We start from the raw sequence: 144,179 nt of genomic DNA, 5'->3' as shown, positions 1-144,179 counted from the left end.
GATCTCATCGTAAACGGAACGGGGTGGCCATAGTAATTAGACGCTCTTGCCCCTTCCAGATGGTGGCCCAAGATGTTGACCCGGAGGGACGATACATAATCGGATCCGGAACCTTACACTCCCACACCACTCATTTAGTAATAAGCCAAATGGCAAATGATTTAGGTAAACTAGAAAAATGGTCAGAGTTGTGGCAACTGACATTTAATGTGGATAAGTGCAAGATAATGCATCTTGGACGTAAAAACCCAAGGGCAGAGTACAGAATATTTGATAGAGTCCTAACCTCAACATCTGAGGAAAGGGATTTAGGGGTGATTATTTCTGAGGACTTAAAGGTAGGCAGACAATGTAATAGAGCAGCAGGAAATGCTAGCAGAATGCTTGGTTGTATAGGGAGAGGTATTAGCAGTAGAAAGAGGGAAGTGCTCATGCCATTGTACAGAACACTGGTGAGACCTCACTTGGAGTACTGTACACAGTACTGGAGACCATATCTTCAGAAGGATATTGATACCTTAGAGAGAGTTCAAAGAAGGGCTACTAAACTGGTTCATGGATTGCAGGATAAAACTTACCAGGAAAGGTTAAAGGATCTTAACATGTATAGCTTGGTGGAAAGACGAGACAGAGGGGATATGATAGAAACATTTAAATACATAAAGGGAATCAACACAGTAAAAGAGGAGACTATATTTAAAAGAAGAAAAACTACCACAACCAGAGGACATAGTCTAAAATTAGAAGGACAAAGGTTTAAAAATAATATCAGGAAGTATTACTTTACTGAGAGGGTAGTGGATGCATGGAATAGCCTTCCAGCTGAAGTGGTAGAGGTTAACACAGTAAAGGAGTTTAAGCATGCGTGGGATAGGCATAAGGCTATCCTAACTATAGGATAATGCCAGGGACTAATGAAAGTATTTAGAAAACTGGGCAGACTAGATGGGCCGAATGGTTCTTATCTGCCGTCACATTCTATGTTTCTATGTTTCTATGTTTCTATATTTATGCCCCGAATCAACCGGACGCCGGATTTTGGGCTATGATCCGAGGAAAGGTTGCAGCGTTGCCGCATGGCATGATCCTCATGGGAGGAGATTTTAACGCTACCCCGTGCCCGGCGATAGATAGAAGCTCGAGAGACAGGGGCCAGAGGTCACATGGTAGGGGGGGCAAGACCGTCTGCTTAAGGCTTTTATCGCGGATACGGGTCTGGTAGACGTATGGAGGGCGCAACACCCGCTGGACCGGGATTATACGTTTTATTCGGCCCCTCATGGAACCTACTCTAGGATCAACCTCTTTTTGGTCAACGCGACGGGTTTATCCAGGCTCTTGAGATCTGAGGTAGGAAATATCTCCTGGTCTGATCATGCTGACGTCTCTATCGTCCTTGGTAATCTTTGTACCGTGAATCCTTGGTCATAGCGACTGAATACATCGTTGTTGAGGGACCAGTTGATAACGGAGAACACTCGACACGGCTATAACGGATTACTTTACGGAAAATACCACCCCGGACGTGAGCATTAGCACAGTATGGGCGGCGCATAAGGCTGTAATAAGGGGGCACTTGATCAAACTGGCCACGAGGAAGAAGAAACTGAAGCATCATAACCTGGAGGCCTTACTCAAACAATTACGGAACCTCGAACAGAAACACCAAGCTGCCCCGGATAGGGAACTATTACGGAGACTAGAAGCTGTTAGGAGGAACATCCGTACCCTTCTACTTGATGACACGGCTCGGGCCATGACGTGGTCCAAACGTACATATTTTGATAAGGCTAACAAGATGGATACACTCCTGGCTAGGACGTTGCGGCCCAGGCAAAACAGACCTCATATTACGGCCATCAGACACCCAGATGGCACGATCAAAACGAAACCGACGGATATTGCACGGGTCTTCGAAGATTTTTATAAACACCTGTATAACCATACACCGGACGGACACACCCAGGAGGGACGAGGGGAAAACGACATCTTGCATTACCTGGACAGTTTAGGTATGACCAAAAAACACGGGAGGCGGCAGAAACCCTAGCTGCGGAGATCAGTGTAGAGGAGGTCGACAAAGCAATATCGAGTCTGAAAGGAAACAAGGCCCCAGGTCCGGACGGGTTCGATGGGACGTACTACAAGGTCTTCAGAGAGGAGCTCGCGCCTCAACTGGTGACGCTCTTCAATTACTTAAGGCAAGGGGGACATTTGGGCCCGGAGATGGCATTGGCCACGATTGTCCTCTTACCCAAACCGGAGAAGGACTTGCTCCTACCCGAACATTATCGGCCAATATCATTGATCAATCATGAATTAAAAATCTTAGCTAAGATACAGGCGGATAGACTAAACCCCCTCCTGACCTCACTTATCCATGCTGACCAAGTGGGATTCATACAAGGTCGGCAGTTGTTCGAAAATACCAGGCGGACTGTCGACCTAATTTGGAAACAAGTAGCAACTGGAACACCTTCTCTGGTAATCTCTATCGATGCGGAGAAGGCCTTCGATAGGGTTAGGTGGGAGTTTTTGTTTGCGGTCCTGAAACACCTTGGATTTCCGGAGGAATTCGTGCAAGTTACAAGAGCAATGTATCACGATGTGAGGGCACAGATACAGATAGCAGGGGCACCACTGAATCCTTTTAGCCTACACAACGGGACCAGACAGGGGTGTCCCCTATCCCCCCTCCTATTCGTGCTGGCCTTGGAACCTCTGCTTCAAGCAATACGCATGCACCTAAACATTAGTGGGGTCACGGTAGGGGGGGGAGGAATACACTGTCTCTGCTTACGCGGACGATGTACTCCTCACTGTCACGAACCCAATTGAGTCGATTTCTGCATTACAGGGTGTCATTCAAGAATATGGGGCCCTGTCAGGATACAAGGCGAATATGCAGAAATCCAGCGCGATGTCTATAGGCTTACCACTAGCAGATGAAACTCATATAAAGGAAACGCACCATCTGAGGATGGAACCGAACTCGTTAAAATATCTAGGGGTATACTTGACGGCGGATCCAACCCGTCTATATGCTAGCAACTACGATCCTATGTTAAGGACTTTGATGAGTGATTTAGAAAAATGGTCAGACAAACCTATCTCTTGGCTATGGCGCGTTCACTCTGTGAAGATGAATATCCTCCCGCGCATATTGTTTCTCTTCCAGGCTCTCCCTACCCGCGTCTCCAAATCTCAACTGATACCCTTACAGAAGGCGATATGTGATTTTGTGTGGCACAATAAGAGACACAGAATAGCCAGACAAATCCTGTATAGGCGAAAGGACAGAGGGGGCTTGGGACTCCCGAACTTGTATTACTATTATTTAGCGGCACAACTGTTTCAAGTGGCCATGTGGCACTCCCCTGTCGGGGAACGGAGGTGGGTAGACCTTGAATCTTTGATGGTAGGCCTAGATGTCCCCCAATTTACGTTGTGGGTCCCTAAAGAACACAGGCCCATGATACGGGCGACATGCCCGGCCATCCTTAACTCTCTCCGAGTATGGGATACGAGTAGCGTTAAATTTAAACTCGTTTCCTACCCTTCCCCTATGGCTCCGATACTCAGAAATAGGGAGTTCCCACCGGGTATGGCTCCCAGGAACTTTCAAAACATTGAAAAGACTGGGTTACAACGCCTTTACCAACTATATAGGGAAGGGGATATCATACCCTTTACAGACCTCCAACAGGATACCCACCTGACTCCAGCAGATTTTTTTAGGTATCTCCAGATCAGGGACTTCGCTAGAAAACCCCATATAAAAGCAGCAGCCCAGAGACAGTTCACTTTTTATGAGAGACTGTGTAGAGAGGGTTCTACTCCCAAGGGAATGATCACACTCCTGTATGCTCATCTTAGCACGGAAACTAAAGAATGGGGTAGTCTGAAGTATACTGATAGATGGGAGTCGGACCTGGGGCAGGTGCTGGAGGGAATAGGATGGCAGGAGATCTGGGAAGCCACCAAGAGCGCTTCTATATGCGTCACGCAACAGGAGCAGGCATGGAAAACCATGCTTAGGTGGTATACTACTCCGATCACTTTGCACAAAATGCGCAAGATAGATACGGACGGGTGCTGAAGGGGGTGCGGATACCGAGGCACGTATCTCCACATGTGGTGGGAATGCCCGAAAATCCATGGTTTCTGGAAGGCTGTTGAGGACCTGATGCGTCAGACCTTTGGCAGACCCCTGGACCCGTGGATCTACTTGTTAAATAGAACTATTGAGGGATGGACCAGAGGAGAGCAGAAACTAGTACGGGCGATAACTTTAAGCGCACGCAGAGCGGTAGCAACGGCGTGGCTCTCACCTGGAGGCCCGGAGTTTGGGGGGGTGATCTCTAGGATAAAGGAAAGCAGAATTATGGACGATCTGACTGCTAGATTGAGAGGTACAACCATGGCCTTCCAGAGGACATGGGCACCCTGGGACAATAGTGTAATGGGATCCAGTAACGATTGACGTGAGAGATCTCCGGTTTAATTTGGGATCCGGCCCTACGGGGTCATTGCAGGACTGAGTTGCTTTAACCTCGTACGCCTCCCCCCCTTCCCCTCCCAACTTCTATGCTCATATTTTTCTCTTCCTTCTACTTCACCTTTCTTTCTTCATCTCTTTTTCTCTTCTTTATGTTTTTTCCCTTCCTCGTTCTTACTATACCCTTGATTTACAAGGGTGCTATATCTGTGCTACATTCTTACTATTTCTTTTTGTTATAGGCTATGTTGTCAATGTTTAATTTCCTCACTCAGGCATGAGTATAATGATAGAGCATTGAGGATGCCTAAAGTACAGCCTCACATGGATAGAGTCAGGGCTCCTTTATAAGATATGCAGCCTGATTATTCCTTATGAATCCTATAGGGGAGGCAGGTGGAATGGCCTACATGCGGAGGCTTGGCGTTTGGGCTGATATTGAATATTGTGTACTCAACTCTGATCTTGTGCACCGTGGCTTCTGCGCAAGCCATGCGGTCATATTACTCTCACTATGCCTATTTTATACGAGCATACAGAATTTCGATAACATAGCTGTACAAAAACATAAAATCCTCGATGGGGGGCAAATTGTTCAGAATGTATAAAATGGTTTGTCATATGGGGTGATGCCAATTCTTATGTTTATAAGTTTGCTATTTTATATTGTGGCTTCTGCGTAAGCCCTCAAGTTGTATTATGCTTGCCTTACCTATCGTGTGCAAAAATAAAGAATAAAAAAAAATTAAAAAAATAAGGTATTTTAGCCCACAGAGAACCCGACACACCTATACATGGGTGGTATCACTGTACTAAGGAGATGTTGCTGAACACATATTGGGGTAACCCTTAAAGTTCTCAGTACATGTATTCTTAAATTCCTATGTGTGTCCAAAAAATCACCAATTATTTTTTTTTATTTTTTTTTATTTGATTGGTGGTAAAATGGTTGCATGAAAAGAGTCAAAATACCCCAAGTTTAACACCTTAGATTGTCTTCTTTCAAGAAATATATACATGTGAAGGGTTATTCAGGGATTCCTGACAGATAGCAGTGTTATAATGTAACTTTCGTTAAAGGGACACTCCAGGCACCCAGACCACTTCTGCCCATTGGAGTGGTCTGGGTGCCAACTCCCACTACTCTTAACCCTGCAAGTGTAATTATTGCAGTTTTCATAAACTGCAGAAATTACCTTGCAGGGTTAACTCCTCCTCTAGTGGCTGTCTACTAGAGAGCCACTAGAGAGCACTTCATGCTTCATAGCACAGGTTTTCTGTGCTAGAGCGTCCCTGGACATCCTCACGCTGTGTGAGGACCTCCGGCATCGCTCAATTCCCCATAGGAAAGCATTGAAAAGCATTTTCAATGCTTTCCTATGGAGAGCTCTAATGCGCATGCGCGGCATTGCCACGCATGTGCATTAGGTCTCCTCAGCCGGCGGGCGGAATTAGTCTCCCCCGCTGGCTGACGTAATGAAGGGGAGGAGCGGCGGCGACCCAAAACCAGCGCCGAGGGACATCGGCGGGGGTCTCAGGTAAGTCACTGAAGGGGTTTTCATCCCTTCAGCAACCGGGGATGGGTGGTAGAAGGGAGAAGGGACCTGCAGTTTTCCTGGCACTGGAGAGTCCCTATAATTTTGAAAAAAATGGTATGGAAATAGCAAAGTGCTTCTTGTACTTATTGCCTTATAACTTCAGGACAAAATTTAGATGCGTAACAGATTTTGGGTTCAAAGTTGGAAAAAGTGTGTTTTTATAATGTTTTCATCATATTTTATAATTTTTATTATAGTAAGTTATATGATATGATGAAAATAATGGTATCTTTAGAAAGACCATTTAATAGCGAGAAAGACGGTATATAATATGTGTGGGTACCAGTAAATGAGTAAGAGGAAAATTACAGCTACACACAAACACCGCAGAAATGTGAAAACAGCCCTGGTCCTTAACAGTAAGAAAATGGAAAAACAGCCTGGTCAGTAAGGGGTTAATATTACTCCTTCAGTTGCTTAGTAGATAAGTTCCTATTTTGGTATGAAATTTAGTGATTGTGAAATATTTTCTTTTGTGTCTTTCCGAATTTGTTTCATTTTAGTTTATATACAATTTGGGTATATAGACGCTTCTGAATTGCTGAATCTGGACAAAGTTCGATTTGGAACCAAACATATTACACATGTCTAAGTGATATCAGGGGGTCAAAACTTAGAATTCCAGCTATCTCACTGAAGGTCTGCCTGCGCAAGAAACCACACACAATTTCTCAAAATTCTAAATTTACCCTATATTTTGTATTCCACATTTAACCCCTTGCTAATCATTTAGTTACACCAACTAAGGCTAAGGATTAATCCTAAGTCTTACTTCTCCATTAGTGGTATAAATTCTGCCCATAGTTGGCAGAATTTATTGACAGCTAATGAATTCAATCTAACAATGGACACAATATATATATATATATATATATATATATATATATATATATATATATATATATATAAAATGTGGAAAGAAAAACTTCTGCTTTGGCTTTGTGCAGAAGGGCTGGACTAGGGCTGCTTATGGGACTCCGGTAAGTGTCAGTCCAATTAAAAATGGTTTTATTCTTACCCAAGGAATAGCACCATAACCACTACGCATTCCAGAGGTTATTGTGCATAGATTGCTCAGTGCACTCAACTAGGAAAAAGATAGAAAAGGAGGGAAATGTATTTTATCTCTCGAGGTCCAAGCGGAGTCTATATGTCAATGTGGTATTTACCATATCTACTTCCTGTCCATCTAGATAGTAACCTAAGGATAGGTATCATATCAGTGTATAGATTCCCTTCTATCTGCTTACTGGAAAATCTGTCACTTTTATTTATAAAATATTTCACCAGGAAAGATACATTGAGATTTCTCTTGTTTTCAAGGATGTCCTGGGAAGTCCAGGGAAGATAATAATCACAGTACATTTTAGTTTTTTCTCGAGGCCGATGCCCCAGGCGATTCAACATTCTACATTATATCCAGGGGTCAAGTCCTGGGGAAAAAAGTGTGGGAACTCACCCAAGATTCCGCCTCCCCCCCCCCCCTTAAAAAAAAATTACACTCCTATGCATATAGTGCAGTGCAGGGTGTGTATAATGAATGCAGTGTGTTTGTAGTGAATGCAGAATATGGATAATGAATGTAGTGTGTTTGTAGTGAGTGTAGTGTGTATAATGAATGTAGTGTGTTTGTAGTGAGTGCAGTGTGTATAATAAATTTAGTGTGTTTGTAGTGAGTGCAGAGTGTGTATAATGACTGTAGTGTGTTTGTTGTGAGTGCAGTGTGTGTATAATGAATGTAGTGTGTTTGTAGTAAGTGTAGAGTGTGTATAATGAATGTAGTGTGTTTGTAGTAAGTGTAGAGTGTGTATAATGAATGTAGTGTGTTTGTAGTAAGTGTAGAGTGTGTATAATGAATGCAGTGTGTTTGTAGTGAGTGCGGATTGTGTATAATAAATGTATTGTGTTTGTGGTGAGAGCAGAGTGTGTATAATGAAGTGTTTGTAGTGAGTGCAGTGTGTATAATAAATGTAGTGTGTTTGTAGTGAGTGCAGAATGTGTATAATGAATGTAGTGTGTATAATGAATATAGTGTGTAGTGAGTGAAAAGTGTGTATAGTGAATGTAGTGTGTTTGTAGTGAGTGCAGAGTGTGTATAATGAATGTAGTGTGTTTGTAGTGAGTGCAGAGTGTGTATAATGAATGTAGTGTGTTTGTAGTGAGTGCAGAGTGTGTATAATGAATGTAGTGTGTTTGTAGTGAGTGCAGAGTGTGTATAATGAATGTAGTGTGTTTGTAGTGAGTGCAGAGTGTGTATAATGAATGTAGTGTGTTTGTAGTGAGTGCAGAGTGTGTATAATGAATGTAGTGTGTTTGTAGTGAGTGCAGAGTGTGTATAATGAATGCAGTGTGTTTGTAGTGAGTGCGGATTGTGTATAATAAATGTATTGTGTTTGTGGTGAGAGCAGAGTGTGTATAATGAAGTGTTTGTAGTGAGTGCAGTGTGTATAATAAATGTAGTGTGTTTGTAGTGAGTGCAGAATGTGTATAATGAATGTAGTGTGTATAATGAATATAGTGTGTAGTGAGTGAAAAGTGTGTATAGTGAATGTAGTGTGTTTGTAGTGAGTGCAGAGTGTGTATACTGAATGTAGTGTGTTTGTAGTGAGTGCAGAGTGTGTATAATGAATGTAGTGTGTTTGTAGTGAGTGCAGAGTGTGTATAATGAATGTAGTGTGTTTGTAGTGAGTGCAGAGTGTGTATAATGAATGTAGTGTGTTTGTAGTGAGTGCAGAGTGTGTATAATGAATGTAGTGTGTTTGTAGTGAGTGCAGAGTGTGTATAATGAATGTAGTGTGTTTGTAGTGAGTGCAGAGTGTGTATAATGAATGTAGTGTGTTTGTAGTGAGTGCAGAGTGTGTATAATGAATGCAGTGTGTTTGTAGTGAGTGCAGAGTGTGTATAATGAATGTAATGTGTTTGTAGTGAGTGCAAAGTGTGTATAATGAATGTAGTGTGTAGTGAGTGCAAAGTGTGTATAGTGAATGTAGTGTGTTTGTAGTGAGTGCAAAGTGTGTATAGTGAATGAAGTGTGTTTGTAGTGAGTGCAGAGTGTGTATAATGAATGTAGTGTGTGTAGTGAATGCAGTGTGTATAATGAATGTAGTGTGTAGTGAGTGCAAAGTGTGTATAGTGAATGTAGTGTGTTTGTAGTGAGTGCATAGTGTGTTTAATGAATGCAGTGTGTTTCTAGTGAGTACAGAGTGTGTATAATGAATGCAGTGTGTTTGTAGTGAGTGTAGAGTGTTTTTTTAGTGAGTGCAGTGTGAATAATAAATGTAGTGTGTTTGTAGTGAGTGCAGAGTGTGTATAATGAATGCAGTGTATTTGTAGTGAGTGCAAAGTGTGTATAATGAATGCAGTGTATTTGTAGTGAGTGCAAAGTGTGTATAATGAATGCAGTGTGTTTGTAGTGAGTGCAGTGTGTTTGTAGTGAGTGCTGAGTGTGTATAATGAATGCAGTGTATGTAGTGTGTTTGTAGTGAATGCAGAGTGTGTATAGTGAATGCAGAGTGTGTATAGTGAATGCAGTGTGTAGTGAATGCAGAGTGTGTATAATGAATGCAGTGTATGTAGTGTGTTTGTAGTGAATGCAGAGTGTGTATAGTGAATGTAGTGTGTAGTGAGTGCAGAGTGTGTATAATGAATGCAGAGTGTGTATAGTGAATGTAGTGTGTTTGTAGTGAGTGCAGAGTGTGTATAATGAATGCAGTGTGTATAAAGAATGCAGTGTATGTAGTGTGTGTAGTGAATGCAGAGTGTGTATAATGAATGCAGAGTGTGTATAGTGAATGTAGTGTGTGTAGTGAGTGCAGTGTGTACAGTGAATTTAGTGTGTTTGTAGTGAGTGCAGAGTGTGTATAATGAATGCAGTGTGTGTAGTGAATGTAGTATGTTTGTAGTGAGTGCAGAGTGTGTATAATGAATGCAGAGTGTGTGTAGTGAATGTAGTGTGTTTGTAATGAGTGCAGAATGTGTATAATGAATGTAGTGTGTTTGTAGTAAGTGCAGATTGTGTATAATGAATGCAGTGTGTGTGTGCTGGATGATTGTGTGTGTGTGTGTGCTGGATGAAGTGTGTGTGTGTGTGTGCTTAATGAACTGTGTGTGTGTGTGTGTGTGTGCTGGATGATGTGTGTGTGTTTGTGTGCTGGATGGTGTGTGTGTGTGTGCTGGATGATGTGTGTGTGTGCTGAATGATGTGTGTGTGTGTGTGTGCTGGATTATGTGTGTGTGTGTGTGTGTGCTGGATTATGTGTGTGTGTGCTGGATTATGTGTGTGTGTGTGTGTGTGTGTGCTGGATGATGTGTGTGTGTGTGCTGGATTATGTGTGTGTGTGTGCTGGATTATGTGTGAGTGTGTGCTGGATTATGTGTGTGTGTGCTGGATGATGGGGGGGGTGCATTTGCTTTTTAACTTTTATATTTTTTTTTACTTTATTCCCCCCTCCCTGCTTCTTACCTTGTTAGGGAGGGGGGAGATCGCCTGGTAGCCCGGTGGGGGAGCCAGCCGCTGCACACAGGGACCCATCACACGCGGTGTTCTTCTCCAGCTCTAACTCTCGCGATACTCGCCTGTGCGGAGCGTTGCCATGGTAACCCGTGGCAACGCTCTTACAGCTGCGGGTCTCGCGAGTGTTAGAGCTGGAGAAGAACACCGCGTGTGATTGGCCCTGTGTGCAGTTAGCAGGGCAGGTCCTGCAGGACTGGGAACGGGAACGGCGTTCCTGCTTTGGAAAAAGTGCAGGAACGCCGTTCCCATGCGTTCCTGCAGGACTCGAGCCCTGATTATATCCTCAATCATGTAAATAAAGACATGAATGGCTCCTGATCTCAGGATGTGCTGATGAGATAATGTGTACAAGGAATGAGTGTGATTCTTATGTACATTTCTTACTCACCATATGCTGAAATTTGACACATCACTTTCCATCTAACTAATATACACATGATAGAATTTGACTCCACCTCGCTGTGTCCATAGAAAATGCATACATCATATGATTTGTTCAACCATCTGCTATGTTCTGCCCAGGTAATATCACATACAAGTGAATAGAGTTTGCAGGAATCGATGACCTAGCAAAGCTAGTGGGTATGTGGCAGCCTCTCGGAGAAATATTTTGCCGCGCTTAAAAACACTAGTGCTGTGCTCCTGCACAGCAATAGCATTTTATCCAATCAAGTGATCAGGACAGCCGTGTAGCTTGCGACAGCCCTGATCACCTCAGCTTTTAAAATCGGGATACTGCAGATGGTTAACTCATCCAGAGACAAAGAACCCCCTAATGTAGGATAGATATTGTAGATTATGCTAGCTTTAGTGTACCTATAATCTTAATTTTATTAATGACAGGAGGCGAGTATTTGCTTAAGTCTCTCTTTACTAGAACTCCACAGCAGCACAGAAAAAACAACCAATCAGAAAAAAGTTAGGTACTATAAAACTCCCCTCCCCATGCATCATTTCCTCTTTCAAGCTGCGACAAAAACAGAATAAAAGTCAGAGAACATCATGGGGAAGAAACGAATTCCTAGATACGATGAATATAACGACGTCCACTGTCCGAGAGTAACCGTCAAACTAGATACTGTTGATGGACTGTAAACTGAAACGAGAGAAAAACAGAATTGAACAGGTTGATTATCCAATGAAATGTACTCTGAATAAACATGTAGGTACCCAATGTAGCAACCAAAATTAACCTTAATATGTAGATATCCCAACCCTACTTATGAAAATAAACATAGATATAAGAACAGGCGACAGGTAGCAGAGACAACAAACAAAGTTGCATACGTACCTGATTAATCCAATTTTTTTAACATAAAACAAGGGTGGGAAAAGAATGGGTGGGAAATACTCGCCTCCTGTCATTAATAAAATTAAGATTATAGGTACACTAAAGCTAGCATAATCTACAATTTTATAACATGACAGGAGGCTTCGTATTTGCTGTTTTAACGCTCAGTCAACAAATCCAACGCTGTTTGTTTCGCTGGTACCTATACTCGGGGTTACCCGAGCAATCCCAAATGGATTTTCCAACTGCGATAGATGACAATGCAGCGACCGATGGGAATGCCAGTTGATGAGGTATCCCAAAAACAGAAAAACATCCTCTGCTGATAGATCCAATGTACGTGGGGTCGCGACCTGTTACCTACCAGCTGGTCCATTGAGCCGGCAAACTGACCTATTAGCCATTACCTTGCAGTCATAAAATTTCGAAGGTCATTTGCGGACTTAGAGCCGCGATAAGACACTGCCACCATGTCTCAACTCTTGATGTATAAGGTTGCTCCACCGATCATGCCAGGGTCACTTGGCAATGTGGCCTTGCAGGCAGATCTTCAATCTCAAGTAATGCGTCTAAGACCACCACACAATCGCAATAGAACCGAGTAGGACCTGTCATTCCCTCCTGGCCTACTCGGTGAGATGTCTCCTCCGAGAATAAATATAATGCAGGCAAGAGTGTGATCAAACTAGCCGTATCCCAAGTGATTACACAGGTCACTTGGAATATAGGAATCTTCGGACGCAGTAGCTGCAAGACTCCAAACGGAACGTCCATTCAGGGATCCGAACTGAACTTGTGTGGAGGAACGGTGGTCGACTGTTCTGGGAGTAGCAAATCCAAGGAATAATCAAAGTGATGGGCAGTGCCAAACCGGAGTGCAGATTTCTAACCAGATATGTCCTCGTCTAAGAGTGAAAGGTGTCTGAGTAGGAGTCGGGGAACACCAGGTACCCCCATAACGTCTTGTAGGTCTCCATGACGGTAGTTGAAAAGTAGGTTAGTGCAAATCCAGAACCGAACGGCTCCCGTGAGGGATAAATAGAGTATAGACGGAGGACCCCCATCTCCGAACCCTGATCACCAGGTATGCCTTCCGAGGAGATGGGGTAATCCTGTCATCTCATCCCAAGATCGTAATGGCCGGAGTACTCAATACAACCGGGGTTACCGGTCTTGCCATGTGATCCATGCAAACGATTTACCTTCAGACCAGGTAAAAGGTCTTCCTTAAACTTGTTACTCGAGCAGGGCAGTGCCCGTTCGCTCTATGAAGGTCTCCGTATCTCCTGTGACTTAAATATGAGAGAAACTGTCTGCGCAGTTTTCCGCAATGGTCTGGATATCCAAAGACAGAAAGCAATCCTCTGTTTATATGGTGCAGAATATACCAAAATCTGCACTCCCGTAATACCTGAGGACCATCCGTTAGCTATATCATCACCAGGAGTGTGTGTAAATAAGTGGGAGACTCCCCCCGTTATACCTCAGTGAGAAAGTCTTGCGTGGGTTAGAGCGGTCTGGATCCAGTAGATCCATAACAGGAGATAGAATAGAGGGATCCAGTCTAAAATGTATATCTTGTATGACTAGGCAGTCCTCTATAACGAATTCAGTAGTACGGACGTCAGATCCAATTGAATGCAGGAGGGACGCCCCTCTATGTAGTCATCGATGTCTCGCACAGGTACAAGCCTATTTGATGAGCAAATGGCCTGCCCCATAGAGTGTCGAGTGTATGAGAGAGCCGAGACGAGGGAGGGTCGCACCCTCCTGTGTTCTAAACTAGAGACCCTAGAGACTCAGAGTGACCAATTGCAGGGTACACCGAATATCAATATCAGTATAAGGCTGATGGCAATCTACGGAAAAAAACAACAATGAATGTAAGATACACTGAGCAATACTCTCCTTAAACTGTGAATTGGTATGCCCATGTTCACACAGATCTGTTGGAAATTTCTTATCCTATTATAGATTACCACCATCATACCACCTGAAGGGTATTGTAACCATGGGCACTTCCAGGAGTAGGGCTAACGATAGCCAACTCAATGAATTCCCCCGGGAATCTGATAAAAAAGTATGGTATCAGCGTAGACTGGTCTCCCTTACCAGTTTGAGTCAGAGCCAGGTCTGTAAGCGAGAAATATATGCCATGGACAGAGAAATCATACCAGAGTAGTCTCATTAGAGACCTCCAGCTGGACAGAAAAAATATATACTGAGAAGGAGATGAATCCTAGAGCTAACTGGCACTGTAAACACCCTGTACAGAGTCTGTGTAACTGAGTTCATATATACCTGTAACTCACAATAACCTGTGACATATCCCATCAGGCACTCACAGAAACCTGTTGATATACACTGACAGTAAAACTCACAGCGATCCGTGACATACACTGTCAGCAAAACTCACATAAATCTGCGATATACACAGTCAACAGAAACACGCAGCAATCCGCGATATACACCGACAACAAACCCACAGTAAACCGTGATACACACTGTCGGTAAAACTCACAGAATCTGTGATATACACTGTCAGCAAAGCAAAACTAATATGTGGTATACACTGTCAGTAAAACTAATATGTGATATACACTGTCAGTAAAACTAATATGTGATATACACTGTCAGTAAAACTAATATGTGATATACACTGTCAGTAAAACTAATAGGTGATATACACTGTCAGTGAAAACCACAGCAAAACAGAATATTTGCCAATAAAAACTCACAGCAGATCGGATATATATTCCACTAACAAACTCACAGTTTACTATATATCTGATGTGAAAAATGCCCTAAGACACACAGTAATCTGATAGTACATAGTATATAGGATATAGGAGATAGTACATAGGACATAGTACATTGCCTTCCGCTCCTAGCAAAAACTGAAGGCAATCCGCCAGGGAAAAAACAGGGCAACAATAGCCGCGATCCGACCACCGTGGGCGGAGGAGGGGCCGCGGGTAGGTGCACTCTCCTCCACCCGGTCGGCCGCCTGCGGCTCTGTGAAGAAGTTGAGCGCGGCGGTCGGCCACGTGGCGGACGGGGCGGCCACGTGGGTGAGTGGAGCGGCCGCCGGGTACTCGCGTCCGACCGCGAGTACCTCGGTTGCCGGAATGGAACTAGGGGAACGGGGAAATCAGGAGGCAGCCAGAGGCTAGTCTCCTGAAACCCCTATACCGCGCAGGCAGCCCACGGAAAATGGCGGGCAAAGAGAGTGGGCAGCGAGGGGAGGAGGGGGGGGGGAAGGCATGGCGAAACAGAGAAACCCCCAAGAACTCCCCTAAAACTACCACATGAAAGGGAAGGAATCCCTAAGAAGACAGGGGAAGCAAATGCAAGGCAAGAAGTAAATATATATAAGCAGACAATAACACAAAAATTAACCTATAATATATAGAAGTACAGAACATATGGTACTAAATAAAAGGTACAGATAACAAATAAGTAAATATACTAAGATATCAAATATAAATTCTAATAAATCATAATACAACCCAAAGCCACCCACTATAAGCAGGAGGCAGTGGTACTCTGACCTGTACTGATGCGGAGCAGCAAAGAAAGAGGAAATGATGCATGGGGAGGGGAGTTTTATAGTACCTAACTTTTTTCTGATTGGTTGTTTTTTCTGTGCTGCTGTGGAGTTCTAGTAAAGAGAGACTTAAGCAAATACGAAGCCTCCTGTCATGTTATAAAATGAATGTACACGGTACTAAACATAATAAAGGAAAAGAGCACCACTGACAATGTAAGGGGGGTAACAATGATTTGTTTATTTACTCAACCAAACATGAATTTACTCCTATGAAAGGGTCAACAGAGTGGAAAGGCAATATAATAAAGTAACACTAAATAAGAAACATTTCGGAAGTACTGACAGTTAATAGTAACATATGAAAATGTAACAAAACCATCTTTGATCATCAAGGTGAAAAACAAACAGTCTCTGTGAGAAATATTAGTATAGTATAACGCATAATCACTTCTGGAAGAGGTTTCTTAACCTCCAGAACTATTTAGGAGGGTCCTTGGCTTGGTGATCCTGTCTGGGTAGCTGGTTGTAATCTGTAAATATATACAGAATAAATATAAATAAATATAAGCGAAAAAGAAAACAAACACACAAAATTACTTGAATCAGAAGATTCCCAACCAGAGAAATACCCTGCCACCACCAGGCAATACAAATTATGGTTATGCTTATTCCTAGGACAAAGAAAGTTTGCAGGTCATCGATTCCTGTAAACTCTATTTTGTCCCTCTGGGAGGCATAACCACCTAGCAAAGCTAGTGGGTTGAATAGCACGCACCTGGTGGTGGTCCTAAGGAACAGTAAACGTTAAACTTAATGAAAGTCTGCTTTAAAGAAGAGGAAGGCCTCTCGCTGCTGCTTTTGAAGCTGTAGCCCCTCTGATAGAATGACCCTTAAAAACCGTAACATCAATACCTGCTGCAGACAAAGCATACAGTATCCAACCCCTGATTGTGTTAACCTTAGCTGGCTGAAAAGGTTTTCTGGTTCTGGTTTTTCTTGTCTGACTGGGGCACAGGGCCGGACTGGGGATACAAAGCAGCCCTGGGAAAAAAAATCTATGCCAGCCCCATAAGTCATTGCGCCATATATTGTTGCATGTAATATGTAAGGCTATGTCTTGCCACCCCAGATGATTGAGTAATTATATATATATACATATATATATATATATGTATATATATATATATGTGTGTGTGTGTATATATATATAGCTTTTTCTAATATAATATATTGGTCCTTTCAGAGTAAAACATTTAATTATACAGTAAGCATACTCACATGCAGACACAGACAATCTCACTGACACACACAAGCTCATTGATACACAGCCTCATAGACAAACAATTTCACTAATATACATAAGCTCATTGACATAAAAACACAAGCTCACTCACTAGCAGACACACACACATGCAAGCAAGCAAACTCACTAGCAGGCGCACACACACACAGCTTAATGTAGTGGTTCTGGTGTCTATAGCCTGTCCCTGCAGGCTTTTGAATGTAAACACTGACTTTTCAGAGAAAAGGCAGTGTTTACATTGCTTCCTAGTGACACCTCTAGTGACAGACACTCAGACGGTCACTAGAGGCGCTTCCTGTGTCAGTGCGGATTGGCTGAGATCATCAAGCTTGATTATCTCAGTCATAGAGGCAGAGACCAGCATGACGTTGGGAAAAAAAAAGTGAGTAAAACACTATTTTTACAAACACACACACACCATGACAGACATACACACACCATGACACAGACAGACACACACACACCATGATACAGACACACAGTGACACAGAGACACACACAAGACACAGACACACACACACCATGACACAGACAGACACACACACACAGCATGACACAGAAACACACACAGTGTGACACAGACAGACACACACACAGCATGACACAGACAGACACACTCCCACTGACATACATACTTGTTGCTACCTGTGTGGGTGGGTGGGCAGACTGATAGGTGCCCCTCCCATTCTGTGCCCTCTTTTGCCCCCTGTCCTCCTGTGTGCTTTTTAGCCCCTTCCCCTCCTGTGCCCTTATGTAGCACCCTCCCTTCCTGTGCCCTCTTTAGCCCCCTCCCGTGCCCTCTTTAGCCACCTCCCTTCCTGTGCCCTCTTTAGCCCCACCCCGTGCCCTCTTTAGCCCCCCTTCCGACTTGTACCCTCTTCAGCCCCTTTTGTGCTCATCTTTTGGCCCCTCTCCCCTTCCTGTGACCTCTTAGCCCCCTCCCCTCCTGTGCCCTTTGTTACCCCCCCCTCCTGTGCCCTTTGTTACCCACTCCCCTCCTGTGTCCTTTGTTACCCCCCTCCCCTTTCCTGTGACCTCTTAGCCCCCTCCCCTCCTGTGCCCTTTGTTACCCCCCCTCCCCTTCCTGTGACCTCTTAGCCCCCTCCCCTCCTGTGCCCTTTGTTACCCCCCTCCCCTTCCTGTGACCTCTTAGCCCCCTCCCCTCCTGTGCCCTTTGTTACCCCCCCTCCCCTCCTGTGCCCTTTGTTACCCCCCTCCCCTTCCTATGACCTCTTAGCCCCCTCCCCTCCTGTGCCCTTTGTTACCCCCCCTCCCCTTCCTGTGACCTCTTTGCCCCCTCCCCTCCTGTGCCCTTTGTTACCCCCCTCCCCTTCCTGTGACCTCTTAGCCCCCTCCCCTCCTGTGACCTTTGTTACTCCCCCCCCACCCCCTCCCCTCCTGTGCTCACCTTCCAGCCCAGCCAGCCTTCCTGAAGCTCTTCTTGCGGCCGCAGGGGAAGCTCTTCTGGCGGCCGCTGGGGGAGCAGGCTGTTCTGTCTCTGCTCCCCCTCCCTCGCGCGCATCTTAATGAGACCGGGGCCGGAATATGACGTCATATTCCGGCGCCGGTCTCTTTCTAGCGCGCGAGGGAGGGGGAGCAGAGACAGAACAGCCTGCTCCCCCAGCGGCCGCCAGAAGAGCTTCCCCTGCGGCCACAAGAAGAGCTTCCCCTGCGGCCGCCATCCAAGCTCTCCATGCGGCTGCAGGACATCCACATGTCTCCCCGGCCCCAGGTGCCGACGGCCCACCGGGAAATTTCCCGGTATCCCGATGGGCCAGTCTGGCCCTGCTGGGGCAGAAAGATTCAAGTATAAATTTAACAAATTAACTAAGCATAAACTCGGCTCAGCAGAATCCTGCACCAAATCTAGTTCCCATATTTTCATGGGGAAGGAAATTAAAGGAAACTTCCCATGCTTTAAATTCCTCGATCCTCTGTTTGAATCTTACCCTGGTCCTGCGCCGTAATGAAGAATTAACTATGTCTCAAACCCGATTAGACAGAAGAGGATGTGTTAAAAGCCTACCAGGGCTGCCATCCACATAAGTTGGGGGAGCTTGGTTAAGAGATCCCTGGTCCCTAGGAAGCAATCTGCTGTCCAGCCTAATGGAACCTTTGGTCCCCTGATTAGAGGTTGGATCAGGGGGAACCATGGTCTGGAGGTCCAAATGTGAAGTTTCTCTAAAACCTTCATCAGAATAGATGGAGGGGGGAAAGCGTAAAGGCCTGGGATGTCTGTCCATTGGAAGGACATCGCACCTATCTTCCCAGCTCCTTTTGCCCAAGTCCTGGTTACAAATTTAGGAGTCTGAGCCGAGGTCTGAGATGCAAAAATAACTATCTGTCTCTTGCCCAGTCTGCTCTCTATCAGCTGAAATAAGGCACTCTTTAACTGGACTGTAGCAAGGGACAAATGCTGGCGGGACAGGGAACCCGCCAGTTCGTTTGCCTCTCCTGGTACATGAACTGCCAAGATTCGAACTTTGTGAACCAGAGCCCAGGACCGCAGTTTCAAGGCCTCTAGGCAAAGACCTTTTGACCTTGTGCCCCCTCTGTGGTTGACATTAGCTACCGCTGTCCTGTTGTCTGATTGAACCATTACCAACACACCTAGGGGGTTCAACGGAATGAGGCCTTGGAGGGCTAATCTGATTGCTCTCAACCCTAGTAAGTTTATGTGGAGAAGCCTTTCTTGAACTGACCAAACTCCTCTTATTGTGCCATGGGCAGAGAAAGCACCCCATCCCTTGGTAGAAGCATCTGTGGTCAAGGTTAACTGGAAAGGCCCTTCCAGAAGGGGACGAGGAAGTGGACTTGCCCCTTCCAATGTCTTGTTTAGCTCTTTTCTGACACTTGTGGGAAGGACCACCCTTGACCCCCACTGGCCACTGGTTTCCTAGAAACAGCTGACTTTGCACAGCAAGGGGGAAGCATCATAACCCGGTGTCAATGCTATCAGCCTCCCAATAGTCTTTGCTATTTCTCTTAGGGACCAACTGTTTTTTAACCCCTTAAGGACACATTACATGTGTGACATGTTGTGATTCTCTTTTATTCCAGAAGTTTGGTCCTTAAGGGGTTAAAAAAGCTGAAATTAAGTGAGTTAGGATTTTTTCCCATTTGTCTCGGGGAACACCCATATCCATAGTGTTCAGCATGAAACCCAAAAATATGGATATTCTGAGTAGGGACTAGTATGGATTTTTGCAGATTTACAATAAACCTCAGATCCTGTAATAAGGAAATTAGGTAATGTCTCTGCTGAATGAGAGTATCTACCTGTGGATTCAACAACAGGATGTCGTCTAAGTAATAAAGACATAGAAATCCTCTTTGCCTGACGTGGGATATAATAGCTTTCAGTATCATGGAAAATGTGTAAGTTGCGTTGGATAAGCCAAACACCATTACAGTCCAGTGATATTTCTGTTCCTTCCAGCGGATGCTGAGAAAATGCCTGGGAAAGAGAGGAACCTAGAACTAGATTTACCTCTCTGCCCAGAGCTTGACTCTGGAAAGGAAACTGAATGAGGGGGAGCTGTAAACACCTTTTGAAAATCTGAAGCACCCATTTGTCTGAGGTTATATCTGACCAATTTTTATGGATGTGAGGTAAACCACTTACTTGACTGCATGGGTCTTCGGTTTCCTGATGAGCCACGTCTGGCATGGACTTTCCCCCATGGTGACGAAAGCGGGTTTGCTGAGTAACTTCCCGGGACAAGCCTGTAGCCCTGTAGGAACAACCCTCGGTCCGAAAGGGCTTCTTGAAGCTTGGAAAGCTCTTCTTTAAATCAGAGAAAGATCTTCTAGATTTATATCGTCCTTTCACTTCTTGTATAAAAGAGGGGCCAAATATAAAGGAGTTTTCAAAATTAGGGAAATTATGTGATTTCGGTGCTAAATCAGACATCCCTGCTACATGCAGCCAGCTGTTCTGCAAATGTTAGAAAAATAATTGAAGGATTGACCGATAATAAGCACCGCTCTGTTGGAAGCTTTTAGAAGTGCCATCTTAGAAGCCAGTAAAGCGGGTAGGTAATGGTTATGAGCGGATCCCTCCTTCTCTGCCTTATCCAACATAAGTAGCAGGGGACCAACAGCATTTAAATTGTACATTACGAAATGTCTGATCCATGGGATCCACAGAAACACTTCTTCCTGTAATGGATAACAGTGCTGGATCAATTTCAGGGCCCATTAGCGCCTGAATGTCAGGGATACCAATATGATTTCTAAGGAGGAGATCATCCTCTTTAACTAGCGGTGATCTGAAAGCTAGTTTGGCAAAATCCCTGACTTCTGATTCGTGTTCGATGGCCCATCTTGAATGGAATCATTTTGAAGGGAGCACTTTGCCTAAAAGGCTCACTCTGTCCATCTTAATGTTGCTCAACTTCCCTCGTTCAGTGGAAGCTGCAGAGCGAACCACCTCCTCGCACTCCCAATCAATCTCAGGTGATCCCTGTCTGGAGCAAGACCGGCTTAGGGAGAATGAATGAGTAAACGCTCTTCAGGTGGACGGTGAGGGACTGACAACACTCAAACGAGTCTTGTCCCTTTTGTGTGAAAACTGCTTTGAAACCTCAAACGAGGGAAAAGCAGGTTTCACTTTTGGAGGTACTGTCCCTTTAAAATGTCGACTACTCAAACGAGAATGAGGGGAAGAGAGACCAAAATCAAGTTCATCCTCAGAACTTGAAGAGGAAAGGCAAGCCTTATTTTTTTCTTTTACCAACTTGGACTATATCCTCCTCAGAAGATGAAGAGGATATGGCCCTGGCAAGGAAGGCTCTCTTATGGAGCCTTCTAACATTGATGGGCTATCTCTAGGAGAGACATCCACCGTAAGTGAGACCTCACTTGGAGTATTGTACACAGTACTGGAGGCCGTATCTTCAGAAGGATATTGATACCTTAGAGAGAGTTCAGAGAAGAGCTTCTAAACTGGTTCATGGATTGCAGGATAAAACTTACCAGGAAAGGGTAAAGGATGGAGGAAAGACGAGACAGGGGGGATATGATAGAAACATTTAAATACATAAAGGGATCTCACGGGGATCTCACTACCATGGAGAAGAGGCCAACCAAGAAACACCCAAAGAAGGGCCCGGAAACGGGTGCCTCCGTAGCAGAGTTCTTCTCGGTCCCTCGTGCCGGACCCGCGGGCCCGCAAGATGGCGCCGACACTGATGCGGACACGGCTACCTCCCCAGCTACAGCCGCGCCGGGTGGATCCCCGCGAACGGCGGGAACAGCGGACACAGCGCGGATATTAAACACCCTGGCCGAGGTTAAGACATACCTCGCGGGGGAAATTGAGCGCTCAACGCGAGTCTTGCGTGGGGAAATCCAGGCCCTTGGCGACCGCACCACGAGGCTGGAATCCCGCCTGGAGGCCACAACAACGGCCCACAACACAGCTATACTCCAGGTGAATCATTTAACCACCAGGATGGCAGCGGCAGAAGAGGATATGGCGAACAGGTCACGCCGCAACAATGTACGCCTCAGAGGCCTGCCCGAAAATTCAGGAGAGGGCCCAGTAACTGATATCGTTATAACCCTCCTCAAACCCTTGCTGCCTGGCCTGCCGGATTACCTCTGGCATATAGAGAGGGCCCATAGAGCACTCCGCACCAAAAGGCTGGACACAAATGTCCCAAGGGACATCATTATCAGATTCCTGCACTTCCAGACCAAAGAAGCGCTCCTCAGGCGGGGGAGAGATGGCCCGATCTCTTACCAAGGAGCCAACCTGACGCTATACCAGGACCTAGCCCCGGCTACACTTCAGAGAAGGCGTGAATGGAGGCCCATCACGGAGACCCTGAGGCTGGCTAATGTGCGGTATGCATGGGGCTACCCCTTTAAATTGCTGGCCTTTCTTAATGGCAAGACCCATATCTTACAGCCCGGAGACGACGCCAACGCCTTGTTCGCGGACCTGGGGATCCAGGCACCACCACCACCCCTAAGCTGATCAGCCGCTGACCTCGAGACACGGGCGGGAAAATCCTGGAGTTGGGGTGGGGATGAGGGAGACATTTACCTGTAAGGGCCCTGGAATGGAAAAGCCCCACTTGTCGGCCCCCACAGCAACAGCACCGGCACTGAAACCATAGTAGACTATGACCCCTCTTTTCTCTTTTTTTTTTTTCTCCTGCCTTCGGGCCCCGGCTCACGTTGGGCGGGGGGACTGGGGGGGGGGGAATCGGGGAGAGGGGACACTGGTGTTTTCACCTGCATGGAAATATTGAAACTAATGTTTTGCTTTAAATGTTGACGATTATGTTGAAAGTTTGTTTATGTACCCACTTGGATAAATGCATAAGTTACCTAGGCAGGGGTTAGAAGACGTCCAGAAGAGCTATGCAGGGATGAGGGGGGGTAGGGCACCCCACAAGACACGGTCACGATTACCACAGTGCGCTCACGGCACCCGACTTTTAACTTGTGCAAGTACATACCCACCAGACACTGCAGGCCCCCCCCCCCTTTTTTTACCATCACCCTATGATTTGCCCAGGGAAGGGACAGGTGGACGGCCCAGATCTGAGGAACACCCGACCCATGACCGGACACCTTGCCCCCCCCCCAATAAGTCCAACTTATGGGGACGAGAGAAAGGCCCAATGTCGGCTTGCAGACTCAACTACCTTAGCAGACCACAGTGAGACGACAGCATCGGTGGGGTGGGGGCGCAGACATGTATATATACCCATGTTCAAGCCTTGTTATAGGTTGCTTACGTAAATAGAACGTAATGGTTATGCTATGTAATGTCTCCTACTGTGTGTGCGAAATTTCAGATATTGGTAACTACGCCCCCAGCAATGGCACCCAGCCAAACGGCGGGAGCACCTAGGTCACAGTTTGACAGGACATCCTCACCCATCCTACACACCATGCACGACACAGCACTTGCCCCGGAACACTGGGTCGGCCAGGGTAATGCCGCGGGCTCACCACTTGGCTCGCAGCCTGGGACACCCATAACAGCTGCAGGGCGTGACTTCTCCCCTTTATATCTTGCCAGAATTAACCACTTAGCACGTTTTAGGCGACCTATACACGGTGTGGTCACCCCCACGATACAGGAACCCGATCTCTACACTCCCCACTTCGGGAACATGGATCCGGGATCCGCACCCCACACCGGACTGGCGACGGGTAAGACCAGTCAATTGACTCTATTCTTCTCTCTTTCTTCACTGTATCTCTTTCTTACCCTCCCCTCCCTGCTTCCCCTTATCTGTTCGTCAGGATCGGTTAGCGGCAGAAGTCTCAACAAGGTGTCATCCACCCGCTCTGACGATAGCCCGACTAGATTGATTGGGAGTTCTCTAGACACTGGTAGGCACACTACTAGACTGAAAAGATGGCCTTGAAGTTGACCTCTATAAATGCTAAAGGGCTAAATGCCCCCAAAAAGAGACAACTGATGTTCAGGGAACTTAAGAGACTTGGCTCGGACATAGCCTTCCTACAAGAAACACACATCTCCAAAAACACCGCGTTCCGCATCCGAGATCACACGTTCCCCACATCACATGAAGCCAGATCACACCGCAAGGGTAACGGGGTGGCCATTCTCATACATAGCAGGTGGCCGATACACGTACTGTCCTCGGAGCTGGACTCGGAGGGGAGATACGTAATCCTCTCCGGTACACTGTACTCGCACCCAGTCCACTTGATCAATATCGATGCCCCTAACACTCCCGACACCTCCTTCTGGGAGAACCTAACCACTAAGATACAGGCCCTACCCTACGGCATGATCATAATGGGGGGAGACTTTAATGCCTTGCCGTGTCCAGCCGCAGACAGGAGCTCCAGAGCGGGCCAACAGAGATCAGAGGGAAGGGGAAGCCAAGACAAGATGATCAACGACTTTATCCGAGGCACTGGACTGGTAGACGTGTGGCGGGCTCAACACCCCGGCGACCTTGACTTCACATTCTACTCTGCCCCTCACGGGACTTACTCCAGGATAGACTACTTCCTAGTGAACAACACCAGCATGGCCAGAGTGGTGGACTCGAGGATCGGTTCCATTACGTGGTCCGACCACGCTGATGTATCCTTGACCCTGGGCAACCTGTGCACTGCAGCATCGTGGAACTGGAGAATGAACTCCTACCTACTGCGAGACAAAGGCACGCAGGCAGAACTGCGCAACGACATACAAGCATACTTTATCGCGAATGAATCAGAGGACATGTCTCCAAGCATCATATGGGCGGCTCATAAAGCGGTCATCAGGGGCACCTTCATTAAACTGGCAACTAGGAAAAAAGCACAAAAGATGAAAAAACTACAGCATCTCTTGGGGGCCCTGAGGAAAATCGAACAACAACATAAGACGGCGCCAACCACGCAACTCCTCGAACAACTGAGAGAGACCAGAAGCTCCATTTCGGAACTCCTACTGGATGACGCAGCTAAAGCCATGTCGTGGACCAAACGGACCTACTATGAAAAATCGAATAAGATGGACACACTGTTGGCCGGGACCCTTCGTCCACGACAGAACAGTACTCTTATCACCACAATTAAAAACTCGGATGGTTCCATCAAGAGTACCCCACCTGAGATAGCCCAGGTCTTCACAGATTACTACAACAAGCTATACAATCATACGACCAGGGATCCTTCTTCCCAGGAAGACGCGACGAATCGCATGCACACATTCCTGAAAGACCTTGACCTGCAAAAACTTCCGTCTGCTACGGCATCACTCTTAAATGACCCTATTACGGTCGACGAAATAGACAAGGCGATCACAGAACTCAAAAGCAACAAAGCCCCAGGACCGGACGGCTTCGAGGGATCCTATTATAAAACATTCAAAGAGGAACTCTCACCAAAACTGGAGAGACTTTTCAACAACCTCATGGATGGCGGGAACTCAGAAGGCGAGATGTCCCTGGCCAACATTGTCCTTCTTCAAAAACCAGGCAAGGACCCTCTACTACCCGAAAATTATAGGCCTATATCCCTGATTAACCACGACATCAAGATCCTGGCAAAAATCCTAGCAAATCGCCTCAACCCCGCGCTGACAACAATGATACACCCGGACCAAGTGGGATTCATACCCGACAGGCAACTATTTGAGAACACCAGAAGAAACATCGATCTCATCTGGAGACAAAAGACCATCGACGAACCGACACTATTGGTCTCCATAGACGCTGAGAAGGCCTTCGACAGGGTTGAATGGCCTTACCTGTTCCATCTTTTGGAACACTTAGGATTCCCTGAACGCTACGTGACGGCAATCAGAGCAATGTACGAACACGCATCCGCACAGGTTAAGATAGCCGGAACTGGGCCAAAACCCTTCAGATTGGGAAACGGGACACGGCAGGGATGCCCCCTATCCCCGCTACTGTTTGTGCTGACGCTGGAACCACTCCTACAGGCCATGCGAAAACACCCACGAATAACAGGGATCGCAGTCGGAGGCCAAGAGTTCCTCGTTTCCGCATACGCGGATGACGTTCTGCTGACCCTTACGAAGCCCAGGGACTCCTTGGAAGCTCTGCAAGAAGTCCTCACGCAATTCAGCGCTTTTTCCGGCTACAAGGCAAACCTAGAAAAATCTAGCGCCCTCCCGCTGGGCCTGTCTGCGGAGGACACGGCGGCACTGGGTAACTCATACAACATCCCCATAGTCAAAGACCAGCTAAAGTACTTGGGAGTACAACTGCCAGGTGACCCTAATAAAATCCATCAACTTAACTACGTCCCGCTCATACGAGCCCTAATACAGGACATGGAAAAGTGGCAAGACAGACCCATCTCCTGGATAGGGCGCATACACGCAGTTAAAATGAATATCCTGCCCCGCATTTTATTCCTCTTCCAGGCACTGCCCACAAAACTTTTAAAATCCGACTTAGCTCACTTACAAAAAGCAATAAGTGACTTCATATGGCATAACCGTCGGCATAGGATCTCCAGAAATGTCATGTACAGACAGAAACAGAGGGGAGGGCTGGGCCTTCCACACCTATACTATTATTACTTAGCCGCGCAACTCGCGCAAGTGACCATGTGGCACGCGCCCTTGGACACTAGGAGATGGGTGGACCTGGAATCCCTCCTGATAGGTGCGGACCTTCCTCAGTACCACATTTGGGTACCCAAGGTAGATAGGCCTATCCTACGGACTACATGCCCGGCCATACTTAATTCCCTGAGAATCTGGGACGCCTCTGCTCACAAATATAAATTAACATCCTCCCCATCACCACTGACCCCCATCCTGAGAAACAGAGCTTTCCCCCCTGGAATGGTAGCGAGAGATTTCACGAACCGAGAGAAAGTGGGAATTCAGAGGAAATGTCAGATGTTTGAGCACGGCCAGTTGGTCACCTTCGACCACCTAAAACAGCTGTCACACCTCACCCCCGCAGATTTCTTTCGGTACTTGCAGATTAGGGACTATGTACAACACCCACAGGTGCAGCAGGCCGCCAGGGGGCCACGAACTTTCTTAGAAAGGATGTGCCTTAACGAAACCACACAGCGTGGTTTAATAACCACGATATACTCACACATATGCTCAGAAACAAAGGAATGGGGAACCCTAGCCTATGCAGATGCCTGGGAGAAGGACTTGGGGGAGACCCTGGAGGGGATAGAGTGGAGGGAAATTTGGGAAGCAAACAATGCAGTATACATCTGTGTCTCCCTCCAAGAACAGTCCCTAAAAACAATGTTCAGGTGGTACACCACTCCGGCCAAATTACACCGCATGAAACTGACACAGACAGACACTTGTTGGAGGGGATGCGGCCTAAAAGGCACTTATATCCACATGTGGTGGGAATGCCCGCACATGCAGACCTACTGGACGAAAATACGAGACCTAATCAACGGGATTTTCCACAGAGCGCCCAAACTAGACCCTTGGACGTATCTACTTAACAGATCTTTAGACGACTGGACGAAGTTAGAACAGAATCTGATCCATAAGATCACACTAGCCGCTAGGAGAGCAGTAGCGTTGACCTGGCTACAAACAGACACGCCACCCATACGAAGGGTACTCTCCAACATTAAAGAAGTGTACTTAATGGACAGTTTAACTGCACGGGTAAGGGGGTCAATGTCCAGATTTGAAAAATTGTGGGAACCATGGCAGAGCAGCACCCTCGCAGATGATGCGATTCATTGCCGACCCCCTTAGTTAGTGACGACCCCTGAAGAGGGTCTACAAAACATGGATGTCGCCCACAGAACTTCACACAGCTCCGACCTGACGTGCAACCCTCCCCTGCCCCCTCCCTCCTCCTCTCTACTTTTCTTTCTTCTTTTCTATCTCTTCGTTTTTTCTCCTTGGTTCACAATATCGTGGGGGAACCGAGTCCCAAACCTAGTTTAATAGCAATAGGGAGAACCCCTGGCCGGCCCAGGGACAAACCACAAGGGACGGAAAACAGAGTTCCCTCACGACACGAACACTACCTTACTACACTATGAGCGATTTCAGATAGAATGATGTATGTTTAGTACCGTTAGATTCAGATAGAGTGTACGCTACCGACCATACGCGATTTGTTTTGTTGAGACAAGCACCGGTCCTATTAAACTGGGACATAGGGGAACGAGATTGATTTGATCTGCAAAGACCTCTACTGTTTTTAGCTCCCCTATAGTGCCTCGCACAATTGCAACTGTTAGGACAAACGGAACTGACAATACCATTGTAGTTATTCTTCACCAAAAAATAAAAAAACCCTTGACAAATGGCGATACGGGCCAACCCAGAGGATAGGAGATGTAATGTTTAGACGTATTATATATGTAACAATGTATATTGTTTTTGCGATCTTATGGGCTTTTGCACAAGCCATATTACCACTGTCATAATGCCATTTTTGTCAAGATGAAAAATAAAGAAATAAAAAAAAAGAAGAAAAACTACCACAACAAGAGGACATAGTCTTAAATTACAGGGACACAGGTTTAAAAATAATATCAGGAAGTATTACTTTACTGAGAGGGTAGTGGATGCATGGAATAGCCTTCCAGCTGAAGTGGTAGAGGTTAACACAGTAAAGGAGTTTGAGCATGCGTGGGATAGGCATAAGGCTATCCTAACTATAAGATAAGGCCAGGGACTAATGAAAGTATTTAGAAAATTGGGAAGACTAGATGGGCCGAATGGTTCTTATCGGCCGTTACATTCTATGTTTCTATATCTGTGGCAGACACATCAAATTTGCCATTTTAAAATCTGAGGTGATCAGGGCTGCCGCACAGCACAAGCATTTTTTTAGCGCAGCAAAATATTTCCCTGGGAGGCTGCCACATAGCTTTGCTAGGTGGTTATGCCTCCCAGAGGGACAAATATGCTGCTTCTCAGTATGTCCCTAAAGAATGCATTATGGTGGATACGTGGAAATGTAATCTGAGCACTTGTGGAGCTTCATGACATCAGCACCCAATGATAATTTCATTCACGAAAAGACATTAATATTCCATCATTATAACATTGCTAATCAAAGCCAGTCCTACTCCTCGATAATTTTAATATCTCTTTTGTCTACACACTACACAAAAGACATATGCTAGGTTAGCACGTCTTTAATATTTCCAGTTGGTAGACCTCTCCTAATCCAGAGAGTATAGCAGGTAGAACTGTGTTATAATACAAGGGAGTATAGTGATCATAGCAACCCCCAGAGTAGTGAATATAGTTGAATATAGTCTTTAATATTTATATCAGTTAATTCTTCATATTGTGTGATGTGATTGACAAGGAAGCGCAGAAGAGACCTCTCACAGGCCCTTCTACTCTCCACGCATAGCAATGGTGGCGCATGTAGTAACTCCCAATCAAATATTACAAAGACTGGCTCGGGAGTGTAGAACACAGTGACGTCAGACGCTGGCAATAAGGCATCCCTAAACAGGGCATATTAAAGAAGACGGTGGACTGGAGGTGGGTACTATAGAAGAGCAACGCTTAAAAAGCTGTGGCAGCACTGGATCAGATATAAGGTGTGTGTATATGTCAAATCTTTACATTGAACACATCATGTATCTCTGTGATATATGATGTATTCAATGCATTTAGGTAAGAATTTATGCTAAAGGAACACTCTGGTCACCATAACAAGTTCATCTAAATGAAGCTGTTATTGTACCTGGAGGCCCCGGGGAGCTCTCTTACCTTAAGGGGTTAAACTGTTCTTGAATGGTTTAACCCCAAAGGCTGCGTCCAGTGTCTGATCTCGAGATCCCTTAATGGCATCTGACTTTTGAAACTGAGGTTTAGGGAGTGCTGAGTGCTGCCGGGCCATGGCGCCGCTGATTATATAGTTTGGTCAGCTGACTCTCCAAGCCAATCAGTGACTCCCCATTCATAAAAAACATACGTACCTGGAGACTGCCTTCGGCGGTAAAACGAGAACAGTTTAACCCCTTAAGGTAAGAGGGTGTCCAGTGGCCTCTTGGCTCCATAACAACTTAATTTAGACAAATTTGATACGGTGACCAAAGTGTTCCTTTAATGTGAACTTGTCATATAAATCACATATTTGCAATGAAGAGAGCGAGAATGCATAGTGCTGGCAATTCATCTGCTGTTATGCTATTTTTTTTGTAGCACCTAGGATTCCCACTGTTTTGCCCCTTCATGACATTCCTGGACATGATATCATATGAATGTTCTAACCCCTGCCCTGAAGAGGTTAATAGCCCCATTGGGCTTTTTATAGCCTACCTAAACCTGTAGCACATAGGATACTCTATAGTTTTGCATTATGAGCCTTTTCGTATAACTAATAATACTCTTCCATAGCCTTTCTGCTTCTATAATAAATTAAACTAGCTGCTGTGCTTTCTTCACAGCCCCAGCATGCCACTATCAATGCCCTGCAGCCTGTGTCCTCTCTCCATCCTCTGCATGCCTGTCTCAATGCCCAGGAGATGAAACTTTGTCCTCTGTCCATCTTCAGCATGCCGGTCTCAATGCTCTACTGCTTTATAGCTCAGCATACCACTCTCAATGCCCGGCAGCCATAGTCCCAGCATGTCACTCTCCTCTATGCCCTGCAGCCTGTGTCCTCTCTCCAGCCTCCAGGTGGCATTCTTCATGCACTGAAGCAATTGCTCTGTCTCCACAGCCCCCCGTGCCCCTCTGCATGCCCTGCAGCCTGTATCCTGACATAGTGAGCAGCAATTCCTTGTTTTTCCCAATTGAAACAAAGTATGGTGCAAGTATTGGCACGTCCTGCGGACATTGTTCTGAATCAGTGACCTCCCCTCTGTCATTGTCTTGCTGCTAGGTGCTCCTTCCTTGCCCAGCAATGGTGTGCCCTCTCCCTAATCCTTCTCTGGGTGTGTTATTTCCCCCTCAGCCCTCCTGTAATAACCTGCACCTTCCTGATTAAATAATACACTTTAATGGAGAGAGACAGCGACAGGGGAACACAGAGAGACACACACAGAGAGAGAGAGAGATGGTTTCAGTGACTAGAAGAAACACAGCAGAAGGGGAGGAGACATCAAGTAAATGAAGAGTAAACACAAAGAGAGAAAGTTACAGGAAAAGTTGGAAACTGAGAAAGAATGTAATCACAGCTAAAGAGACAGACACAAACCTTTCAGGACTGGAACATACCGACACGAGGCCCTGAAGGAAGGAGACCTGCTCATTTAATTGCAGTATTGAGTCCACCACCTGTCTACACCTATGGCTACTGGTGGCAACAAGCGCTGGACCCAGCTTTTATTTCCTGAAATATTCCTTTACGTTTTTTGATTTCTTTTTCTCCATCCAAAACTGAATGAACTTTCTCTTTAGTGGAAAAAAAACCCAACAAATACAGGTCCATTGTTAAAAGGAAGGATGTGGAGGGATGAGAGGCTACTCAGCCACTTCAAAAGAAATCTACAGCCCACCTTGACCTACTGGAGTGTGTTCTTCAGTTTTGGTCTGTGCATTGCCTTCCTGGGACCCACCTTGCTGGACCTGAGATGCCAGACACACAGCAGCCTGCAGGAGATCACCTGGGTCTTCTTCTCTCAACAGTTTTGCATTCTGGTGGGGAGCTCTATGGGGGGTGTCTTCAAAAAGACGTGAGTATTTTTAATTTTTCCCTCCCTACTGTCCGTCCATCCAGCAATGCTTCACTCTGGGTTTCTTCTTCAATAGGCAGGCTGAGACTTAATAATCAGTCAGATATGGTCACGGAACCCCACACTCACTTGACACAACACACACACGTTTCTCAGATCACTAGAGAACCCCACACTCACTTGACACAACACACACACGTTTCTCAGATCATCCGATCAAACTAAATATGAAACAATTTATATTTCTGAAAGGCAAAACAGGGGGAAATTTAATTTCGTTGCAAATTATTAACTGTCAAGACATTATATTGTTTTTTATGATGATTGCTCCTTATTTAGCTCTGACTCTGAATAGCACCTGATTTTTTTCCTTGAGGAGTGTCCCCCATATAGCTTATGGAACCCTCCATATTATGTCCTGGCTCATGAAAATAACTTTTTTTGCCAGGCTGTACTAACTGAAAGGCAACGTATCTCCCTACCAGAATTCTGACTACATCTGGGAGTGTTTTTTTCTTTTCCTGACATATACAATATATTTTACATGCATACTTTCTATAAATTTTCTACAGACCAAATGTTACAGTTTTTTATGCATATTTACAACTATGCATGTTTACCCTCAACTAGCTCCCCAAATCATCTAAGCTAGTCTATAATAAGAAGTGGATCTTTCAAGGAAGGCAAGCGAATCACATCTCAATAGAAAAAAAAATACTAAGCCATTGTGATATCACATCACAGTCACATGGCCTTGGGGTAGATATGGTAGGGTGTGGAACTGCATATGGCCTTGGGGTAGATCACATGGCCAGACCCTGTGCCTTACATAAACTGTGTCCCACCACTTAATTTTAGAATAAAAGAGAAAGTTTACTTTGACACATTATATATACATAGGCGTGCGCAGCCTATTGCATAAGGGTGTGCACCCTAAAGCACAAACACACATGCCGCGTATGTATATATATATATATATATATATATATATATATATATACACACACACATACATACATACACACACACACATACATACATACACACACACTCACACACACTGCTGTGTGTTTGTGTGCTGTGTGTGGGCGCTGTGTGTGTGTGGGCACTGTGTGTGTGTGAGGGCACTGTGTATGTGTGAGGGTGCGGTGTGTGTGTGTGTTTGTCAGGGCGGTGTGTGTGTGTGCGTAAGGGTGCTGTGTGTATGTGAGGGTTCTGATAGTGTGTGTGTATGTGCAGGGCCGCCACCAGAAATTTTGGGGCCCCTGACAAAGCACAAGGTCTGGGCCCCCCCGCCTCATCCCCCCGGCCCGCCCCATCCCCCCCCGGCCCACCCACGAGTCCGCCCACAGGACTCTTACCTAGTCCGCAAACAATGATGCAGGACTGAATGTGGTGTGTATAGTGGAATTAGAATGTGTGTAATGGATGTAGTGTTTGTGTGTATTAGATACTGTTTGTGCAGTGAATGCAGAGTGTGTGTTTGTGTAGCGGATGCAGTGTGTGTAGTGGATGTAGTGTGTTTGTGTAGTGGATGTAGTTTTTGTGTGTACTAGATGCAATGTGTTTAGTGGATGTAGTGTGTGTTTTAGACGCAGTGTCTCTGAATAGTGAATGCAGAATGTTTAAATGTGTGGTGGATGTAGTGTGTGTACTGTGAATACAGGATGTTTGTGTAGTGGATGCTGTGTGTATAGTTAATGCAGAGTGTGTGTCAGTGTAGTGAATGCAGAGTGTGTGTCAGTGTAGTGAATGCAGAGTGTGTGTCAGTGTAGTGAATGCAGAGTGTGTGTCAGTGTAGTGAATGCAGAGTGTGTGTGTCAGTGTAGTGAATGCAGAGTGTGTGTGTCAGTGTAGTGAATGCAGAGTGTGTGTGTCAGTGTAGTGAATGCAGAGTGTGTGTGTCAGTGTAGTGAATGCAGAGTGTGTGTGTCAGTGTAGTGAATGCAGAGTGTGTGTGTCAGTGTAGTGAATGCGGAGTGTGTGTGTCAGTGTAGTGAATGCGGAGTGTGTGTGTCTGTGTAGTGAATGCAGAGTGTGTGTGTCAGTGTAGTGAATGCAGAGTGTGTGTGTCAGTGTAGTGAATGCAGAGTGTGTGTGTCAGTGTAGTGTAGGCAGAGTGTGTGTGTCAGTGTAGTGTAGGCAGAGTGTGTGTGTCAGTGTAGTGTAGGCAGAGTGTGTGTGTCAGTGTAGTGTAGGCAGAGTGTGTGTGTCAGTGTAGTGAATGCAGAGTGTGTGTGTCAGTGTAGTGAATGCAGAGTGTGTGTGTCAGTGTAGTGAATGCAGAGTGTGTGTAAGTGTAGTGAATGCAGAGTGTGTGTGTCAGTGTAGTGAATGCAGAGTGTGTGTCAGTGTAGTGAATGCAGAGTGTGTCAGTGTAGTGAATGCAGTGTGTGTGTCAGTGTAGTGAATGCAGTGTGTGTTAGTGTAGTGAATGCAGTGTGTGTGTTAGTGTAATGAATGCAGTGTGTGTGTTAGTGTAATGAATGCAGTGTGTGTGTTAGTGTAATGAATGCAGTGTGTGTGTTAGTGTTGTGGATGCAGAGTGTGTGTTAGTGTAGTGAATGCAGTGTGTGTTAGTGTAGTGAATGCAGTGTGTGTGTTAGTGTTGTGGATGCAGAGTGTGTGTTGGTGTAGTGGATGCAGAGTGTGTGTTAGTGTAGTGGATGCAGAGTGTGTGTTAGTGTAGTGGATGCAGAGTGTGTGTTAGTGTAGTGGATGCAGAGTGTGTCAGTGCAATGAATGCAGAGTGTGTGTTAGTGTTGTGGATGCAGTGTGTGTGTTAGTGTAATAAATGCAGTGTGTGTGTTAGTGTAATGAATGCAGTGTGTGTGTTAGTGTAATGAATGCAGTGTGTGTGTTAGTGTAATGAATGCAGTGTGTGTGTCAGTGTAGTGGATGCAGTGTGTGTGTCAGTGTAGTGGATGCAGTGTGTGTGTTAGTGTGTTTATTAGTGTATGTATGTAATGTAATGAATGTTATTCCCCCCTCCCTGTTTCTTACCTTGTTCAGGGAGGGGGGAAGATTCTTTGATCCCTGGTGGTCCGGTCCGGTGGCATTCTGGGCCCCCGGCTCCCTGTATTTGCAGAGGGGGCCCAGTGGACTGCAGGAGCACTTTCCAGCATTTCCCTGCGTCTAACTCCCGCGAGACGTGGTTTGCGCGTCGCGCTGAGCGTTGCCATGGTAACCCATGGCAACGCTCTACTGACCGCACATCTCGCGGGAGTTAGACGCAGGGAAATGCTGGAAAGTGCTCCTGCAGTCCACTGGGCCACCTCTGCAAATACAGGGAGCCGGGGGGCCCGCGGCTGCACATATATATAGCGATGATCGCTATATATATGTGCAGAGTGTAATTGTGGGGCCCTGGACTGCCAAAGCAGTCCGGGCCCCCCAGGACCGCCGGGCCCGTGACAACCGTCACGGTTGTCACCCCCTGATGGCGGCCCTGTGTATGTGTGTAAGGGTGCTGTGTGTGAGGGTGCTGTTAGTGTGTGTGTGTGTATGTGTAAGGGTGCTGTATGTGAGGGTGCTGTGCGTGTGAGGGTACTGTCTGTGTGTGTTTGTGAGGGTGGTGTGTGTGTGTAAGGGTGCTCTGTGTGTGTGAGGGTGCTATTAGTGTGTGGGTGTGGGTGTGAGGGTGCTGTTAGTGTGTGTGTGTGTTTATGTGTAAGGGTGCTGTGTGTAAGGGTTCTGTGTGTGTAAGGGTGATGTATGTGTGAGGGTGCTGTGTGTGTAGGGTGATGTTTGGGTGTGGGTGCTGTTAGTGTGTGCTTTGTAAGGGTGCTGTGTGTGTGTGGGGGGGTGCTGTTTGCATGTATTGTGTGGGGGTGGGGGGACCGTTTAGGAAATATCCCCCCTCCCTTCTTACATTTTGTGCAAGTTATAGGGCTATAAGTACAAGTAGGACATTGCTGTTTCAAAATATATATTTTTAAAATTTATCAATAATGACATTGTAACACTGTTATCTGTCATAAATCTCTGAATCACACCTCACATGTACATATTTTTTTTTAAAGTAGACAACCCAGGGTATTCAATATGGGGTATGTCTAGTCTTTTTTAGTAGCCACTTAGTCACAAACACTGGCCAATATTTTTATTTTTTAAATGTATTTATTTATTTTATTTTTACTGAGTGCCTCTACCCTTTGAGGCACTCTGCACACAGACAGAGCATCAGAAGCCTGCCTGATGGCTTCCGATGCTTTGCTTCACTGCCGGGTGCCACATGGTGCAACCCGGAAGTGATTGCTCCGGGGGAGCAATCACCCTGTGGCCCGGCAGTGCGGGGGGAGGGGGGAGTTGCAGGATGCCTCGACATCGAGGCATCGCTGCAATACCCTTAGAGTGGCTTCCAGCGCTCAAATGTGCCGCGGACGTATCAATTACTTCCGAGGTCATTAACGACCAGTTTTTGTTGGACGTACCTGATACATCCCCGGTCACTAAGTGATTAAACAGCAAGCACTGCATTGTAGAGTCGTCATCATATACATAGACAAAAGAAAAGGAGACCTTACAATTATATACAAGGTAATAAAACATCTTTGACTAAAATACTCTTTAACAGTATTATTATCTCATGATCGGTGTTCATAACAATGCCATTCGTTCGTATCCTTTTTTCAATTGCCCGATAATTTTACGAACATGTAAGATACTTAATTACGTTTATCCGTAAGACCCCTTGTGAATAACCCTAGAACAGATTTTCCTCTGGAGACAAATTCTTGACAGAAGCCTTTTATCCTAAGGCAATGAAAAACTTCATTGCAGTCTAATTTGTAATTCCAGCTTAATGCATGGAAATCAGACCAGGCGTTATCACTTATTAAATTATCTATTCTTACAAGAACGCACTTCAACCATTTGTGTATCTTTAATTCTGGCATATAATATGCAAGATATGACAGAGGGAGAGTGGGGCTTAACTTATTATAAAGATGGAGCTCTTTTCTACATTTCTCCCAACAAACCAAAATATAATTTAGAGTAGTTATGCACTTCGGCGTAAAGAATACACAAGCAACATATACCCTTAATAGAAGCGAATTAGGGATAACAACACAAGAAAAGGACTTGGGAATTGTTATAGACCACAAACTATGCAACAATGTGCAATGTCAATCAGCAGTGGCCAAGGCCAGTAGGGTATTGTCATGCATGAAAAAGGGCATTCATTCTCGGGACGAGAATATAATTTTGCCTCTTTATAAATCACTGGTAAGACCACACATTGAATATGCAGTGCAATTTTGGGCACCTGTTCTAAAGAAGGATATTATGGCACTAGAAAAAGTGCAGAGGCGGGCTACAAAATTAATAAAAGGAATGGAACATATCAGCTATGAAGAAAGGTTAACATATTTAAACCTATTTAGTTTAGAAAAACGTCGCCTGAGAGGGGATATGATAACATTATACAAATATATTCGGGGCCAATACAAACCATTGTGTGGAAATCTATTCACAAACCGGACTTTACATAGGACACGAGGTCATGCGTTTAGACTAGAAGAAAGAAGATTTCGTCTAAGGCAAAGGAAAGTTTTTTTTACTGTAAGAACAATCAGGATGTGGAATTCTCTGCCCGAAGAAGTGGTTTTATCAGAGTCCATACAGATGTTCAAACAGCTACTAGATGCATACTTGCAAAAACAGAATATTCAAGGATATAATCGTTCAATGTAGGGTAATAACTGCTTGATCCAAGGATAAATCTGACTGCCATTCTGGGGTCAAGAAGGAATTTTTTCCCTAGCTTGTTGCAAAATTGGAAGTGCTTCAAACTGGGGTTTTTTGCCTTCTTTTGGATCAACAGCAAAAAACATATGTGAGGAAGGCTGAACTTGATGGACGCAAGTCTCTTTTCAGCTATGTAACTATGTAAATATGTAACTGTTGAAACTGTATGTCAACAAACTACCCTGTTTTACCTGAACTTTCCAAAATAGGGGTCCTAATTCTAATTGGGGACCAAAAGTATAAGTTAAAGTGCATGTGACGCACATAGGACTTGCCCCTCGTGTATTTCATCTAATTGGATCTTAAGGGACTGCATTTAATCCACGCCCCTTGACATGATACGAGACCCAATCCAATTGGGTCTTCATGTTTACACACACAGTAATAAAATCAATCCTAGAGTAAACCTGGTGTGCATAGGAAAAACACGTAAAATCCCTTTCCATGGGGTGCCAATTTCGCCATAAATCAAGGAGGCCTCTTTTTCTCAGGATATCGTTAAAGCTCCTAGCTGAATTTTTCAAATACCGATTGTTCTGATCCCTTAATAAACCATATCTGGATCTAAGATTCCAATAAAATCCCCCAAATATATAATTCTCCCTTGTCTAATAGGATTAACCTTACCAAACATTTTACAAATAAATTTTATAGGAAATGAAATGAAATTATGTCAATATTTTAAATAAAAAAATAAAAAAATATGGACATAATTTTATTGTTCACCCCAAGTGCTCTGTAATATTGAGAGAGAAATCATGCCTCCAATTATATAATTGACAGTAGCAATTGAATGCACCATATTTATAGTTAAAGGGACACTATAGCGTTAGGAATATAAATGTGTATAACACTATACTATCCAAGAAAACGTAGTTTACCTACCTTTTTCCCCATAACGCGCTGCTCTCTCCATGGCTGGTACCACCTCCTTGGCTGAGTTCCTCAATCTTGATGATTTCAGCCAATCCAATACCTTCCCATATGAAAGCTTTGGGAGGCTAGTGTGAATATCGCCTCCAAATCTTGGTTTGTCCGGTCGGACAGACTTCCGACCCATCTCTGGTAGGGCAAAGCTGGATCATAGTATTTCCTTGATGCAGTGTAAAGTAGTGTAAAGTGTTAAATTGTTGAAAATAAGCCAAAGTTTCTCTCAGTCTCTGAGCTGATGGAACACACGATCATCCACTGCAAAGGCTAGACCCCGCCCGGCAGGGACACACCATGAAACCTACTCTTGAGTTGAAGTCCTAGTCTTATTGCAATCAGGCATATAGTTACATAGCTAATTAGTGTCATCATTAACAGCAAAAATAGTGCTTGTAAACAGATAACCTATAAGTTGAAAAATACATGCACCACATTGCAGACATGTAAATTGATCTCAGCATCACTCATTCTGTATGTCAACCCTGCCAGCTGCCACACCAGTAGCCCTTCTCTCTGCTGGTGGTTTGTTTCCTATGTCACTACCTCCTTTCCCATGTCAGTCTCTCTCCTCATCACTTGCTTCAATTACCTCTCCATGTCGCTCGTACAACTCTCTGTTTGACACTTTTCTTCTCATTTCTTCTTCCACAGGCTATTATGCCTTTTTCCTTCCTCCCTAATGTAATTTTTGCCTTAGTTATTCCTTGTAACTTGCCCTCTTCCACTCTCCCCATACTATTTGTCCACCATTACTATTATGTTATTTGCCCACATCTTCACTCTCAAAGCCACTCGCTCTCTCCCTGAACTTGTCACCCTTATATTCACCTCTGTGTAATGTCTGTCTCTTCCCTTACCCTGTTTGGATATTTTATTGATTTCCCACAATATTTAATCTCCCTCTGTAGCTTTCCTTCCATGCCTCAAGAGGGCTCATCCCTCCCTGGTAGTCTGTTGGAGGGAAAGTGAGAACAGCGCATTCACAAACTGTCCCAGCTCCTTCACACTGTGGGGTCTTACAGAAAATGGCGCTGATATATAATAGTTCCCCTGATCTCCCCAGTATTTGTTTGTGTGGTTAGTAAAGCAGTTGAGAATGTGAAACCTTAGCTTCTATGTGCCAGTGGGTGACTCAACACCTGTGGGCTGTATCCGTCTTGCAGGCCAGATGTTTGACATTGCTTTATCCCTTCTTCTATCAGTAACTTTTCCCACAAAAAATAACATAACCAGGAGGAAGTTGGCAAGCGGGTCGTGGGCCAACAGCTTACTATCATATAGGGTTTGTGGTCTACAACCTCACATTAACATTCTATTACTAATTAAAAGTAACTGGAGGTGTGTTGCCATGTACATCGGCAGAGTGCTGACAGCAAGTGTGTGACCCACAATGCAATGCTCTGCAGGGCTGGATGTGCCTACTGGCATACTTCCCAGGAGTCTGCAGTATCTGGGCCATATTGACTGCCGGACTATGATGAATATGTTTGATGTTCAGGTGTTTGCAAGTGGCTGAGGGGGGGGGGGTGTTTGCATCACTTAGACATCCATAGATCTACCGGAACGCTCACTCATGTTATGCAGCTCGTACTGATGGAGGTTGCAGAGATATATGATGTCACCTCTCATGACTCCAGCAGTTTGTCTGTCAAACTCATACATCATCTGCAAGGTTTGAGCGTACACACTGAAATCTGTGAGTTTTGTGCACAAAAAAGGCCATTCCCTTATACAGACCACCTCTCCTAGTCCCCTGAGCATGACATTTATATTATACTGGGGATGCATAGGGAGCACATCAAAGTGGGATACAATCTTATATAGAGATTTCAGGGATAAAACAGTAGTAGGCTGCACTGCTGGTTCTCAACAGTTCCTAACTAGAATAAAACTAAGCAGGGACCAGGTTTGCTTAATACACTTCCCTGTGGTGTAACATATATCAACCCTTGTTGAAAAATGTATGAGTAAAAATGATTTTCAACAAAGTAAACACAAACTATGTGGAAAAAGCAACACTACGCATACTTAAAATAGCCACTGCGGGGGGCGTGGCCGACAACGGAGCTGAACGGTCGCAAATCTGTGGAGCTCCGTCTCGGCCCCACGGATAAAGAGGCTAAAAACACAGAAAATTCAGCGAAAGATTCTTCCAACTTACCCGCCACCCGACAGCTGACAATATGGGGCGCAAACATAAAAAGATAATCCGTGTGGAGCGACCCGCGGCACCCGACATTCGGATCGCCTTCCAGAGGCCTCCTCAAGCGCGGCCTGCTAAGATGGCGCCGGAACCGCACATGGCGCAGGAGACCTCCGAGGAGTCCCAGGATGAGAGGGACTCGCAGACATCACCCCTACCCGAGGACACCCCTCACATGTCCGACTCGGACGATGATGATTCCCCATCCACAAAGGGGGACATCAAAAGGCTGCTAACAGACCTCAGACAAGTCTGGAAAGCTGACCTAAAGGAGACCCAGGCTGAAATTGGGATCCTCCAGCAGAGGGTACAGGAGGTGGAGACCAGAGAGAAACGCAGGGACAACCGCCTCCAAGACAACACGGAACGGCTGGACAAGCTCACCGACCAGGTTCAACGCCTGCACAACACGGTGGTCTCTCTGGAGTCCAGACACCGCCGCCGCAATATACGTATGAGGGGCATTCCTGAAACGGTGAGCGAAGAAGACCTGCTACCCTTCGCCCGGAGGCTTGTTTCCTCAATGGGCCCAAGGTGCAACACAGACACCCCAATAATCGTGACTGCCTTCCGAGTGCGCAAATCACCAGCGGCACCAGCAGGAGCCCCCAGAGACACCATAGCCACAACCAGAGACATTACAGCGAGAGCCGCCATTATGGCCAGCTCCAGAACGCTGGGGACAGTCAAAATAGAGGGCTGTGAGGTGGCCTTATACAGTGACCTCCCCTTCTCTGTACTTGCTGCAAGGAGACAATTAGCGCCGGTCGCTAAGAAACTAAGAGAACACTCGGTCCGCTACAGATGGGACACAGCGGGTTCACTAGTAGTACATCAGGGCACCGAGGCATTCACTCTGACCCCCAATGATGACCCAGAGACTCTCCTCAAAGGCCTTGGTATGACTGCCTCCAAACACGGCAAGAGCAGTGCGGAACGCAACACCTAAGGGAACTCACTGTCCACAGAGGCTGGATATTGCCCACTCTTTTGACCCCTCGAGCAGTCAACACTAGACGGCTTTCACCCACTGATGTTTCACATGTTTAACTGTTTTAATTGTTTTAAATGTTTTATCTAGGCTCAATGTCTTAGAGAGTACAATACTGTCAGCAACTCACGACCTCAGGGCAAGCGGCACTGCAACCAGCGCCGTACTCACATAACCGCCCGTATACACATAGCTCAGGGCTGCGAGATTCCAAAGCCAGGCAGCCCCATTAAGCGATAATCTCAGCACATAAATGTACTTGATGTTGCCCATTATATGCTTCCATGACACTGTTACTATGACTGAGGAGTGTAAGGCTCATGATTGTAATATCGCATATGACTGTGCTTGTAACCATAATGCATTATTACTTGTTCTTACTATACCACATATAATGAGAAATGTATACCATGTGTACAAAACCAATAAAATACAAATTTAAAAAAATAAAAAAAAATAGCCACTGCAAAATCAAATCCATGGTATTCATACATTGTGTCAACAGAATTTCTATCAAACGTGTTGACTGAGAAAACAAAATCTATTTCAAATAAGTCCCTCCCCACCTGTCAATCAATCAATTCTCTCTCTTTTTTTTTATTCTTAATTTTTGTGGTTAAGCATAAACATCGCATTACATCATGTGTTTAAAAAGCGACAGTCAAAAAGTGTACATTTCGGAGGGGGCGTGGCTAGCTGAGCTACTGAGCGGTCGCACACTTGCAGAGCTCCCGCTCCTGAGGCCTAAAAATAGACTTTTCATACCGCAACAGAGCTCAAATATTTACCTCCTACACACTCAGAACACCCCTCGGAGTGAAATGGGCAGAAAGCACCGAAAAACGGCCCAAGCGGAGGGTCAGACACACGCTGACATCAGGCTGTCCTTCTGCAGCCCGCCACGGCAAACCCAAACAACAATGGCGCCTGCGGAGCCAAGCGGCTCGAGTGACTCAGAGCACTCAGGGGAGGATGAGGCAACTCACTCACACCAGACCCACAGCGGAGTGCACCAGAGAGCGGAATCGGACTCTGATCAATCTCCATCCACTAAGGGAGACATAAAGAATCTCCTGCAGGATCTGAGAGCGGTGTGGAAGGCGGACCTCGCAGGGGGTCCAAGTGGAAATAGGAGGCCTTAACCGCCGCATGAGTGCTATAGAGGCCCGAGAAGAAGAGAGAGGGAAAAAGGTTGATGATACCGACTCTCGGATCACTGCCCTTTCCCAACAAGTGCAACACCTCTCTCGCACGGTGACCTCCCTAGAAACGCGCCACCGGAGAAAAAACTTCAGAATCCGAGGGGCCCCGGAAACAGTAGGACAAGAAGCCCTGCTAGGGTTTGCCACCGAAGTCCTGCAAACACTGGGAGTACGGACGGAAGGCGACCGGCCACCACTGACGTCGGCCTTCAGGGTCAGGAAGGCCCCGCGCACCCCGCGACATTATAGTGGTCTCGAGAGACATTACAGTGAAAACAGCTGTCATGGCACGATCAAGACAAAGCCCAAACCTGGTGATCGCCAACAATAGGATATCTATTTACGAAGACCTGCCTTTCGCGGTTCTCCTCGAACGGCGCAAGTTCGCGCCCATCACCCGGGCCCTCCGAGATCAGGGCATCAAATACCGCTGGGGGCTGTCGGGAACACTGGTGGTATCGCAAGGGGACGCAATCCACACCCTGGCGGCCACTGAAGATCATACGAAGTTCTTAAACGGTCTCCTTATGCAAGCACCGACCCCCTCAGAGCAGCCCACCACAGGGGTCCAGAAATCGGCGAACATCAACGCGAAGCAGAACCGAGGAAGCAGAACTACGAGAGACACACACCTGAAAGGGAGGGAGGACCCCCCATAAAGAGACTCTCTTACCCGCACGGCCCACGCTTTACCGAGGCCACAGGAGGGCACAGAGGACTAACCGGGACAATGCAAGTTCTCCAGTTACCGACACCACATGTTGTTTTCTCTTTTCTAGTTGCCCTTCTTTGTTTTTTCTTGGGTTATGTTGAACTTTCCCAAAAGTGACTCTAACAAGCCCTTTCAATGGGCCGATGCTGACTCTACCTGTATTGCTGATGCCAATGTGTTGCTATTTGCCCCACGGGGATCACAGACAGGAATAGTCACTTAGTTCAGCCTCACCCCGTGAAACTCACTCAAACTCACTCATACACTTCACTAAAAACAAGCTACGCATATGTACACACACTGTACCTTATCACACACGTAGTTGCCTACTGCTCACTCTGACACAGTCGACTTAACCTAACAGACAACCTGATCTACAGGCAGATGTAAATATGCAGATTTTATTTTATCATAATTTACCTAATGTCTAGTAATGTTTTTGACCTACTGAGACGTTTCTTGCATTTCCACCTTAACATTTCCAACCTTGAATTTACCCAAATGGTCTATACCGCATACTTTAAAAATGTGCATTGTGTTGTCATGCCATGTCTTTGTAATTCTACTGTTATACCGGGAACTTATGCTCTTGGGGCATGATGATCTCATATGTCAATGCTGTAATTACATGCACTTCAAAATAAAGAATTAAAAAAAAAAAAAAAAAAAGTGTACATTTCAGCAGAAACATCAACACAGGTAATGTATGAACCTAATTTTTTAATTATAGTTCAAGCTTATACCCCTCATAACCGAGTAATGGGTAAATAGTCTATTGGCTGGAGGTTTCTGGCTACTAGCGTTACGCGCCCACCAGATAAGTAATATAGGGTTGTGTCTTTGAAAAAAATGTGCTTGAGGTGTTTGAAGGCTGAAAGAAAACGTGGTCATTGGGGCGGTCAGTAACCTAGGACCTTAATAATGGTTAGCTGGTGAGAAGTTAGGCGATCCAGGTTAGCATCTTAATGTGCAATATGATGATTGTGTAATTGAGAGAAAGCTACGCACGTCAAATAAAGGGAGAGGGAGTAATAACTAGGCAGAGTGACTGGCTCTCAGTTTACAGAGCCAGACGAGAGGTTATGATCAATGATAAGGTAAAATAAAATTAAAACTGGAAACTAATCTTTAATAAAAAAATAAATAAAAGAAACAAAACAGAATTAGCACAAATATCAGCAGCTGCAGGTTTTAGGTAGGTGAGTTGGGCAGTCGGCACTGACACTGTTACCTTGGGTACAAAGGGATTGATGTTTGCAACAGTCCCGGATGGACAAGCTTTTGTTGGAAAAGCCTCCACTGGCAGGCCCAAAGACTGGGTGAAAGTTGGAACCTGGGATAGATGTGGTAAGAGGTGCGTCTTGCCGGCTTAATCCGCCATCATGGGAAATAGTTCTCATTTATGGGAAATAGAGTTCTCATTTATGGGAAATAGAGTTCTCATTTATGGGAAATAGAGTTTTCGCGGAGCAGCTGAGAGACTTGCCGAAAAGACCTCCTCCATGTTAGTGTGCCTGGAAAAGTCCTTGTAAAATGTCAGGTGTGCCCCATAAGGACCCCCTGATTAGAGTCCCATACAAACTTGTTTAGTATAGCTCAAGGAGCATCCTGGGGTGCTTTAGTAGCCCTGGGAAGAGACGAAAGCAGGAGTCAACCCCCCAGTTGTTTTGCTTGTTTTGGCAGCAATAGAGTCTCCAGCAGTAGTGGAGCAGTTCAGCACTGGTGACCGACTCAGGCACTCCCCAAATCCTCATGTTTTGTGCCTTTGCCCTATCTTCCATACTACCTAGTTGTGCCATCAGGGTGGTGCAATGCTTTTGTAGCAATCCCAGGGCAGCATCTGTATCCAATTGAGCTACACCAGTGCCCCTGAGGATCTCCTCTACCGTCCCCACACGGCTAGTAAGCGTGGAGATTTCCCCTCTAACAAGCGCCATGTCAGCGTGGAACATAGCTTGAATGACCTTCATCAGTGCCTTTATGTTGGTTTTTGTGGAAGCTCCAGAGGTGTCTGAGGCATCGCTCATACCTGGAAGGTTGCTGGGCCTGGTAAGGTGGCAAGCAGGCTATCACGTCCAACGATGGAGAAGTATAGGCTGACATCATCTTAGAGGGTTTAGTCCACGGGGCCGTGCGTATAAAAACCCTAATGTCTCGGAATCACGTGCCGGGGTCTGCTCAATACTTCTTCGTAGTGTTGTCGCGAACCCGAAATTTTCGGTTCGCGAACGGCGAACGCGAACTTCCTCAAATGTTCGCAAACTGGCCAACCGCGCGAACCGCCATTGACTTCAATGGGCAGGCGAATTTTAAAACCAACAGGGACTCTTTCTGGCCACAAAAGTGATGGAAAAGTTGTTTCAAGGGGACTAACACCTGGACTGTGGCATGCCGGAGGGGGATCCATGGCAAAACTCCCATGGAAAATTACACAGTTGATGCAGAGTCTGCTTTTAATCCATAAAGGGCAGAAATCACCTAACATTGACACCTGTCCTCTTTAAAATCTAAAGCTTAAGCTATTGTTAAAACAGATATGAGTGGTGGCACTGACTGTGCAAATGGGCAAGGCATCCAACCTGACACAGAAGCTGGCAGGCAGGCAACTGCTCTTCTATTACAGTGAAAAAAAAAGATTTCTTTAAAATCTAAAGCTTAAGCTATTGTTAAAACAGATATGAGTGGTGGCACTGACTGTGCAAATGGGCAAGGCATCCAACCTGACACAGAAGCTGGCAGGCAGGCAACTGCTCTTCTATTACAGTGAAAAAAAATGATTTCTTTAAAATCTAAAGCTTAAGCTATTGTTAAAACAGATATGAGTGGTGGCACTGACTGTGCAAATGGGCAAGGCATCCAACCTGACACAGAAGCTGGCAGGCAGGCAACTGCTCTTCTATTACAGTGAAAAAAAAAGATTTCTTTAAAATCTAAAGCTTAAGCTATTGTTAAAACAGATATGAGTGGTGGCACTGACTGTGCAAATGGGCAAGGCATCCAACCTGACACAGAAGCTGGCAGGCAGGCAACTGCTCTTCTATTACAGTGAAAAAAAATGATTTCTTTAAAATCTAAAGCTTAAGCTATTGTTAAAACAGATATGAGTGGTGGCACTGACTGTGCAAATGGGCAAGGCATCCAACCTGACACAGAAGCTGGCAGGCAGGCAACTGCTCTTCTATTACAGTGAAAACAAATTATTTATTTTAAATCTAAAGCTTAACCAATTGTTAAAACAGATATGAGTGGTGGCACTGGGCAAGTAGGCACAGTATCCAATGTGAACCTCACACAGAAGCTGGCAGGCAGGCACCTGCAATTACATTACACAGGGAAAAAAAAAAAAAAAGCAGCCTGATGTTATAGCCCTAAAAAGGGCTTTTTGGGGTGCTGTCCTTACAGCAGAGATCAGATGAGTCCTTCAGGATTGTAGTGGACATTGAATACCCTAGCCTAGCTATCAATTTCCCTATCTAATCAGCAGCAGCTAAACTTTCCCTCCTCTCACTAAGCATGCAGCTTCAGAATGAATCGAAAATGGATGCTGGGAGGGAGGTTGGAGGGTGTGGAAGGGAGGGAGTGCTGCTGATTGGCTGGAATGTGTCTGCTGACCGAGAGGCACAGGGTCAAAGTTTGCCCAATGATGACGAATAGGGGGCGGATCGCGACGGCGAACGCGAACACGCTAAGTTCGCTGGGAACTGTTCGCCGGCGGACAGTTCGGTACATCACTACTTCTTCGCCTTCTTTCCCATGGCACAGGGTACTCGAGGAGTTTTTTTAAGTCTTAGTAAGTGCTCCATTTTCTCCAAGAATCCACTATTAGCAGGATATTCATGCAGAGCTGCTGCAAGATGCGTCTAGCTCGCTAAGGCACTGGCTCTGCCCCATCAATCAATTATTTGATTAAGATTTAACTGACAGGAAGAGCAGGAAAGACAATTTAAAGGTAGCCCTACCTCTGTCCAGCAAAGCAACCACAGTACATGCTCGTTACTCCCTAGCCAACATTTTTAACACTAGCGAGAATATTATTGGAACTTAGGTCACACACCAGAGCTTTTCCCTGCTTAGGGTAGTGTCCCCAAACACGGCAAGTCAAAACAGACAGCATTCACATACACACACACACAAAATCAAAACAAAAATATGTAAAATAAAGTCACTGTTTTCTAGCTAGACAAAACGTTGTAGATATATGTGATCCAGGTAATTTTCTGAACTACCACAATTCTGAAATTGACAGTTTATTGAACTCTCTCTACAATAAATGCTATTGAAGCATTTACTGGGGTTACTGGTGCAATGGAAATAAGCAAAATTATATTACTTAGGGCCTAGAGCAAGGATAGGCAACCTTCGGCACTCTAGATGTTGTGGACCACATCCCCCTAATGCTCCTACACTCATAATGCTGGCAAAGGATCATGGGAGGCGTAGTCCAAAACATCTGGAGTGCCGAAGGTTGCCTATGCCTGGCCTAGGCTAGAACAACCTTAACCCAGCTCTGGAGATAAGTAAAAATATACTTACCTTCATTGCAAATTCAGCATTCTAATTTACTTTGGCACTTTAAGATTCCTCTTGTTTAAGCATCTACAAAGAAATGGTGTTCAGGTGACGTTCTTTTAGGAGGAACTGTAGGGGAAACCTGATTTACATGCTGTGCCTTGAGTGCTGAGCATGTAAAAAAACATCTGTTTGATTCATTTTTAAAATAAATAATGCAACCCATTGCTAACATTTAGTTACATACATTGTTGTGCAACAATGTTTGCCCCAGTCTGGTCTTGGCTCTCTGCTTAATATAATTAAGGGGGGATCATCACCTCATTACTGGACATAGAGGTTAAATTGTAGACCATGACATGACAGTAGGTTTTCATTCATATTTTAGCTGCACTGCAGAGGATGAACCATGGTCTTGTCCCCACATAGCAAATGGGTTAATGCCAATAACACAATAAAATAGCTTTTAAAAATCTGAAATCAAATATAAAATAACACACCGAATAGACAGTTCATAATAAACCCTTCTTTTGTCAGAAGCGGAGGGGTTGACAGGTATTGTGAGTTTCCGTGTTAAACCTGTACTGGTGAAGAGGAAACTGCCGAGCTTTTAGGCTAGAGGATTTGGTGGAATAATGGTAATTTTTTCTTCTGGCCCAGCAAATGGTAGTTGTAGTCTTTTTAAAAGAATATGTCTCCAGTAATTCCTGAGGTGTGTTTCATCCTCTTTTGAGGTAGCACAGTAGGTAAGGAAATCAAACAGAGTGGATTACACACCCCGAGGTATTTGCTGATGTGATTTGGAAGGTACACGCATTTATTAAGCAAACACTGTAAATGGCACATTTTGTATTTAATGTCAGAGCACGTTTTACGCATATCATTACCTATACTCAATGCTGCTTTCGTCAACTTTTCTGGTGATAAAAATAAAGTACTTACTTAGGAAAGTTAAACTTAGAATCCTGGGATATTGTTGTTAAAGTTACTGACTTTTTCTACCATGAAAGAATTCATTCTTTGGCTGACCCAACTAGGAATTAAACTTGAGGCACTGAGGTTTGGTTTGATGTTACAGATACCACAGCTGGTGCATTAACCTAGGGATCCATCTTGTTATAACCCTGTTACAATAAGTTGGGTGTCACTATACATGACATTATTACATTACATATTACACTTACATTTTGCTGAATTGTTATTAATTGCTGACCTGAAAATGCCTTTATTGATTTTCCGTGCAAATCATAGATTGTATATCAGAATATGAATACTAAAACACAAAGTCATATACAATGCCAATTAAAATATGATAGCCTTATGGTATATTGGTTTCTATGACCAAGCAAAAAAATTTCCAAAGCCTGATTAAGTATAACATAAAATAATAAGCAAAAAAAACTAAACTAAAACAACCTACAGAAAAAAAGAAACAATGAACAAACAGATTCTTTTTTAAGAAGCCATTGTAAGAAGATTGTTGGTTTCTGATCACAATATGTGTTGCACCTTAATTTTTTTATTCTGTATTTATTATATAATTTCAGGGAAGTGACTTAACCAGCTATGGCGCCACCCCCAATCCCCCACTTGTGCGTGTTCCCCCCAACCCATACACAGCCACCAAACATGTATGAACACCTTGACACAAAGATACACATACTGTCACATACACACACAGAAACACACACTGGTGCATACACACACTCAGATACACACTGACACACAGATACACACATTGAAACACACACTCAGATACACACAGTGGCACATACACTCAGATACACACACAGGTACACACACTCAAATACACACACTGGCACATACACTCAGTTACACACCCTGACACCCACACTCAGATACACAAACTGGCACATACACACAGAAATACACACTGACACACAGATACACACACACTGGCACATGCACTCAGATACACACACTGGCTCACTCAGATACACACCGAAAGCAAGGAATTGTGCTGGAGGGAATCCAAATACCTCCCCAGATTTTGCAAGGTTCCTACTTTGTGTAATTAGCCCCAGGGAAATGTGTTATGTTACAAGATAATTGCACTTTAAATATGTGTATATTTTACGTATGTAAACTATGCAGTGCAATGAAGTTAACTGTGTCATGTTAAACAAACCCTTTTGACCCCCCTCCCCGCTTCCTTTCTGTATCCCCATACTATTTGAAAACAATAAAGAATACGTTATAAAAAAAAAATAATATGTGTATATTTGGGCCCTGGGGTGGAGCACTTGGAGAGTAGGGTGGGCCAGTGCTCCACTAAATTTTGGAAGTTGCTTGGAACCTACAGGTGAGTAGTCCAGTTCCAGAGTTTCAATCCTAATTTAACTCACCTGAAAAGGATTGTTAATTAGAGGTGCTATTAAGTACTCCCCTGCCAAGGAAGGAGGGAGATTGTGTTTGATTTCTGTGAGTGGAAACAGAGAGCTGAAAACCCTGAAACAGTAAGGACAAGCCATCCAACCCAGTTAGCTAATTATTTTGTTTAGTTAGTGCTCAGAAGTGCAAGGATTTTGTTTTATATATTTTGTTACAACCTTTTATACCTTACTGTGCATTTATTTTGGAACCACAATAAAAGAGCAAGTCCTTTTACCTCATCCAGCGTGTGAAGTGTCTCTAAAGCCTGAAAAGACTGTGTGTAACACCCCAATCCCAGGACAAGGTACCAAGGGAAAGGAGTACTTTTGTCACAACACATTGACACAGACTCAGATACACACTGGAACATACACACACTGACATACACAGATGTAATACTTTATATATGTGCTGCCACCCTCCTGTTAGCTTACATATGTGTCCAGGAGGTGGCTTGCTTGGGGTTCTGGTCCTGGTTGAGGCTGATAGGAGTGAGCATTCAACAGCAACTCACTCCAGCCTCTCCTCTGCCTCCATGCTGTTGTGTGCTCCAGCCTCCGTCTCCCTCCATTCCTCCTAAGTGTCTCTCTGTGAAGCAGGGAGGAAGTGACAAGCTGTCACGTCCTCCCCGCTGACTGATATTGGAGGGGCCTAGTCTGCTCTTAAAGGGCAGCGGCACCTTTGTTTAAGGAGTATTTGGTTGGGGGGGGGAGTGGTGGCACAAATCATATATAATATAATGGAGGTACCAACTAGCAGATAACAGGACCAGGGTACTCCTAGCACCATAACCGCTATGGGCTGTGTAACTAAATGGTAATCCAGTGCCAGGTATTCTCCTTCTGGTAGCTTCAAATCTTTTTTCTTAAATGATAATCTCTGGTATAATCCAATGCTTCTCATCATAGAGAAGCACTGGGGACCAACTGTGCACTTCACACCGTAATCACTGAGCTCAGCCAATTAGACACATCTCATAGAGAAGAATTAACAGAGTTTGGTGGAACCATGCTGTACATGATAATGCAAAACGTGAACATTTTCAATAACTGAAAGTCTGCAATGAGGAAGTACCTCTAGCAACTATCAGTCTGATAACCAGTACAAGTGCATTTATGGCTTTATACTGTTAAACGAAAGTGACAGCTTGTCATCTGTTAAACAATAGACACACTCCTGTGGACTCTGAATCAGGTTTGTAAGCCGACTTTATTGAATCTATAAGGTTTCAATAGAAAAAGTTTCAGTAAGTTTTAATAAAGTCTGCTCACAAACTTGATAGTGCACAGGAGTTTGGCTATTGGTTTACAGTGACTAAGATTCCCTTGTCATCTTAGTCTAGCTTTTCCTGTTCTGCCTGGTTTTACCACATAGTAAAGCATGACTTATAATCAATGTACTATTGTGTATCTAGTCTAAAACCATAAAAAGTGACGCACACAGTAGTGAAAGTCTTTTCACTGATCGGAAGCCACGAGACTCTGCCGAAATTTTGTGAAACGTTACTTTTTTTTATCTTTAGTTGTATAGCACTGGATATTGGGTCTCTCTGGATTGGGGAGACTCAATAGTATCTTTTTTTCTGTTTATTATTGATTATAAATAGAGAGTTATGCACTGCCAGTGCTAGTGGTGGAATTAAAGGGATTCTATAGAAGTACAAATCTGTATTCCTAACACTATAATGCCCTCTGGTCCACCTCTACCTCGTGCTCCCCCCCCCCTCCCCAGTACCACATAAAGGGTTGTAAAATGTTTTAGTCACTTACCCGATTCCAGCGCCAACTTCCCCGCCTCCTCTGATGGGGGGGACGTAATGCCCAGCAAGCCTCAATGCTTTCCTATGGGGTTTTCACTTACGCTGGATGTCCTCATGCACAGGATGAGCTCATACAGTGTCGTTTACAGAGTTAAATTCAGTTACAATCCAGGAAGCGCCTCTAGTGGCTGTCTGAAAGGCAGGCACTAGAGGCAGTCTTAGTTTTGAAAAGTAATCATTGCAATTTCTCAAAAAATATAAAAAAGGGGGACAGGGACGCTTCACCTAGACCACTTCAGTGCCTATAGTGTCTCTTTAATTGGTTTAGAACACACTGGTGCAAATTTCCTGTGTAGGAGTGGGATCACAGTTTTTTAATAGATTAATACATTTAACAAAACAGTTATAACTAGAAACGAGGTAATGATTGCTCTGCTCTAATGTACTAACCATCCAAAAGAAGTCTGAATAAGGGATGTTACAGCTCAAATCGATCAGGAGTTGTAAAGCACGAGAACTATATCACCATCAAACTGATGGAAGCAGAGTTTCTACAGTTTCCTAACAAAAGCTTCACCAAATGTGGATATCTGAACCTGGGCCATGCTGGCAGTGCCACCGGAGAACTGGCAGAGATAGAAGGATGCGGTGAAACAGGATGAAAGTCATGTGTCCAACTAAGAATTTCCTGGTGATTTGAGAAGGGACATTGTGCATGTGTCAGAATAATAAACTGTTACTATTGAATGGGTGATCATCTGTGAAACCCTTCTCTACACTGTTCCATTAACTCCTGCATGCTGACTTCTTCTTACAGCAGGCAAAAGGGTTAATGATGATTCTCATAGACTAAGGACGTCATTACAATTAGGTTTGGAGACATTGAGAATGAAGACAGGCATTCAGATGCAATGCATTGAGTAATGACATCCTGGAGACTCCCTCAAAGCAAACACATCTGGGGCCAGGATGAGCGTAACCTCTGCAGTGCTGGATATGACAGAAATAAGAGGCTCCTATTTATTATAAACTTGGCCGTGCCCTCTGTGTACCAGCTTTCCAAAAGAAGGACACGGATCTGCAGTTTTGCTCCCTGGTGTGAAGCTGTATAGCACTGTGTTTCTCAGCAGTAAATCTCTCCTATCCCCTGGCCTGGCTGTAACATAATGAGCTGTATAGGCAGGTACCACACCTTGTTCTTTATTAATACTTTCTGTGTAGTGAACTCAAACCTAAACAACATTTTAAATGACCACAGAGGAACACTTTAAAGAGAAACGATAGTGCCTGGAAAACAAACTTGTTTTCCTGGCACTATAGCATCCCCTTCTGTCAAGGTTACCCTTCCTCCCCCCGTGGTGCAGAAGGGGTTAATAACCCCTTCCATCACTTACCTGGGTCCAGCGCCGATGTCCCTTGGTGCTGGCTTGGGCCCATCTTCACTCCTTAGCATCAGCCGGTGGGGGAGACCTAATGTGCATGCGCAGCAATGCCGTGCTCGCATTAGGATTTCCCCATAGGAAAGCATAATTCAATGTTTTCCTATGGAGATTGCAGTGACACTGGAAGCCTAGTACAAGGACGTCCAGTGTCATTTGACCTAAAGACCCGGAAGTACCTCTAGTGACTGTCTGAGGAGTTAACCCTAGTAGGTAATTATTGCAGTTTATTAAAAACTGCAATAATTACATGCTCAGAGTTAAGGGTAATAGGATACGGCACCCAGACCACTTCTATGAGATCAAGTGGTCTGGGTGCCTACATTGTCCCTTTAATTTAACCCCTTAAGGACCAAACTTCTGGAATAAAAGGGAATCATGACGTGTCACACACGTCATGTGTCCTTAAGGGGTTAAGCAGTGTACCCGAAGGAGAGCAGGAGACAGTGCTGTTATGGAACATGTTAGGTGACTTCAATATATACTGAGAGCCATTTATAAAACTGAAAGATTAACATAATTAAGATTGCAGTATTTTATGTACGTAAACTAATATTTAAAGGGATTTCTGAGAAATTGCAATATTTACATTGCACGGTTAACTACACCTCTGGTGGCTCTCTTCCAGACCGCCACAAAGGGGCGCTTCCTGGTGCCTAGTATTATTATACCATGAGGCCGTCTAACGTCTTGTAATATTCTCACAGAAAAGCGCTGATTCAATGCTTTTCTAAGGGAAAGCTTTAAGGTGCGCGCCTTGAGTAAATGAAAAATTATTTTTAACCCTTAACTCAGCCAACAGGGGTGGGACCTAATACATTTGCCAGAGTACCTCTTTCTTACAAGATTATACCCAGCAAGTCACATTCATCATACACACATGCACAAAGGTCACAGGCACAAACACAACACACCGCAAGCAGCTACCCCACACACATGCGGTCCAAGACACATGCTCATAAAGTCATACATTCACACACAAGGATATTCTCGGTCAGACACACATTTTCATTCACATACACAGGTAGACAAGGCCGGACACACTCAGATATACGCACATGACTAGAGTCGGAGAGCTCACAACGCAGCGGCACAGGGAGCCGCGACACTGCAAGCCTCTGAACAATGAATACAGAGACTGCAAATTTCATTCTGGTGAATTCACACAGGCAAATTAAAACTGATGAATTCAATTCAGTAGCAAACTATTTAAAAACTGTTTGACTCTTAATAGCAAGACACCATAACCACAGGTTAATAGTCTTTATTTGTTTCTCATAATGAACTTGTCTATTTTGCAAGAGGTTAGTCTGCACATTAAATGTAGTAGGTAGCAGAGGGGCGGAGCCTAACTGCCGCGCTGACCGGTCGCACATCTTGAGAGCTCTGTGAGAAAGAGCTCTAAAGCAGCTAAAAATACTAACATTTACGCTGATACCACACTGCCTGAAGGTGGAGACCCAGCAGTATTTGCCTTACTTATGTTCCTGACCAAGATCGGCGGTAACAGTCAGGGAAGACTTGCGACCTACAAGAGGCCCACTCACAGTTCACACTGGGGAGGCGCCCGATCCCTCAGCGTGCTGCTGCACACGAAGCCTGGAGTCTCTCCCTCACTCTCTCCCCGGCACCATCAAGTTGTGAAGCGGGGGTGAGTCCCAGCAACAGCCCACGTATGGCACCTACAATGGCGGACGCCATGTGCAGCACTTAACCCTCTCTCCAGGTAAAGCTGAATAGCTTGTTTGCTAAATGGCTAGCTACACTTACCTATCGTCTGGACACTGCTACAGAGGCCTGGCGTGCACTTGCCATGTGTCCGACAACTCGGCAACCCACTTCCCCGATGCAGGAAGAACCCTGCCAGAGTCCACGTAAATGGCAGGAAAGTGGGAGAACCCAAACTGGTAGGCGGAGGCGGACCAGGCACCGGCGTACGAGCAATCCTTGCCAAGGAACATCAAGACACAGCGCAGGCCAGGATAAGGCACAACCCTTGCTGGGACTGACACCACAGCTGCCTCTATTTCACCTACTCCATATTTACAACCCAAGGGATCCCACACGGCTGGGGATCAAACCCCACTGGCTAAACAACAACAGGCTGGACTGTGCTGGAAGCCTGGAGGACATAGGTTGAGTGGGGTTAAACTATTCTATAAGCAAGGTTTTGTCTCCATGCACTTTTCCCCTGCGGGACGTTACCACCGTTGACACTTCCTTCCTATCATACTATAACAGTCTGATTTAATCTGAATGAGTCCGTAGGTTATCCACATGTCTAATATCGCTTATATCCTGGGCTGCAATGTGGTGTTTGATACATGGTTGTGTTTGCTCTGAATTTCACTACTGCACTATCGCATGCTTTCTCATGTGTGGTCAGTCTGTTAGGCTATAAGCATCATGTCTAGTATAATAACTATGCAAGTTCTCAACAGCAATAATTTTGTCTACACATACCTAGTGGCATATGCCTATTGAAATTATCTTCAGTTATACAGTTCAGCAGTTTTATATAGCTATGCTTACACTCTTCTTGTATAATACAGAGCTGTTTGCCATGTTAACACCTATTAAGCGAAGTCTTTATCGTTTTACTTGTTTTATACCTGCATCTACTTCTGCTCCTGTGACTTCTATATAGACAAGTATGACTAGCCTGTTTATTATTATACTTAAAAACCTGTGCCATGTATAAGTTCTACACTGTTATTATTGCTTGCTTATGCTGGTGTGGCATCGCAAGCTATTGTGTTATCTTCTGCACAGAAAAAATAAAGAATTATAAAAAATAAATAAAAATGTAGTAGCAGAACAGCACCTTCATGATAAAAAGGTGTTTGTTAAACAAATTCAGGCGGAATGTAAGATAACAAGTCATTTCAAGGACAAAAAAAGGTTGACGTCTCAAAACAACATTACTATAAGATAACTTAACAATACAAAAAGATATGATACAAAACATAATTTATCTATTCTATGCAGGTCTGTTAGATTAATACAATTATTTAATTAAGTTCAGAGCCAGTTGCGTCAAAATATTGTATTTCTAGTCAGTTTAGCATACCTAAAGTTTGGCGTGAAACTTCAATGAAAGTCCTATTAACAACAACTTCTTTGGTAATTAAAGGGACACTCCAGGCACCCAGACCACTTCTGCGTTGAAGTGGTCTGGGTGCCATCTCCCACCACCCTTAACCCTGCAAGTGTAATTATTGCAGTTTTTCTAAACTGCAATAATTACCTTGCAGGGTTAAGTCCTCCTCTCGTGGCTGTCTATCAGACAGCCACTAGAGGGACTTTCGTATTCTTAGAAGTGTTTTAAACGACACTGGATGTCCTCACGCTATGCATGAGGACCTCCAGCGTTGCCGGAATCCCCATAGCAAAGCATTGAATAATTAAGTGGCACAAGTACTACACCCTGTTCCAAATTATTATGCAAATTCTATTTAAGTGTCACAAAGATTAAATATTTTGTTTTTCAGTTTAACTCATGGATAGCATTGTGTCTCAGGGCTCTTTTGATCACTGAAAACAATCTCGGACACCTGTGATAATTAGATTGCCAGGTGAGCCCAATTTAAGGAAAAACTACTAAAGGAGGGTGTTCCACATTATTATTAAGCAGAGCACCATTTTCATGCAATATGGGGAAGAAAAAGGATCTCTCTGCTGCCGAAAAGAGTGAAATAGTTCAATGCCTTGGACGAGGTATGAAAACATTAGATATTTCACTAAAACTTAAGTGTGATCATCGCACTATTAAGAGATTTGTGGCTGATTCAGAGCACAGACGGGTTTGTGCAGATAAAGGCACATTGAGGAAGATTTCTGCCAGATCCATGCACCGGATCAAGAGCAGCTGCTAAAATACCATTACATAGCAGCAAACAGATATTTGAAGCTGCTGGTGCCTCTGGAGTCCCACGGACATCAAGGTGTAGAGTCCTCCAGAGTCTTGCAACTGTGCAAAAACCTTCTATTCGGCCACCACTAACCAATGCTCACAAGCAGAAGCAGAAAAATACATGAAGACTAATTTTCAAACAGTCCTGTTCACTGATGAGTGCCGTGCAACCCTGGATGGTCCAGATGGATGGAGTAGTGGATGGTTGGTGGACGGCCACCCTGTTCCAACAAGGCTGTGACGTCAGCAAGGCAGAATCATGGGAAGAGAGCTGGTTGGCCCCTTTAGGGTCCCCGAAGGTGTAAAGATGACCTCTGCATAGTATGTGGAGTTTCTGACTGACCACTTTCTTCCCTGGTACAGAAGGAAGAACTATGCTTTCCGTAATAAATTCATCTTCATGCATGACAATGCACCATCTCATGCTGCAAAGAATACCTCTGCATCAATGGCTGCTATGGGGATAAAAGGAGAGAATGTCATGGTGTGGCTTCCATCCTCTCCTGACCTCAATCCTATTGAGAACCTTTGGAGCGTCCTCAAGCAAAAGATCTATGAGGGTGGGAGGCAGTTTGCATCCAAACAGCAGCTCTGGGAGGCTATTCTGACATCTTGCAAACAAATTCAAGCAGAAACTGTCCAAAAACTCACAAGTTCAATGAATGCAAGACTTGTGAAGCTGCGATCAAATAAGGGGTCCTATGTTAAAATGTAACTTGACCTGTTAAAATGTTTCAAAAGTTAAAACTTTGTTATATGTTTGATTGAAATAGCTTTTGATTTCAGTAAATATGCTGCAAACTCAACAAATGAGAATTTTCAGTTCTTTACAACCTATAAAGTGTTTTGAAACTTACTGTGCGTAATCATTTGGAACAATGCATTGTAAGTTTTTTATGTTTAAAAAAAATACTGTTATCATTAGTAGGTTTGTTCAATAAAATGTTAATTGTACTCTTAATAGTTGATAACATGAGAATTATCCTGACTGTTATTTACATCAATTATTTAGGTAAATTAGAAAAACATAATTTGCATAATAATTTGGAACAGGGTGTAAGTCTTATGACTAACTAATCATATATACCCTGATATTCCCACATACAATTAGCTAGCTTTTCCTGCTTAATTGTTGCCACCCAGTTAGTCAGTTTCCCCCTGGACAACTAGGTAAGGGAGAGCATGACTGCTGCCCGGGATTGTGGGCTGGCTAAAAAGTGAAACAAATGTTGCAAAGTGAGAGGTTTTGTGGAGAGGGAGAGGGAGGAGACTTACCAGTCAGCAGGATCAGTTGAGGGCCCCTGACTGTTTTCCTGTGAAATAATCAAACATCACTTATAAGCTCACTTACGTTCCCAGCAGTTTTCCCCTTTCTCACTCTTGCTGTCACTTTCTCACTTGTTCTTACCCTGTTCTCATGGCTACAAGGATTACCCCAGAGCCTGAGCTGCAGAGACTCCTGCAGTCCTACCTTAAGGACTGTGGCTAGCCCGGCGGTGGATGCAGAGACCAGTCGGAGCGACGGACCTGGTGGATGGAGGGCCAGGAGATCGAGGCTTCCGTCGCGCTTAACCCTCAGCCTGGTGAGGCAAGGAGATCGGAGGAGGTGGATGAATCGTGATGGCAGTGGTGGCCCGGTAGGTTGGAGGTGACGCTGGCCCTATTGGAATCACTTTAAGCTTTAGGTAAGTCCGCCTCTTTGGCCGAAAGGCCTTTGGCAGCTCTGTCCTTTTTATTTCAGTGGTTCAGGTGGCAGGACGAGACAAAGGCTTTTTGCGTGACTCGGGTGCTGAAGGTTTGGAAAAGGATCATAGGCCCGACTCTTGTCGGCCCATTTCCTACGGATTGTTATGTCGGCTCTTGGAGTTCATGTGTGTTATTGGGGGGCAACGGTGGAGGGGGACGGGTATGGGTCAGCAGTCAATGACTTCTACACTCGCATTTTATTTTATTTGAACTATTTCTGTTACTAACACGCACAAATGTGCTGGTGTTCTAAATGCCATGGTGTACTACAAGTTTATACGACGCTCGATATTGCTGCTGTGGCATACTTAGCATATTTGTTATTAATTTAAAACTTGTGCATTTTTACTATCTCATTATTAACCTACAAATGTGCAGTTATTCAGACTAGCTTGATCCATAATCTCATGACTCATTACTGTATAGAAGCAATGCCATGTCTAATGCTTTTTCGTCTGCTTAATGCACAACAAAATAAAAAGAAAAAAAAAAGATTTAAGCCATACAAACCTATTTTTTTCAAAGACAATTTTTATTGTGAATGCAGAGGGCACATAATTCGGTAAGAAGAATATTGAAAGTAAAAGAGTTATGGATAGTACAACGACAGCGTCAAAAAGCAGCATTAACAATGACATTCACAATTTTTGCAGAATAGTAATTGAAAAGCAAAACAAATCTCAGTTCAGCCAGTGTTTAGCACAGGGAAACGTCAGTAAGGACAAAACCAGGATCGTGTAGTGATAACCATGTCCTGTTACAAAAAGGCGCATGTTGAGATGTCATTGAGTAGTCAGAGATACAAAACGTGAAAATTGTTAACAACGAGTAATGAGATAAGGGAGAGTATGATAGTCAATCACAACCTATTTTTAATTCAGTCATTGACGACACAGGTTAAATTATGATGTTTTCTAAATCCATATCCATATTAATTCATTCATTTTTTTAAATCTATGAATTCACAATGTTTACATAAATGTTATGCTCTCTTACAGAATAAGATTGGTTGTGTTCCTCCTTCTAGTAAACACTAAATAAAATAATAACAGTAATAAATACTGGATAGTGTTAAGGTGATTTAGACATATTATACTTACCGTATATACTCGAGTATAAGCCGACCCGAATATAAGCCGAGGCCCCTAATTTTACCCCAAAAAACTGGGAAAACTTATTGACTCGAGTATAAGACTAGGGTGGGAAATGCAGCAGCTACTGGTAAATTTCTAAATAAAATTACATCCTAAAAAATTATGTTAATTGAATATTTATTTACAGTGTGTGTATATAATGAATGCAGTGTGTGTGTATATGAGTGCAGTGTGTGTGTATGAGTGCTGTGTGTATGAATGCAGTGTGTGTGTATGAGTGCAGTGTGTGTATGAGTGCAGTGTGTGTGTGTATGAGTGCAGTGTGTGTGTATGAGTGCAGTGTGTGTGTGTGATGCAGAGCCTTGGTGGGGGGTGGGCATTTTTATTATTATAATTGTAATATTTTTTTGTTATATATTTTTTTTATTATTTATATTTTTTATTTTTTTTAATATTATTATTTTATTATTATTTGTAATATTTTATTTTATTATTATTTTTTTCGTCCCCCTCCCTGCTTGATACATGGCAGGGAGGGGGGCTCTCACTCCCTGGTGGTCCAGTGGCATTGGCAGTTCAGTGGGGGGGGGGGGCTTTCAGAGAGCTCTTACCTCTCCTGCAGCTCCCTCCTCCTCCGCGCTGGTCCGGTCAGCTCCCCTGTCAGCTTACACTGTAAGTCTCGCGAGAGCCGCACTATGACCCCGCGGCTCTTGCGAGACATACACTGGGAGCTGACAGAGGTGCTGAACGGACCGGCGTGGAGGAGGAGGGAGCTGCAGGACAGGTAAGCGCTCGCTGCCAGCCCCCACAGCCCCCAGTCTGTATTATAGCAATGTAAATTGCCATAATACATACAATTGACTCAAGTATAAGCCGAGTTGGGGTTTTTCAGCACAAAAAATGTGCTGAAAAACTCGGCTTATACTCGAGTATATACGGTAATAGATGTTTAGATTTAGGAGGAGTAAGCTGAGGGTTATTATAAGCAAACCCAAAGTAAACCCTATTCATATGTAAAACACACAGCTTAAGTTTTACAATTACATACAGCATGCATAGGGACGTCATCTGTGCAATTATTCTCTGCAATGTACGGGTTATGATGCAGAAATCCCATCTGTGCAATGTAGGTTCATACAGACATACATATATACATACATGTCCATGTTAGACCAAAATCAGCAACAGCTGTTCCTATTTTAAAGGCAGAAACTGAAAGCGCTTGTGATCAGAACTGTAACTCCTTCTAATCTGTGTAATTTATAAATTTCACTGCTGCCCATGAGTTGCATTGGGAAGTCTGTGATTGGAGAGCCACAGAAAGTCTGGGTTAGAAGAGGAGGGCTGTTTTTAGATATTTACCAACTGAAAAAAATGCTAGATTAAATGTATGCTTGTTTTCATTGGAGATACAGCTACTAAACAGTGATTTATTGTATTTGTTTATTTTAATTTGGGAGGCGAAGTGTCCCTTTAAAGGATCACTATAGGATCAGGAACACAAACATCTTACTGTATTCAAGCCTGAAGCTGTAACTCTGCATGCTGTTAGACTCAGAAAAACAAGCAGTCAACTGACATCATTAGAAGTGGTAGCCTGATCCAATCACAATGCTTCCCCATAGGATTGGCTGAGACTGACAAAGAGGCAGATCAGGGGCAGAGCCAGCATGATTCAAACACAGCCCTGGCCAATCAGCATCTCCTCATTGAGATGAATTGAATCAATGAATCTCTATGAGGAAAGTTCAGTGTCTGCATGCAGAGGGAGGAGATACTGAATGTTTGGATGCATTTTAGGCAGCCATGACCCAGGAAGGATCTCTAACAGCCATCTGAGGAGTGGCCAGTGAAGTTATCACTAGGCTGTAATGTAAACACTGCATTTTCTCTAAAAAGACAGTGTTTACAGCAAAAAGCCTGAAGGTAACGATTCTACTCACCAGAACAAATTCAATAAGCTGTAGTTGTTCTGGTGACTGTAGTGTCCCTTTAAGTGCTGATTACTGAAGTAAGAGGCCGCTTCTTAATAAAACAGAAGGGTAAGGAGAGGAATGCCAGACTCATGTTTTACTATTTCACAAGCAAAAATACAAAATCGGATCATGTTCAACAAAGTTAAGTGTGGAATAATGTCTCAAGAACAAACACTTGAAGTCTATTAATAAAGACTCTACATAAATTATTTTTATTTAATCAGAATCACAGGTTAATTTGAAAATACAGCCTCGGTTCACTAACTAGCCACAAGGCAGGCTTTGAAGTTATGCTCACCTTTAATGAGAGGATTTTACTTTGTTGACGTTTTAATGCAGCACTATTTCACCTTGAATGGAACATGTGATCAACCAAGACTAGGTCACCGTTTATCGCTCTCTCCAAAGAAATAATTATCTGAAGCTCAAGCTTATATGAAGTTTTATATTGAAAGGGACATTTTAACTCTTCGTAGAGTTTCCTGTGTGTATTTGCACCACCAGCTGTATCTCATTTTATACTTAATTTCATATTTGAAAATATTTTTTGATCTTAGCCATGGTGAATACTTTCATTTTTATACAAAAGCCGATACACTCCCATTTTATAACATACCTAAACCCATCACCAGTCACACACAGCACCCATCTATCACATACATGACACCATTTTATACATTTTATGCAGGGCCGGTGCAAGTATTTTTGAGTACATAGGCGAAGATGTATTTTTCCGCCCCCCCCCCCCCATTCAAAAATAACATCTTCACCTATGTGCCTATGTGCCTCTTAACCAGCCCCTCTCCCCGTCCATTATTGGTCCCCTCCCTTCCCTGCCCTTAGTGTTCTTCTGACAGTCACACACACTCAATGACAAACACAGAGACTCACTGATCTGACACACACACACTGATTGACACTCATTGACAGACACACTGATAGTCACACACAGACTCAATGACAAAGATACTCTCACTGATTTGACAGACACTCACAAACACACACTGACAGACACACACATACACTGACACACTCACATGCAACACTCATACAATCACTCACAGACACACATACACTCACACATACACTCACTCACGCACACACTCACAGTTACACATACACTCACTCACGCACACACTCACAGACACACATACACTCACTCACGCACACACTCACAGTCACTCACAGACACACATACACTCACACACACACAGAGTCACTCACAGACACACATACACTCACGCACACACTCACAGACACACATACACTCACTCACGCACACTCACAGACACACATACACTCACTCACGCACACACTCACAGTCACTCACAGACACACATACACTCACGCACACACTCAGTCACTCACAGACACACATACACTCACTCACGCACACACTCACAGTCACTCAAAGACACACATACACTCACGCACACACTCAGTCACTCACAGACACACATACACTCACTCACGCACACACTCACAGTCACTCACAGACACACATACACTCACTCACGCACACACTCACAGACACACATACACTCACTCACGCACACACTCAGTCACTCACAGACACACATACACTCACTCACGCACACACTCACAGTCACTCACAGACACACATACACTCACTCACACACTCACACACAGTCACTCACAGACACACAGTCACTCACTCACGCACACACTCACTCACACAGAGACACATACTCACAGACACTCACACACACTCACTCACACACACACACAGACACTCACACAGAGACACATACACACTCACACAGAGACACATACTCACTCACAGACACATACACACAGACACTCACACAGACACACACACTCACTCACAGACACACAGACAGACATTCTCACACACAGACACATCACAAATTATTTTAATACATAAATAATATCCACCCAGCCTCCCTACCTGGAGAGCTGGTGTGGATCATTCCCTGGGGTCCAGTGGGGCTGCTGGGCGGCGTGCGGCAGTGCTGCGATCAGGCGCTGCGAGGGAGCTCTAACCTCTCTGCTCTGCTCCCTCGCGGGCTGTCTGCTGATGCCGCGGGAGCCGGAATATGACGTCATATTCTGGCTCCCACGGCATCAGCAGACAGGCAGCGCGCGAGGGAGCAGAGCAGAGAGGTTAGAGCTCCCTCGCAGCGCCTGATCGCAGCACTGCCGCACCGGGGGCGGAGATGGTGGCTGGCAGGAGGGATAGCTTCCCTCATGCCGGTCACTGAAATCTTGCGCCCCCGGAGCCGGTGCGCTCTAAGGCGGCCGCCTGTGCCGCCTTATGGACACGCCGGCCCTGATTTTATGTCACTAAAATGTAATTTAGAACAAGAACAATGCAACTTTTTTCCCACAGATTTCTAAACACATTAAATGTAGTTTAAAGACAAAATATTGTGAGTATTATTACTATGGAGCTCTGTAATACACTTGGACACACCAACAACATTGAGCTCCTAGAAAAGAGGGACATTGGGAAAGAAAAGAAGAACAGGGGGATTTGGGTCCAAAATAGGGCTGTCCCTCCTAAATAGGGACACTTGGTAGGTATGTAATTGGGACAAAGCAGATACGTAAAGATCTTGCAGAATAATGTAGACAGAACAGAGACATAAAAATTTAATATAATAACGGTGAGAAGGTAAATGAGCAAGTAGTTCTTGTCTACTATGGTAGTAGTCTAATAAAACAGTAGCCTGCTAATCATATTTATCTGTAACATCATTATATTTTCCATTCCTTTCGAAACTGTAAGCTTGCTGTCAGCACTAGCTTATGTATATTTTTTACAGTATATTTTACTTAGTAAATCTTCTGGTACAGTTTTTCTGTTGACCATATTAATAGACGATAAGAATGATGTAATGTTGTCTATGTTTGGGTTTTGTCTATGCGTACATTAGAGGTAACATTTATTTTCATTATTGATACCCACAGATTGAAGCTGTGTTTGTTCATACTCTTCATTTCTTCTTTGGTCATCTCCTTGGTGTTTGCCATCATTCCATTTTGCGGTCATGTTGGAGTCCTAGCAATGGTTATGGCAATAGCTGGTCTTGCCATGGGTTGCATTGACACAATCTCCAATATGCAGCTGGTAAAAATTTACCAGCAAGACTCAGCTGTATTCCTTCAGGTAAGATTAGTTCCATTTGTGAAGGGGTATAAGTAATATTCAATGAATATAAAACCTGGTTTCCCTGACGTTATCAGGTATTCTCCGTATTCTTGACTTATGTTTAACTTTGGAAGGGCATATTTTCATCTTATTAAAGCAGAAAAAGAATGAGATTGATCATTGGTCAATCAGTTTTTACACCTGGAGAATATGGTTTGTGAAGTTAATTTAAACTTGTTTTATATCATGTTTTAAGAGTGCTGCTTAGAATCTTACTATATAATCTAAAATAATCCAAATAAAAAGAAAAAAAGGCTATCTAATATCGCTCAGGCATAATCATATATGCTGCTTGATCCAAGGAGATCTCGGACTGCCATTTTGGGGTCAAGAAGGAATTTTTTCCTGGTTTGTTGCAAAATTGGAAGCGCTTCAGACTAGGTTTTTTGCCTTCTTTTGGATCAACAGCAAAAAACTAATGTGAGGAAGGCTGATCTCGATGGACGTAAGTTTCTTTTCAGCTATGTAATATAAATTGAAGTAAGAGGCAAGCACAAATATTTTCTCTATTTCTATATATAGAAATATAATAATAATCAAAATAATCATAAATTAGCATTAAATCACCCTAAAATTAGGTATTACTCTAAATGGAATTCAAGTATTGCAAGCATGCTACAAATATTGATAAACTGTTATAGCTAATAATATCAGATCATATCAGATGGCAGTTGTTAGTGTAGTGAGCAGGGGCGGACTGATCAATCGGGCACTTCGGACATAGTCCGAGGGCCCGGCCGAGAAAGGGGCCCCGCCACCCACAAACACACTACAACTTTTGAACTGGCCACTTGAGCCGGCGCGCAATAACTGCGCCGTCCTCGAGCCCAGTGGGGCAGCAGTACTTACCAGAAGTACAGGTGGGGCCCGGGGGAGGAGATAGTGAATGCGGCCCAGTGCGCAGAGGCGCGCTATGTCACGCATTGACGTTGATGTGCGCCTCCTGCACGGGCCGCAACGATGGAAGAAAAATTATCAGGGGCCCCTATATCAGTGCGTCTGGGCCCCTGATCTATGCATTGCTTCTCTGCTGGGAGGAAGTCTCCTCTCTTCTCACAAACCAGCTGCTGGAAGAGAGAGAGGGAGACCAAGAGGCAGCACCAGACGAAGGAGAGCCTGACTCCCATCACATTCAGCCAGATGCCACTGGACACCAGGGAAAAAACCCTCCTGCACTAAAACGGTATTAAAGCAGGTGGGGTGGTTACTATGTAATGTTATCTGTGTGTTTGTGTGTTTATGTGTAAGGCTGTGTATTTGTATTATTAGTGTGTCTATCTATATCTGTGTGTTTGTTTATCTGTATGTGTGTTAGTGTGTGTTTGCGTATTGGTATATGTGTTATTGTGTATCTATGTGTGTCTGTATCTGCATGACTGTACCTGTGTTTATGCATGTGTATCTGTGTCAGTGTGTGTCGTTGTGTGTGTGTATGGCAGTGTGTGTGTGTGTATGGCAGTGTATGTGTATATGAGTATACATCTCAGCATTCACACGCCAACCCTACAGACAAATACACCCCTGCATTCAAACATCAACACTAAATAGACACACACCCCTACATTCAAAACCAAACACTACACAGTACATAAAAACACACAACACTATACACAAGTACACCTCTAAATTCACACACACATACTCCATACAAGAAAATACTTACAATCCAACATACAAACACGGCTTAGTGCTAAATACAACCCTGGTAGGATGAGCAAATGGTAGATCCCCAGCTGGCAACGCATTGTGCTAGTTGTACGACAGATGGGAATCTACCTTTTTGTCCATCCTTGCAATATAGGGGTGGAAAAAAGTTTCTTGCACCAGGGCCCTCTCTATTTAGGTACGCCACTGTGTGTTTCTATCTGTATGTGTGTGTGTCAGTGTATCTGTATGTGTGTGTGTCAGTGTATCTGTATATGTGTGTGTCTGTGTGTGTGTGTGGCAGTGTATACATCTCAGCATTTAAACTCCAACACTTCACACAAACATCAACACTACATACAAAACATGTAGACACACCCCTACATTCAAAAGCAAATACAACACACAAGTAAACCACTGCTTTAAAATGGTAACAGTACATAACACACTACACACAAATACACCCCTACATTCACCCACACATACTGCATTCAAAAACATGCTCACATATAAACATACCCAGTGCTAAGTACAACCCTGCAATAATGGGCAAATGGCAGATGCCCATCTGGCAAAGCAATGTGGGAGTTGTACCCTTTTTTTCATCCTTGCGATGGGGGGGGTCTTAAAATAATTATTGGACCAGGGCCCTTTCTATTTTAGTTCCACCACTGAGCGTAATGCAGATTATCAACTTAAAAAATGGTACACATAGAAAACATTAATTTAGCAATGCAGGGGAATATTCAATCAGAGGCAAACTTAAATATACACGATAGTCACCAGAACAAATATAGTGCTCCATTTGCACAGAAGCTTTCCTCTTATAATCTTATCGCTCTACTACAGCCCCTATCTCACATAAAGCCCCAAACCACCCAGCCCCCACACTACAGCCTCTATCCCCAATTACATACCCTATACCCACTACAGCCTTTCTTCCCATACTACATCCCCTATTTCGCCCCTACCACCTCACTACAGCTCCTGTTCCTCCATTAGAGTCCTTTTCTCCCCACTACAGCCCCTATTCCCCCATGACAGCCGTTAACGTCGACACTACAGACTATATCCCCAATTACAACCTCTATACCATACTACAAATTTTCTCCACCCACTACATCCCCTATGGTACCACTACAGCCCTTACCGCCCCACTACTGCCCATAACCTCCCAAGCCCCACACTACTCTCTATCCCCAATTACAACCCCTATAATCTCACTACAGTGCCTATTCCCCCACTAGAGCCCTTATCTGTAACACAAGGATGAACATGTGGGTTGTGGGTGTATGTGGGTGTGATGTATATTTGTGTAGTTTGCAAGTTAATTTGTACAAGGGGGGCCCATTATCATCTATTGCCCAGGGGCCCCATGAGTTGTCAGTCCGTCCCTGGTAGTGAGCGTCAGTTCACTTCTTAGAAAGGAAGGAGAGCAATAATAATAACAACATGACTTTGTTTCTAAATGATAATCAAAAAACATTTGGGGAAAAAAAGGCCTTTCGGCACAAGTGTAACCGAAGTATACAGAAGACAAAATGAAAATAAAATGCTCTAAACTGAAAGCCAAAATAATTCAGGTCTGTTGTTGACAAATTGTTATGTTTTTGTATGAAGTGTCCTCATTAATATAGTGTATGGCAGATAACTACAGAAGGAAAAATCATTTATTGTATTATTATTATTTTTTATAAATCGCCAACAAGTTACGCAGCGCTGTACAATGGGTGGACTAACAGACACGTATTTGTAACCGGATGAGTTGGACACACAGGAACAGAGGGATTAAGGGCCCTGCTCAATGAGTTTACATGTGAGAGGGAGTGGGGTAATGTGACACAAAAGGTTAGGGTAGGGTAGACAAGTATGTTGCTAGGATAGTATTCATTGAGGGCTTAATGTTGTTTTAATGACAGTTGCAGGAGATGAATCGGGGTGCGGGGAGAGAAAGATGATCACAGTTTGATATGCTTTCCTAAAGAAGTACGTTTTAACAGATTTGTTGAAGGAGGGGAGACTGAGTGAAAGTCTAACAGAGAGGGGAAGGGTGTTCCATAGGAAAGTTGCAGCCCTAGAGAAGTATTTTTTTGAGCATCAGAGGTAGGAGTACGAACAGAGGTTAGACGCATATTTGGGTATTAGTCATGATAAATAGTTCGGAGCAGCATTGTGTAGAGATTTGTAAGCAAATATCAGGATCTTACGGGAAGTCAATGTAGGGATTGACAGAGGGGGAGGCATGGGAGGTGCGGGCGAACGGGAAGATGAGCCTCGCCGCCGCATTCATTATAGACTGTAATGGTGCAAGTTGGGAACACGTAATACCACTGAGAAGTGGATTACAGTAGTCAAGGCGAGAGAGAACAACGGCATGGACAAGCACCTTAGCTATTTCAGGCGTTAGATAGAGTCAGATGCGCACTATGTTTTTGAGATAGAAGCGGCAGGATTTGGCAAATGATTGCACATGAGGGATGAAGGAGAGGTTGGAGTCAAAGATAACACCTAGGCAGTGAGCCTGCAAGGTAGAGCGGATAGTAGTATAGTAGTATATTGACTTGGAGGGAAACAGACAACGGGGTAGCAACACTTGAGGGAGGGAATAACAGAAGTTCTGTTTTGGACAGGTTAAGTTTGAGCAGCCATCCAGTTGGAAATAGCAGAGAGGCAATCAGAGGCACAAGTCAAGAGGGGTGGTGAGAAATCAGGGAGGACAGATACATTTGCGTGTCATCTGCATAGAAATGATTGCAAGCCAAAGGAGCTGATGAGTTTACCAAGGGAGGCAGTGTAGATTGAGAACAATAGGGGACCAAGGACAGACACTTGGGGAACACCAACAGAGAGGGATTAAGGGACTAAGAAACAAGTAAGAACGTTGGTATCAGGATTACTAGTTGATCCAGCACGTAGAATTGTGTCACACAGATGACTAATAGGTAACGTATTACCTGGCCTTAGAATGGCCAGACTTAAAGGGAAACTCCAGTGCCAGGAAAACGATCCGTTTTCCTGGCACTGGAGGGTCCCTCTCACTCCCACACCCCAATCCCTGGTTACTGAAGGGGTGAAAACCCCTTCAGTCACTTACCTGAGGCAGCGGCGATGTCCCTCGCGGCTGTCTCCTCCTCCGCGACGCTCTTCCTGTCCATTGCGTCGGCCAGTGGGTGAGACTGATCCCGCCCACCGGCCGAGGAGACCTAATGCGCATGCGCGGCAAGGCCGCGCATGCGCATTACGTCTCCCCATAGGAAAGCATTGAAAAATCATTTCAATGCTTTCCTATGGGGTTTTGAGCGACGCTGGAGGTCCTCACACAGCGTGAGGACGTCCAGCGATGCTCTAGCACAGGTTTCCTGTGCTATGGACCAGGAAGTGACCTCTAGTGGCTGTCTAGTAGACAGCCACTAGAGGTGGAGTTAACCCTGCAAGGTAATTATTGCAGTTTATGAAAAACTGCAATAATTACACTTGCAGGGTTAAAAGTTGTGGGAGTTGGCACCCAGACCACTCCAATGAGCAGAAGTGGTCTGGGTGCCTGGAGTGTCCCTTTAACGTACCAAAGAGTAGTCAGGATACTTGCCAAGGTCAGGGGATACAGAAAGAGACACAACGATAAGGGAAAGCCAGAAGTCAGGGATACCAGAATACAGGGAAGTCAAAATCAAAGCCAAAGTCAAAAACCAGAAGGAACTTGAATCAGGAACGCGCTCTCGGACAACCACAAGGGAAACCACGACAGGGCACTGAGCAGGATGAGAACTGGGCCTAAATACCCCTCCTCTGGATCTGACCCCAAAGGCAGTTACCAGGTTCCCATTTGCATAATTGCTACTCAGCACAAACCCTCCTGTGGATTTGATTGCTGCTCGGCACAACTTTTCCTGTCAGAACAGTAAATGTCATTAATCACATTTTTATATGCGGATGAATACGTGACAGTTGATAGAGGTAGGTATATCATCAGGAGAGAGCGGTATTTCGTAGTCCGAGATTACGGAGGATGAGAAGAAGCTGTTGATGTTCAACAGTGTCAAAAGCATCAGAAAGGTCGAGGAGAATTAGGATAGACTAGTGGCCATGCAATTTTGCAGTGATAAGATCATTGGATGCTTTGGTCACAGCTGTTTCAACATAGTGATGAGCACGGAATCCAGATTGAAGTGGGTCAAGCAGAGAGTTGGATTTGAGTCAATCTCACATACACAACTCTCTCAAGGATCTTAGAGGCAAACAGCAGTGGTGAGGTAGGGCGGTAGTTGGATAGAGAATTAAGGTCAAGGTTGGGCTTTTTTAGGTTCGGGGTAACTGTTGCATGTTTGAAGGGTAGAGGAAATGTGCCAGAGGAGAAGGAGAGATTGAACATTTTAGTGAGAGGCAGAGCAAGAGAAGGAGACAAAGTGCGCATGAAATATGAGGGAATAGGATCGATGGAAGTTTACGATAATATTGCTGAATAACATTGCATAGTATCTTCCAGATTATCAGTGACAGTTATTAGTGGGTTCATTAGGTAAAGAGCATATTTCTCTTTTTTCCCCCAAGGTTCTTCATTTCTTCATGGGTTTTGGGGCGCTACTCAGTCCTCTAATAGCAGACCCATTTCTCTCTGATACCAACTGCATCCAATCGAATAACACTCAGAATGGGAGCCGTAACTTGGAACACATAAGGAATTCTCTAGTTCCTCATAATCCTGGCAACGTTTCCCACTATGTACTTCCTCTTCAGGGGCCAACAATTACACAAGTATCCTATGCCTTCTGGATCATGGCTGCCATCAATGTGAGCTCAGAGTTCCTCTTCTGGTATTGGGAATATAGTTGTATAATAATATGTATTGATTAATTTTCCATCCGTTACTATTCCTTTAGCTCCCAGTGCCTATAGCTGTTTTCCTTCTCATGTATAAGAACAGAATGGTGCCAGGCTGTTCTAACCAGAGTGGGACCTTGCTGTCTGCAGATGAGCTGGCAATGGAAACTCAGAAAGAGAATGAGGGAAGTAATACTGGAGTGGAGGAGGCAGTGGTGGAGCCATGTGAAGAAAAGGGTAAGTTCTACCTCATTAATTTATGCTTAGCTCCAGCATTTTTTTCACATTAAAGAAAAGGGTCTCTCAGCTAAGGCTCACTTCTGTCCCTCTACATCACTGCAGAGGGACTATGAATGGCAGTACTCTTCCTGCTCCCAAACTCTTCAGCAACTTTTATACAGTTGCAAGAAAAAGTATGTGAACCCTTTGGAATGATATGGATTTCTGCACAAATGGGTCATAAAATGTCATCTGATCATCATCTAAGTCATAACAATAGACAATCACATTCTGCTTAAACTAATAACACACAAAGAATGAAATGTTGCCATGTTTTTATTGAACACACCATGTAAACATTCACAGTGCAGGTGGAAAACCCCTAGACTAATGACATCTCCAAGAGCTAATTGGAGTGAGATGTCAGCCAACTGGAGTCCAATCAATGAGATGAGATTGGAGGCTGCCCTGCCCTATAAAAAACACACACCAGTTCTGGGTTTGCTTTTCACAAGAAGCATTGCCTGATGTGAATGATGCCTCGCACAAAAGAGCTCTCAGAAGACCTACGATTAAGAATTGTTGACTTGCATAAAGCTGGAAAGGGTTATAAAAGTATCTCCAAAAGCCTTGCTTTTCATCAGTCAACGGTAAGACAAATTGTCTATAAATGGAGAAAGTTCAGCACTGCTGCTACTTTCCCTAGGAGTGGCCGTCCTGTAAAGATGACTGCAAGAGCACAGCGCAGACTGCTCAATGAGGTGAAGAAGAATTCTAGAGTGTCAGCTAAAGATTTACAAAAGTCACTGGCAAATGCTAACATACCTGTTAGCGAATCTACAATACGTAAAACACTAAACAAGAATGGATTTCATGGGAGGATACCACAGAGGAAGCCACTGCTGTCCAAACAAAACATTGCTGCACGTTTACAGTTTGCACAAGAGCACCTGGATGTTCCACAGCAGTACTGGCAAAATATTCTGTGGACAGATGAAACCAAAGTTGAGTTGTTTGGAAGAAACACACAACACTATGTGTGGCGAAAAAGAGGCACAGCACACCAACATCAAAACCTCATCCCAACTGTGAAGTATGGTGGTGGGGGCATCATGGTTTGGGGCTGCTTTGCTGTGTCAGAGCCTGGACGGATTGCTATCATCGAAGGAAAAATTAATTCCCAAGTTTATCAAGACATTTTGCAGGAGAACTTAAGGGCATCTGTCTACCAGCTGAAGCTCAACAGAAGATGGGTGTTGCAACAGGACAATGACCCAAAGCATGGAAGTAAATCAACAACAGAATGGCTTAAACAGAAGAAAATACGCCTTCTGAAGTGGCCCAGTCAGAGTCCTGACCTCAACCTGATTGAGATGCTGTGGCATGACCTCAAGAAAGCGATTCACACCAGACATCCCAAGAATTTTGCTGAACTGAAACAGTTCTGTAAAGAGGAATGGTCAAGAATTACTGTTGTGCATGTCTGATCTGCAACTACAGGAAACGTTTGGTTGAAGTTATTGCTGCCAAAGGAGGTTCAACCAGTTATTAAATCCAAGGGTTCACATACTTTTTTCACCTGCACTGTGAATGTTAACATGGTGTGTTCAATAAAAACATGGCAACATTTCATTCTTTGTGTGTTATTAGTTTAAGCAGACTGTGATTGTCTATTGTTGTGACTTAGATGATGATCAGATCACATTTTATGACCAATTTGTGCAGAAATCCATATCATTCCAAAGGGTTCACATACTTTTTCTTGCAACTGTAGGTCATAATTTACTGCTGAATTCTGGGCACAGGCTGCATCTGTACATGAAATAGTGTTATAACCATAAAGTCTCTAAAATGTTTTAACCTCCCAACATTTCTGTAAATATGCTAATCTTTTAGAATGAAAATAATATGTTAAACGTACATGGTTTACGCACATACTCAAACTAGATCTAGCAGTGTAATTGCTGGGAGTTGTCTTCTGAGCTTCAAATTTCTTAACTGAAGGATCTGAAGTGCTTCAAATTCCCAAATGTTTTTCTTTCTTTTTTTTAAAAATATGTTAAAGCACAGCATTTGTTAGATAATCCACAATGTCATTACATGTAATAGCAAAATTCCGACCTGACTTTCTGAGCTTTGTCTCATTCCTGAGTCGAATATAGCATTTTTTGTGTTCTCGGTAAGGTAGGTCTTCTCAGCTTCCGTGGTGCTAGCGGAATCAGGAAGAAGACCTCCCAAGATATCTGATTGACAGCCTTGGAGTTGTTTCAGATATGAGATATAAAGGTGCCAATTTCAAATCAAAATCATCAGCTTTATACTCTGCAAATAAGAGGAGATACTCCTAATACATAAAGCAGTTCATCAAGTATTGTTGTGAATCATATTGAGATGATGAACCGTTGAATTATACAACCTCCTTTAAAACCTCCTTCTTTTCTCCAGATCATGGGGTGAACACGTTGTGTTGTCAGAGTAAGAAGTTTTGGAATGCTCCCTACTCATTTTTTGCCATTCATGCTTGTGGAGCTTTCGTGCTGTTTATGAGCGACGGGATTGTGGTATGCCATGCTGGTTCTGCTAATATTGTCAGATGTGTTGGGATGGGTTTGTGTTGTGACTAGGTCAAACACAATAAAAAGAAGACATACAATTATGCAATTCCAGACAGTAACAAGCAGGAGAGATCCAAATTTAATACAAACCATAAAGATAGCACTGTGACAAGACAGTAGTATACCCACTAACCATAAGCAATAGAGCTGCTAAATTGAAAGTGGTTCCAGGTGAACCTCACTAACACCAAAAGTAGAAAACAGAAAGCAATAAAGTGGAAACCACCTTTACAAAAATAATGAGATACAACCTGAGGAATATATCCAAAATTGGAATATTCTATATAAGCATGTAATACAATCTGAAATGATAAAAAGTGTATATCATAGCGTAACACAGTAAGATAATGATAATAAATTGTGGAGTAAGTAATGCACTCACAAACAAAAGTGTAAATCAGGCCTCTCACCCCCCTGGGGTATATGTAGTATGGGACTTGATAGTAGATCCAGATATTAGAATGTCTTCAGAGAAATGGGAAAAAAAGGACCATGCATAGTGAAAGTACGTATAAAAATATCAAAAGAAAATGTATTGGTTACACTTACAGACATAAAGTGGTAGTAAGCATGTCTCCACTCTCAGTGGAACTGGAAGGCAGAGTAGTAAATACCGGACACAGATCCAATCGGAGTAGCAGAGTACAGGAACAATAAAAGGACTATAAAACAAATAAAATCAAGAAACAGTCCGAAAAAGTTCAATATCCAACGCGTTTCGTCCGTGGTAAATGGAGGACTTCTTCAGGGATATGAGTAGATTCGAGTATGTGGGAACTTTTATATCCAATTCAATCTTCCTTGATGCCGTTCACCGGCAGCGTGTGTTCCACACTGGAACGCAGAAATGTACTTCCTGTGACGTCCATCCGTCTGAATTGCGCTCTACAGCCAGAGACACACTGTCAGAAACTCACAAATACAGATCCTTTACCTCTTCCCTACACACAAACTAGACCTAAATATGCCCCTACCATTTACTCCCCCTAGGCAGTCTTACCTTAGAGGCCATATATTCTGACTTGCGTGGCAGAGTAGTGTTAGAGACGGAGAGCAGCGATATAAAATGCCACATCCCCGCCCCCTCTAAACACAACCTCACACCTGATCCTCAGCTGCCAATTAGAGCAGCTCCATGATAACGCTGGCTAGGTGGAAGTGACATCTATGATATTACATCCTAAGCACGGCCACCTGTGAGGAAGCTGTGCAGCCTCTATTTAATAAAGGGACAAGTGTAATGCTACTGGCCAATGCCGTCCGGTTCACAGAAATATATATCTCCTCATCTGGACTAACAAGCCCTATAGGGCCCCGTGGTGGCCACTGAGCTGGACCCGCTTGATGGTAGCCCTGTCTGTAATATATGTAGCAGTGTCAAACAAAGTTTATTTGCATGGTTTAATACATATCTCTTCCTCAGGGGGAATACTCAGGATTTGTGTATAGCTACGCGGTAGAACAGCCACTGTACCTAGCGCACAAGACAGCAGGGTACCTACCTAGTCTCTTCTGGGCTTTTATTACATTTGGAAGATTGATTTCCATCCCAGTGTCCTACAAGTTGGCCCCTCGATCCATGCTCTTCATCAACCTGGTAAGACAATAACAGTGCATTGATGAAATTACTGTTATATAATACAGTGATACAAAATAATTTTAGCCCAAATGTTCATTCTTCTGTATGAGCCAAGCAACTGATCAGAAAGCACTGATAATTATTCTCACTATCATTTGATATAATGATCCCTTTTATATTAATATTTTTTTCTTTGCTCTTTTTTAAATACAATAAAATACACACGTTACCATATAGATATACAGTTGTACCTCTTTATGATATGACATTTTAAGTGTGGTATCATTTTAGGATTACATTTATTCATGTACCATGCATTGCTTTATAATTTCAAAGGACCAGAAAACAAGAGAAAAGTGGTGGATTTTTTACATTATTGGTGACCTTCAACTCTTTTCCTTTATAATTTTTTTTCATGCTTGGAAAACATTTATTAAATTTATTTTTTAAAGAAATTGTAACCTGTTGTATACTGCAGTAGTCATAACAAAGCTTTATCTGGTACAGTGAGGGAAAAAAAGTATTTGATCCCCTGCTGATTTTGAACGTTTGTCCACTGACAAAGAAATGATCAGTCTATAATTTTAATGGTAGGCGTATTTTAACAGTGAGAAACAGAATAACAAAAAAAAAAATCCAGACAAACGCATGTCAAAAAAGTTATAAATTGATTTGCATGTCAATGAGTGAAATAAGTATTTGATCCCCTATCAATCAGCAAGATTCCTGGCTCCCACGTGTCTTTTATACAGGTTACAAGCCAAGATTAGGAGCACTCTCTTAAAGGGAGTGCTCCTAATCTCAGCGCGTTACTTGTGTAATAGACACATGTCCACAGAAGCAATCAATGGCTATCCACCATGGCCAAAACCAAAGAGCAGTCCAAAGATGTCAGGGACAAGATTGTAGACTTACACAAGGCTGGAATGAACTACAAGACCATTGCCAAGCAGCTTGGTAAGAAGGTGACATCAGTGAGTGCCAGGGCCGGACTGGGAAAAAAATTCGGCCCGGGTATTTTTTAACCACAGCGACCCACTGAAAATGGGGTGGGGCCAGATAGGGTGTTGTGACGGACTGCCTGGCACCCCGACCGGGTGCCTCCACCAATCGATGCTCCTAGTACTCACCAAGGGCTCCAAGCACTCCACCCGACACCATCAGCACTGTAGTCCCCACGTCCAGCGTTGACTGGGAACTCGCCATCCTCCAACCACCCTGGACCCAAGACCAGGATCCAGCTTCCAGTAGGTGAAGCTCTCCTACTCCAGAGAGCGTTGCAGGAACAGCTCTTAAAAGAGCTAGTGATTATAATCCCAGGGGAGTATAGTGACATAGCAATTCCAGGGTAGATAAAGCCATTTCCCCCACACATGATATGAGACTCTATGTTGAGGGTAAGCAGGAACTAAATTTTAATGGTGCCACACTGGCCTTTTATGACAATCCCCATGCAAGGGGTACGCCCACATGGACCTTGTTGGGGACTCCAACACAAAGACACAGACCAATAAGAACAGTGATTAAATGCATGACACTCCCATATACAAACACACAATTACATCAGGAACTGTACTAATCTAATCCAATTATCTCCAAGCACAGAAAAAAACACACCCCAAAAGTACCTTAAAACACACAAAATCCCCCCTGATAGCCCTGATCTGGGTGACCAACATATTCAAAAATCACCCAGTTCAGTTCAGGGGTTCAGGAATTTCCTGGAAGTCTTATTTTTGACCGACCGTACACATGGTCTTATGCCCAAAACAGTTCCAGGGAATCAGGGCTAACGGTTGGTCTCTCTGTCTGGAGTACAAAAGTACATACCTCACATGAACAGATCTTTTTCAAGTGCATTGGGCAAGGTATATTGCAGGGACAATAGTCGTGAGGGAAGAGGCTGGCCAGCAGGCCCCTCCAAGAACCAGTGGCACTTTCGCCACAGGTGTGTTTTGTCATCCCCAATGACAAGCATTCCCCATCTCAAAGTGAGCATGTGGGTTCAATGCTCTTCCAGGGCAGACCACGCACAGAGCTCTGCTAAAGAGCTCTAGCATGAGGAAAAGGCCCTATATTTGTTCTGCACAGCGCAAGCAAATTTAATAACATGTTTGCATTGTGTTTGCTTGAAACTTGTCTCAGGGGTTTCCATAAACGGGATACTCACTGTATCCTATTTATAGAGACACATGTGTTTGCTTACAAGGAATCTAGTGTGTGCATAGGGCAGGGTTTGTCATTCTAAATGCATGCAAAGCATCATGGGAGTTGTAGTTCTACAACATCTAGGGATCTACCTGTTGGGCAGCCCTGGCATAGGGGATCCAGAGTGTGTATGTCAGAAATGTAGTGTGTGTAGGTGGTGCAGCGTGTGTGTGTAGGGGATCTAGTGTGTGTTGGAAGGACCCAGAGTGTGTATAGGAGATCTAGTAAGTGTGTGTGTGTGTGTGTGTGTGTAGAGGATTCAGAGTGTATATATCTGTAGATGATCCAGAGTTGGGTAAGGGATATAGTGTTTGTCTGATACATAATGTGTTTAAGGGTGCAGTATGTGTGTGAGGGGTTCTGTAGTATATATACATATATGTTTGGAAGTATTGTGTGTGTGTGTGCGTGTGTGTGTGTGGTGCAGCATGTTTGGGGGCTGCAGTGTGTGTGTGTGTGTGAAGGGTGTAGTGTGTTTGAGTGAGGGTGCTATGTGTGTGTGAGTGAGAGTGCTGTGTGTGTGGGTGCTGTGTGTGTGAGGGGTGCTGTGTGTGGTAGGGTGCTGTGTGAGGGTGATGTGTGTGAGTGAGGGTGCTATGTGTTAGGGTGCTGTGTGTGAGTTAGGGTGCTGTGTGAGGGTGATGTGTGTGTGTGTGTTTGTTAGGGTGCTGTGTGAGGGTGATGTGTGTGTGTGTGTGTTTGTTAGGGTGCTGTGTGAGGGTGATGTGTGTTTTTGTTAGGGTGCTGTGAGTGTCAGGGTGCTGTGTGAGGCTGATGTGTGTGTGTTAAGGATGCTGTATTAGGGTGCTGTGTGAGGATGGTGTGTGTGTGTGTGTGTGAGGGTGATGTGTGTGTTAGGGTGCTGTGTGAGGGTGATGTATGTGTGTGAGGGTGCTGTGTGTGTGTGTGAGGGTGATGTGTGTGTGTGAGGGTGATGTGTGTGTGCTATGTGTGTTAGGGTGCTGTGTGCTGTGTGTGTTTGTGTGCTGTGTGTGTTAGGGTGCTGTGTGTGTGTGTGTGTTAGGGTGCTGTGTGAGGTTGATGTGTGTTTGGAGGGATTGTGTGTTGGGGGAGGCAGGTTTATGCCAAGATTTATGTATTTATTTATTTTTTATAATAAAAAAAAAACCAAAAAAAAACCCAGACATTTTATCCCCCTACCTTCTTACCTGTAACCTGGGAGGGGGGACCCTGCTGCCATCCATCCCTGGTGGTCCTAGTAGTGAGTGAACTCTCGCGAGACCCGGAGCGTTGCCATGGAAATGCTCTGGATCTTGCGAGAGGAACCTGGCAGAGCTGCAAGATAGAGCTCCTCTGGGTCCTCTCCAGTCTCTGTCCACTGCCGGCAGCCGCAATACACTACATGTGGAACATCATGGAACACGCTCGGATATCGCCGTCTCTGCATGGACTGGCCGGGGAGATCCTGGAATCTCCCCGGCTGGCCTCAGCCCATGGCCATTGCTGCCCATCGGGCATTTGCCCGGTTTGCTTGATGGCCAGTCTGGGCCTGGTCAGTGCGATTATTTGCAAATGGGATAAATACAAAATAACTGTCAGTTTCCCTCGGTCTGGTGCTCCATGCAAGAGCTCACCTCGTGGAGTTTCAATTGTGAGGAATCATCCCAGAACTACCCATGAGGATCTTGTTAATGATCTCAAGGCAGCTGGGACCATAATCACCAAGAAAATGATTGGTAACACACTACACTGTGAAGGACTGAAATCCTGCAGCACCTGCAATGTCCCCCTGCTCAAGAAAGCACATGTACAGGCCCATCTGAAGTTTGCCAATGAACATGTGAATGATTCAGAGGAGAAGTGGGTGAAAGTGTTGTGGTCAGATGAGAACAAACTCGAGCTCTTTGGCATCAACTCAACTCGCCGTGTTTGGTGGAGGAGGAATGCTGCCTATGACCTCAAGAACACCATCCCCACTGTCAAACATGGAGGTGGAAACATTATGCTTTGGGGGTGTTTTTCTGCTAAGGGAACAGGACAACTGCAACGCATCAAAGGGACGATGGACAGGGCGATGTACCGTCAAATCTTGGGTGAGAACCTTCTTCCCTCAGCCAGGGCATTGAAAATGGGATGTGGATTAGTATTCCAGCATGACAATGACCCAAAACACACAGCCAAGGCAACAAAGGAGTGGCTCAAATAGAAGTACATTAAGGTCCTGAAGTGGCCTAGCCAGTCTCCAGACCTTAATCAAATAGAAAATCTGTGATGGGAGCTTAAGGTTCGAGTTGCCAAACGTCAGCCTCGAAACCTTAATGACTTGGAGAAGTGGGACAAAATCCCTCATGAGATGTGTGCAAATCTGGTGGCCAACTAATAGAAATGTCTGACATTATTTCACTCATTGACATGCAAATCAATTTATAACTTATTTGACATGCGCTTACAGAGCCGGGAGGAGCGGTGACGACACACGCTGGTCATGGCTCACGGTGAACGCAAGGCGCGAACGAGATGAAGGTGGGGAGTGAGTGAGGAGACATGGGATCCCCATGGTGAGACAGCTCGGAACGCTGGTTGCGAACGGAACAAGACTGGAGAGTGAGGAAAGAGAATTCCTCGAGAAAAAGCTGGGACAGCTCTGAAGCAAGACTGATGTGGCTTTGTAAGCAAAGCGGGTTGGAGCTAGTATAGCAACAAGGGAATGTAATGTCTCTTGAGAAACAGCACAAGCACTCCATAGTAAGTGCGTTGGAGGTTGAGAACAGAGGGGAGTAAGAGTCTGGAAGAAGGTGTAACTTTGGAAGTGAACATTTTTGGTGATTTTCCAGACATGCAGGCATTATAGAACTGCTGAAAACAAATATCAGATATATTTTTTTTTAAAAAAGGCTATGGTTAAGCTCCGAATTTAAAGTGACACAACTTAATATGGAAAACTAAGTTTTGTGTTAAGACATCCTAAAGAAAGAGAATCTCTTAAATTAAATTCTAAGAAGTTGGCAGGGAATTCCTTTTTCAATAATTCCTGGAACTCAAGAATCCTACAAGCTCTTTAATTTTCCCTCTGATACAAATTAAAAGAAAAGAGAAAAAGACAGCAGAAGGGAAAGAAAAGGGGAAAGGAGAGCAGACAATCTACTCCTGGTCACCCTCTGAATCTGCTAATTAGTGGCGCTTCCTATTCCTTTGGGCAAGGCTTTTTTACACTCCGCTTCCACATGGCTACAAAAAAATATGACTCCAAGCAAGGAGGTAAAAAAAGATAAGGAAAGGAAGACGGAACAAAAAAATGAAAAACGCCCCTTAAATTTGTTCTCACAGGATAAAATAGAGAGAAGAACCAGTCAGTATGAAGATCTGGTGAGGAAGTTCATAGTAAATTATATATAGAAAAAGAGGGTGATGGAGAATCATTGGATACCTCAATTAAAGAAGTACAATATATTGAGAAAGACTTTCTTAATGCATGCCTGGAAACACATTTTGGTAAGATTAAGCAGGAAATTCAGATTATATCAGAGGATTTTAAAGGAGAACTGGCTAAAGTGATAAACAGATTCAACATTCTTGAACAAAAAATGGAACACACTATACTACAATATAGCTTACTACAAGAGAAAATTATGATGTCTGGTATAAATGGAGATATTAAAGTATCTATAATGGCTTTATATACTTCTCCAACAGCAAAGGTGGTTGGTGGCGGTTTTTCCTCTGAGTGGTTCCAATAAAAAATGGGACCAGACAGGGATGCCCGCTTTCACCACTTTTATATTTAATTGCCATTGAACCTCTGGTAGTAGCAATAAAAGCTAACAATCAAATTAAAGGGTTGCAAGCTATAGATGACTGCATTAAGTTGATTATGTATGCAGATGACGTGGAACTTACACTTAGTGACCCGATGAATTCTATGAGAGAACTGACACCTTAGATGGAGGAATTTTCTACTCTTTCTGGTTATAAATTAAACTTTGATAAATCGGTTATATTGCCGCTTAATCTGCCTCGGGATGTTGTTGAAGGCTTAATACGGGTTTATGATTTTGGTGTCAGGGAATCTTTTAGCTGCCTGGGGGTGGAAATTGCCTGTGACCCCTCTAAAAATATGGAACTCAACTTCTTACCATTGTGTAAAAGAAACATGTAGGAAAATGAAGGAATGGAGAAATATTGAGATTTCATGGTGGGGAAGAATAAATACAGTGAGATCTTATCTCCTCCCCAAATTGATCTATCTGTTTCATATGGTTCCCTTGGTCTGCCCAAACAGTTGGATGACCCTTTTACAGTCCCAAATAAATAAATTTATATGGGCAGGGAAATGCCCACGAATTAATGCTAACCGTTTAGCGCTAAAGGTCAAATTGGGAGGTTTAGGGGTATATCTTTTAAGAGAAAAAGCATGTAATTTGGCATATGCCTTTATTACCCATGGAGAAAAGACCAAAGAACAAATTTGGTATAAAATGGAACAGTCCCTGACCCATACAGAGCAGCACAATTTGGACCTGAGTGCTTTATTTTGGCAAATAAAGAATAAGCAGAAAAACCTTCCTTTAGTGAAATTTGGAAGTATGATTTTAGACAACATAATGAGGCACTGGGAGAAATGTAAAAAATATCTATCAATTCAAAATAAAATAATTATCTGTCTTCCTTTAACCCATTTATTTTATAATATTGAGGATTTGAATCTAAAAAACTGGACTAAATCTGGCCTCTTGAGAATAAGCGATTTAATGAATGAGAATAACTTGAGGGATTCCCACCTGCTGAAAATAAGTTAGACAATAAAGAAATGTTTAATTACCTAAGTATAAAGGGCTTCTTGAGTAGGCACCTGGTGGCAGGACCGTCTTTAAAATTGATTTGGCCCTGGGCAAGAATTTGATGGGGCCCCTTGACCCCCATTCCCTGACATGCAATCACGCTCTCCACTTCCCAACGCAGTAGCGGAACCATTTTTCCATGCTTGCAGAGTCATATTTAGCACTGAGTTTTGTTTGTGTGTTTGAATGAATGCATGTTTGTGTATGGAGTATGTTTGTGTAAATGTAGGGGTGTGTTTGTATGTGGTGTTGGTGTTTGAATGCAAGCATGCATCTATGAGTAGTTTTTTTGCTTGTTTTTTTAAATGCTGGGGTGTGTTTATATATATTTTTGGTGTTTATGTATTGTTGACGTTTCAATGCAGGAGTGTGGTTGTATGTAGTGTTGAAGGTTGAATTCAGGGGTGCACTTGTGTGTAGTGTTGGCGATTTGAATGATGAGATTTATGCACATGTACACAGAGATTGCCACACACTGAAACACATGCAGATACACAGACATAAACACTGACACTCACACTACCACACATGCAGATACAGACTGACACAGATACACACACTAACACATACAGACACACAGACACACAACCTGACACACATACATAGACATATATACAAACACTGACACATATGGATACTCAGACACACTGATGCATATACTGACACACATGCATACACAGATAAAAACACTGACTATATACAGATGCGCACACAGATATACACACGCAGGTACACACACTGACAACATACAAATACATACAATGATAACGTACAGATACACACACTGACACACATACAGACACGCAGATACACAACCTGACACACATGCAGATACACACACACCACATAGAGAAACATAGATATACTAAATACAGATACACCGATATACATACTATCATAATTTTTGCTGCTAGTAATAAATGAGTATCCAAAGGAGTATGATTCCCAAAAGTAAGCTTGACATTAAGCTGCAAGAGAAATAGGTCAGGACCAAAATAAAAAAAGCTTTCCCAGTAGACTGTAGAATTGTAGAATTGTTCCCCTAATCATGTTCCAAAACAACTGAATAGGGGGACAGTCCCACCAGGCATGGCCGTCTTTAAAGCGGGGCAAACGGGGCAGCTGCCCCGGGCCCACTCACTCCTGGTTTGTTTGTTTCGGCCTTCCCTGGGCCTCATCAGCAGCATTACCGAAGAGAAGGCTATTGAGTTTCTCTAAGATTTTGTCTGTTCTCAGAGTTCTCATATTCTCTTATTTTCTTGTTTTTGTTATTTGCAGATTAACTGTTTTTTTCTTTTGGCCCTTTGTAATACAATGAATATGTTATTTGAACCCAGAATATCTTACTGATTTTCGTTGGCTAATATTGTTCGCTTATACAAGTACTTTATTATGGGAGTCTTCCAGGTAAATGAGAGGAGAAGCAATATTTAGATTTGTGTAACTGGTATATCACATGTTCATCCCAAAGTGGTCAAAGCCCTGTAGGGACAGGTACTTTCCATAATGTCACGTCAATCTAGCCCCCATTTTTGGGGGTTTGTGTCGCACTATTTTCAAAGTGTTTTTCCGTGGCACCTAGAGCCTGGCTCCTCACTGCTTGAATATTTCAGAATTATCTGTCCATTTTTGGGTGCCTCTGATATTGTGGAAAGTAATTGTGAAACAAAACTTTAAGAGGACCTTTGGAAATGAAGGGGCTATACATGCAAGGTAAAAGTCTGAATAATATATTTTATCCCGCTTAAGTGGTTGGAATGTGTGGTGGGGCAGAATGAAGAAGACCGCGTGTGTAAAAATGCATTCCTGAGTGTTATATTGCCCAGTATAAGTTGATAAACACTTTCCCCATAAAGCAATTTGTCAGCACACATGTTGACTCCAAATTGATTGGTAACTGGTTTACATGCATAGCTTTGTTTTTGTTGAGACAGGTTAGCCACAGGGGTGCTTTACACCACAGCCTCTACTATGGAGTTTCAAGTGCCCCATTAAGGAATGTTCTGCAGCTCTACATGATCTTACTGTCCAAAAATAAGTAAAATCTTACGTATCTTAATTATTCAAGTATAATGTTATAACTACACATGTACCTTCTCTTCCTCATCAGACTGGCGTGGTAGTGGCATTCCTGTTTCTCATGTTGTCACAGAACAGTGTGGCCGGTCTTTTTACAGGGACAGCTTTTCTTGGACTCTTTCTCAGTAGCGTCTTTCCCAGCATGTTGGCCTATACAGAAGACATCCTAAATTACAAAGGTAAGCATTGTGTGTCCAGAACTAAGCATGAGGAGTCAAACTGATTTAGCACAGTCCAGTATAATCTCTTTTAGGTATGTGCATGGATGTCGTGTGTTATATAATATGGCAGGTGCAGTGGCACTGAGGCCTACCAGAGGTTAGGGGTCAACTCTTGGCCACCCATAAGAGGAGGTAGTGCAATGAGCGCTCCAGCAGAGGTGAGCTGAGGTGAGAGCACACCCAGGTTTCTTTATTACTACCAGGCAAGTTCCCATGCGCAGCAGGAAGAAATATATACTGAGTCAATTGCTGCCTCCATCTTGCCCCACCCTGTCTGACTCCAGAATGTAGACTGCTTTCCTTGTGGATTATGGAGAAAGCAAATGTTTTAGCCTGCTCTGGGTGAAGCCTTGGGTCAACAGCATGGTAAGGAGCCAGGGCCGGCGCTACCATATGGCGGCACATGCGGCTGCTTTAGGGAGCTTGGGCCCGGAGGGCGCAGGATGCGGGTGACCAGCAGGTGGGAAGCGCCCCTGCCGGTCTGTGTGTATCGTGGACGAGCCGCGGGAGAGGAGCTTATTTCCCTCTACCCGGTCTGACAGGAAGCGCTCACTGAGAGCACAGAATTGCTTCCTGTCAGACCGAGGAGAAGGAAAAAAGAACTCGGCCACGCTACGCAAAAAGGGGGTAAGGAGATCTGGCACATGGAGAGTAGGTAAGAAACATGGAGGCAGTGGAGGATATTATACACATGAGGGTGGCTGGAGGCAGTGAGACACATGAGTGGGGCAATGAGGCACATGAGGAGGGCTAGGGGGGCAATTAGACATATGGGGGGGCTAGGGACGGTGAGATACATGAGGCAATGAGACACATGAGGGGGACAATAAAACACATAGGGGGCTGAGAACAGTGAGACACATGAGGGAGACCGTGAGGCAATAAGATACATAAGGGGGATGGGGAAATGAGACACATGGAGGGCTGGGGGATTGAGATGCATGGGGGAGCCTGGTAGATTTAGACACATGGAGGGGCTGGAGGGGACATAAAGCAACATAGAGGGGCTGTGTGAGAAAGAGTAATGGTGCTGGGGGGAAGCAACACACAAATGGGGCTGTGGAAGGGCAAAAGAGACAGATGGGGAAGGGGAAAAAGAGACAGACATGGGCTTGGGGGGGAGAGAGAGACACCTAGGGGGGTTGGGGAACACCCAAAATTCCTTGCACCGGCATTGTAAGGAGCTCTCCTCTGTGGTGGGTCAGCCTGTCTGTCAAAAAAAAAGAAGACTGGCTGGGAAGGGCAGTTAAGGTTGTTTGCTACCTTGATACTTTCATATATCAAATTAATTTAATTTGTCTGCAAAATTTCAAACTTGTGGTGTGTTCAGTCTTCCAGATAGAGAGAGCAGAAATATGACAGAGCTCAGAAATTTAGGAGCCAGGCAGAGGAGTAGCAAGGCAAACAGAGGGAGCCGCCACTAGGCGCAGGTTTGATAACTGAGACAGTCTCTGATGCTAGTGTAGTCGCAGAGCAGGTATATGGTCAGGAAGATGGAGCTCCAGCTTAGCCTCCTATGCCCAAAATATGCCCACTTTTCTAGTTCACCCTGCTCTACTCGGCAACAATGAGAGAAAGTGATATCACATCTATAACAATCTGTATGTTTTTATTTGGGAGTCTAAATCTGTGTGTATGTAGTAATGTGTGTGTGTGTGTGTTTGTGTTAATCTGTGTGAGTTTTAATGTGTTTCTGAATCTGTGAGTGTGTTAATATGTATAAAGCTGTGAGTTAAAATATGTCTAAATCTGTGAGTATATGTTAATCTGTGAGTCTTGAATCTGTAAGTGTATTAATCTGTAAGTGTGTTTGAATCTGAGTGTCTGAATTGGTGAGGGTGTGTTAATCTGTGACTCTAAGTCTGTGTGTGTGTGTGTGTGTGTTTGTTTGTGAGAGTGTGGGTGTCTGCATGAATCTGCTAGTGTGAGTTAATCAGTGTGTGAATCTGTGAATCTGAATATGTGAGTCTGTGTTTGTGGGAAACAAAGTGCAAGCAATATAGACCGATGACATGCAAGTGCTTGCATGCCTCTTCCAGAGAAGTACGTGTACGCTGGATGATTTCCCTGAAATAAAATATATTTTTAACTAGTAGGAATTGTTGCATTAACCCCCTTCCTCCCACCTTATTTACTTGTGCTAACTTTTTTTTCCCATTGTAAAGCCAATGCATCCTATAAACTCCCACTTACTTCCCTCTGTCTCAGTGCTGTGTTCGTCCTGCAAACAAACAAGTTTCTCTTTAACAGCTCCATTCTATTCTCTGCATCTCTATGATCATTGGAAGCTGTGCATCATTGCTTTATTCTAGTACCTTGCAAGGGGAGAAGAAGAGGAGAAGTTTCTAAGTGTACTAAGTACACTACAGATATTCATTGTCCCTAATACAGACAAAAAAATTAAACAAATTGTCATATTCGATGGTATTAATAAGAATCCGGTTCATTATAAATTCACATAAGCTTGGCATTTGACTTGGCATCTCACATGTATTGATCTGTTTAGCTAACACCTTCTGTACGTGGCACTGGAAGGTATATGGCCATATCTGAAAAGTTCCTAGAAAAGTGATACCATACAATCTCTGAACTATTTACCTCCCTCTCACAGCATTAATGAATAAATGAAAAAAAATATATATGTGTTATCTATAAATATTACATTTCATATAAATCCTGTACCACTTTTTTTTTTAACTACTGCAGCTTTAAAGTGAAGGGGTCAAATCATTGCTCAACTACAAATTGCAACTAATACAACATTTAAAGGAGCAGTATGATCATATGATATTTCTTATTACCTGATCTGTCTCGAGATGCTATAGTCCTGTAGATGATGTATTCTAATTACATTTATGTATTGCATACTCACTTTATTCCCTTTTCCACATTTGGTAACATTTGTGGAAATTAGTGTGTTATGTGCTATAGCTTACAGTTTATCTTTAACCTTTGCTGTATCCTTCAGGCTGTGCCACCACCCTTCTTGTTACTGCAGCCGGAATGGGTGAAATGGTTCTACAGATCCTTGTGGGAATGGTAAGATAATGCACTTCTTAAATCTAGATATTTATCCATACAGAATATCTGTGTTATCACTACTTTGTATGTTTCCCATCTGTTTCTTCTCTATTGTAAGTGATATAGTCATAGTAGAAGTCTTGACTAACCATCTGAATGGCAATTTGGGGTGAGCTAAGTCACAAAGCCTTGTCACAAACACCAACCTGTTGCATACCGTCAGTCAAGTCATTTTCACCCAGCCACATACCCAGTTATACGCCTCCTTTAGAGTCATGTAAAGCCACCCACCTAGTCACATTCACCCCACCAGCTGAATTACATTATTACATTATTTATCCACCAACAGATTAAAATGCATCTACCAAGCAATCATTTTCTACATACATTATGCACTGCCTCATATATACAAGTACACGTAGACCTTTTAAGCTGGTCTACAATGTTGGGAATGGGAAGTGTGTTCCACCAACATGTCCAATGATATGGCTAATCATTACTAGTCATCACATTTCCCTTTATTTTTAAGGACAATATTTCCGATGATGCCTTTTATTGTGAAACGAGTGGGGCATGTAAAAGGAGCAAATGTGTAAAGGGGGTTGGTGGATGAGATGTGGAAAGTGAAGAACAATTTAGCTACATGCTTATACAGCACAGAAAAACCCTGCACCCAGGTGTCATTGACTATTGGTTCACCCATAAATAGCCCCCACAATATCAACCCATCATCGACATCATAAATTATTTATCATGTACATAAATGATCTTGGTCACAAGAAGACGGTTTATGGGGGCCGACAATGGATCCCATATTAATACCAGGAACCTGTAGGTAGTAGCCATGATGAATACCAAGTTACGATTCTCCATGTTAAATTTTGGTTCAAAAGTAAAGTCTGAAGATTTAATAGACCCGTTTGAATACATTCAAATAACACGTTACAAATCATACTTATCCTATCATAGCACCTGTTCAATATAATGTCTTCTCTACCCATGCAGGTGATCCAGACTGAAGGCAGTTACAGTTTCCTGGTATGCGGTGTCAGTCTTGCCTCTCTGGCTTTTACATTGTTCATCGTATTAAATGTCTTGGACAGCTTACAACCCAGGGCATCAAAAGGTAAGACAACCTGACCCATCTGTATTTACTTTTGGCTCACTTTGTCTCTTTTTTTGTGCTTTATAGAGGTTTATAGAGATCTTTTAACTTGGTTTATCTTGACAGCACCATCTTTATAGAAATATGTGTCATTTGTTTAGGAAGCTGGTTTCTTAAGGAAACAGTTTTGGATTGTTACCTTGGCTTTAGCTCTGTACTCGTCTCAAGGTTCAAAATTGTAATTCTAATCCTTTCCCACACATGATCGACACAGTTGATAATCTCCGAATATTTGCTAACTTTTGATGTAGGGTTTCTGGTGTGTAAAAGTAAATGACCTTCTTGATTCGGCCAACAAAACGTTTGTGAGACAGGGAGTTGCAAACTCTTGCTTTGTATTCTGGCAGTCTCGTAGAGGATTTGCTTATTAGAAAGTCAAATATTTGCAGCCAGTTAAATCACCGTCACAGCACCGACGGAACCGCTCCCAAAGAATGGCACGAGACAGATGATTACTTCTTCAAAGTCAAGGTTAACCGGAATATATCACCAATTTTTAATACACTATTTACATTTTAACAGTAAAGACTGTGCAAAAAATCATATGGTTATCGGTGTTCTTAAAGGAAAATTGTGGTAACTGTGTCGGTGATAGATCAACGCAGGAATGTAAATAGTAATATAATAGAGTCACCTTTCAGTAATCTTTCAGTTCACTCTGGTTTAAACATGTTTTTTTGTTTTATGTCAAGCTGTTAATTACTAATCTAGTACAAACACGAGGTTGGTGTAGCCAATGATGGCTTTTTTGGGACTGTTTGCTCAACACACGCAGCCGATCCACCAATCCATGCGACCTGGGTTTGATTGATTTGGAAATGCATTATGTAAAGTTCTCCTTATTACTGTTGCTGGAGGATGTTGGCTGTGGGTGTTAAACATTGCAGTTCCTGAAAAACTGCAATGTTTAGATTGCAGATCTAAGTCAGCCTTCAGTGACTGTCTACCAGATAGCCACTAGAGGGCTACCTGGATCTTTAATCCGATATCTGACGCTGGATGTCACATCCAGCATCAGACTTTTTCCCATAGGAAAGCAATGCTTTCCTATGGGGGGGACTTATACGCGCGCAGAGGGGGCAGTGCGTCGACCCAGCGCAGAGGGACATCAGCGCTGGGATAACGTAAGTAAGGTTTGGAGGGAGGAAGAAAGCAGTGGGAGCTATAGTACCAGGAATACAGCTTTGTATTCCTGGAACTTATAGTATCCCTTTAATGGAACATATCAGCTATGAAGAAAGGTTAACAAATTTAAACCTATTTAGTTTAGAAAAACGTCGCCTGAGAGGGGATATGATAACATTATACAAATATATTCGAGGCCAATACAAACCATTGTGTGGAAATCTATTCACAAACCGGACTTTACATAGGACACGAGGTCATGCGTTTAGACTAGAAGAAAAAAGATTTCGTCTAAGGCAAAGGAAAGGTTTTTTTTACTGTAAGAACAATCAGGATGTGGAATTCTCTGCCTGAAGAAGTGGTTTTATCAGAGTCCATACAGATGTTCAAACAGCTACTAGATGCATACTTGCAAAAACAGAATATTCAAGGATATAATCTTTCAATGTAGGGTAATAACTGCTTGATCCAAGGATAAATCTGACTGCCATTCTGGGGTCAAGAAGGAATTTTTTTCCTAGCTTGTTGCAAAATTGGAAGTGCTTCAAACTGGTTTTTTTTGCCTTCTTTTGGATCAACAGCAAAAAACATATGCGAGGAAGGCTGAACTTGATGGACGCAAGTCTCTTTTCAGCTATGTAACTATGTAACTATGTGACCCACAGTAAAGTATATTAGAAAGAAAGGTAGAAAGTTAGCAATAAGGGAAAGAGGAAGGGGAAGGGGAGCCATGCTGCACATTTGAACATTTGAGAGTATTTTAGGTGCCAGGGGGTTTATGAAAGGCTATATGTATATAGAAACATAAATGAAAATATGCAAGAATATATTTTCGTGTATGTTTCTGCATTCATAATATGTTACATAATATACTCAAGCACGGTTATTTACTAAAGCGAGAATTCAAGATAGATTCAAAGTGAATTTCAAATTGAAATTCAAAATAGCTGAAATCAAAAATATATCTCAATATTTTATAAGTTAGCTGTGATTTCAGTTTGGCTACTCTCGCCTTAAGTTTTAGATTCACTTTGAATTCTCACTTTGATAAATAATCCGTATTGTGTCTAGAATAGTTCTCTGTGAGAAGCACAAACTGGGCTGTGGATCAGCTTAGCTAAGGGAGCAAGTTTTGTTATGTATTATGTAACCTAGACCAGGGATAGGCAACCTTCGGTACTCCAGATGTTTTGGACTACACCTACCATTATGCTTTGCCAGCATTATAGCTGTAAAAGCATTGTGGGAGACGTAGTCCACAACATCTGGAGTGCCGAGGGTTGCCTACCCCTGACCTAGACATTCCCTTTAAAGACATCTTTCCCTTCTCTTCTTGCATGCCAGCACACTGTTTACCACTCCTCTTTGGAACCTGCAAGGCCCTTTCATTTTCCCCTGATGAGGTTTTGACAGTAGATTTCCAGAAGATTCTATATTGCCGTAATTGTGTCCTTTCTTTCTTCAGACACCACATGTAAAACCCCAGAGCTTGGCAGAGAAGCTGATCCATACCAGCGCTAGACAAGACTACTATTCACAGATCAAGCCAATCGATATGTTGTGTCTGCACTATAGACTTCGCCTTACCTTGTTTCATTCTTGGGAGATCCACATCAGTTGTGCAGTCTTCACTATCAACAAAGGGATCTCTGAGTCAAAGGTTATCCTTTGGATTTGGACATTTATAAATGAATGACACATTGCACAACTGCTATAGCTCAGTAGGTACTTGGACAATTGGAAAATTTGATATATTTGTAAAAGCACCTATATCTCCACACAGTAGAGGTTGATGGGATCTAGATTGGAAGTGTTTGTTTACAGGTACACTTGTCAAGATTAGAAAGTTTATTAATGGTTACCAACGATGGCTTTTTATTTGCATGTGATCAATTACCTTTTTTGCTAATGACAGGTGTCCCTGTAAGGTACAATTTTAACCATTTCAAAATTTTACAGATCAGAAATTAAGAAAAAAAAATCTTGCTTAAATTTGTAGTATTAAAAACAATAAAAATTGTAATTGAAGGTAAAAAAATTGTTTTATCTTAACTCTTTCTTGTTCCACATAGAACCACCTGCATCATTGTATCTTACACATGCATCTTCCATATCTGTGGGATGTGTGTAGTGTGTAGGAATGCCTGTGCATGTGTGATTTTCAGTGAAATTAAATATGAATAACAAAATGTTACTGCAACAATAACATAGCTGTGAGAGCCAAACTGAGTTTCCCAAATCCCAAAGGATTTCCCAAAATAGTGGCCTAATTGCGAATATACTATATTGACAATGGATTGAATTCTTCAAAGATAATGTTTAAAACAAACGTCTCTCTTATAGTGTGGGATTCCACCAGTTTAGTTTCGGAAAAAAAATAATATACCAGTATTTCTGTGTTTTGTTAATATTCAGCATTTGGTAAAATTATTTAATTGACACAAAAATACAGATTGCATTTAAACATATTCTCTCATATCACTATTTCTAATGCTAGCTATTTAATTTCAGTTTTAATATCAGTTGTAGTTAATCACAAGTATATTGTACATGCATTAAACTGACAAAGAATAGATAAAGAGCTAACTTTAAATTCCAGTATCTTTTTTTTTTTTTTAGCACTTACTGGTTTCCTTTCGTTTTTTTTGTTTTCTTATTTAGGCCTTGGTTTAGCACTTTTGAATTTTAAAACGTTTTTTAAGTGATTTTGTTTTTGTAAATCCATTTTTATTGAAGACACTTTTTCAGTGGAAAAAAAGAAGACAAAAGGGGCGCAGGGCGCATAAACACAGGTTAAAATATAGCAAGACATGCAGGTGTCCATTATGTCTGAATGACAGATAGTAGTCCAGATATGCAATAACAGACAGACAAGTGTGAAAGATTTGTTCTTTTCAAGTGATTTCATATTTTTTAATAAACTTTTAAAATGATTTAATATTATACATTTAAAAAATGTTGTAATATGGCATATATTTTTTATATTTTAATAATTTGAAAAGAAAATGATTTAAAAAATTGCATCTAACAATTTGAAATCATTTGAAATATCTTATCCAACAATAGCAAGTTGAGGCATTAGTTTTTGAATATGGAATATTCAGGGTACGTGTATGTTAGTATTCTGAGAGTAAAAATTACAATTTATTTATATTAAATATATGACAAAATGTTTAAAAGGTGAAAAAAATATTTCTATATTGTTTATCTTGTGGGAATAAAGAGGAAGTACTCCAAAAAACATAAACAAAGAGTAGACCACACCTTAGATACAGTGTAGAAGATTGAAAAACAATGTTCATCTTAAAATTACCATCCTTAAACCTAGAACACTGGGTGATATATTTTCTTTGACAATGGTCATTTTTCAACGTCCTCCATTTTAACATATAAATTCACTTTATTTTCTTTCTTCTACGCCAATGACAGTCTTCAGCTGCCAGAGAAATCAATTTTCTGCTTCATCTCTCTTTACACCCTGTCTGATGAAGAGGGACTGGAAATCTGTCCACCTCCGTCATTCACTAGACAAGAGCTAATATTACTCAAAATACAATAACTGCCTTTTAGCAACCAGATAAGGTGGAGGATAGATTCTAGAATAGGGTTTGCTATTAATACAATCTTAGCGGTGCATGTGATTACCTACTCTATAAAACACAGAAATTAGTCTCTTACATTGCAAAAACTCATGGGTGGCAGATTCTGCTGTAATATTCGGTCCAGATGTACAAAGAAACCATAAAAATTACATTGGCACTATACTAATCATTGTACTAATGAACACTTAAATAACATATGATTTTAGTACCACTTACAATACCAAGTTAGTAAATAAAACACAAAGTAAAAAATTGGGAAATTAACCTTTATAATTGGCCAACTGATCATAGGAGAGAAGGTCCACACTCTCACCAACATCACCAGCTGCCCCTCCACCAGAATTATTGGTAGCCTGGAGATTGTTATCTTTTGATTGGAAAAACATGTAGCAGCCGATACAGTGTGAGGAATTGAGATGGGAATTATGTAAAAAGAACTACATTGAGTTATTCACAAAAGTCAAAAGAAAAAAAAAAGAAATTCACTGTGGTTCCTTGTGACATTGTAGTCTGTTTTTTTTTTAAATTGTACGTACCGCTGTCAGGTCTCCAAAGTATCCTCTCTTTATTTAATCCTTTTGAACTTTTTAGAGTCTCCTACCCCTAGGACCAACTTTGACCCAAAGTAATCCAGCAAAGATAAATGTAGGAGGAGGTTCCACCACCTTGATCTTTTGGTAGACTTTATTGTAGCATCAAGGTAAAATCACACCAACATGTACATGCATGATTAAGACACTGGTCAAAAAGTTAATGTGATTTTACCTTACTTTATCCTTATTTAGCCCTGGTTAAGCTGGTGTAAAACACGCTTAGAACATTTTGGGGCATTTGAACTACTAAGAGTTTTCCCAGTAACTCTAGTTCTGTGAGATTTTCTCAGATGAATGTTTCGGGTAAGTTCCAGATGAAACATTTTGTGAAGATTGTTTTAGACTGAAGCTGTTCTATGACTTGTGAATGCAGTCTCGTGAAGGCTACCAGCTCAGTTTACCAATACAGACCCAAGTAGGGGACAAACAAGTTTACATCAGGAAACTGTGCACCTTGCTTTTGTTAATAAGATATTGGTTACATTTGAAATGCTGATAAATTTAAATGAAGAGAGAAAATTGTTGCTTATAATGGTAACATTAATTCAGGGGGTGTCCAAAAGGGACATTCCCAGATGTTTTAAAACTACAACTTCCATGATGCTTTGTAAAATAAAGGCATGGTAAGGGTACGCAAAGCATCATGAAGTTTTACAACATCTGGGGATCTACAGTTTTAGGCAGCTCTGCATTAATTGAACACTCTGCAGCCTGCTTCTATGGTAAAATCTGGTACTACTTAAAATGAGAGTAACTGTAGGAAATTAATGAAACTCTAGGTGGTGATATATGCATCAGCTTTTTTCATTTTTATTTTTTTTCTGTAAATCTATCTCTCAAGCTCTTATCTACTGAAGATTCACAACAACCAAAATGTTCTTTTTAGAGATAAAACTTTTTAGAGATAAAAACTGTAAAAAAAAAAACCAACTGTAAAACTGTAATATTCGTTTTATTAACATGTGAAGACAAAGAAAAAACATATATATTGTTTTACATTAAATTATTATATTGTTTTATTTATTGAAGTGTAACCTGTATAGCCAAATTGTATCAATATTTCATCTTTCATACTGCCCTTGAAGGTTTATCATCCATAGCAACAAATTGGTCATCATCAAAAATCCCTTTAAATGGGCACTCCAGGCACCCAGACCACTTCTGCCCATTGGAGTGGTCTGGGTGCCAACTCCCACTACCCTTAACCCTGCAGCTGTAATTATTGCAGTTTTCATAAACTGCAATTATTACCTTGCAGGGTTAACTCCTCCTCTAGTGGCTCTCTACTAGACAGCCACTAGAGGGCACTTCCGGGTTTATAGAACACATTTCGTGTGCTTTAGCGTTGCTGGACATCCTCACGCTATGTGAGGACCTCCAGCCTCGCTGAAATCCCCATAGGAAAGTATTGAAAGCATTGTCACGCATGTGCATTAGGTCTCCCCCTGCCGGCGGCCGTGCATCTGCAATAGGTCTCCCCCGCCGGTTGACGTTGGCGGGGGAGGAGCGTGGGCGGACTCTGAATCAGTGCCAAGGGACATCGGCGCTGGATACAGGTAAGTCACTGTTTTAACCCCTTCAGCAACCTGGGATGGGAGGTGGACGGGAGAGGGGACCTGCAGTGCCAGGAAAATGGTTTGTTTTCCTGGCACTGGAGAGTCCCTTTAATTGAGATGTGCAGACAACAGATAGAACAGACCCGTATATATGGGTAGGGAGTTAGACATCAGTATGTATCTGATTTTGGAACCAGCTCCACGTCCCATAAAGTTTGGGAAATAGCATGGAAACCATTGGCCCATAGAAGTTAATGTTAGCATTGTGTTGTAAATGTAATACCAAAAAAAAATATGAAACGGTTTTAACGAAACTAAGTATGGGAATACTGTAATGGTTGATACGATTAACACGACTGGGGTTATTCAGGATTATTGCTGCTCCTTACTTGCATGATTTGACTGAGATCAAGCACTCAGGGTTCTCACATTGGAAGAGCTAGGATTGGTTTGATACCTTATGTTTGATTTTCCTCGTGCTCTGTAACCACAATCTATAACGATAGGGACACTGATGGACACAATGAGTGTGTATGGGAGACTCCTCCTCCCCCTGCCCTCCCCAGTTACACAGACTAAATTATTTTCTTTTCTTTATATTTCTTAATTATGTCTTATAAATGTAGTTTATGAAGATCCATGTCTTTATATACACTTTGCAATCATTGCTCAGATACAAGTTTTCATTGCATATACTCAGAAAGTACCTAGCAATATTATCTGTATGACTGAATCCTGGAACAGAGGGACATTAACACAAATTTGAGACAGAACCTATTGTTGAATGTTACTTTGCATTCTATGTACAAAATGTGTAAATTTGTCTAAATCTGTAACCTGTATTTATAAGCTGTCCATCTCAATAAAAATGTAAAATGTCAGAAATTCAAAGTGAATTTCAAATTAAGGGAACAATAACTGAAATGTAAATCTCCTCTAAGTTAGCTATGTATTATGTTTGACTCTGAATAAAGCCAAGCCACACATCACATTGTCCTTGCAATCATCTGTCTGAGGGGCTCTGTCACCTGGTGTTGGGAGACTGTTGTAATGTGCAGTGTGAATACATATTCACAGAGCTGGGCAGCCTATCATCAATAACTGCGTTACGGACATATCCTCCTGTCATCCATTACACCCTCCCTCTTCGGGTACCAGTAAGGCAAAATCGGAAATGTACGGGGGGAAAAAACAGTGATACACATAAACCCTGATGCAGAGGGCATTAAACACTTTGACTCGTACTGAATGTATTGTTAAATTCTGTCCACAAATGTCACGTGATAATGAAAATACATACATTGTACATCATTTAAATTGAATTTAAATAAACTTTACATAAGACACATTAATGGATTTGTTAATAGGCTTACATTTTTAAACTTTTAAGAGACACTTGTCTAGAATTGTATATATTGCTTTTTTTTTTTTTTTAATTATGTTTTATTAATGGTTTACTTCCTGCGAGATTTTTATTTTTATTTTTTGCAATATTTATTTTTATTCAACGAACCTACCACAGTTACAAAATAGAGGAAACCAAGGATGCATTTATGGTACAATCTATCATCATCAATTATTTAAACCTGACCATTGACACCAGATAATTTTTGGTCACTGTTACAACTAGAAGAAAAGAAATCCACTCCAATAAGTGTGGACTGAGCCCAGACCCATAGAGTATGTACTGGAAAGTATAGGCTTAACAAGATAGTAAGGATAAGTAATATTGTGACAATCTAGATGAGAGAAGGTGTAGTGTCTCTGTGGTGCAATCAAGCCTAAACAGGCTCACCTCTTAGGAAATCCTAGTCTAGTAATGCTATATGCTACAGTACTCACGGTAGCTACCGACTACAGACTTTATTAATCAAACAATGTGTGGTCAAGTCTGGTAGCTAATACATAGCAGATAAGTGTAGGGTTATAGCATCAATAGAACAGATGGCTAGGAAAATAGGTCATTAAGTGGCTTATAGCTCCGTGGGTCTAAAATCCATATGTCCCGAGGGAACTTGGCTCAGTACAGTTTAGTAGGAAAGTGTAGCTAACTTAGTATTGGGCAGTTTCTGCACTAAGTGGGGATTAGGATGTCTCCTTCACTAATAGTGCTACTGTGTAAGCCTTTATAATGCAATAAAACTACAGATAGCTAAATCATGAAATAGCATCCTGAACAGAGACCTCATTAGTACAACTATATATTAAAAGACCTGATAAGAGGTGAAATAGGAGTGAATAGTTATAGTGAGTCTATGTGCAGAACCATACTTAGGATGTTGGTTGCCTGCACATAGTAGTAGATAGCCCAAGTGAGGAAAATAGGGGGGGGGGGAAAGGGAGAACGAGCCTGACGCGCATTTCGGTGCTTCCTGTGATGCACCCCTTTTTTCAGTATATTCTATTTTAGGGTTACCCCCTTCTCTGTTCCTAGATATTTGTATATATTTTGGCCATTCTTCCATAATTATGTATTTGACAGTATATGCGTATAACTGTGTGCATCTAACTGTGTCTGACTGTCGCCCTGCAGTGAGCCGGCGGCTGGAATATGAAGTCATCCCGGCATCAGCGTCATTACAGTGCATGCGAAGGACCTGTGCATGAAGAGCACAGAGATCCCAGCAGCAACCACCGACCACCAGCCCTCTTATCCAGCCCTCCCAGAGCAAGGTAGGAAGGTTGGGTGGACCTCTTATTAAATCTGTGTATGTATGTGATGATTGTGTGTGTACATCTAATTATATGTGTATGTGATTGTGTGTCTGTGATTGTATGTGTGTGGGGCTGTTAAGTGTGGTTAAGTGTGTGTTGTGATTATGTATGTGATTGTGTGTGTCACAATCTCAAAATCTCACCAAACACTACACACAAATACACCCCTGCATTTCAACGTCAACACCAGGGCCGCCACCAGGGGGTGACAACCATAACGGTTGTCACGGGCCCGGCGGCCCTGGGGGGCCCGGCCGCCCGGGCCCCACGTGGAGCGGCAAAACTGCCGCAGGGGCATCTGCACCAGGGCCCATCAGGTGGCCCAAGTATTTAGGGCCACCCGATGGGCCCTATATCTTCAGGGGCCCGGTCAGCGCTGCGGCCGGGTAATTGCGCGACCAGGCCCCTTTAAAAAAAAAATTGCGGCAGCACCGCAAGGGCTGCTGGGAGGAAGTGACGGACGGTCACTTCCTCCCAGCTTACTGCGCGCAGGAGGAGACCGGAGGGAGAGGAATAGGAAAGGAGAGAGGAGAGGCATCCGCTCACTCCCATCATCCCCAGCCACCCTCCTGCAACTTAAAGGTAAGAGGAGGGTGGCTGATAAATGAGGTGTGTGTGTGTCTGAATATATGTATGTATCTCTGTGTGTATGTCTGTGTGTGTGTGTATCTCTGTGTATGTGCATGTATGTATGTCTGTGTGTGTATGTATGTCTGTGTGTGTGTATGTCTGTGTGTGTGTATGTATGTCTGTGTGCATGTCTGTGTGCATGTCTGTCTGCATGTGTGTATGTCTGCATGTGTGTTTGTCTGCGTGTGTGTATGTCTGCGTGTGTGTGTATGTCTGCGTGTGTGTGTATGTCTGTCTGTGTGTATGTCTGTCTGTGTGTATGTCTGTGTGTATGTATGTCTGTGTGTATGTATGTCTGTGTGTATGCATGCCTGTGTGTGTGTGTATGTCTGTATGTATGTGTCTGTGTGTGTATGTCTGTGTGTATGCATGTCTGTATCTCTGTGTGTATGTATGTCTGTCTGTGTGTATGTCTGTGTGTATGTATGTATGTGTATGTATGTCTGTGTGTATATTTGTATGTGTCTGTGTGTGTGTATGTATGTATGTGTATGTATGTCTGTGTGTATGTATATATCTGTCAGTATGCATGTATGTCTGTGAGTGTGTATGTCAGTATGTCTGTATGTATCTGTGTATGTATATATCTATCTGTGTGTGTATGTCTGTATGTATGTATATCAGTATGTATGTGTATGTATGCCATTATGTATGTATGTATGTCTGTTTGTATATCTGTATGTCAGTTTGTATGTATGTCTGTTTGTCAGTATGTATGTATGTGTGTCTGTCAGTGTGTGAGTATGTATGTACGTCAGTGTGTGCGTGTGTGTGTGTGTGTGTGTGTGTGTATCTGTATCTGTGTATGTGTCTATATGTGTGTGTGTCTATTAGTATGTGTGTATCTTTCTGTGTCTGTGTCCTTTTGTGTCTGTGTGTGTGTATTCCTGTGGGCGGGATTTAGAGGTGGGGCTTGGGGGCAGGCACACAGGGGCCCAGACCTTGAGCTGTGTTAGGGGCCCCACAATTTCTGATGGCAGCCCTGGTCAACACTACATGCAAACCAACACCACTGCATTCAAAAACCACACTACACACAAATGCATTCTTGCATTCAAACACCAACACTACATACAAACACTCCCCTACATTCCCTCAAACATACTCCATACAAAAACATGCTAACATTCAAACACACAAACACTGCTCAGTGCTAAATACATTTTAAAAAATCGTGGTTGTTTTTTACATTTTAAAGTGGTGGTGGTGGGGGGGGGGGCAACAAATGCTCTAGGTACGTCCCTGCCTACAGTTGACCTTTAAATGCGTAACGGCATGGAACGCCATAACGGTGCTAAGCGGTTAACAAGAAATCATGTGCATAGAAAGTCATAATATTTACAGTAGGGATGTGTCACGGGTGGCGGTCCGGAAACCGGGACCCCAGAGTGCCTGATGAGAGAAATTGGGAGTCTCAGCGTGGAAATGGACTATCAGGGCCTGGTGCAGGGCAACCACACGCCCTCTGGTGTTGATCACCAGCGTTTGTGCAGCCACATACCAGAACCCTGATGCAGCTTCAGCGGATCCCAGAAACTAGAAGATATGCAGACCTCCCAGGAGCTGTATAGGGAGGCTCTGATGCAGGAGTGTGTCCAGTACAGAAACAAGACAAGGCTTGGAAAGACACCAAACATGGAAAGAAGACAGAACTAATAGAACCCAGAACCGGAGAAGGATAGGAAGCTAAACCCAGAACATGTACACAAGACATGAGGGAAACATGAACATAACATAGGCATGACTGTACATAGACTGGGATTACAAAATAAAACAAGACAATATATAATAGGCAAAACAAGAGGAGACATAACTAAGCACTATATATGAAAAGTATGGGGATTTAGTTACATTATAAGATCATACATTGCATAAGCCTGCCACAACGCCAATGTACCCCATATTCGGCAGGTCCTACACTGCCTAATGTATGCTAAAACAACCAAAGAATACATATATAGCACTTACCTGCAAGAAAGGGCAGAAGCCTTAAGCAGCTGCCTGCAGGAACACTGAAATAAAAGGAATGATGGAAAACTAACGGGTGTGGCAAATAAAACAAATATTTAAATGAATCCAAGAGACTGGGAAATCCAGGGACGGAATATAAGGATGAACCCAGAAATCCCAGCATAAAGAAAACCAGACATAGAATAGAAAACCAAAAAACCAAGAAAAACTAAACAAGAATTTTAAAAAGAGTACTGGATAACAGAAGCCAAAGCCAGACATCTCCGCAGAACATGGCATGATGTGACAGGATTAGTGATGTCGCAAACATAAAATTTTCTGTTCGCGAACTTCCGCAAATGTTCGCGAACCGGCGAACCGGGCGAACCGCCATAGACTTCAATGGGCAGGCGAATTTTAAAACCCACAGGGACTCTTTCTGGCCACAGTAGTGATGGAAAAGTTGTTTCAAGGGGACTAACACCTGGACTGTGGCATGCCGGAGGGGGGTCCATGGCAAAACTCCCATGGAAAATTACACAGTTGATGCAGAGTCTGGTTTTAATCCATAAAGGGCAGAAATCACCTAACATTCCTAAATCACAATGGATATGGATTGACACCTGACATATGACATATTGACACCTTGACATATGGATTGACACCTGTCCTCAGAGACCCTGATACACACTGACACAGAGCAGAATAGGGACTGTTCCCCTACATAGGGTCACTTGGCAGATATGGATTGACACCTGTCCTCAGGGACCCTGATACACACTGACTCAGAGCAGAATAGGGACTGTTCCCCTTACATAGAGTCACTTGGCAGATATGTATTGACACCTGTCCTCAGAGACCCTGATACACACTGACACAGAGCAGAATAGGGACTGTTCCCCCTACATAGGGTCACTTGGCAGATATGTATTGACACCTGTCCTCAGGGACCCTGATACACACTGACACAGAGCAGAATAGGGACTGTTCCTCCTACATAGGGTCACTTGGCAGATATGGATTGACACCTGTCCTCAGAGACCCTGATACACACTGACACAGAGCAGAATAGGGAATATTCACTAAATGCCAAACATTGTTATACAGGGGAATATTCAGTAAATAAGGATAAGGGGGGGGGAACCTACTGTCCTCCCCCTGGCCCCCACCCCTGCGAGGTTGGTGGGGGCCATAAATCACAATGGGGGGGACCTACTGTCCTCCCGCCCGCCCCCACCCGTGAGCGGTGGGTGGGGGCCATAAAAATAATGAGGGGGGGACCTACTGTATGATGTTGTACCGATCAGGTAGTGTAAGGGTTACGCCCGCTTCACAGTGACAGACCAAACTCCCCATTTAACACACCGCAAACAACCGCAAACAGTCCATTTGCACAACCGCAAACTCCCCATTTGCACAAGGTTGGATACCAAGCTAGCCATGTCCCGTTCCTTGTCCTCACTGATGTCATTGAAGGTCTCTTCCTCCACCCAGCCACGTACAACACCAAGGGTCCCCGAAAGGTGACAACAAGCCCCTTGGGACGCCTGCTGTGTTTGGTCTTCCACCTCCTCAAAGCCACCTTCCTCCTCTGACTCCTCTTCTTCAGACTCCTCTCTCTGCGTTGCCTCTCTCTGCGTTATTATAAGGTGTGTTAAGTAGTACTATTCTTATCAGTTTAATCCCTGTTACGATTAGAGGACTATTTCCTTGTTTTGCCAAACCCCTTCAAAGATGGAAAAAGCGGTATGAGTGGAAGAAACAAGGAAATGTGGTCAGGTGGTGGTGCCAGCCCCACCGAGGGCTTGTACCCAGGTATGCTAATAAACTGAAAAAAGAAAAAATTTCACTATGTATGTATATGTATGTCAGTATGTATGTCTGAAAAAAAAACCTGAAAAATGTATGAATGTGTGTGTGTGTGTCAGTAAGTGTATATCATTGTGTTTGTGTATCTGTGTCCTTTTTTTATCAGTGCATGTGTCTGTGTTTGTGTATGTGTGTGAGTATCTGTATGTCAGTGTGTGTGTCTGATTATTTGCATGTGTATCAGTGTATGTGTCTGAGTATCAGTGTGTGGAAGTGTATAAACTACACACAAATGCACACCTGCATTTAAACATCAACATTCACTTCATACAAAAACATGCTTACATTCAAACACAAATTATGTGTGTGTGTGTGTATACACACACACACACACACACACACAATATACACACAGTGCATCTACTACACATACAATTCATCCACTACACATGCACTAACACACACTGCATCCACAAAACACATAACCTGTATCCACTCTACAAACACTGCTTCCTTATGGGCGGATTTGGAGGCGGGTCCTGGGGGCATGCTTGGAGGTGGGCCCCCGGGGGCCCAGACCTTGAGCTGTGTCAGGGGCCCCAAAATTTCTGATGGCGACCCTGTCTGTATTGAATCTCATCTGCAACTTGACAGCCCAGTCCCTCAATTTATCCAAATCCCTCTGTAGACAAGCTATATCAAGTTCAGACTGTATTATCATACACAAACAAATTATTTCAATGCCCACTTCAACATAATTTATAAACTGATTAGAACCCTGGGGCACTCTACTAACCACTTTTTTTTCCAATGCGAAAATGTTTAGCTTACAGCTACTCTCTGCACTCTATACTTAAGTCAGATTTCTATCCAAAAACATGATTTTATTTTTTTTATCTAATACAACTAATGTTTTAATAGTAACATTTAGTGTGGAACTGTATGAAGTGCCTTAGCAAAATCTAACTGGATCTCATCTACTGGGACACCCTTAAATACATTTCTAATAACGTATTCAAATAACACAAGTTATTTTGGCAAGTCCTGTTTTTTATAAAACCATACTAATTCCAACTAATGATAATATTGTACAAAATGAATTCTTGATTTTTATCCCTTAACTGTGCTTCATATAACTTCCCAACCACAGATGTTAAGCTCACAGGTCTGACGTGTCGGCGTTGACCTTTTGAGCTCCTTTAAATATAGGCATTGCTTCTGCTTTTCTTTAATCTTCTGGGTCAATTCCTGAAAGAAAAAAATCCTAAACAAATTAAAAACAGTGGTATGGATATTTTTACACTAAGATTCCTAAGCATGTTGGGTGAATACCATCTGGCCCTGGAGCTTTGTTTACATTAACTTTGTTTAATTTCTAAATTACTTTATTCTGTGTTAACCAATTTGCTGTAAGGCTTTTGTAACAGGGATTTGCCCTATATACTGAAGATAATTATTTTTTATTTATTTTTTACAATTTCTGCCTTGTCATGATCATCCTTGATTAACTCACCCATTTCATACTGTAATGGACCAACACTTTCACTCTTAACCGTTTTGGCATTAAGGTGCTTAAAAAACTTTTTGAGGGGTTGGCATTACTCTTTTTGGCTATGAGCTTTTCATTTTTAAGTTTACCTAATCTAATTGCCCTTTTGCAAGCCCTGTTGCCATGCTTGCTTATATAGTTTGTTTTTTTTTAAAGTTAAACTCAAATGATACCATATTATGATCAAGTGCTGCTCCTTATGTGCCAATATCTCAAGCGCCCCCATTTTCTTACAAAAGCTTCTTGCAATAGCAAACAGACCTTTACCCACATGAACACCCTCCTGGACTTCAGCTGAATTCTATATCCTTTCTATACGATTTACCACATTTATCCTTCTTTGACCCTCCCCTCCTACTCCTTGTTTAACCCCTTAAGGACACACGACGTGTGTGACACGTCATGATTCCCTTTTATTCCAGAAGTTTGGTCCTTAAGGGGTTAAAGCCTCCTCCAACCGTTCAGCCACATTCAGCCAAAAGCGACCCTTTTCCATTCTGGTGTAATCTATCATGATTATAAAAATTGTAGCAAATTACAAAATGTGCTCTAGACACCCAAAACCATCCTTCCTACAGCAAGACTTAAGCCGCACATTGACATCCTTAACCACATAAGGACACAACTTCTGAAATAAAAGGGAATCATGCCCTTAATCTCCAAATGTCCTACTGTGGCACGTGGCACAAGTAAAATCTCAGAAAACACCTCCTTGAAGGCCCGCTTCTTCAATTTGTTTCCTAATTCCATTAATTAATTCTTTAGGATCCTCCAACTTCCTCTAACTTAGTCATTGGTACCAATATGGAGCATGATAGCTGAGTCATTACCAGCCCCTAATCTATCCACTGTCAGCAACATACCCGACCCGAGCATCCGGGAGACAGCAAACTGTGTGGTTGATGCGATCAGAGCGAAAGACTACCCTGTCTACTCTATGAATAGAGTCCCCTAATATCACAACCTAGCATTTCCACCATTATGGAACTCATCCATACCAGAGGAGCTGTTCTCTGGCTGTTAGAAGGAGCAGCGTTGTGCAGCACAGCCATTCCTGAGCTGATACTCTTAACATCTTCACTGAAGCAGGTAAGTCCACTGGGGTGTACAAAATCTGGACTGGCTATGCCCTACCTTTCCCTCTGCAACCACACCTGTTAAACAGCTACCTGTCTGTTCCCTAGCTGGCCCATTTCCTCCCACACTACTACAGTCAGGTCCATAAATATTGTGACATCGACACAATTCTAATCTTTTTGGCTCTATACACCACCACAATGGATTTGAAATGAAATGAACAAGATGTGCTTTAACTGCAGACTTTCAGCTTTAATTTGAGGTTATTTACATCCAAATCAGGTGAACGGTGTAGGAATTACAACAGTTTGTATATGTGCCTCCCCCTTTTCAAGGGACCAAAAGTAATGGGACAATTGGCTGCTCAGCTGTCCCATGGCCAGGTGTGTGTTATTCCTTCATTATCCCATTTACAAGGAGCAGATAAAAGGTCCAGAGTTCATTTCAAGTGTGCTATTTGCATTTGGAATCTGTTGCGGTCAACTCTCAATATGAGATCCAAAGAGCTGTCACTATCAGTGAAGCAAGCCATCATTAGGCTGATAAAACAAAACAAACCCATCAGAGAGATAGCAAAAACATTAGGTGTGGCCAAATCAACTGTTTGGAACATCATTAAAAAGAAAGAACACACAGGGGAGCTCCGCAACACCAAAAGACCCGGAAGACCACGGAAAAAACTGTGGTGGATGACCGAAGAATTCTTTCCCTGGTGAAGAAAACCCCCTTCACAACAGTTGGCCAGATCAAGAACATTCTCCAGGAGGTAGGTGTATGTGTGTCAAAGTCAACAATCAAGAGAAGACTTCACCAGAGTGAATACAGAGGGTTCACCACAAGATGTAAACCGTTGGTGAGCCTCAAAAACAGGAAGGCCAGATTAGAGTTTGCCAAACAACATCTAAAAAAGCCTTCACAGTTCTGGAACAACATCCTATGGACAGATGAGACAAAGATCAACTTGTACCAGAGTGATGGGAAGAGAAGAGTATGGAGAAGGAAAGGAACTGCTCATGATCCAAAGTATACCACCTCATCAGTGAAGCATGGTGGTGGTAGTGTCAATTCGTGGGCATGTATGGCTGCCAATGGAACTGGTTTTCTTGTATTTATTGATGAAGTGACTGGTGACAAAAGCAGCAGGATGAATTCTGAAGTGTTTCAGGCAATATTATCTGCTCATATTCAGCCAAATGCTTCAGAACTCATTGGACGGTGATTCACAGTGCAGATGGACAATGACCCGAAGCATACTGCAAAAGCAACCAAAGAGTTTTTTTTTTTTTTTAATTCTTTATTTTTGTTCGTGCATAAGGTTAACATATGGATTTGCACTGCCACAATAGCTGGTGCACTCAAGTTTGCATACACGCGTAATCATATGGCATTGATGACATTGCACTTTTTGTAAGGGTAATTATATAAACAGGAGAATATATGACGCTTATAAAGACAAATGAAAGTAATATGTTGATTAACAGATAGGTGTTACTTTGTAGTCACAGTAAGATTGACGGGTAGGCTAGAACATTGCTTTACAGAACTTAGTTATACACTCTTATCTTTGTGTTGAGTTGTACTGTGTTATGCAGTTAGCACAGTATGTCTGGTCTGTGCTGTGATTTGTAATTGTGCTTCGCTAGGCGAAGTGAAAATAGGTTCTGCGCACATTTTGTAAGTTGAAAATAAAAATAAAAGTGACATGTAAACAATGATAAACAAGGTATATGACAGTCGAAATTTTAAGCTTGTGTGTCTAAGTTGTAGGCATTTTAGCTGCTTAGGTGCAAGGCTAGTTAGAGTATCTATCGGTATATATCACAGATTATCTTGAACAATTAAAACAAACAAACAAACAAAAAAAACAACAAGGAAAAGAAAACAGTAGAGGCAGATTTGAAACAGGAGTCCACCAAGTTGAGTTTCCAGGGGTGGTGTGTTCAGACAGAGCGTCCCGTCAATGTTGGGTAGTCCCCGTGATTGTTCCTGTCTGTTAGCCTATGCCCACTCTGGAGGCCTGGTATGCCAACCTGTCTTGTAGGCGTCGCTTCGGTGGGTCGCTCGTTGTCGATGGGTCTTTAGGTAGTCCTGTGTATACAGTTGTCAGTCTCTTGTGATAAGTGTTAGACCAGGTCCTTTTTACTTTGCTTGTCTGTGGGTGCAGAGTGTCTCCCTTCTTCCCATGTGGGGAGCGGTACAGGACCTTCCCTCTCTGACCGTATTTTGGCGGTAATTTCCCCCGACTGCGTCTGGCGTCTGTTTGCTTACTGAGGTTCCGTGTCACCGTCTTACTCCCAGAGGATATCTGCCCAGGTGGGCTCGTGCGGTCGGTCGCATTTGTGTTTGGAGTCGCCTTGCCCATTCGGGGCTTCCGTGACTCCTCTGCATGCTCTCTCCGTGCCTTTCTTGCTTTCCGGGCTGCCTGTGCCGCCATTCTTAAGTGGGCCTCCCATTTCGCCCAGAAGAGCTCGAAGGCGGCATCCACTGCGTTCGCAGGCGCCAGTGGTGAGCAGGTCGGGTGCTGTTGTCTTGGCAGGGTCGGTCTCTGTGCCCTGCTGGCGGCCATTTTGATTGGGTCTCGTGGCGTCCGTCGGTCGGAGTTGTGCCCTGGAGCACCCCAAAGGTGAGCGCTCTGTGTGGGCGTATGAGGGTGGACCGGAATATCCCCCGCCGGTCCAAAGGGGGGGGAACGCAGGCCCAAGGTTGTAGTCGCTGCTTGTCTCGGCTGTTGGAGAGCGGCCGCCTCTTCCGCACCCGCCTCGCTTGTAGGCCACAGGGGCATGTCGGGTGTGCATCGCTGGAAACGCCTCATTTGAGGTATCGTTTTGTTACTCTCGATGCTGTCCGATGCTTGGTGGCCTCCCAGCTTCTTTTAATTGCCGTTTTGTGGGCAAAATGTCGGTTTATTTCCCCTGTTGGCAGGAGCTGTGGAGGCTAACGTCCTCTCTGCTCTGCGGCTAGGCCACGCCCCCCCAAAGAGTTTTTTTAAGGGAAAGAAGTGGAATGTTATGCAATGGCCAAGTCAATCACCTGACCTGAATCCAAATGAGCATGCATTTCACTTGATGAAGACAAAACTGAAGGGAAAATGCCCCAAGAACAAGCAGGAACTGAAGACAGTTGCAGTAGAGGCCTGGCAGAGCATCACCAGGGATGAAGAAACAAAAAAAGAGGGCGGAAGCTAAAGGCAAACACTCATAGTGGGGATAACCCACAAATTAACTACCAAAGTAGTTATAGACAGACTAAGGAATTTATAGTGCCCTAGGACAAATGAAAAATAAAAAATAGCTTTAATAGAGTATATAAATAAAAAAGGAAATATCTAAGTGTAAGAAAATGCACAAAGAATTTCAACTAAGTAAAAAACAGCTGAACATCAAGTAGTAGAAGCAATCATACTAAAAGAGGGCTGTTTAATATAGTAGCGCTAAGTAATTATTTTACAGTCTAATTGGTGCACCGAGACTGGAAAGATAGTGATATATGAAGCGCGAAAGATATAACTTAATGAACAGGTAGTCTCCGATAGATACACTAAGTTGCTGCTGATAAATACAATGTAGGGTTGATACCCCCAAAAAAATGTAACACTGTATTAACTTAGGTAATTCCAAGTGTGTAGGATCAAAAGGTACATTTTCACATTGTGTTACCATTAGTTGATAGATATAGTCCGGTAGAGATATAAGGGTACATAAACATATACCGCGATCTAAGTCTGTATTAATGTACAGAAAAAAAAACAAAAGATAAATTGTACAGCAACTATTATAGGTAGCAATGATATAACTTATAGCTGATAGGGCGTTATGTATACACTATACAGTCCACAAATTCACAAAGGAATGTGGCTGAGAAATCGCTATCAGCTCGTACGATATATATATATGATGATGTACACAGAGAACAAGAGATTTCCGCACTGCTGAATGGCTGTTAGCCGATACAGCCTAATAAGTATATAGTATTATGCCGACCATGAGATCGAATTCAGCTAACCCAGGTTCGGTTTTTTATATAGAGCAATAGAGTAAAGTAGAAAATATATCACTGCCTAAGTAAAAAATAATAGAACACAATTGAACTCTAGGTATAGTTGAGCATATAGGGAATTAGTACAGAGGACCTGTTCATACGTTTTCAGTGTTCCTCTGGTGAGTCAAAGATTGCAACAGACATTGTTGCAATTTAGAAGATACTTTAGATACAAAATAGTATTAAAAGTACACTGCAGAGCTTAAAGTGGCTAACAAATATAACAATAACCTACTGGTAGAAATAGAGGTGGGGAACTAGCCCCATGTGTCAGCCCCGTGTACACAGCAAAGCAGTGAAAGGATTCGGAGGGAAGTGTGGTTATAATTCGTCAAGAAGCCACACTAAAAACTGGTGCAAAGAATCCCTGGTAGCCCCTGATGCGTGCGTTTCACCCACTACACCCTTGGAATTACCTAAGTTAATACAGTGTTACATTTTCTATTTACTGGGGTATCAACCCTACATTGTATTTATCAGCAGCAACTTAGTGTATCTATCGGAGACTACCTGTTCATTAAGTTATATATTTCGCGCTTCATATATCACTATCTTTTCAGTCTCGGTGCACCAATTAGACTGTAAAATAATTACTTAGTGCTACTCTATTAAACAGCCCTCTTTTAGTATGATTGGTTCTACTACTTGATGTTCAGCTGTTTTTTTACTTTTTTTACTTATCACCAGGGATGAAACCCAGTGTCTGGTGATGTCTATGCGTTCCAGACTTCACGCTGTAATTGACTGCAAAGGCTTTGCAACCATGTATTAAAAAGTGAAAGTTTGATTTATGACTGTTAATCTGTCCCATTACATTTGGTCCCTTAAAAAGGGGGATGCACATATACACACTGTTGTAATTCCTACACCGTTCACCTGATTTGGATGTAAATACCCTCAAATTAAAGCTGAAAGTCTGCAGTTAAAGCACATTTGGTTTGTTTCATTTCAAACCCACTGTGTTGGTGTATAGAGCCGAAAAGATTAGAATTGTGTCGATGTCCCAATATTTATGGACCTGACTGTATATGCCCCACTAACTCTACTCAGTGAGGGGGGGGGGGGGGGGAAGGGAGATCAATAAGCAAAGTGTGTAAATGTAGGTATATCAAGTGCCACTATCACTTTGCAAGTCTGTTTTAAAAATTAATACAAATTACTAATGCTCACAGCCATAGCAATGCTTCTCCTAAAAGCTCCCCAAGCTGTGCCAATCAGCATCACCTCATAAAAAAAAATGCAGTGTTTACACATCAGGGGCAGTTTATTTGAACCTAACTCAGTGCAGCACTGCCATTCATTGTTTCCATCATCTGCATGGAAACACTGAACTTTCCTAAGAGATGCATTGATTCAAAGATGCTGATTAGTCAGAGCTGAGTTTGGCTTCTGCTGGCTCTGCCCCTGATCTGCTTCCTTGACAATCTCAGCCAATACAATGCTTTCCTATTGGAAAGCATTGTGATTGTCTGAAATCACCACTTTTGATGATGTCATCCAAGCAGGCAGATCAGGGGCAGAGTGAGCAGCAGCAAATAAAGGAATAAAGGTAAGATTGTACTATATTTTGGGGGTTAAGTGGGGGCCAGATGGGTTTTTTAACACGATAGGGTCAGGAATACATGTTTGAGTTCCTGACCCTTTAGTGTTCATTTAAGCAGTAGTGATTATGGAGCCAAGTGTGTGCTTTATAAATTTGTTCTAGTATAGAGGTAGGCAATCTTTGCCACATCAGTCATTGTGGACTATAACTCCGCTGATGCTTTGCCAGCATCATGGCTATAAGAGCATTATGGGAGATGTAGTATAACATCTGGTGTGGCATAGGTTTCCTACCCATACTCTAGCAATTAGTAATTTGTAAGCGGTGGGCATGAAATATCACTGAAGTTCCTTTAGAAAAAGAATATGCAGGGGCCAACATTGAAATGCACTTCCCAACAGTTTCTATTATTTTTAATCAAGCTTTATATCTCCTTGACTCTAATCTGTCTTTTTTGTTGATTTGAGCTGGGATATTTTGCAGTTTGAGTCATTTATACTGGCAATGGATTTGGAAGCTGGTTTAATAGAGAATATACAGGCAATAAGGACTTTGCATTCTAACGGTTACAGTGGGTTTTGTGTGGTTGAGGGGAGGATTATGATACCTGGAATAGGTATATGACTGGAGGCCCTATTACAGCTACAAAGTGAACATATACAGTTAAAAACCTCATACAAGTCATTTTAAAGGTACACTATAATCACTAGAAAAACTACAGATTAATGTATTTGTTCTGGTAAGTATAATCATTCCCTTCAGGCTTTTTGCAGTAAACACTGTCTTTTCAGAGAACAGCCTAGGGACACCTCTAATGGTCACTCCTCAGATGGCTGATAGAGGTGCTTCCAGGGGCAGTGCTACACAGTGCATTTATTCAATGCATCTCTATGAGGAGATGCTGATTGGCCAGGGCTGTGTTTGGCCTGTGCTGGCTCTGCCCATGATCTGCTTCCTTGACAAGCTTAGCCAATCCACTCTTTTGCTAAGAAAAAGCATTGTGATTAGCTCAGATCATCACTTCTGATGATGTCAGCCAAGCAGGCACACCGGGGGCTGTGTGTGTATCTATGTGGAATGTATCTCTCTGTGTGGGTAATCTGTGTCAGTGTATGTCTGTATCTGCATATGTGGCATTGTTTGTATCTGCATGTGGCAGTGTGTTTATCTGTATATCTGTGTCTGCATGCGTATTAGTGTGTCTGTACATCTGTATGCGTCAGTGTGTGTCGGTATCTGTCAGTGTTTGGTACATACTGACACACACAGTTGCACAGACACACTGAAACACATGCAGGTATACAGATACAGACAATGACACATACAGATGTACAGACACACAGATACAAACATTGCCAAACATGCAGGTACAGACACACTGATACACATACTCACACACATGCAAATACACAATGCAATGACACAGTGTATAGGTATCTGCTGCAGTACACACACACACACACACACACACACAAAGACACACTGCAATCAGCACACAGACAGACATGCTTCATCTCCAGCACACACAGACATACAATTGACCCACACAGACTCTTAGTCCCCAGGACACAAACTTCATCCCCAGCACACACACACTTTCATCCCCAGCACACACACACACACACACACACGCATCATCCCCAGCACACACACATAAGTATTCCAGGAACGAAACATAGAGTTCAACGGAGACACCTCTTTATTCTATTTAAGTATTGTGTATCTGGAATTATCTGTAGTGTACAAAGTATAGCAATATCAGATAAAAGTAAAAATATTTCAGATACTGAATCTGTATGTGCTGCACATGCAAACATATCTAAAATTTTGTGACTGGGCTACAAACACAAAATCCCCAGCACACACACACACACACACACACACATTTCATCCCCAGCACACATACAGACAAAATGTCATTGTAGACGCATATATGCTTGATGCGAGGGGGCAAAATTTCATGCTTGGACCCAGACAACACAATGTCTTGGGCTGGCCCTGGTCCTGTCAAATGTTACATTGCTAAAAACCGTTAAATATAAAAGGGCTTTAATACCTTTGTAAGTATCTGTGCTGTACAAAAGCTATTACAACTAGCTGTAATCTTTTCACACACTGAAATCACTTAAGCAAGTGGAAGGAAATTGCAAGCAAGACATATCCAAAATGTGCTTTCATATTAAAAGTTTCTTTGCCTTATTTTACTTCAAAATAAGATAATTAAGAAGACTGCTTAAGTTTTCTACCAAAAAAATAAAACAAAAAGAAAAAACTAATGGGAAACGATAACTTCTGGAAAATAATTTTTTACAAGATCGCTTGTAACTTCACTGGACACTCGAAAGATGCTCCCCAATAAGAATAAAATAAACTGTCAAATATCCAGAAGAAAAAGATTTATTAAAAAACAAAAAGAAAAAAAAGAAGAAACACATTTTTATATTTCAGACTGCAAAATTACCAGCAAGCAGATTTTTTTTTGTTTACAAGAATATATAGCATTTCCCCATACAAAATCTCTTTGTAATATATTTACATTTTTAAAGCTTGTATGAATTTTAATACATACTGTAAGCCGTCACACAAAATCGCCCTTTCATACATATACAATATATACGCATACATATACAAAAATGTCAGAATTAAACAATTCAAATTTCACACCCATTTGCAAAAGGACTATACAAAAAAAACAAAAAACGGAGAATACAAATTAAGTTTTAAAAAGACTGAGAACAGTTAAGTGCTACTTGTATACACCTCTATCAATGAAGCCAGCTCATTTGGATATCTAACTTATATCAGGTTTGTATAGTGCAGAAGCCAATTTAAAACCCCAAAATGTTTAACACTAAAGGGGGTGTTAAGACAAAGGATACTATTCAATTTCTGGTTTTCATTCTGACGTACTGAACCCATTTCCATTTACAGATCAATGCTGTACTACAATTAAGTATTTGTGATGTTGTAACCCCCCCCTTTTTTTTTTTCATTTAGGAGTTAAATCACCTTAGTTTCTGTTTTCATTTTCAATCACTTTGACTCACACAGAGGAGCAAGCTTTTAACAGAGCAAGTGAGAAAAGGTGCAAAATTAAACAGAATTTGTAATAAAAGAAGTAGAAACATTAGATTACAATTTACAGGAAGAGTATAGAAACGCTGTGTACATCACATGCAGGGAGGTGTGTCTACAGCTGTGTAAACAAAATGATTTAACTCCTAAACGACAGAAAATTGAGCAGTGAGACTGCAGCGGCATGATCTGTACACCAAAACTGCTGCTATGAGCTAAAGTTTTTTGGCGACTAAAGTGTCCCTTTAATGAGTGCTGATTTGAGGAGAAAACACTCAGGCATATAATTATACAAATTGCAAATTCAGTGGATCAAATAAAACAAACAGACACGTGCCATATTCTTTATTTATATACCTGAATGTTAAATCTGAACTTGAAAGAGTTATGTTTCTAGAGGAAACACTTCTAGAAAACAATAAAATGAAATATTTGCTATTAACATTTAACCATGATAAATTGCATTTTCATTCTAAATTCTATATTTAAATTTTACGTCACTGTTATCAAAACTTTAGAAAGGTAAAAAAGTTAACATATAGCTGAAAGTAGCCACTGAGGTGTCACCGGCGTTTAAATTGAGGATGGTAAAAAAACATTATTTAGGTAGGGTGAACTAAAGGGTCATTGGTTCAATTAAAAAAAAAAACTCAATTAAGTCTTTGAATTTAAATATTTCATCATACACTAAAAACGGACAATTGTATTAAAATACAAACATTTCATTTTTTTCCCACTTTAAAAAATATATATTTTCTGTATGTTGAAGGAGAAGCCTGCCACAGCACTTCTCATTCAAGTTCCTGATGTGACGTGTTCAATAAACAAACTGTCAGATAAACACTTTATGCATTAGACATTAGGAATGAGTTTGCATTCCCAAGGCAATGCTCACGGTGGTGAATTTGACATGTAATCCCTGAGGGGGTGACATTACATGCAAACTTGGTTTGGGTGCACATAGAGTGTACCGCAGACACAAGACATTTCCCACAAAAACCTTATAGGCATATCTAGGAGTAAGTATTAAAGGGACACTCCACTGCCCAAATAAAATTTAAAAAGTTTAGTAGATCTATTCCAAATGAAAACATACATCCATGTAATTATCCTTATTTAATTGGGGGGGTGTATATATATATATTTATATACACACACACACACACACACACACATACATACATACATACAAGATCTCTTGCCTGAAGCCTATGCAAGCCCTCCCCTTCTAACCCTGCCCAGACTTTCTGTGGCTGTCCAATCACAGACTTCCCAATACAGCTCAAAGAGAAGCCTTTTCAAGGCAGGTGCTCTGAGCAATTGTCCTCCTCTTGAGTTCAGTTTCACCAAGCTAACCAAACCAGGAATTAACAAGACTGGCTGTCCAAAGCTAGGGGGTGTGCCAATGTTAATTTATAAAATTGACAGTGTTTGTTGAAATTTGCACTTTTTGTAAAATGAAAAAAAAAAGAAAAGAAGAGGACACACTTTTAACACACAAAGCATTTCAGTGCTTTAAGGATCAGGAGTGTCCCTTTAAGACTGTAGGAAGACATAGCAATCATAAGGTATAGACAGTGCATGTGCAAGTACAGGCTGGTTTCAAGCTGTCAATATGCACACTTTATAGTAATGTATTCCTGGATAAAGATTCTAAAAACTGGTAAACAGGTGTGAGTGATACATACACACGGTATGTGAGTTACTACATATATAAAACTGCTCTGCTGGTGACCTTTTTGTTTTAAGGTACGTATGTCCTTCCCTAATATATATATTATTTATCAATCAGAAAAAGAAACAGAGAATTGCTTAAATTCCCACACAAACATTAAAATGCAATTTCCCTTGTGCATCAATACAGATTTGTAACTATCTGTAGAGTAATACATCCAGTACATTTATATCCCTTTCGTGGTTTATTATCCATTACTATAGCTGTTGTATGGCATACATCTCAATATGTCAGCACAGATATGTATGTTAATCTCTGACTGTCTATAAACTTTACTGAGTTATGATAATGACTCAGAACAATAGACTAAACATGTTTTCATTAAGTAAGGTGCATCTAAGACAGCTAACTCTGAATAGAACAATAAATGTGGTGTATTATGATAGTAAATTGTTTGATAAAGCAAATATTTGAACTGTACATTTTGTACTTCCCTAACCTTTGGATATTAACATTTAAATGCATTTACAAATTAACCAATATAATCACCAGGTCTCTTTAACACACCATTAAGGAATTGTAACACACCTAACTAAATTAAACAAGCCAGCTTCACAAAAGTGAATTAAGTGCAAGCTGAATTTTTAGGTATCTCTACTCTGTTTGGACCTGTGCTGTGATCATTGCTTTGCTAAATGCAAAATAAATGTACTGTCCTATGCTGTGGCTTCTCACATGGAAATATATAGTTTCCATTACATCTTGCTGGATCAGACATCATGCTCAACACTGCAAACTATATATACTGGTTTTTAGAGCTGAATCCCTCATTCCCTCACCCTAATAAATGCTTTTGAAGTGCCAATTAGGGTGAAGCACACGGCCAAGATAAGCTTAAAAAAAATAAAAATCACACATATTTCCACGATTTTCCATGTTCAAGGTGAAGTTTTTAGTTTAGCTTTAAATACCAATATAATAACCTAGCAACCTTTGGCACTCCAGGTGTTGTGGACTACATATCCCCTGCTGCTATACCGCATTGAGACTGTAAGAGCATTATAGGAGATTTACTCCACAACAAAAAGAGTGCCAAAGGTTGCCTATCCCTGACCAAGCTAATAATAATATATCATTGTACATCTATTGTTTTTCCTCAAGAATATTAGTCAATGTATAGTGTTATGTACGAGAATTAAAATACTCCTCCCCATCTCAGACAAGTCTGGCCAAAGTTTTGGAACTTTGTTAACTCAGAGCAGAAATCACAGTCTATGGTACAAATCAGTATGGTATACTCTTATAATTTGTTAAGCTGCACTCATAAACCCGTGGGTTGAAGAATATTTGCACGTTCACTGAATAGTAAAAGCAGATTTATGGTTTACACTGAAAATACATAAGATCCCCCACCCTTTTAGTGGATAATCATATTTGTTTATGCCCAATGCATTTTGTGCGTTGATTAGTTTTAAAAAAGTTTGTTAATTGACCAAGTTACACAAATGAACAGTCTTGATGGACAATTTGAGCAAAACAGAAAAATAAAAATCAGTATGCATTCGTATACATAAAAGAGATTCAAAATTTCCCTCCAAGGCAAGAAATTGATAAAGAGGTTTCCATTCTTCAGCTAAAAGCTTTAATGAGTGAATAACTACTTAATTACTATTACATAGGCTAAATTAAACCAGAAAAAAAAAACTTTGTTAAACTGATACATGTGGCAGAGGGGGGTCTTCATTACATTAGGGAAGGTAGAGGTGCTACAATTAACAATTTCTGTGGGTACTGGCCTGGGAACAGGAGAATATAAAATGGATCAGATAAATGTTCACGTTTCAGCTCTACCAAAAGGGACCCAATGAAAACAGCTTGGAGATCTAATGAGGAGTTCAGAACTGATTGACTGAGATATGTTGAATTGTTAAAAACCATATCATGTAAACTCAGAATGGAATCAGAATAAGAGACAGTAACAAAGAATTACATTTCTGCCAAAGTATAGAGTTACCAAGTTTGCAGTCTGACTAAAAAATGAAAATGACTTGCATTTAAGAGCAAACCAGTAACTAACATATCACTGATATTACTACACTTTGGTCCATTAACTGTAGGGACTACAATGTCCTTTAAAAAGAAAACAAAAAAACTCCCTCCCCCCCATATAAAAGTGCCTGAGCGATCAATAAGCAGGTGCAAAAGCGAGATACATATTCAATATAAACCTATTTTCTGAAGTACAAAATTTCACTTGCATAGGAACATATTACAAATCTGAGCAGTAAAATGGCCTCTGGACATCCTGGTTTTCCGTTTTCACAAAATTGCACGCAAGCCAGCCATATTTATTATGCATTAATGATGTACTGAGGCAACATCAGCCAACCTATGACCCATCCTGGGAGATAGCTGTGGACATGGCATAATGGCCTAATGCAGAAGATAATTCAGGCGACATTCTATTTAATAGTAATCTGAATGTGTCTTGAATAGCTTTGGGTAGCAAAACTGCAAACGCTTTCTAATTATTTTGCATTATGTTGTATTTCCAGCATTTGGGAAAGTTGAGCATTTATAAAATGTAAAAATATACTTATATATATTATATCAACAAAATAAATTTACAGCATAAACTTGCTGCTTTATCACTGTGTTCCCACAATGTCTATTTCAATGTCTGGACTCCTTGACAGACTCCCTCATCAACTTCTAGTTTCATTATCTCTCCGTCGACTTCCCCTTAGAGGTCTGAAAAGGAACTTATTTGCCAGAGGATTGGATGTTTAGAGGATAAGTGCTGTAGGTCTGACACCAGAAACCTGAGTTTTAAAACAACTTTACAGTTTTTGATATATTTGGAAATGGCTTGTGAGTCTCCCAATGCACAACATTTTATAATAAAACTTCTTTATGGATAAAATGGATTAACCCACATTTTTTTTTCTATATGTACTGTTTAGAACAGTAACACAGATTATTCTCAGTTCTGCGGAGGCAGGAGAAAACCATGTAAATGAGAATATAATCAAGACATTACATTTGCTGGAAAAAAATTGAAGATCAATTTTCTGAAAAGATGAGACTGATATTTTGCTGAAATATGGCAGTCATGCATCTCTTGTAAAACTTCCCAAGTCCCAGTCCATCCAAAACCTCTATATATTGTGGTATAACATGGTTCTTTGTAGAACAACCATGGATAAAAGCAAATGGGTGTTGGGTTAGATAAACAACAAACCTCGGCTTTAGGCATGGGATTCACATGCTAAAAGAGAATGGGACAAAAAAAGAAGAAAAAATATGTCTTCCTGTATTTTCCCTTCTTCATCCTTGAGTTCACACCATCTGCTAGGACTTTTGGAAATCAGGAGAAAAGGGTCCTGGTGTAGAAGGGCTTTCAAAACTTGACAAAGCAAGGGGCATGTGGCCATTATACACCGAAGGAAACTAAAAATAGGAACAAAAACATCAAGTCAGAAATTGCACATATTTAATGAAGTATTAAAAGAAAATGTATAACCAAAGAGGGAGTATATCGAAAAACAAATAGTCCCTCTCAGTTAAAACATAGAAGGAAATGAACATGGTCTACTAGATATATGTATCTCCTAAACAACTGGTTAAAATAAAGCCCACACCCGAGCTCGAAATGGAAATATAAATAAGCATAAATAACCAAACCTAATGCACAAACCAGGAGTAGATACATACAACCCCCCCCCCCCCCCGAAAAAACAAACAAACAAAAAAAAAACATACAGCTTTGGGGAAAATCAACTAAACAGTGAGTTTGAGAGGGATCACTATAATGCTAAAACAGACAGAGTTTGAAATACATATGATAGCTCACACCCTGAGCTTGCAATATAAATGAGCAGAAATAACAAAATATAATGTATATTCAGGGAGTAGATACATACAACAAAAAAAACCAAAAAACAAACATGTAGTTTGATGGGTAAATCTACTAAACAGTCGGTTTGAGAGGGGTCGTCAATACAATGCCACAAACAGACAGAGTTGGATATCCATGTGATAGCTTCTCAAATCCTGATAGAAGTTGATACAAAAAGCAGGCAGACTTGCTACAAATAGTTATTCAAATTGTATCAGCTTACAAATACGCCAGCAGAGATCCCTGCTATGAAAACAGCCAGGGAACTTGTTGGCTAAACTGTAATGATCTAGTATCGGGCACAGGATGGATTCTTCATATAGACAACCCAATAGAATTGATCTAGAATATAAAATGCAGAGACAAAGAGCTCTCTGTAAAATATTTATTAAGAAAACAAGTATAATAAAATTCACTCACAAAGGGTGCACCAGAATGTGGCTCACAAAAGGAGTCCAACTCCCAACAGCCTTGATGCTCCTTTAGAAACGTCCTCCTTCTTGCCGGCTTCAGAGAAAGCTGGAGAGTCCTAGATGTACATCGGCTGTTTAGTGTTTGCTGCGTGCGTTCCACTGCGGCTTGATGTGTGTTCCACTGTGCTGTGCTACTCTGAGTGGTGAAGAAAGATGCAACCTTACGCGTCTCGTGACACTAGGGGTCACTTCAGAGATACGGCAGTGGAACGCACGCGGCAAACACTAAACAGCCGATGTACATATAGGACTCTCCAGCTTTCTCTGAAGCCAGCAAGAAAGGGCATCAAGGCTGTTAGGAGTTGGACTCCTTTTGTGAGCCACATTCTGGAATACCCTTTGTGAGGGGAATTTTATTATACTTTTTTTTAGTAAATATTTTACAGAGAGCACTATGTCTCTGCATTTTATATTCTAGATCCATTCTATGGGGTTGCTGTCTATACGAAGAATCCATCCTGTGCCTGGTGGTTTATTAATTCCAAGGAACTGTATAAACGCTTTTTTTCTTGTGTCACACCGAGATCTAACTTGGATTAAGGTCTGATACTAGATAATTACAGTTTAGCCAGCAAGTTTTTCATAAACTGCAATAATTACCTTGCAGGGTTAACTCCTCCTCTAGTGGCTGTCTACTAGACAGCCACTAGAGGGCACTTCCTGGTCAATGCTTTGCTATGGAGAGGTCTAATGCGCGTGTGCGGCATTGTAGCGCATGCGCATTAGGTCTCACCAGCCGGCGGGCGTGACGAAGGGGAGGAGCGGCGGCGGACCAAGAAGCAGCAACGAGGGACATCGTTGCTGCCTTTGGTAAGTGACTGAAGGGGTTTTCACCCCTTCAGCAACCGGGGATGGGAGATGGGAGGGAGAAGGGGACCTGCAGTGCCAGGAAAATGGATTGTCACAAGTCACAACTCCCTTATTTTACTTTCACCCAACAGCAGTGGAATTACATGTAATTAGCAGGTGTTTTAAAATAAATCGGATCAATGGGGCTCGCCATCTTGTCTATTAAAGGCACACTCCAAGTGCCATAACCACTATAGCCCACTTCAGTGGTTATTGTATGAGAAGTTCCCGAGTCCTAGTGCAAACCTGACACTGTCAAGTGTGGCTATGTGGCCTGCCCTTCATTAGAAACATAGAATGTGACGGCAAATAAGAACCATTCGGCCCATCTAGTCTGCACAATTTTTTATTTATTTATTTTTAAATACTTTCATTAGTCCCTGGCCTTATCTTGTAGTTAGGATAGCCCTATGCCTATCCCACGCATGCTTAAACTCCTTTACTGTGTTAACCTCTACCACTTCAGCTGGAAGCCTATTCCATGCATCCACTACCCTCTCAGTAAAGTAATACTTCCGGATATTATTTTTAAACCTCTGTCCCTCTCATTTAATACTATGTTCTCTTGTTGGGGTAGTTTTTCTGCTTTTAAATATAGTCTCCTCCTTTACTGTGTTGATTCCCTTTATGTATTTAAATGTTTCTATCATATCCCCCCTGTCTCGTCTTTCCTCCAAGCTATACATGTCAAGATCCTTTGACTTTTCCTTGTAAGTTTTATCCTGCAATCCATGAACCAGTTTAGTAGCCCTTCTCTGAACTCTCTCTAAAGTATCAATATCCTTCTGGAGATACGGAATACTCCAAGTGAAGTCTCACCAGTGTTCTGTACAATGGCATGAGCTCTTCCCTCTTTCTACTGCTAATACCTCTCCCTATACAACCAAACATTCTGCTAGCATTTCCTGCTGCTCTATATTCATCAGAAATAATCACCCCTAAATCACTTTCCTCAGATGTTGAGGTTAGGACTATCAAATATTCTGTACTCTGCCCTTGGGTTTTTAGGTCCAAGATGCAGTATCTTGCACTTATCCACATTAAATGTAATTTGCCACAACTCTGACCATTTTTCTAGTTTACCTAAATCATTTGCCATTTGGCTTAATCTTCTGCCATTGACCCTCTCAGCTAATGAGTGTGGCTCTGCACAGCCTACCATAACTCAGAGGAGCTTTCAAAAACAGAGGAGGTGGTGACAGGCAACAAGCAAGATACTCCTGCTACCATAACCACTATTCTTTTAAGAGACGCTCAAAGCACCATAACAATTTAACTAATCCTGGTGCTAGGAGACAACCCTTGTCCAATTATGTTACAATTTGCCAAATCAAGGACCTTCATTGAAACTCGTAGCCCGCCTACAAACCATGTCAGTCAGATAGCTGGGAATGACATTTTCAGTCTTTCATACCAATGATATGGTGTGAGTGTAGATGTGAGAGAGACTTACAGGCGCTACACCTTGGGAGTGAGCTTTTGCAAGTCCATAGTGTAGCTGTTCCTGTGATGTTTAGTGATGGACAAGTCCAATTTTATCGTGGCATCTGTCAGTTATAGAAAGCGCACTCCTTCAGCAATACTGCCAACCTTCAATGACCGAACATGTTCTATTTGTTAAAATACAACACCAGGAAACACTATTATGAAGAAATAGCTATATAATCTAATCTAATCGCCACTTACAAAAATTGGCTTTTAGATAAAAAGGATACTATAGTGCCAAGAATACAAAGTTGTATTCCTAGCACACTCTCTCCTCTAGTGAGTAAAGGGTTAAAAACCTTTTATTTACTAACCTTATCAAAGCGCCTTGGCGCTGTGTCGATGCTCCACCCCCTGCGCATGCATTAGACCTCCCTATAGGAAAGCATTGAATCAATGCTTTCCTATGAGGCTAAATCTGATGCTGGATGTCCTCATGCAGAAGTCTGTTTGGATCCAGGAAGCCCTCTAGTGGCTCCGCTGGAGGCTGACTTAGTCTGCAATGTAAACATGACCAGTAATTCACGGCAAAGAAAAAAAAATAACACCTCACCTGAAACAGTGTGTTGGCACCATGCAACCTGGCTGGGCTATTAGGAGCCACAGGACTCAATGTGCTCCAGAAGTGTATTGTGGAGAGCAGAGGGCTGGGAGTTAGCAATATGGGAGTCTGCAAATAAGGGAAATAAGAGATACATGCAGTTTAAATCAATATGATGTTAGAGCACATTATGTCAGAAAATATCATTGCTTTGAAATCTAACTTTGCCCTTTTGCCATAATCTTGGCTACAAAAAACATCAAGGCTCCAAATTTCAAGTCGCACACTATTAGAAATTATACCTAGAAGATTATATATATTTTACAGTACAGTGATAAACTTATTGTCACCATTCAAATTTGGTCAATATTTGCACATTTTCAGTGTTCACTTACGTTTGAACATTCGGTTGCACATTTCAAGCATTGATTTCCAGCTGATCTCTGTTTTGGTTAGTTGACTTTTTTTTATTTAAAGGAACACAAACATGTATTCTTGAACCTAGTGTTTAATCTATCATTTAGGTGGCTTGCCCCTCCTTAGAAAAGGTGAAAACCTTATTTCCAGCAATGTGCTGGTCCACCAAAGCAGGCCCCACCCCCGATCCGCTTCCTTGGTGACTCATCAGAATTGCAGATTTTTTTAACCAATCCATTGAATCAATGCATCTCTATGAGGATAATTTAGCGTCCCCATGCAGAGCGTGGAGACGCTCAACGACAGTGCTTCCTACTGTGCAGCACTAGCCCAGAAAGCAGCTCTAGTGGCCATCTGAGGAGTGGCCACTTAGAGGTGTCCCTAGGTGGCAATGTAAACACTGCCTTTTTTTCTGAAATGCCTGCAGGTAATGATTATACTCACCAGAACAACTACATTAAGCTGTAGTTGTTCTGGTGAATATAGTGTCCCTTTAAAGGCTGCCCATGACTCTAATTGATCTAGATTTGCGGTGCCACTTACACGAAATATGCTTGTAAAATAAATAAAAATATTTATTTATCTATATAATACATATTTCATTTGCAAGCAATTTACCTGCAAAATGTACACATCACATTGTAATCAAACAGAAGATATTAAAGTTACATACAGTGAAGTTAAGAGATAATAAATTACTTTGCAGTGATTTAGGTTTATCTTTAAGGGAAAAATATAGTCATCAGAACCACTGGTTCTGGACTGATGATCTCAGAAACAGAGCCATCCACGGCAAAACCAGCATGGCGTGGGAAAAAAGATAAGTAAAAACACCTTTTCAAAGCAATGCCAGGAGGGCTGGGAACCTAAATAGTTAAACACCGTAGTGTCAGGAATACATGTTTGTATTCCTGATACTATAGTATTCCTTTAAGTGTCCCTGCACATCTACCAGTATGAGAAGTATAGAGGAACTTCTTATCTCTCTCCCCTATCAATCTTCACTTCACATTCAATAGAGGTCCATGTTACACATGCCAGGACTAAATGTAAAAAATCTAGTAGCTAGTGGGTAAATGAAAATGATGTGCCCTGAGTACATCGTATGGTAGCCCTACGCTACTGGCTATATTGTAAGCTAGGATAAATTGCATTGATGAATGTTGGCATGGGTGGGGCGTAGTACTGGTTCTGGGAAAGAGGTTGAAGGACAAGGACACAATTCTGCTATATGCACGCTAAAATGGTTCCAATGATTAAATATTTTACACAAATAAAAATTTTGAATAGAGATTGTAAAGAAGCGGGAAGAGTAATATATATATATATATATTTTTTTTTTTTACACTGAAATCAATGTTTTTCTTAAAGGGACACTATAGTCACCAGAACAACTACAGCTTTAGAACATTGTATAACACCAGAAAAGATCTGATCATAAAGAAAAAAGAAATGACATCATGCCATAGCTTAAATAACTTGTTAAATTATTACATGTATTTAAGAAATCATATAACCATCAAAACATTACTAAATTATTTCTACAACTATGAATATACAGAATAAAAAAACAACCTCCCTCAGCACTGTGATCTGCTTCGGAACAGGCTGTATCATGGACTCTCCTATCTATAGACAAGCCTGGACAAGCCATGAAGGCAGGAATAGCTGAGAAACTTTGTACTTAATGTAACTCTCACGGGAGGGCAAAAATTATCCACACACAGAATATACAGAGAACTATGCAAAGTGTATAGGAGCAAGTCTTGTACCCATACTGAAGAACTCATATTTACAATGCATTCAATAGGCAAGGTAGTAAGTGTAGGGCATTAATAAATAAGCATTTGCCTTAGTTCAGCAATACATTTAGGTTAAGGCACAGATAAAGAGTGAGCATTTTGGCCTAAGAAATAAAAAATCATAGCTCTAAAACTTATTCTCTATGCTATATATAGTTTGATTAAATATAGTTTCTAGTGAATGTTTTAATGAAGAATAAAGTATGTTTTTTATGTCAATTTTCTTTTAATATGTTCAATATAATGTTGTGATCAGATTTGAGTTAAGAAAACTCTTTAAAGGATCACTATAGGGTCAGGAACACAAACATGTATTCCTGATCCTATAGTGTTAAAACCACCATCTACCCCCCTGGGCCCCTCATGCCTCCATAAATATAGCAAAATCTTACTGTATTCAAGCCTGAAGCTGTAGATCTGCATGCCTCATAGAGGTGAATTGAATCAATGAATCTTTATGAGGAAAGTTCAGTGTCTGCATGCAGAGGGAGGAGACACTGAATGTTTGGATGCATTTTAGGCAGCCATGACCCAGGAAGCATCTATAACAGCCATCTGAGGAGTGGCCAGTGAAGTTATCACTGGGCTGTAATGTAAACACTGCATTTTCTCTGAAAAGACAGTGTTTACAGCAAAAAGCCTGAAGGTAATGATTCTACTCACCAGAACAATTCAATAAGCTGTAGTTGTTCTGGTGACTATAGTGTCCCTTTAAAGGAGGAGAGTAAGAATTGTACATGACTTGTACATTAATTATCTTCTGTGGAATCTGTATCAGCTCAATTAGATCTTACTATATCAAAATATCTCTTTTTGACAATCTGAGCAAAATTATAGATGGTTTATTCACTAAACAGAAAATTGTTGTGAATTGAATAATTCTAAAAGTTGGGCCAAAATTGCTGATCTATTAAAAATCTAAAACTCTGTTATAGCCACAGCTATACAATTTACTGTTTAGTGAACAAAACACATTCTTCAGTGGAATACCATAGACATTTTACATCAGCATGGTCTTCTTTGAGCCTTAAAATGCTAAGCCGCATAATGCACATTGTTACCTGGGAGAAAAAAGCTGGTGTGAGAGATGCTGTGGCCAGAGAGGGACTGAGGATACCCAAGGGATTTGCATCACTACTAGTGATTACCAAAGTTGGTGCCAATTCGAGTCCTTTGGGCTTTTTTGACTTTACACTTCTGTCCAACACATAGGGCTCTGGCTCAGGATCTGGTTCCTGATCTGCCTCTGGAACCTCCATGGACACTTCACTGGAAAAATCTATAGACTGTGAAGTTACAGACTCCAAATCTGTGTCAATCACTATCTCCTGGTTGGGATTTAACGATGGGGACATAGATCCAAATGGAATGGGAGAGATGGAAGGTGCAGGAGGAGTGAGAGAGTTTATTATTGCATCAGCAGGAGACTCAGCAGGTTTCTCGTGTGGATCTGAAGGCTGAAGTGGGATGGGAGGGGCACTGGGTGCAAGTTCTGTATTCTTGGCTGGTGTATGCACAAACCTGATGACAGACAGAGGTGCTTCTTGAGTAACCTTCTTTTCAATGGGAGTCTCCACAGGGTTAGACTTAAAGAGATTTACTCCTGCAGTGTTTAGTGAGTTGAGAGTGAAGGATGTATACAGACCAGAATGGAGGTAGTCGTTACGGCCAGAGGACTTATTTGAAAGGCCTGATATTCGATCCTTGCCACAGTTCTCCTTGTCTCGTATTGAGCAGGTGCTAACAGAGTCAGGAGGACGGCCTTCACCATCTTCTACCCGACTCAAAGTTAGTGGGTCCATGTGAAGGATGTCCGGGTATGATACAAACTTGTAAACAAACTTCTGTCCATTCACTTTTTTAATGATATTCTAAAATGAAAAGATACAACTTAACATTACAGCACATTACACTCAACATATAGGACACTAAACAGCAAGTAATAAGGACATCTAAAAGTCCACATAAGAACCGTTTAATAAACTTTTTCCACTAGCTCTGTCCTGAACATAGAAAACTGCCTATGACATACTACCAGTGGCCATCAGGTGTAAGTGAAGTTGATACAGGCTTTTAGTTCCTCCAGGGTTCTTTATTTCAGCACAAGCCAAGATGAAGCTTTGCTGATCCAAACTAGCTGTGATCCAGCTCCATGTCGCCTCGCAATCCACTAATTACTACATAGGGGTCTATGCAAATATATAATAAATAAAATAAAACGGGCAGAAACTAAAGAGATCAAAGAGAGGAAAAGGAAGTGACATGGGAATGGTGTGAGAAAGCATCATGGGATACAATACACCCCAGCATTCACACACTAACCCTTCCTACTAAAAAAAACACCTTTTGCAATAAACATACATATTAAATTACCTTCACATAGTAATAGCGAAGTGCCCGGCTTAGTTTGTCGTAGTTCATACTTGGCTTGTTCTTACGTACTCCCCAGAGCCGGGCCACTTCCTCTGCCTGAAGTAGTTTAAACTCTCCATCATTTGAGGTCCAACAGATCAGTTTCTCATTATGAGGTTCCTGCAAGAGCTGGAGCAGAAACTGCCACAGGGTAATGGCATTTCCATCCATAGCCAGTAGCTGGATAAAAAGAAGAAAAAATAACAAAACACAGTATGTTATAGGTACGAAGTAAAACATGTAAATAAAATTTCAATGCAAAACAAAGGAAATAAGGCAAACAAACACATCAAAAGCATTATCTGGCGTGACATGGTAGCACATCATAGAGAACAAACTTTTAACTATATCTTGTGATAAGTATAACGTGGCAATTTATAGATCAGATCCTTTTTCAAGGGAAAATTTCCACAAAAAAAAAGGATTTATCATACTTTTGCTGTCTTTCACCATCAGTCACTAATGAAATAGGTGTTCTAAGTGATCCACACAAACTCCAGTCAACTTCAACCAGGCACAGAGATATCATCAGGCCCTAATATTTATGTTGCAAGGGAGCATGTTTCCGTTGTGCTTCTAGGGCAGGAAAAGCTTAGGGACTCACTTGTAATTTTACACGGCATCATGACTCAAGGAAAGCTTGGCAGGACATGATCTGACATTGCATCCCCTAAAGTGCAAAACAAGTGGTCTGTGTAAGATGCAGAAAAATTTTCTCCATAGAATGTCTCTTACAATGCTTGAGAAAATTTATTTTTCCACATCCACTGCTAGTGAGAAGTGACATAATAATAGAGGTAATTTCACCTCAACCTTAAGAAACTGGAGAGTGAAGACCAAACAGCTAGGCCCAATGCTCCATTTGCATGCGCTGTTTAGTCCAGGTGAATTCGTTAAATTTAAAGATAATATATTTATTTTTAAAAAAGTAACACTTGGCACAATTATATTAATTGCCCAATATGAAGAAAATTGGTGCCTGAGCAGATAGCAAATGCACAGTTATCCAGTTTGTGAAAGGAGCAGTCAGACATGCAACCTCCAGCAGTGAAGGAGTGACATATGGAAGGTAGGGTTTTGTTTAGATTTACGTACATTCAGATAGACAAAGGAGAAATTACAGCTTCCGACTGTAATGTATGTCATTAAGGAGATAGGCAATAATTGAGGGTGTTTAAGGAAAAAGATACAGAGAACATGTTTGCACCAAAACCGATGCAAAAATCCAACCAGGTGTTTTACTTTTTATTGCAGTAGAGGTCAATTTTTAAGTCTCACCTGTTGGCCTGTACCATGGTAAAAAAATTTAAGTACCTTATTCGAATGTCCTAATTGTAGGCTCACAATTATTTTTTGTATTAGCTTGTGATTGCTAGCCAATAGAGGCACCTCCTGGTTGGTAACGTACTTTTGGTCGCCTGACACTGGACGTGGTCATGCTTTGCAACCCTTTACTATGGGAAGGGCATAATGCACTCACTGAGCATGCGCATTAGCCCCCCCGTCATATGATGTCAGAGCAGGCGAAGGGCCGATCCAGTGCCAAATAATACTGGCAGTGGAATCGGGTAAGTGACTAAAGTTGTTATGTTTAACCCTTCAGCTCCTGGAGAAGGGGGTCCAGAGGGCTCTATAGTGTTAGGAATACAGATTTGTAGAACTTTATAGAATCCCTTTAAGCTGAATGGGTAATTGGCTTATTGTTGCTGGTAAAAAAAATAAAATAAAATAAAAAATCCTGTTATGCCTTGAAAAGGATTTAAAAAAAATATATATATAAATTATGCTCACAATGGAAAACTAAGTTGCTTAGGCATAAGGAATATATGAGCTCCACATCTGTAAAAACAGATATCTTTAATATACCTAAAAAAAAAAAATGTATCTGCTAAAAAGAAAAACTTACTTTGTGTTATTTTTGTAATGACAATTATAAACTACTACCATTAAGGGAGAATAGCAAACCTCTCTCACTTAGCAATGAATTTCACAACAAAATATTTATTTTAATGCAGATTCTATCCTTAAAATTACAATTTTAAAATTATAATTCGATCATTAAAATGTGCTTTTTATGCATGTTGACCATAAAAAAAGATGTACAATACTTGCCAAAACACACACACACACACACACACAAAAAAACAGATTTATTTGGTAATTTTAACAGAATAACATGGTTTTAAGTAGGTAGGGTAGTTGTGAAATGTTTGGCCCAAGCAAGTGGTTTCAATAGATTCATGAATTTCATGTAAAAAAAAAAAAAAAAATTCAGAAAAAATTTTATTCTGGCAGAGATGCAATATTTTGATGCTTGAACCTAGAATGGATAGGTTTTAATTTGGATAAATAAGTAACTTGAAGTTTGCTCTTATTTATCTAATTAACTAGCTTATGAAGAGTTAGGTTCCATCAAATGAGTTCTCCCACATTTTGCCATGTCACATTAAGAGGTTGAACTATGCAGTTCACAGCAGCCTGGGCTCAATTTATTGTAGCTCACTTCAGAAAATACATTTCTGTAACTGCAAATCCAAAATGAAGAAATGTTAACATTGACAGCCCCTCAAGAGCAAATGCCTATCTGCTACCATCCACTATTAAAGACAGTGCCTCCTTAATACCATCTGTATTTCACTGTAACTACAAAATAGATTACATGCCAAAGCACAGGCTGAGCTACTGTGGACAGTTCATACGTCTGTATTCTAAAATGTAATCCCATGCTACAATTCAGCTTTGAGACTACTTTACCAAACGTAAAGCCAAAGTGAATATCAAACTTAAGTCAAAATAGCCAAAGAGGAGCACAGCTGATTTTAATTTTTTTTTATAAAATTTATGAGATTCTGGTCTTGAACCTAAAATTCACAACAATTCTCACTTTAACGAATAACCCTGAAAGCAATTACTACAAGTAAACAATTTGAGATGAAGCATTCCTCTCTGCAGGGCTTTGGCTATCAAACTAAAAGTAGAACGTTATTAAATATGTATGCAAGGCAACGTACTCAAAGGAACAGAGATGTGTGACAGGGACTTAAAGAATTAGATGGTTAATAAGGGACAAAACCAAAAGCAAAGTACTGGAATAATAGAGGAATTAGATAATCTTCCATATTTATGTATTCTGGCCTTCGACTTGCAATTCCCAGTTTAGTGAATAACCAGAACAACTTTTTCTTCACTATTGAAAGGCTAATAATTCAATGTTAAATGTCTTTTGTTCACACAAATCAAAGTGAGATTTGGAAACATCTGGGTTTCTGGATAAATTGAAGGAGAAGTTGACTTTTCATTAATTGTACTCTGTGCAATCAACAAGCGTTGACCACTTACTGTGGCGAATAGGCAAATGGAGAAGAAAAAAAACAAAAGATGCAACACATCCATTTGCTCAAAAAATAAATAAAAAAAAGAACAACTTTATTATTAAGTATTTTTTATTATATGTTAGTACAATTGAAAGTAGTGATTCCACACAACAAACCTATAGTTCACCTGTTGTGCAAAAATTATATAGTGTCATGTTGCATCATCTACATTGCGCTTTTAAATGAAAAAAGGAAAAACAAAGTATTAGGTGAAGTGATACTTCAAAGCTATATTTAGGGTTACAAAACAAACATGTCATAAATTGCACATGCGTCTGTTTCCAAAATGAATGGTTGTATGACAGAACGGATTTCTCAAGTGCAAGGTGCAGATTAAAGGTGCACTCGAAACATCTTCACGTTGGGCAAGTTTAATGTCGATTTATTTATATTTGTTTCATTAATCTTTATTATTTTTTTTTAATAAAGAAGTGTGTTTTGCTCTATAAGCCCATTCTGTTACCTTCCTCTATAACTAATTTCCTTGTTTTTCCCCCCATCAAAAAATATCACTGTACAAGACATATGATGACACAAAACTGACAAACTACTTGCTGTGTACATAAAGCACAGTTTACAGGATAGGCTCAGCTGATAGATACTGCAACTTGGGAAGTACTAGCCTAATATACTGACAGTGTGTCATTAAATTGCTTTAAAATATTACAACTAGACTGATAAATCCTATATGCATTATATAAAGCAATGCCAATGGCTTGTGTCCAGCTTGTAGTTTCCTGGTGTACAGGACAGAGGCAGCTCTCAGACAGACACATCACATGTCTACACCCACACATGCACTCACACTGTGCTCACAGACTGCCTGCACACAATACATGTGCACACACACACTACACATGTCACATGGCACACACACACACTGTAATAGATTGTACACATAACACCCATAGACTGTCACATGGTACACACACACACATACAATACACAATAAACACACAGGAGGTTAGCATGGCAGACATGGTGCACACACTGTGTACTACACCCAGCCCAGCCACAAACCCAGCGCGCCCACTCCCAGGGGGTGTTACCCACTCTCGGGTCACCGCTTTCCGATTCTGGCCTCCCCCATGTTGTCCTGCTGTCACCCGCTGCCAGACTCCGGGCCCACCGTATCAGGGGCTGCCATCCGGCCGTGACATCACTTCCGGGGACAGAGGGCGACGTCACGGGGGAGAAGGCAGAGTGACGGGAAACAAAGCAGTGAGAGATACACTATGGGCGGGGCTGGCCGTGTGGGCGGGGCGGGGGCGGGGCTGGCCGTGTGGGCGTGGTTTGTATGCCCATGGGGGCGTTGCTACATGTATAAACCTGTACAGAAGCTGCAGCCCTGAGTTTGAGTGATAACTTGGTTATGTGGCAGCAGAGGCCGTGAGCACTGTGAGTGCCAGGAATGTGCCCAAGGCTCTCCCTCACTATGGATTGGGGGCAACTCAAAGTGTCTGCAGCTGGGCACACTGCGGAGCTGTCAGGTATTAAAAGGGAATCTCACACTGAGGCTGAACTGAAAGCCCTGCTGCATTTTTCCAGATTGGATAATGTGGTCTAATATTTGAAATTGATTGGGTGACAATTTACAATTAAAGGGACACTCCAGGCACCAAAATAACTTGATCTAAATGAAGTTGTTATGGTGCCAGAATCCTGGAAAACAGCGGGGGCATTACATAACCCAGAAGGCATGACTAGGTATTCGTAATTCCCATTACGGGTATTAAACGCTGTTTTCCATTCATGCCCTTACATGATTCTAATTAGATTATAAGCACTCATTAAATCCAGTTTAGTGAATATCTTAGCCCCTTATCCTGTCAAACAGTTTAGAAATAAGTGGTATAGGGTAAGCGCTTCTTATGGTGTTTTTATTGAGCGCCCTGTAATCAATACAAGGACGCAGATAACCCTCCTTTTTAGATACAAAGAAAAACCCTGCTCCTGCTGGGGAAGATCATTTGTGTGTGTCCCCTTTAGTCAACGCATCCTGTATATATTCCTCCATGATTTTACTTTCCAGGGTAGACAGGGTATAAACTCACCCTTTTGGGGGTATTGTAACTGGCAATAGATCTATAGAACAATCATAGGATCTATGTGGAAGAATTGTATCTGCATGTATCATGTTAAACACCTCCTTTACCTTCTCATATTGGGAGGGTACTGTAGTGGACAATGGAGAGGCAATAGGGACATTAATTAATTATACCCAATTGTTTGGTTATTGGCTTTAAACATCTGTTACTACACTCATCACCCCACTTTAGTATCTCCCCTTTTCTCCAATCTATACGTGGATCATGTTTTATTAGCCATGGAAAACCAAGTACAACAGGACAATAGGGTGAGGCGATAACCTGAAAAGTGATCTGTTCTCTATGCAAAGCCCCTACTTGCAATGAAACTGGTAAGGTCTCATGGGTAATGAGTGGTTTCCCAAGAGGTCTACCATCTATGACCTCAACGGCCAAGGGTGTTGACCTCTCCCTTACAGGTATATTATGTGTGAACACAAAGTGAGCATCTATGAAGCTTTCTACTGCTCCTGAATCTAATAGGGCTTTGCAATTGACCTCAAGGTTTTGTAACAGAATGGTAGCAGAAATGAGACGTCTCGAAAGAGGCATAGTGGCGGACATATACATAACACCTTAGATGCGTGAGTTTTCCTGACGTATCGGCAGTGGTGTATTTTGGATTTGTGCTGCCCTAGGCATGACTAAATTCGGGCACCCCCAAAATCTAAATTTGCCCCCCAATTCGTGTCAAGGCCACTTTTTTGCCTGACAGGCACATGCCCTCGTTGATACATGCACTGATATACACTCACTGATAGATATACAGTCATTGGCACACACATACAGTCATTGGCACACACTGTTTAACCAACACACACTTTCACTGACAGGCACACGCTCTCAGCTACACATAAAATGACATACACACACACTGACACGCACACCCATTCGCACTGAAAGACACACACTTTCACTCACTGAAAGACACACACTGACCGCTACACTCACTCACAGTAAGGTGGACAGCCCCAGAACATGAGGCAAACAAGGCATTTGTCTGGGAGCTTGGGGTGGCATTTTTTGGCGCCCCCCCGAAAGTGCCGCCCTAGGCAAATGCCTTGTTTGCCTTGTGGTAAATACATCCCTGCGTATCGGGCAATTAACCCACATATGTCCCTTCTTGCCACAATATATACACAGACCCTCACTCCTCCTGAACTGTCGTTCTGCTTCAGAAAACCTCACAACCCCTTATTACATAAGTTTAGGTTTGGCAGCTACAATAGGGGGTTTTTGTTTCTGTTTTTGGCTCCTTCCTAACGCTGGACCCAGCTGCTGTCCTCGGAGCTGTGCAGAGGGGGAGTCGCTGGAGGCAAGGTAAGTAACCTTTCCTTCTTTTAGTGTGACCGCACTGATCAGATGAGGTCACATCGCGGTGCTGATCGGGCACTGTGACGGCATGACCGCACAGATCAGGTGCGGTCACATTGAGGTGCAGATCGGGCACCGTGACAACACACTCATGGGAAGAATGAGCTAAACAATATTGCAGAGTCACAATCCTTCATCCAAGCATACGGCCTGTACATAGGCAGCCCGAATCAACAATCTACACGAACGACACATCACTGGGATGTTAACAAAATGAAACCTTTTATCCCAAACAACGGGCTGTGACAAGGCCTTGACTACTCCTAATGACTAAGACTGTGTAGATAGTGTTTTGCATTTCTCTTGTTTTTTTTTCTTCTTCTGTTTGAGCTAACAAGTTCATAATTTTCTATCCCTGCACCTCCTCCTTTCTTTTTTTTTTTTAAATTCTTTATTTTTGGTATGCAGGTAGTTACAACAATAGCATTGACAGGCTCGATTATCATAGACATACGATATCAATATTGTGACAAGTTGGGTATGCATACATTTTTTTTTTCTTCAGGCGATCAGTGTTAAACAATAGCGTCATACAAAGTTATGGTATAAGAGGCAGCTCATTTAACTTGTATATATAACAAACAGCTTTGGTGTACTTTGATAAAACTTGATAACTGAGCTATTACATGCTTGTTTAAGTAGGGGTGCTACCAGTAGTAGGTTACAGGCTAACATAAATTTGAGTTGGGTGCTAGTTTCTTCGCATTGCTTAGGGTTGACCACCAGGGGGCAGCGAGTCACTGGGCTAGCTAGGTTTAGATGTTATACAAGGTTCAGGCAATTTAGGTGATATCTATGCAGAGTAGCAGTAGTACTAAATATTGCATTTACAACAGGGATAATAATAAGAGGGGTATGCCAGACTCAATAAGAAACAGTGCTCTGCTAGAATAATATTTACATGCATATATTGAGATATATATTCAGCCGCTTAGCCACTCTTGCTGCTGCGCTGGTTCGGCTGGCATCCTGGGCATCGTCAAGTCCTTTATAATTTCCCGCTTGGTGCTTGATCGCTTTGGGACTTGCTAACCATGGTCTTGCATACGTTTGTGCTTTTTCCTATCAGATTAGAGGCAGTGCTTATACCACAGGGATATCCAATCTGGAGGGAAAAAACAGGCAGGCAAATCTCCAAACATTTTAATCCCTCCCCTAATTACCTCCTTTCCCATAAGTAGCAGCTCCTCCTGATCATCCCCAGTTCTTTGCCTGCCTTCGGCAGGGGAGGTTAGACAGGAAGGTTCTCCAGGAAGTAGGTGAGAAGGGCTGAGGCTCTGGAGGCTCTGCTTCCTTGATGTCCGGTAAGTAGCGTGCAACACGCCGGCCGGCGTGGTCACTCGAAATTTATGTTACCGTCTTTTGCCGTGCCAGGTGCCGGTATGACGAAGGACGCAGGCGTGCGTCGGCTGGGAAGTCCTGTCGGTGGAACGCACACACAGGTTGCGTTGCGTTCCACCAGGGAGTCGCAGAGCGCTATGCACATGCGCAATGCGAACCTGGATTCAGGCGCCAAATTCGAACTGGACGTTTCCGTTTGGTTACAGGACTTATATGAGCATGTACCAGCACCAACCTCTGTTTGCCAGGAGCTCTCAGATCGGTTGTGAAGTGTGTTTCTCACCTGCCCTCCAACACACTCTCAGGCCATTTAAGGTAAGACTGTTAAGTTTTCATTTTAAATGGTTCTTAGCCTGAATCCGCAAGGAGAAAATTTTGATTATTTTCCCTTTTTTTGTTTTCCAGTATGTCTAATCCGGAAAGTATGGATAAAGTTGCTGAGAAGGGGAAATGTGCATCTAAAACCAAGCATTTAAGGTGTTCTGTGTGTGGCCAACCTATGCCTGATGGTTGTAAAAAGAAACTTTGCTCAGTGTGTTCAAAAGCTTCAGAGGAAGCAAAGAGAACAGAAATGTCCACTTTTCTCAGCTGGTTGCTGCAAAGTATGCAGCAAACATTTGTGGATATGCAGTCAGCTGCATCACAGTCAGTCCAGGCTTCTGTTGCCCAGGATTCTCAGATGGTAAAGCATGCTAAGAAAAGACTGAGATCTTGGGAAACATCTGATACTAGTTCGGGAACTAGTGGTTCTGAGTATGAAGATAATTCAGGCAGTGATTCCTCAGATGAGGAATTTGCTTTCCCGGATGAAGCCATTGGGAAATTGATTAAAGAAGTGCAGTGCATCTTTGATTTTGGGGTAACGGGGAAAAAGTCCAAAGTGTTTCCTTTTCACCCACAGACTAAGGAATTGATTTTGAAAGAATGGAAGTTCCCTAGTCACAAGCCGTTTATGTCTAAGCATTTTAAAACTCTTTTTTCCATAGAATCAGAGCAAGACTGCAAGCTGGATACGGTCCCTGCAGTGGACGTCCCTATTGCTCAAATAGGTAAAAAGACTACTTTACCAATTGGAGATTCAAGCGGGCTCAAGGATGTCATGGATAAACGCATGGACTCCTCTTTAAAGAAGTTATTCATCTCTTCTGCAGCCCAAGCTAAAGCCTTGATTACGGGGTCATCCGTTGCCAAGGCCCAAAAACTTTGGTTGGAAGAACTAGAAAAGGTATATACGGGAGAGGCTAAAGAAGACCCGTTAAAGCTATTAAAAAATATCAAGATGGCGTCTGATTTTTTAGTGGATGCTTCTACAGAAAGCCTGAAATTGTCGGCCAAGAATATTGGTATCTCAACAGTCGCCAGGAGAGCGCTTTGGCTGAGAAATTGGTCTGCAGATGCGGCATCTAAAAATTCTCTGTGTGAACTACCTTTTGAACCAGGAAGACTTTTCGGTTCTAAGCTGGATGAGCTGTTGAAACAGATGAAGGAAGGAAGGAAAGCTTTACCAGTATCATATAGGAAGCAGTCTAGAAGCCGTCACGCAGAGACACGTCCTTCATTCAGGAATTCCTTTCGTAGAAACTATTTCAGGGGTCAACAGCAAAGAGCCTTTGATTATAGGAAGAAGGAAAGGTTTACTGCCAAGAGAAGTAAAAAATTATGATGCCAGGCCGGTGGGTGGAAGGTTGAGTCACTTCCTAGAGCACTGGAAAGAGACAACATCAGATCGCTGGGTCCTTACAGTGATAGAGCACGGGTACGCTCTAGAATTATCACAAGCCCCTATAAACATGTTTCTATGTTCCAGGGTTCAGTCTCTAGATATGGAACTCTCTCTGATGCGAGAAGTGTCAACTCTGTTACTAAAAAGAGTGGTGGAAGAAGTTCCTATGAAGGAAAGACATCAAGGCACCTATTCAAGACTTTTCTTGGTGCCAAAACCAGATGGTTCGTTCAGACCTATTCTAGATCTGAAAGCCATAAACAAGCGGATTATCAAAAAGAAATTCCTCATGGAATCAGTAAAATCGGCGGCTCTGCTTGTTCACCCAAAGAGTTGGTTTGCGTCCCTGGATTTGAAAGATGCCTATCTTCATGTACCCATAGCGGAATCCAGCAAAAGTTTTCTACGGTTTGCGGTGTGCTGCCAATCGGTAACCAAACATTACCAATTCAGAGCACTGCCTTTCGGCCTATCATCAGCGCCCAGAGTTTTCACAAAGCTTCTAGTAGTCGTTTCAGCCTTTCTAAGAGGTTTGGGCATCGCTGTCATTCCATATTTGGACGACTGGCTGTTGATTGCAGAGTCCCAGGTTCAACTACAGTTAGATCTGGGGACGGCCATCAAATCGCTGGAAAAGCATGGCTGGCTAATAAATTTCAACAAATCGGAACTAGTGCCAGTTCAAAGGATCCAGTTCTTGGGTCTAATTTTGGATTCTATCGCAATGAAGTTATTTCTGCCAGAAGAAAAGAAACTAAAGATCAAGCGGTTAATCCGGAATCTCAGAGTAAAAAGAGTGTTTTCAATCAGAGAAGCCATGTGCTTGCTGGGTCTGTTTACAGCCTCAATTCCGGCCATCGGTTGGGCAAAAGCCAGAATGAGACCTCTACAAAGAAACATTCTGCTAGTCTGGAATCGACAGGAACTCGGCCTAGATGGGCTGATGAGGTTCAACAATCTAACTTTAAAAAGTCTGCAGTGGTGGACATCTTCTCGTTTCCTCCACGAGGGTCTGTCATTCCGGATGAAGTCCTTCACTATCATAACAACAGACGCCTCTGCGCTGGGCTGGGGGGCCCATCTGGGAGACATAAAGAGGCAGGGGTCCTGGCAAGTGAAGGATATGAGAAGTTCCTCGAACTTCAGGGAATTAAAGGCCGTATGGATGGCACTCTTGGCGTTTCAGTTTCTCATCAGAAAGCAACATATTCAAATTCGTTCAGACAATCGTACGACAGTGGCATATTTGAACAAACAGGGAGGTACGAGATCAACAAGATTAGAAAGCCTGTGTTCAATGATCATGCTGTGGGCAGAAGTGCACCTTATGTCCATCTCTGCAGTTCACATTTTAGGAAAATTCAATGTGGTGGCGGATGCCCTGAGCAGGCATCATTTGAAACAAGCAGATTGGTCCCTGTCATGCAGAACTTTCAATTTCATCACAGACCGCTTCGGTGTTCCAGAGATAGACCTGATGGCATCCAGAATGAACAGGAAGACAAGACGGTTTGCGTCCCTAAATCCAGCGGACAGGCCGGATTTCATAGATGCCCTGTCAGTTCCATGGAAGTTCAACCTGGCTTATATCTTTCCGCCAGTAGTGCTTATTCCCAGAATACTTCAAAAAGTAAGGCTGGAAAATGTAAGGATTATCCTAGTCCTTCCATGGTGGCCGAGGAGAAGTTGGTTCTCGGTTCTCCTGAACTTTCCGGGGGCCACCTTTTGGAAGTTGCCGCTTTCAGGAGAAATTCTAGAGGACGCCATGGTGCCTCTTCCGACCCTTCGGAAATTCCAGTTGACGGCTTGGTTTCTGAATTCCAGATTTTAGAGAGCAAAGGTCTGGATCCTGAAGTGATTAAGATCCTGTTGGCAACTAACAAGGAATCGACGTCTAGGATCTACACTAGAATTTGGAAAATATTTTGTCAGTGGTGTTGTAGGTTTAAAGTCAACCCGGTTTCCGCATCCATTCAGAAGATCCTGAGCTTCCTTCAGATGGGATTTGCAAAAGGCCTTAAACCTGCATCGTTGAAATTACAAGTTTCTGCTATCAGTTTCTTCTCCCTCAGATGCCTGGCCTCAAATGTTCTGATTTCTAGGTTCTTCAGAGCTCTGACTCGTTTGGTGCCCTATGTTAGGGAAACCTGTCCTCCCTGGGATCTAAATTTAGTCCTTTCCGCGCTTTGTGAGCCGCCCTTTGAACCATTGGAGGAAGCTTCCCTAAAGCTCATTTCATTGAAAACTGTTTTTTTGGTGGCTATTACATCTGCTAAAAGAGTGTGTGAGATCCAAGCTCTTCGGGCAAATTTTCCTTTTTTAATTTTTCATCAGGACAAGGTGGTTCTAAAGCTCGATCCTTCGTTCAGCCCGAAAGTTTTTTCTGTTTCAAATGTTAACCAGGAAGTGGTCTTACCAACTTTTTGTCGGAATCCATCTAATGCCTTGGAACGCAAATTTCACTGCCTAGATGTAAAGAGATGTCTTTTGCAATATCTAAAAGCAACAGAATCCTTCAGGAAGGATAACAGTCTTTTTGTATTATTCAAGGGCCCAAGAAAAGGCATGAAGGTTTCGAAAACTTCTCTGGCTAGATGGCTGAAGGATTGTATTCAGTTGGCGTATTCCAAGAATGGCATGGATCATGCAGGCCCGTTAAAGGCCCATTCTACTAGATCTGTTTCGACGTCCTGGGCTCTGCGAGCAGCTGCTTCTCCTTCTCAGATTTGTTCAGCGGCTACGTGGTCCTCGCTCCATACTTTCGCAAAGCACTACAAGTTGGACATACTGGCCTCGGAGGATGCAGCTTTTGGGCGCAAGGTGCTTCAAGCAGTAGTAAAATGAACCCGCCCTCTGGATCTGCTTTATTATATCCCTGTGGTATAAGCACTGCCTCTAATCTGATAGGAAAAACATAAATTTTACTTACCGAAAATTTTTTTCCTTAAGACTAGAGGCAGTGCTACAATTCCCGCCCCTTTTTTCTAATAAACTAAGTAATTTTGCAGCTATTTGGCTTATGTATTGTCTGGGGATGATCAGGAGGAGCTGCTACTTATGGGAAAGGAGGTAATTAGGGGAGGGATTAAAATGTTTGGAGATTTGCCTGCCTGTTTTTTCCCTCCAGATTGGATATCCCTGTGGTATAAGCACTGCCTCTAATCTTAAGGAAAAATAAATTTTCGGTAAGTAAAATTTATGTTATTCCAGCCTCAGCTTTGGGTGCAGAGCGCTGCCTGTGTGCTGTGTCCTCTGCTTTATGTGGGCAGATTGATATTTATCCGATCGATATACATCCTCCTGTGTGCCTGCATCCTTGCCTGAAGAGGAGTGCCCAGGGAGGTCGTTAGCCCGGATGGCACTAGATGGGCTTGGTGGGGAGGCCGTAGCAGTTCTTCGCCACGAGGTAGTAGACTCGTTAGTGCGCTGCTTGTGGTTATGCCGTTTAGATGGGGGTCGGCCATCTTGGTGTGCGCCATCCGTTTCACAGTGCTCGCCATCCGTTTCACAGTGCTCGATCCGAGTATAGAATTAGCTGTGTGCGGTGGTGGTCTCCCGTGGGGACCGGGATGACCCCCCCGGCCCAGAGGGGGGGGGGGGGGTGGCGGATCTCCGGCCAGAGAACTGGGTGAGCGGCCGTCCCACCCGAGCTCAAGCCCATAGGCCTCAGGCCTCGATCGGGCGACTTGGAAGCCGTTGGGGGTCCTGTCGGGTACCCCTCGAATCGCCATCGCCTGGGTGATGTCGGGATTGCTTTTTCGGGCTGGTGTGTGCCCATGGCCCACAGTTTGCGCCGATTTACCGGCTCCGAGGCAGGAGCTCAGACAAAGCGTGTCTGATCCGGCCGGCGGCCAGGCCCCGCCCCCGCACCTCCTCCTTTCTCAATGCTAATGCTGAGCAGTTTCTACGCTTACATTTAAATAATTGCCTACTTTATTCACCCCTCTCATATAATTATACTTATTGTTCAATTTTATGTTATCCTTATTATAACACTGGCATATAGAGTTGTGCATTGTTAAAACAAAATAGCATCGCACATGGCATTACAGGAAGACATTATAAGGTATAGTTATCATGGCACTTGCTAATCAGCCTAACTGCACATTTTTTTTGTAAGTAAAGAATAAAGCGGAGTGGATCAAATCAAGATAATAAACGTAAGGTAATAGTAATAGAAGAGTGTAAAACGATTGAAAAATCCCAGAAGGCCCCCCAGGTAGGACAGAGACTTAAGCCAGTGGGAGATATGAACAAGAGGTGTTATGTGACATCAATATACAGTGCTCCAAGACATGGTGCCATTAGTAGGTGTTCTTGGACTCCATTGTGAGATCAGCCCATGCCCTGCCTTGGCTGTGTGTAGACACTCCGCCGGAATCCCGGCAGTAGGCCCAGAGGCCTGCTTGAGTAGAGGTGTGGGAACATCGTGCGTCAGTCGGGTAAGTCGCTTGGGAGTTTCATAGCCCAGTGCATAACAGGAGTCAGTCCTTTCAGGTGTGTCACTGGCCCCACGGCAGATTGCAGTTGCTGTCCGTACATCGGTCGGTCCATGCTAGATAGGTGCTGCGTTCGAGATGTATGGCCACCTGTATGGAACACCTGGAGTCTTCCGATGTGGTGAGTTATTTTTTAGTATTTTAGCATTTCTTTTAATGCTTTATTTTCTTATTGTTTTATACATTTTTTTTATTTTATTTTTTTATAAACTTTAATTTTTGCAAAAGTTTAATGCAGAAAAGCACAAAATAAATCCACATAAGATTTCCACATAAAAAAAACAAAAACCAACAAATAAAAATAAAAAGTCCTGTCTAACCCCAGACAGGATATTTTATTTTTATTTGTTGGTTCTTTGCCCCCCAACTCCAACTAAGAGGTTAACAAGGACTCCAACCCTAAAACTCTCCTTACTGGGAGTATTCCCCCTCCTTAAAGGGTTACTCCAACGACCATGAACACTTTGGTGATTTTAAAATGTCACAGTGGTAAGAGTATGTATGGACAGCATTTCTGTTTGAAACTCTGCAAGAACAGAGTAATCTGCACGTATGTGTTGGGGGCTAGTTACACCCCCGGCACACATGATTTAGGCAGCCCAGAACTCTGTCACAGATGACCTAATGTCAGTTCTATGCATAAAATACATTAATTGCATGTTTTTAGCCTTTCTAGATGATGATAAGGCAATGAATCTCAGAAAGTGCAGTAATTCTGCAGTCACAACTTTGGCATGCATTTTAAAATGTAGCGAAGGCTTTGAGTGTGCTGCACCTCCTGGGCCAAGAGACGTGAATAGGGTGTCCTCGTAATGTTCTCCATTGCACTGAGTCATTCTATAAGGCCTGTGAGAACCGTCTGAGGTGCCACAACATCGACCATTATTGTTTTATGTAAATCAGCTAGCAGTGTTTTAATACAGCTTCCATTA

General features: G+C 42.6%; 2 protein-coding genes across 3 annotated transcripts; one reads left to right on the top strand and one right to left on the bottom strand.

Annotated features, from left to right (window-relative positions):
- Positions 1-31,098: 31,098 nt before the first annotated feature.
- Positions 31,099-93,330, top strand: MFSD4A (major facilitator superfamily domain containing 4A). The gene is made up of 10 exons (XM_063444348.1): positions 31,099-31,855; positions 65,427-65,625; positions 71,860-72,099; positions 72,189-72,366; positions 74,794-74,909; positions 76,387-76,560; positions 85,660-85,807; positions 88,818-88,888; positions 89,876-89,996; positions 92,626-93,330. The coding sequence occupies exons 1-10, from the start codon at positions 31,626-31,628 to the stop codon at positions 92,679-92,681; spliced, it is 1,533 nt and encodes a 510-aa protein (XP_063300418.1). The 5' UTR covers positions 31,099-31,625; the 3' UTR covers positions 92,682-93,330.
- A 25,256-nt stretch (positions 93,331-118,586) lies between these two features.
- ELK4 (ETS transcription factor ELK4) lies at positions 118,587-133,385 on the bottom strand. Of its 2 annotated transcripts, none has more exons than XM_063451342.1 (5): positions 133,244-133,385; positions 128,811-129,029; positions 127,499-128,308; positions 124,231-124,347; positions 118,587-120,422 (listed from the first exon to the last, which is right to left on the bottom strand). In XM_063451342.1, the coding sequence occupies exons 2-5, from the start codon at positions 129,018-129,020 to the stop codon at positions 120,324-120,326; spliced, it is 1,236 nt and encodes a 411-aa protein (XP_063307412.1). In that variant the 5' UTR covers positions 129,021-129,029; positions 133,244-133,385; the 3' UTR covers positions 118,587-120,323. The 2 variants fall into 2 exon arrangements, with proteins under 2 accessions (XP_063307412.1, XP_063307404.1); XM_063451334.1 differs by having other exon boundaries at positions 133,277-133,385.
- Positions 133,386-144,179: the final 10,794 nt, after the last annotated feature.

This window comes from Pelobates fuscus, chromosome 1, assembly GCF_036172605.1.
Source record: "Pelobates fuscus isolate aPelFus1 chromosome 1, aPelFus1.pri, whole genome shotgun sequence".
Lineage (NCBI taxonomy): Eukaryota > Metazoa > Chordata > Amphibia > Anura > Pelobatidae > Pelobates > Pelobates fuscus.
This window is presented reverse-complemented; position numbering and strand designations above follow the sequence as displayed.

Excerpts from the sequence above, each read along its gene's own strand:
- MFSD4A (XM_063444348.1), top strand. The coding sequence starts at position 31,626 with ATGTGGAGGGATGAGAGGCTACTCAGCCACTTCAAAAGAAATCTACAG. Across the intron at positions 31,856-65,426 it reads GGGGGTGTCTTCAAAAAGAC|ATTGAAGCTGTGTTTGTTCA; the intron begins GTGAGTATTTTT and ends TGATACCCACAG. Across the intron at positions 85,808-88,817 it reads AGACATCCTAAATTACAAAG|GCTGTGCCACCACCCTTCTT; the intron begins GTAAGCATTGTG and ends TGTATCCTTCAG.
- ELK4 (XM_063451342.1), bottom strand. The coding sequence starts at position 129,020 with ATGGATGGAAATGCCATTACCCTGTGGCAGTTTCTGCTCCAGCTCTTG. Across the intron at positions 128,309-128,810 it reads TTCGCTATTACTATGTGAAG|AATATCATTAAAAAAGTGAA; the intron begins GTAATTTAATAT and ends TTTTCATTTTAG. Across the intron at positions 124,348-127,498 it reads CACCAGCTTTTTTCTCCCAG|ACTCCCATATTGCTAACTCC; the intron begins GTAACAATGTGC and ends CCTTATTTGCAG.